Genomic DNA, 138,195 nt, shown 5'->3' with positions numbered 1-138,195 from the left:
GCACATTCTCTATACTATGCATCCAGGTGTTTTAAGTAGTTTTCCATACAAAGTGCAAACTTCCATCTCAACAGTTAACACCTACTGCAAATTTGGTACATGAAAAATTATCTTCCAGAAAAATGGAAAGCAGCTGTGTACCACACGATGAATGAAAGACAAACACGGCTAAAAATACATTTTTTTTTTATTTGCAATATTACAAACCATCACTAGTCTTTACATTGGGGAAAATATAAAAATAAAGCCACCTTTTACAGTTATTTCACTTTAGCGATAAGTGCGTTTCAGCGTATTTTAATATTGGAGATGCCATACAGAAGCTGGCTAACAACCGGCACGCTCAATTCCCAATATATTATAATATCAGAGTAATTACAAACAATTATCAAGCTAGGTATCAGCTATTCAAACGACTACATACAAGTGCAGCCAAAAGCCCTCTTTAAATAACCCGACACTGTTACAAACTCTAGCAATACAACTGCTGGGATCGACCCAAAGCACCTAAGAAACCCTAAATAGTTTGATGATGTTGAGACAATCCGTTCACCACCGGGGACAGCAGCGTCAATCTACCACAGACGAGAACAGTTTAATGCTGCCTCGGCCATCTGCAGTGAGGCGTTTTTTTTTTTTTTTTTTTTTTTTTTTTTTCCCTGGGAAAACTGGTTCTTTTTCCCACAGATTCACAAAGCCAAAACCTGCCCTAATTTAGCTGTTGATTTTCATGATGATCTGAAATAGCCAGTAGGCATTTAAAGTAACAGCCAGCAGTGCGTGTCTGAGCCTCGGTTCAAGGCAAATTCTGTGATGGGAGCTCCTGGAGTCACCATCTCGACCAAACCCTTTCATAGCATGGCTGGCTACCTAAAGACAGAGCACGTCTTCCCACATCACCAACATACCCGTTCCTTCGCTCCTGCAACTAAGGTGGCTTGGTCTTCCCTTACCGTGAAAAGGGAAGGGAGCCAGACAGGGACAGGCTCGTGTCTCAACAGATATCCACACCACCTGCATTACAGAGCTCGACTCAGCATAGTAGTCTGCCTACAGGGATTTGAAATGCTGTTATATGGAATATATGATTATAAATAGTAATTAAAAAAAAAAAAACAACAACAAGGAAGCTAAACCCACATGGCACCCTTTCTATCCTAAGAAACAACATAATTATCTCAGAAACAGATCAAAAAAAATAAAAATTAAAAAAAAAATCAAGCATCGCAATGATCTTAGAGGATGGCTACCACAGATTTCAAAGCAGTTTATGGTTAGGCACCTTCTGTCAACAGGCCAACGAATTCAAAATCAGAGGATGCTCCGCTATGGAATTCAAGTTTCCTTCAGTTTCCCATTGCAACAAGTCCATTATGGTGTTTCTGGGACTAAGCCAAGGAGCCAGGAATACAAATGGCTTTTTTCCTTCTTAAAAGGCAATAGAAAAGCTATAAAACCAATTCAAAGGCACATTTTAATCCATTAGATATACAGAAACGACCTTGGGCAAACAAAAAAAAATAGCATATACAAGATCTAAACTGATCATTTCAAGCGGACAGAGCCTTAAATGGTACTTATCTCTTCAGGAAATAATTAAAACATTTCAGAATACAATAATCATCATTTATACCCCCCTTGACCGTGAAAATGAATGAGAAGCACATGAGAATTTTAGCGAGCAGAACTAACATTGCATAGTCTTCCGTACGGAAAGAGGAGCACTGCAGGCGGCGGGCAGCAGCAGCCGGTACTGTGACAGTCCTGCTCGCAGCACTCCCGCCGACACAGACACTGGTGCATGCTACACGAGGTGCCTTTAAGTCCATTTCACATGCACAGAAAAGATGATAGGAGTGACCCACAAAGGACAGCAAGGATGGATATTCTGATTTTTTTTTTAAATCCTATTAATGATCTCCTACTACAGTTAATCAGTAGTATATAACAGTACAAGAGAGATTTATCTGCAGGAAGTTAATGCACTCATTTTCCATTTCTGATAGGCACATTCAACTGCAAGTTCCCCTCCCACCCTCAGAAAGGGTCATTCATGCTTTACAGCTCGTATATTTGGCAGTACATGCAGTGCTGTCACTCTTCCTACAAACAAAAAAACAAGGCAAATCAGAGAGTTTACATGTAAATAGTTCTTACATTTATTCTGAAAGCACAGCCTTAGTTTTATTAAATCGACACGTAAAATCATGAAACTAAATCATTTGTCCTCTTTTTACTCAGCAACCGACAAACTATGAGATTTTTGCTTCATTTTCAGCCTCTAGGCTACTAAGAATGACCTGAATGAAAAGCATTTGATCCAATTGGATCATTTCAAGCGATGAAGAGACCATGCCCGAGTATTATCAGGAGCTTAGAACAGGTACAGGATTCCTAACTCATTTGGAAGCTGCACCACATGCAACCCTTATACTATTTTATGCACAGTATTATGGTTAGTACGTATTTTATAACCAGAAGCCAAGTATTAGTGAGAATTTTGATTCTGTAGTCTGCTAACAGCAAATATACAATATTTAAACATGAGGATTAAAATTTATAGTCACATCCACAACTAGTTATACCCATATGCGCGTATTTTCACATTCTTGAGTAACTCATCTCTTCTTTTACAGAAAAAAAAAGAACAACAAAACTCAACCAAAAGCAACAAACCTCTGCACTATCGCTTGAGGTCTCCAAGGAGTTGTAGATACAGGAAGAAAAACTTGGGAGCTAACAGCGTGTACACATACCAGCTGGTATGGCAGAACATTAATTTCTCCTATTGCCATGAACAAAAGGGAAGACCAGAAATAAGAACTTGATTCCTTTTTTCTTTCTACAAAAAGAAGGCCGACTAACCCAGAAAACTAATCTCATCTCTATTACGTACATCTTATTTCATAGGTAAATATAGTATTTATTCGTGTGCACCATCTCAAACTTATGACGAATACTCAAAAGTCACTTGGTCTTTAAAAAAATAATTTAAAAAGGCCATTCATTTGAGAAGACCTTCATGTTAAAACAGACATTTTTTCAATCATTACCTTCTCAGAATTTGTGCAATGGAAAAAAATCAACACAAATACACAAGTTTATAAAACCATTTGTAGAGCAAATTCTAGCCATTAATATAGTAATGACAAAATGCCAATAAATACCAATCAAATTAATCTCTCCTGTCTTAAATCTGTCATACTGCAACAAGGTTTAAAGAGTCAGATTTTTAAAAGAGCTCGTTTGCACTCCAGACAAGTGCAATCCCAGCCATCGTCAAATGCACCTGACTACAAGACTAAGTGCTAGTTTAAAACATGAGAGAAAACTCAACTCCAAACAAGCAACTGTATTTTGGCACTTTTCAGGCCCACAGAACTCTAAATTTGAAAAGAGAAACTGCCTTTTTATAAAAGGTCTAAAAAGATCGTTTGCACTTTTTGTAATGCACTGTTGTAGCCCATTTCATGTTACTGAAAGAGGCACAATGTTCCACTGAGTCCGTACGTGGCTTCAATCACACAGAAAAACATTACTAATTCTTTGAAGCCAACCCAAAATTAAGATTTGTGATACGTGATCAGCGGAAGCTACCATTTATGGCACTGAATGACAGTTCTTCCGGTAACACGTCCTGTTCTCACAAAATGAACAAAGTATAACCTTTCCTATAGGAAACTGAGGTGTACTGGATTCCATGCTTCCCCTGAAATTGAGTAAACTGTAAAAAAGACACTTAAGCTTAAAGCAAATGTCCAAATGAAACGGAAAGCATGTACCTTTTAAGATTCAATTAAGTCATTTGTGCAGTTTCTTCCATCTCAGCTGGCACATTAGTTTTTAAAATACATGTTTCCTTGCAATTCTCATCAACTGTATAGGAGCTGAACAGCAGAAGGGGAAAAAGGTCTAATTGAATATATCCTATAAAACTGACAGACTGGACATACAAGCGACAGAGGGTGAGAAAAGATTTGTGCTGCAGTTTGAAGACAAACCCAGTCAGTGTGAGGTACTAGAAGCACAATGGGTCAGAAAGGCTCGACTACGTCAGGAATCCAGGAAACTAAACAGTGAGATCTAGGCCTTGGTAAAAGGAGGTCAGGTTGGGCTTTCAGACAAGAATGCGATTTAATAGATGCTCACAGCGATGAAGCTTAAGGAAAGCACTAGGTGTAGTAAGATGTTTCACGGCGTGGGATTTTCAAGAATACAACATTATTTCATTTTTGATGATCCCTTCTTCGTTCTCCACACTGAGAAGTCTCTCCACACATGAAGAACACAAAGTGCTGCCCTAACACTCTTAACTCCCCCTCAGACTATCCGGGTTGCAAATTTTCCAAGCCATGGGTGGTGAAAAGCAATTACTCAAAAGCACCGCAGTGCTCAGCAGTGTGCAGGTACACAGCCTCTGCCACTCTGCTTACAGGGCCACTGCGGCCCTTGTAAAGATACCACATTGCCTACGTGGAAGACACTAAGGCTAAAACCTTGCTGGATGTCACCTGGCTTCAGGAGTCTCCCAGGTAGGACTGTGTGTACTGTACTATGAACACAAACTGCAGGAATATTTCCTCTGGTGGGCTTTATTATAAGAATCCCTTCCTTCATCTCACATACCCCAAAAATCTTTTAACAAGATCTGCTGAAATTTAAGTCAGTTCAGATGAGATGCATATAGCATGCGTACCACCCAACTTGCTCTGTATTTTCAGTATTTTGCCTGTTACAAACTATTCCTCCACTTTTTTTTGAAGAAGGTAAGATAAGAAATCACTACAAGAAGCAATGCACAGTGAGGCATTCAAATCTCCTGCCAACCCCCTATGAAAAAGCATACATTAACAACTACCCGCTTTGAAGATGAAATTTAAAATGCCCTGCGTTCCACTAAAAACAAAATACTACTATTTATGCATTTGATATTTTACAAGTCTGTAATGTAGGGATACCAATCACTGCTGCTGCAGAAGGAAAAACTGAAGTGGATCTACACATTATACATTCCAGTTGCAAAGCCAGCTATTTGCTTTTTCAAACAGTACAGGAGGACCATTTTAGGTCAATTTCATGTGCTTTTTTTTTCATTGTAATTAAGCCTGTGTTATTTTAAGGTGTTTCTGATCCAAAACACAGTGGTTGTCCAGGTCCCCTCACTACCATTGATACATCTGTAGAAACAAGGAAGCCCCTTAGCTCACCTCCAAGGCTTCCAAGCTCATTTCAACCCCTCTAGCTCTTAAAGCCTATGGAGACCTCTAGTGATGCCAAATGCTTACTTAGGCAAGAAAATAAAGCAGGTGAAGCCCACCCAAGCCAATACTACCACTGTTTTTAAGAGAAAGTGGCATGTTTTAAAGCAGATGCAAAATTACTTTCTTGGTAAGTGTACCTATGTTAAATATAAACCCAAGCACAGTTTTTCCTTCCCTAAAAATAGCACAAGCGTTAATTAGCAGCTTATTTGAATAAAAGATACAAAAACAAAGTCAAATATGTTGTTAGGCACTTTAGCTTCCCATCAGCTGCTAAGCTTACGTATAAACATTAGGCATTTGAAACAGAAAAGGCAGATAAAGCTCAAGAAACTTAAATATATGTTAGCATTGCTTTTGCTCAGTCACAGAAATTGGCAATAAAAAAAAAAAAAAAAGCAGGCTTACTCACCCTTCTTGTGAAAAGCATTTCTTATAGACCCAGAAGGCTGCCAGGAACACCAGAACTACTGTAATCACTTCAGGAAAAAAAAAAAAAAAAAAAAAAAAAAGCTTTAGAGTGACAGTCACTAACTCACAAAAAAAATACAGCCTCAAAAATTAGCACTGTCTTCACCCAGAGTCCTGTACAACTCCCTCTTCTTACAACACTTAAATTTTCATGGCTTATTTCACATGTGTTTGATGCTTTACTCAAGACTCTTCAAGGTAGATCTGCTCAAGAACAGTGATCATCAAGATGGCAAAACACCACCAGTTCAGGAACATTAAAACAGATGTCACAACAGCCTAACTCTACTTTTTAGAAATAGTTTACAAGGAATCAGTGGTAGAAAACCACATTTGTAAAAATGTGTTTGTTATCCACTTTTCTAAGCACAAGGACAGAAAGATGGAGTAAGCACTTCAGTTCACTGGCAGTTATTTATCTGTTCATGCTTTCAGTACACCCAAATGTTGAAGAGTTTATGAAAGTGACAAAGTCGTGGAACACTGCCTTTGAAATCTAATTACATATATGAAAAAACATTTTACAAAAAAAATGACTTATAATTGCTAAGTAACCTTAACTTTTTTTGAATTCTGCAACTTCAGTAGACATTTCTAAAATTTTAAACACTAAAATAATTTTAAAACAATCAAACCTTTAAAATCATTTAACATTACTCTAGTCAGAGATGAAGATGACAATATCAATTCCACAAAAAAAAATAAAATTCACATTGTGTATTGTTCAGGTTCTAAATGATACTTACCACAGATGATGGCGATAACATAGGCACCTAAAACAAAACAAATGAGTGTTATGAGGAACACAACTTGTTGAAGATGTTACACAAATGTATCTTATACAAATACTCATTAGGGTATTTCAAACAGGTCAAGCATTTTTGCCAAGACAAGCCTTGCAGCAGGTCTGTTTACATGGCAACTTCTATTTATTTTAAAATATTCCTATTCTTGAATGGACTTTTACCGAAACCTTGTTTTCTTACGTCAAAATAAAGATGGAAGTTTGCATTAAATGACTTCTCCTGAATATAAAGGTATGTTCCCAAGAAGTAAGTTTTCTGTTACATATACTTTTATCCTGTGAGAAATTCTTGCAGTTCATACTTACTTAAGTGGCAAGTTGGGACTTCAGGACTCCATTTGCCTTCTCCCATATACACAATATGATCTGCACCGTGTAACGTGTAGCCTGCGTAACATTCAATTGTAATAGCATCCCCTACAGCATACTCAGGTTTTTGTCCATAAATTACTCTGCCATGACTAATGACTGGAGAGGAATCGTGATGTACAGGCTTACCTGAAAAAAAAAAAAAAAATAAAAAAAAAATTAAGAATAGAGCTGGTACATGGAACAGATCAATGATGTTGCCAACAAAAAGCCCGTGAAGCCCCTAGAGTTGTGTAAATGTAAGAAGCTCAGTCACCCTCAAGACATTTTACATGGAAAGGCTGCCTGCTTCCTATAAGCCGTAGGTACTTTTGCTAATGGACACGTTTCAGACACATTAACAGAAATACACATCCCAACTCCATCAGGACAAGCTGCTGCATCCAAGTAAGAACCTCTCTGTTTATAGTATGAGTGATCACATGATGCAGAGTGAAATGAGCATAAAGTTTGTCATCAAGGGAAGAATCTTCAGAAAACACTCCCACTCCAGACCTTTCAAGCAGACTTTTGAATTTTGTCAATTTCTATACACAAAGCTAAGACTAAACTAGGACTCCAACCAGGCACAGAACTCTCCTCACCTGCTCAGATCACAGCCCAGGACACTCATCACCTATTAACAGAACTCAGCTGTGCCCAGCTGGGCACACTGACAGGTACCTGACTTTCAGGGGCTGCACACTGTTACGTCAGACATTTGGAACTTGTCCATCCTTGATTTTACTAATTATGAATTCTACTCACATGCACAGTTTTGTACAGAGCTCCATCTATTTTGTCCTTCACACGTTACTGTGATCTCTTCAGCACCATCAGGAAAAGCACAGTGAAGATCGCACCTTAACTGAACAGACTCTCCTTGTTTGTATTCGGATTGCAGTGGAATCACTTGTCCATGTGAGATCTTTGGGGCACCACAGCTATCTTCAGTAACTAATACAAGTATTAATTAGTAACTCATACTGAAATACACGCAGTAGCTAGCACTGAAATTTAAAAGTGTAGTGATAACACACTTTAAATGTTTTATAATTCATTAACTCACTCAGTATATATAAATTGCCATTGTATGAGAAAAATAAATTAGTATACCTGAATTGCTAAAACTTCTAGCATACCTTCACAATTTTAAATGCAATTTTTTCCTTTAGAAGACTTAATGAAACATCACTGTAGGTATTTGTTAGGGTAGTATGATCATGATATAGCAGCTGAGAAATCTGTATCTGTTGGTTAATTATTTTCCTAAGAAAGGTGCCTTGTCAGACCCATTCATTAAACAACATTCAAGCACACCTTTTGCCAAAGTGGTTCTCGTTCTTGAGAGCTCATTACTAGAGTATACGTGTAGGAAATCCTCTCACTGTACTCTGTGGCAACATTCCCCCTCTCTCTAGCACAGAGAAAGGAACAAAGTTGTAGAAAATCCCCTGCCATGTCCCATGCAAATGAGTCCTAAAAATAATTGCCTGTCAAAAATCTAACAACATACTGCATGCTATACAAGGTGCCTGGAAAGCAAGAGTTGAAGAGCTGGGTGAGAACACATTCAGACGTGATGATTCTGATTACTCTAGGATATTACAAACTCCCTCATTGTGCATAACCCTCATATTTTCCATCACGATTCAGAAACACACCTCTTCCTGTATTTCTGTATGAAATCACTTGAACAAATAGCGTGATGCTATAATGATGTGGTAGCATCACGGGTAAGTCCATGCTGCAACTTCTATAGGCAAATCTGCAATTCAACTCATTCTCACCCAAGAATTGTTAAGAACCACGTGAACACCTAAAACAGCGTCCATAGAGGAGGCTCAATGTCAACTTCCTCAGTTTATGATTTCCAACTACAGTATACTGACTTCAAATTTTAGCTAAGACTTACAGCACTCTCAACTTACAAGAAAAGTTGGATTGCTATGTCTATGTAACGACTTACTTTTTTCACAAGTCGGTTTTGGCGGATGCCAGGTGTTATCTTCTTGACAGGTAATTACATCCTGTCCGATCATGAAATAGCCTGGATCACATTCAAACCTAACTGAGTACCCATAGCTGTACAGAGGTCCAAATCCAGTTACTTTTTTTCCATTTTGAACTTTTGGGTTTTCACATTTGACCACTGAAATAGGAAAGAGGAAAGCCAGTTCTGAAACATTTGTTAACAGTATCTTTACAAGTCACAGCTAGTCCTAACCTAGCTTCCCCATTCCTGCTCTTTACACATTCTTTTATCAGATACTCAGGCTTTATGGTCTGAGTTTCTTCACTTTATCCTTGTCACTTCTACCAATTGCATACAAACTGATGGGTTTGCCCTTTTTTTAAAAAAACAAAAACATCTTAAGTTCTAAGCCAATCTGTGTCATAATCAATCAATACCCACAATGTAGTTTATCTGACCTCCATCGGAACTACATCAATTTACAGCAGAAGATAGAAGTTCCTCCTTTTCTATAAGAAAAAACATTCACCTCCTGACTCAATTCCAAAAAAGGTCAGATACTGAAGCTTTGGAGTCAGACAGGCTACAATAGAGAAATATATTTTAGAGCTAACAACCTTTACATTGTGGAGGTGGTCCACTCCAAACTCCATTTAAGTCTCCATCAAGCGTGCAGAAAATAGAAGGTGTACCAACCAGCGAGTAGGGATCTTCACCTCTCGGTGCATCATTGCACCTATAGGTTACTGTTGTTTGATAAACATACTCAGGTGCTTCGGTGTAGTACCCGTTGGCTATACTTGGTGGTGGTTCACAAGGAACTCCTAGAAATAAATCACACATTTTAGCTGACAGAATTTTGTTACCTTGATCATCTATGTTACCATTATTTCTTATACATGAAAGTGTACTGCACAGGTGCTTTAAAATAAGCTATCACCATCTGAATACAAACTTAAATGTGGTCCTAATTTACTTACGTTCACAGAAAGGAACAGCTCCATCCCAGTCAACAGCTTTATTTTTAACTACACAGGTAATTTCACTACTTCCACGTATTCTGAACCTAGACAGGTAAAAACATTTAAAAGAGGTAAAACATAAGAAACCTAATTTCTCAAGGAAGGAGCTAGAAACTTTGCTTGTGTAATTCCATAATTCTGACTATGGGGATGTGACATACCACACTTCTGTTGTAACGAAAATGGTATCTTAAAAGAGTCTATTTTGCTAACAGTCTCCACTTTGAAAGTGAGAGAGAAGCAAATGAGATGTCACTACAGGAACGGATGGAAACCTTTCCATGTACCCTCTAACACTAATACCTTCAAGTTACTAACACTAAATAAATAAATTGTAAAAGGAAAGGAAGAAAAAATCCTTGTAAGAGGTTAGCACTTTTGAGTTCATTTGCTATATGCAGACAGGTGGGTTGTTATTCAATAAAGCGCAATGAGTGGATGTTTGCTCCCTGTGCCACAGGAACATTAAAAAAGGTTGTTAGTGGTTAACACTGTAGTATTCGCTAAAAACCTTAAGCCTCGGTTGATGCAAACAGCAAGTAAAGCCAGGGAATTAAGTTTAGATGTCATTTTATTTGCCCAAGGTATAAATCTGGAGATATTTCAAGTCAGAACTGGAATGAAACCTACATAAGAAAGTTCGGTTTTGGTTCAATCCTGGTCTAAACAGGAAAAAAAAAAAAAAAGAAGAAATGAAAACTTCACCAAAACACTCACCCTGTGTGACAAGAAAAGGTAGCTTGTGAACCAAATGTAAGATCTGTCACATGAACAATACCGTTTTCCAGTTCTCCTGGATGAGTACATTTTCTCGCTGGGGAGAAAGGGGAAAAAAAAATAAGTCTACATCTTTGTAGTTATATACAACGACTAAGTCTTTGTCGTATGCTGTCCTTAAAATCACTAGTATTTTTCAAGCTTCCTTTTAAATTGTAAAAAACATTAATTCTCATTTGAAAACAACTGAAATCATCAAATCACAAAGAAGAAAAGCAAGAGTTTAAGCACATGTCACCTGTACAGAATTCCTCTGTTTGCGACCACCTTAAGTCTTCACCACACGTTCGATCTGGCGACTTCCCAGGGATTTTCATATACCCGGGGCGACACATGTATGTCACTGTGGTTCCAACGGGAAAGCTCTGCTTTGCGCTGGAACTCTCCGTCAGCTCCGCGTACTGCAGTCTTTCTGGAGGCATACACTCCTCTGCCAGAGCACAAGGGAAGAAAAAGCAACACTTAGATTTATCAACAAGGAAGGAGACAAGCTGAGGGCAGGCTAGTGTGGTAGGTTTAAGGATGCATCAAAAAATGAAAGCAACAACGTTCTTAAAAGCCAGAACTACTTATTTATTTAGATTTCAGGTTTTCAGTTCGTATTTAGAGCACATCCAATGCCCAACTCCACGCTAGCACCGGTTAATCCACCATTTGTTTGCTCGCCTTGCTCTTTAGCGTTCTGCCTAGGCAACGCGTTGCTTCCTAGCGGCTATTTTTTGTGTTTGCCTCATTCTTGCGGTTAGATACAGAAAACTTAACCCCCTGCGTGCTCACGGGGAGCACAACACCCGCGTGGCAGGCTGTGGGGAAACCGCAGGGGCGGAAAGCAGCAGGGTGGCAGCTGCCCTTCCCCTGGACAAAAGGCCGCTGCCGCAGCGCCTCGGACAAAACCCTTTGTGCTCCTTTGTACTCACCCACCGCGCTAGAAAACAGCGTTAAACAATAAAACCACCGCCCCCCCACCCCGTGAGGTAACCCCCAGCCCTGGGGCTGAGCCAGCACCCACCGGCACCAAGGGGGCCCCACGCTGCGCTTCGCAGCCAGGTCTCGCCCCCCGCCCTCCCTCCCCTCAGCTCCCCTCGCCCTGTAAGGCGACGAACGACCCCCGGGACCCCCCCGAGACCCCTCCGGCTCCCCTCAGCGCCCACCCGGCTCCCCTCAGCTCCCCCCCCCCGGTTCCCCTCAGCGCGGCCGCTCCCCCTCCATGGCGCCTCACGGAGAGGGCTGAGGGACAAAGCGCCCGTTCCTCACCCTCCGCCCGCGCCTCGCCGAGCAGCACCACGACCACCGTGACCAGCAGCAGCAGCAGCCCGAGGCCAGGCGGGCAGATCCCCGTCCCCGACCCCGTTCTCGTCCCCGTCCCCATGGCCGCAGCCCCGGCAGCGCCCGCTCCGCGCCTCTGCCTCAGGAGACGCAGCGCGGGGCTGGCGGCGCATGCGCCCTGCGCGGTCCCCGCAGCGCGGCGGGAGGGGGGCGGCCGCCATGGCGGGGCCCGGCCCGGCCCGGCCCTCCCCGGGAAGGGCGGTGCCGCTGCCCGGCCTGAGGGGGCCCCGCTTCCCCCTCAGGAAAGGCTTCAAAGCGTGCTCAGTAACAAAGTGAAAATAAACGCTTCCGTGTGCGGATTTTTTTTTTTTTTTTCCGTTAAAAATAAGCCGCGGGTGGGGCTTGTCTAAGAGAAGGGAACACTAATAAGCCGAGATCTGTTGAAATGGGGGGCGAAAGGAGGGACAAAACCTAAAGCATTTGTCTTTTGTTCACGTTTTTTTTATTAGGTTAAGCGTTTGTAGAGGAACGCCACGCGTGAGCGTTCCTGGTGTAAATTAGAGAGCAAACCATGCTGCAGGCATGGGCACGGCTACTGCTAACAAAGGAGATCTGCGGGCCAACACATCCTGACCGCATGCTGCAGGAACGCCTCTGTGGAGCCTGCTTAGCTCAGGGTTTGCGAATAGAGAAGGAAATAATCTTTGTGAGGTGCCGTGTGGGAGAGAAGTCCCTCTAATGAGCTTCTGTACTGTGCGCAGCTTGAGCTTCGTTAGGCCCTTGGGGTGGTTAATGGGAGCAGGAGCAGCGTGAGCGTTGGTTCTGCAGTAAAGTGCCGTTTTCCACACAATTTCAGTCTCGACACGAGCAGTGCTTCCGTGCAACCCGCTGCTGCTTGAGGAAGAATGTCTCCCGTGCCTTACTAGAGGCAGCACAGGTCGCCAGTCTAGGAAGAAGACAACATAATGGTGTTAAAATTAGATTTTCCCTGGCTTTATACTAATGTCTAGAGATTATGTCATCACTCAGGAAAGGAGGAGGGCATACCCTTCTGGGTAATGCTTTGTTTGAAAGAGGAAATCATCGCAAACCAGCCTTCACAAAAGGAGAAAAAAAAAAAAAAAAAGACACCTAAGTTTACAGATGCCATTTTGTAGTCAAAATGATTGCATTCGGATTGCTACTAAGAGTGAATATTAATTATTATCTGCAATAGATTCAGCATGGAAAATAGACTCACCTGTAAATAAAACTGGCATCGCAGTAAATGCAAAAACAAGCCAAAATAAATAAACAAAAAAGAAAAAAGGCCCAGTTCAGAGTCCTTTCCTTACTCTAGTGCTGTTATGGCAGTTGTTTGGAGAGCAAACTTTCCTATAATTCTTACAAAGAAAAGCAAGTTTCTGCAAGACATAAGGCATAGCTTGAAAGCCTGACCAATGAACACCATTTATTTGGATTACGGAAAGGAAATGCACACATCAAGGGCAGTGTCTAGAACATTATCTGGATTTAGTTCTCCAGATTTCAAGGGAAATATGTGAAAGTTAAGATAAGTTTTACATGGTGTTAGCAAGAATAGCATGTTTAAAGAAACAGCATGTTTAAAACACTGTCTCTTTTATATATTCGGCAAAGGAAAGCATCTTACCAGAAGTCTGAGGGAAGAGAATTTTCTACTTGAACGATTATTCTGGGACAACTTAAATTTGCAATTGTAACTGATATTTTATATAATTAATAAAAATCCATACCTGCTATGCGAGACATGAGCATTTCTTTTCAGTTATCTGGTCCAGAGCGGTTTTGTAGTTGTAGTTCTCATATGTATGATAAAAGCTACATGAAAAAGAACAGGACACAGTAAACTCAGTCAGTTTGTAAAGACCACTCAGGTTTCCCCTAAGGAAGAGTTTTGGAAGTGAAACAACCACATGATTCCAGGTTGGTGTGCATTGAACAGTTTGCAACTCTGAGCTCAAGACACAAAATTAAAAGATTCAGTCACACTCTGGCACAAATTTTAAGCATTTTTACTGCATAGGAGTCACACCTGGGCAAGAAAGATCCAGCAGACTGCCTTACCCTTGCTTCTGCTTAGAAATAATTTTCCAGATAATGCCTGCACCCAGGAGAAGCAGGACTGCTGCAGCTGCGACTCCTGAGAGGGAAGAGCACGTATTATTTTCACTGTATGTGTTAAAACATATCAGCCCAACAGACATAACAAGGCATATCTTCAAGTACATAGAGGAAAATAGTGCCCCTGAGGCTAAAGATCTGGCCACAAAAATGTTTCTGAGCTGCTTACCTAGGCCTACTGAACCAGACTTGCGAGAAGCTGAAGGGAAGAGAGAAACATAAGTCAGTAAACTATTCTAAAATAAAAATAAAAGGCAATGTTTCTCAACTGTAGCTAACCACTTCATTAATACATGTATGACTTTTGCTGCCAAGGCCTACAATACAGAATTTCTTAAAAAAAAACAAACATACATTTATATACTTTTTTCATACAGAAGGACATTTGCATTTTTAAAAGGGAGATTGACGGTAATAACAATCTTACGCAGAAAAGAGGAGTGCAGAAAGAGGGAGGAACAGAGTTTTGAAACTGCCCTGCTACAAATGGCTACTTGCTGTTTTCTATTTCCCTGGTCAAATCGGCTTTAAACAGACCTAAGAGGCCCTGGGAGCAGGTCGCACAGACAGTTAGGGTAGAAGAATGACACCATTGTTAGAAATCATCTTTTTGTTGTTAGGGGGGATCTAAAGCTCATGGAATTTCCTTCTATTCTCACCTGAAGGGTTCATGAACACACTGCAAAAAATGAATTGATCTAGACCTTGTCCAGTCTGCCTGACTAGTAGCCAAGTATTGCAAGCTTTTAAGAACAGAACAGAGGCTGCATAAATGCACTTGCATTTTTCTTTTTATTCTCTGCTTCATTTACGTATCACTTACTTAGTTTACAGGCTGGCACAGGAGGGTCCCAGCTGAAGTCCTCTTGGCACTGAATCTGACTGATGCCTTCCAACATGTAACCATCATCACATTCAAGAGTAATGTTAGTCCCAAATCGGTAAGTGTTGCCACTTGTGGCTTTCTTAACACCTTGAACTTCTGGGAATACACATCTGATCTCTGAAATTAGAAATAACAAAAAAGGGCATTAAATGAGAAGGAACAGGAAATATTATAAGTACAGTGGAGTTATTTAAGGCATTGTTCTTGAATTCTTTCTGAATAACTCCTACTCCTAAGGAAGAGCCGAGACCAGAGGGGTAACATCAACATGTAAATTTTGACCTCTGTTTTATGCCTTTCTTATTTTTACCATTCGTAAATTTTTTCACCATGCGTAATACTTACTAAGGACAATTCAAAACCATGAGAATGTCAAATGACAGGGAGAATTTTTTCCGTGAGCCTGCTTTCTCTAAATAGCTACTGACTTATTTACATAAGCATTTGGTTTGTTTCCTCCTTTTGTTACCCAAGTGCGTTTCAATTGAGTCACTGTTGTGGTGCAACTCCACTGAGGAAGTGCCCTGTGAATTTATTCCAGTGAATGCCCATTTTTCCGTGCAGGGACACCCACACTAGGAATCTTGTTACATTCATGAAATAGCTGATAGTCAAGGTCTGCCTGATGGCCGACCTTCACTGTATGCTGCACAGAAGTGCCAAGTCACAGGAACAGGGGCATGTTCCAGAAAAGGAACAGAAAGGCTCACATGTAATTTACAGGTAGTCCATCAGGGAAAATTCATCTGACATAATCGCTTCCTTCTGTTCCTTCTAGTGATAACGGGGAGTGAGAGACACAGAAAGGGAAGGGGAGGAAGGAAGTTTCTGCTTGTCAAAGAGAAAAAAGCTCTTAAAGGGGGAAAGTTAATAAATAGCTCACTCACAGCAACAAGGGCAGAGATGCAGAACATGTGAGAATTAACACTGCCTCCCAGAATTGCCCCTACTGCACTCGTATCCTTCTGGCTATTAACACAAGCTGGGTCCCATCCTACTTCTCTATAACAATATCATATTCTTCCCAGTGATACCAAAAGTGGGCAAATCGATAATTAACATCACTAGCTCTGATGTGGAAGTGGTTCCCAAGTGAAATAAGGGGGTGGAATTCGGTGTTAGCAGCTGCAGAACGTTTTACCACTTCGATTTTGGCCCATGTATCTCTGAAGATTTCATCTCCCAAAGTAAAACGTGTGTGTCAGCATGGCTACATGGCTCCTCAGCCCAGTTCTGGGGATGTCTCCCACCAGAACCTCCAAGCAGCACGAGCAGACGAAGCTCACACACACCTTCACACCGAGGGGGAGGCTGGCTCCAGGTCCCTAGTGCCGTGCAGTTGATGAAAGCGTTCCCAGCGAGCGAATAGCCGGCATTACAGCTGTAGGATACAGATGCTCCGTAGGGGAAAGTGTCGGAAATGTTGCCTTCGAGCTTCCCGTTGGTGATATTTGGAGGAAGAGGACACTTCACAGCTGGAAAGTCAGGGAGAGACAAATGATAGTGTTGAAATGAGAATCATAGTGGACTTCCAGAGAACAGCTAAGGCCCTGTACCTTTATAGCCTTGTTTGTTTCCTTTTATTTTTTTTACCTAGCCTCAGCAACTGATTTTGTAATCATATAACTCCACCAGGTTTTGGAAATGCGTGTAAACTATCTTATTCCTATCACCCATTCAGTAGTAAAGGACTCAGATTTAGTCTTTATTTAGTCTTTTTTTATATATCTTTTTTTTTTTTTTTTTTTTAATCTTTAGACCTTTCCCTAAGGCACACCAAGTGTTAAATGTCCTTTCTTCTTAGCTCTCTGCAACAAACACACACCTTGACAGACTGGAGAAGGGTGGCTCCAGGCTCCAGACTCAGTACAATGAATGGATGCCATCCCAGTGAGGGCGAAGCCGGGCTCACAGCTGTAGCTCACAGATGTTCCAGGAGCAAAAACCGCTTTTGCCAGGCCACTGTGCCACCCGTGGGGGATAGCTGGAGGCTTGGAACAGCGTTTCACTAAAGAGAGGGAAGCCCAGATTAAAACACAACTCGTACAGGCAGGAGGAGAGGCTCCAAGCACCCGTGCATGGCTGCACGCCCATCACCACACTACTGGCACCAATGCACGGAGCCAGCCCTGCCCAGCCCCGTGTGCTCACTTCACCCCGAAACATCTACAAAGTGTGGTGTCACATGAGTTTCTTCTTACGCAGGGGAACACTGCCCAGCAGCATCTTCCCTGAGGCATCAGATAGGTTTGTGTGTATAATAGGAGCTGCCCGCTTGTAAGAGCACCTTACTGCAACATCCGCACGGGTCCCTTACGTCTGGCACAGCTGGCCTGAGCTCACTTTTAAGGAGTTTGTCCTGAGAAACTGAGACACCAGCGATAAGAATGGGAAAAATTAGGATCTTCAGAGCTAAACACTAGATGCCAGGACTCCTCTCGGCCCCTAAATATCCTGCTACATGCTACGAAGAGTGGCAGGGTCAGCAAGGAGAGGCGTCTGAGCGCACGCGCTTACCTCTGCTACAGGCAGGCAGTGGAGGATCCCATGTGCCCCCGGGCTGGCACTGGGACTTGTGGAGGCCTCTGGGGACATTGACAGCATTGCACTCAATCGTGATGATGTCTCCAGGCCTGTAGAGAGACTCCAATCCGATCGCCTCTCCGTTCCCAACTCCCGGTCTCACGCAGCCAGCTGCGGACAGGGAGGGCAGAAAGAAGCCTTTAGGCTGTGAAGCTCGCGTGGGATAGGGATGGGCATTTGGCCACAGGGACCTCATTCTTTCTTTAGAATTTGCTGAATCACATCAAGTCCTTACCCAAATGTCACTACATGCTTAGCATATTTAACAAGGCGAGGAGAACCAGTGACAAGTGCACGAACACACCTTCGCAGCGAGGAAGGGGACGGCTCCAGGCTCTGTTGGGCATGCAGCGGACAGACTCGTTGCCAATAAGGACAAAACCAGGTTTGCAGCGGTAGTGCACGAGTGCTCCCACACCAAACATGTCCGAGGAAGGGCTGCTGTGCTCCCCGTTAGCAATGCCCGGAGGAGGCAGACACATCACCGCTGACAGAGGAGAGAGGAGGAAGGTGAGAAGGTGAAGTTAAACCATGAAAAAAGTGATAACGAAAGACTAAAATAGTGCAATTACTCCTCTTCCCCTCAAAAAGCAGGACGGGGGGAAGAACAGTTAGCATTTAGTAAATTTTGCCTTGCATCATAGACCTACCTGGCCTCACCGTGGTATCAGGATGATGATAGCGTTCTGCCGTTCCATCTAGATGCAGCATTAGGAGTTGAAAACACACATTTGGTTGAACACATGCAATGCACAAATGCACCTTCATTTTCTATCATCTTTCCTTTATACTTCCAGCAAAAATCACTCCTCTCTGATAGGCAATGTCCTGCCATGTAGCTACCAAGTTCCTGACTTTCAGAAAAGGAAGAATAACAACATGGATTATGGGCTGCAACAAGCAGGGGGAGCAAAGAGGAAAAAAACACAGAGCACGGCCTTCAACCTGGCACATCTCCTGTGTCAGAAGAGAGTCACAAGTGAAAGGAACAATAGCTGCTTTTTCCTTAGAGCACTCAGAGCAAACAGGAAATGTAAAAGCAAAATTGGCTTCAGCAGCAATCAGGGAGGACGCGCGATGTCAGCGGGTCAGCGTGATGCTCACCCTGCTCACAGACGGGCACGGGGGGGTGCCACCTCCTGTTGGCTGAGCACTGGGCCGTGCTGTGGCCTCGCAGGGTGAAACCTTCATGGCAGGTAAAGTTAACGGTGTCCTTGTACCTGTAGCGATGTCTAATACCAGATATCTTCCCGTTCTGGATCTGTGGGGCTGGACACACCACCTCTGAAAGAGAAATTCCTCATCTCAGAGAGGGAGCCGTGTGCAGGTGTTAGCTAATGACCACCTTATTGCATATTTAAACACAGTTTTGTGCCTACAAGCAGAATAATGCAAACACATTCAGTAAATACACTGAATGGTGCAGGAATCCATAAGCACTGTCAGGCATTCTCATGGCTCTTTTACTACACCAAGCTCCTGCTTTCCAAAGCAACTCCACCCAAAGGGAGGACCACATCCACACTGCACCGACCACCCCCTGCGAGACAGTCGTGTGGCTTGGACAGCAGTGCAGGACACAGAAGGTCCCAGTTTAGTTTTACTACTCTTCTCCTGCAAGACACGTTTCCTCCTTCTTTTATTGTGTTTGTGAAACAAAGGGGACACGTCCCTAGAGGCATCTGACAACTCTTCATTCTGCATAACTCTGCAAGATCACAAGCTAGCATCTGGAAGATTTTCAGAAGAAACCAAACAAATATGCAAGCAAAACAATCCTAGAGGAATATTACACTTAAGAAGGCTTATTCCTCAAGGCTCTATTTATGTTAAGGAAATGGCACTTTTTGATTCTAAGGACCAGATCTGGTCGTGACCCACTTACTCTGACAAATGGGAAGATCTCCGCTCCATGCAACGTCTGCTCCAAAAAGCTCACATCGCCTCAGAGACAGCCCGACCAGTCGGTGCCTGGAGTCACACAGAAGGAAACACCAGCTGGCACCGGGGCACACAGCCTGGATTTTGCACTCCCTCCGTCACGCTGCCCCCAGAGCTTCCTTCTGCAGCCTCCTGTGGTCACCGAGGTGTCCCTCTTGGTTTGGCACACTGGAATGAAGGATGCCAAGCTCCTTCTTCCTGGACCCAAGAGGAACAGCGGTGATCCCAAAGGACTCTGGATTAGTTTGTTCAGGTGCCAAACCAGGGCTCGGACCCAAGGGATTCCCAAGCCTCCTTGCACCATGTGCTTGCCTGCACCCTTGGCTCCTGCTGGGTGGCTGTCTGAGAAGACAGCCTGAAAATGAAGTCTGCAAAGCAGCGGGTTGAGCACAGACAGGGAAAAATAGGAGATGCTTCTCCCTTTCCTGAGCAGGCACCAGTGGCATAACTGGACCCAAAATGCAGATCCTGGCTTGCTGTGGAGAATGGCAGGAGCCGAGGAGTGTGCTGTGCCCCTTTGCTGTAAGTCACCCAACACCGAGCTCAGTAAATGGAGTCAGCAAAGGCAGCGCGGGACTCACCCTTCTTCACACGTGTGGTTCACAATGGACCCAAAGAGGAGATCTGTCAGAACAACAACTCTGCCATTCTTTGGTGCTTCTGGATAATGGCATTGTTTCCCTGGGAAAGAACAAGGCCAAGTTTAAACTCCTCTCTTGCGGTCTGGTAATGCACTACGAGAAAATATCTTAAGGATCTGTCCACATTCAGACACCAGTAAAGAAGGCATTCATATAAAAACCAAACCAAAACAACAGCTGCCCAAACTATGTGACTAGTGAAGCCATGTATGATTTTTTTTTTTTGTAAAGATTGCTTTTAGAGACCCAGAAATTTGTCGCAATTGCGACAGTTTTCAGAGACCACCACCAAACGGATTGAGCTATTCACTTTTGCAGAACGCCCGCGCTTCAGACCACGTGTGGTTGCTGAGGCACGTCAGAGCTGGGGGCACTGTGGGGTGCCGCGAGTATCCCGGCCGGCAGGCGTATCGCACCGTCCTCCCCACAGGAAATGCCGTCTGGTTTCTGTGCTCCTCAGTTAGCTCAGCAAAGCTGAGTCTTGGAGGTGCGCCGCAGCCACCTATGGGGGGAGAGAGCACAGGGAAAGTTGGACATGTCCTTCAGCTCCGTCAGGTTGTGTTAGAATTTGCATCGAGTATGCACAGATGAAAGTTTGCAAGCAAAACTGACAGCAGAAGGGAAGGACTAGGCGATTCAGCGTTTTGGGAGGAGTGAGGGAAAGGGTCAGTCCCACGGGCTGGTGGCAGAAGTTGCCAACCCTTACCCCAGCCCTTAGCTGCCCACCCCACGTACCTGCACACTGAGGAGGAGGCAGGCTCCAGTTTCCAGACTCGGTGCAGTAAATCGATGCCTCCCCCAGGAGGCTGAAGCCAGGGTCACAGCTGTAGTTTACGACCATCCCGGGAATGAAAACTTCCACCTCCTGGCTGTTGTGACTGCCTCCTTCAATGCTTGGAGGTGAAGGGCATTGCAGGACTGAAGAGACTGGAAAAGAGTACGAATGGGGTGATGTGAAGCAAGGATTACAGGCACGATGCCACCAAAGCGAGCAGAGCATGCAGCACGTGCTGGAAGCAAGCTTGGATGCATGGGGGCCGCTGGATTTGCAGTCCCCCGACTCTGCAGGTGGCAATTTGCTGACTCCAGGAGCAGACATGCAAGGAGCGCCTGGATTTGGAGCCTTTAAATCCCTGCCCATTTGCTCCCCCATGCCCAAGAAATGTTGCTGCAGCTGCTGCCGGGAGCCCCTCTGCACAGAGTGCTTCTTGTCGAGCCCCCGTGATGGTCTCTGCCCTCTCACTGCCCACCGCAGCTGGCAGCTCACCTTCACACCGGGGGTGCGGGGTGCTCCAGCTTGCATTGTCTGTACAGTGCAGGCTGGATTTCCCAACAAGAGAATAGCCGGGGTCACAGCTGTAATTGACGGACTTCCCAGGGCTGAACACGTCCATGGCCTTGCCGTCGTGCTGGCCATGGTCGATCACTGGTGGGGGAGGACACAGCTGCCCTGCTGGGAAAGAATTTTGATTTCTCTGTTTAGTTTCACATTTATTACTAGAGAGTAGAGTCTGTCAGTTCGATTAAGTTCTCCCCCATTCCCTTTGTATCACTGCCAGGTCCAGAGGTGAAAAAGGCACCTTGACAGCGCGGGGCAGGGGCACTCCAAGCTCCGGCAGAGGTACAGTTCAGGTGCGCCTCTCCAACCAGAACAAAGCCGGGATCACAGGTGTAGCTCACGGACATGTCGCTGCTGAAAACTGCCAGGCCTTGGCCACTGTGCCTTCCGTTGGCAATGGCTGGAGGGGGAGAGCACTGCGACTCTGTGGGAGAGGACAAAGCCGTAGATCAGTGCCGAGAAAGAGAAGGAAAAGGGAAAAATGAAAGGACTCGGTGCGGAGAAACATCAGAGCCGAGCCATCAGCCTGTGCCGGGTGTCCCTTGGCTGCCCTCATTGCCGCAGCCCATCCGGGGGGCTCAGCTCATCTGGGTGCACAGAGGAGGGGACGCTTGTCCCCTGTGAGTGCCGTCCCCGTGCCCCACACGCCCTACCTCCGCAGCGCGGCGGCGGCCCGCTCCACTCGCCGTGCTCCCCGTCCGCCGTGGTGCAGAAGATGGAGGCAGCTCCGGCCAGCGCGTGGCCCGGCTCGCACGTGTAGGTGACCACGGCCGCGTAGGGGAAGGCGTCCAGGGAGTGCCCGCTGTGTGTCCCACGGGGGATGTCCGGGGGCGGCTCGCAGACGATACCTGCGGCACGCACAAGGCGGGTGTGAGCAGGACGCACGCTGCCGGGATGGAGCGGGCGAGGGTGAACCCATCCCAGCATCACGCTGTCTGTCGTTGCCTTGGGAGATCCTTCCCAAGGAGAGCACCCGTGCGAATCTCTTTGTGCTGTGTTTGGCTCCTCACCAGCCTCTGCTCCGCTCAGTGCACTTACTCTGGCAGACGGGAACGTCTCCGGTCCAGCCCACGCGTGTCCCTGAGTCCAAAATGACGCAGTGCCGCTGGGAGGCTCCGACCAGCCGGTGCCTGGGGTTACACCAAGGTGCTGCTGTTACTACGGGACTGTCTCTGGAGGTGGCAGCTCACAGCCACCAAGCACAGCCTCATCTGCCATCGCATACTGCCACTTTATGGCTAGAAATGCCCGCTTTGATGGAGTCTGTTGTCAGCCAAAGCCTTCAAAACGAAGGTCCCTTTTCCCCTCGTGCATTCAGGTGGTTGTGCCCTCTAATTGACGCTTAAATTTATTAATAAATCCCCTTTTCCACATTTCTGCTGCCAATTGGACTAGCAGTTAGACTAGAAACAGACCATGGTGAAGACCAGAATTGCTTCAGCCCAGAACTGCTTTACAGCACCTGAAGGGCTGCGAGGTGCACCCTGGCCACGGGGACCATTTCGGGTTTTGCTCAGCACCTGCAGCGGGGGATTTGGGTTCCTCCCCAGCACCAGTGCAGGTGCCGCTGGTGCTCTGTTCTCCAGGGAACACACACTCTGCCTGCGAGCTGCAGAGAGCAGAAGCACAGCTGATTCAGCTGCAGATGGGCAGAGGACTCACCCTTTATCACACGTGTAATTCACTGTTGACCCAAAGAAGAGGTCTGTTGTAACGATAACTCTGCCGTTTTCTGGTTCTCCTGGATGACTGCACCTCCTCCCTGAACAGAACAAGATCTGGTTTTAGGCTTCTCTAACTCAGTGTAGTAGGAGAAGTGGCACAAATCCTAGGAGCCTGACCAAGTTCCTAGGGGAGGGAACTGAAAGGGAGAAACCTCCACCGAGCTACAAGGCTTCAGCTGCCACAGCACAATTTAAACAGAACAGAAGCGTCCACCCAACATACGTTTGCAAAACTTCTTGACCTCTGACCATGTCTGATTCTCAAGGCACGTAACAGCGGGGGTTATCTGCGGGTGTTTAGCGTATCCTGGCCGGCAGCTGTACTTCACTGTCGACCCAACGGGAAACTCGGTCCAGTTCTTATACTCCTTGTTTAGCTCAGCAAACAATAACAGTGGTGGTGCCCCACATCCAGCTGTCAAGAAACAAAAGGGACATGAGAGAAATCAGTGCTGGCTGTGAAATGTGGCTAAAGAGAAACAAGAGCATCGGTAGGCACTGCTGCTGTATTCATCTTGCTTGTATTCTGACATTTACCTACATTAATAACAACATGCAAGGACACATGCACCCAATTTATAAAAACCCTCAGTTTAGCCAGTTTGGTGTTTTCAAGCTCCACACATCCCCAAAATGCTGAGGGATCGTTTGTGGGCCTTGGAGCACAGGAGTCTGCTGTCTCAGATGTGAGAGCACCGAGACCATCTCCCGATGGGAACACACAGGCTCTGGCAATGCCACCAGCTTATTCCCAACGCCACCAACGCCAGCACCCGATGTGTGCCAGCAGCAAACCTAGACCCGTGGGGGTCTCTGGGTTTGCAGTCCCCCCAAAACTCTCCGTGGGGCAGCTCGCTGGCCCCAGCAGCATCCACGGTGGCCCCTCACCTGCGCAGCGTGGGTACGGGCGGCTCCAGTTCCCCGCGGCCGTGCACCAGATGGAGGAGGCCCCGAGCAGGGAGAAGCCGGGCTGGCAGCTGTAGTTCACGGCCATGCCGCTGGTGAAGTTGGCCCCGAGCTCCGCGCTGTGCGTGGCGTGGGCGATGACGGGTGGCGGCGGGCAAGGCAGCGCTGGAGGAGAAAACGGGGTTGGAGGGGTTTTGCCCAGCGGAGGAGCACGTGGAAGACAGCAAAACACCTCCACATCTGGGGCGATGTGAGCGAGGGAGAAAGCACCAGCCCTGCAGCATGGCCCCAAGGCTGCCCCTTCTGATCCCTGGGTGCCCCTCTGCCCCCCGCGGCAGTGCCCTGACCCCTCGGATGCTCACAGCTGGGGGGTGCCCAGCCCCTGGGTCCCCACGGTGCCAGGAGCAGCCGTGCCCGTGCTCACCTGGCTTGCAGCTGGGGACAGCGGGGACCCAGCGGCCGTCGGGATGGCACCTGGCCTCCTGGCTGCCCTGCATCGTGTAGCCCGGGTGGCAGCGGAAGGTGACAGTAGCCCCAGGGAGGTACTTGGCTTGCTGCCCTTCAGCCACTTCTCCATCCTGGATGCTGGGGCTCATGCAGGTGACAACTGGAAGTGGAGAGCAGCAAAGTGTGGGCTGGGGGAGCAGCTGCCAGAGCCAGGGCTTCCCCCGTTGTTTTTATGAGGTTGAAATTCAGGGAGATGCCATGCAAGGAGGAGCGCGTGGGCTCGGAGCCTTCAAATCCCTGCCTGTTTGCTCCCCGGTGAGTGCAGCCCCTGCCTGCAGCCTCTCTGCTGCCTTTTTGGGACACCCTGATGGCATTCGCAGCTCACCTTCGCAGCGGGGGTAAGGGATGCTCCAGGTTCCAGATGGCAAACAAGAAACGGTGGTTTTCCCCGTGAGGACATAGCCGGGCTCACACTCGTACTTCACCGACATCCCGGGGATGAACACTGCCACGTCCTTGCTGCTGTGCTGGCCATTTTTGATGGTTGGAGGGGAAGGACACTGCAGCACTACAATAAGGGGAAAAAAAATCATCAAACCTAGTGAAAAGCAGGTTCCACAGCCACCCCCTGTGTGATAAGACAGCATCTTAACTTGTTTCCCATTACCTTTTCCCGAGTAGCTAGGGATGTCAGTGCTGGAATGTGTTTCAGCCCACACCTATCTTCCTGCATTCATTTTTTTTTTTTTTCTAGCTTATTGACATGAAGAGTGGCCATTTCTCATATTTAGGCATTTGCAGCAGTTACATGGCACTAACATTTGGCACTAGCAGCTGGCTCTGGCCCTCCCATGGTTGTGAACAAGCTGATGCAGCAGCCTGGCTCTCCCTTTCTGGATTCGTTTAAGGAGGCAAAAGCCCTACCTAACGACGATCTGCATGGGATTATGAAGGTGGGAGGATGGATATTTGCATGCATTTCCTTTCCAGTCCTGGAGAGGGGCTTTTAGGATCCCTTTACCTCCAATGTGAGGCGGTTGCACCCTGCCAGGGTGGCTTCAGAAGAAATCCCCCCCACCCTGCTTACACTTACTCTTTTCACAGGTGGGGACAGGCGGGTGCCACATGCCCCCAAACTGGCACTGAGACTCCTGAGAGCCCTTCAGGGCATAACCAAAATCGCATTTGAAGACAGCGATGGCCTCAAGCTTGTACATGGCCTCCAGCCCAGTTGTTCTCCCGTGCTCAATTTCTGGTCTTTTGCAGCCGATTGCTGGAAGACAGGAGCACAATGTGCTGTTTGGGACATGAAACCCACCCGGGGCAGTACCTGCTGCCAAACCTTGGCATCACTGGGCATGCCAAAATTATTGATTCTTATTCTTGCATGAAAAAAAAAGCCAGAAACATCATCATCCAGCTGTGCTGGTGGGTCTCTCCTTACTGGCGGGGGGGAGAAAGGGAAATCTGGGAGGCACGTGGAGCTTGTTCTGCCTGCGTGACTTTCACTGGGGATTTGGTCTGCAGTGACTGAACCAAGGCAAGAAGGGAGTGAGGACCCAGGGAAAGGCAGCCGACACAACCCAAACCCAAACCCAAACCCAACCCCACCTTCACAGCGTGGCACGGGCCGGCTCCAGGTTCCCTCAGCGGTGCAGTTGAGGGCTGCATTCTCGACGAGGGAGTATCCGTCCTTGCATCTGTACTGAACCACCGAGCCTGCCGGGAAGGTGTCCGAGGGCTGGCCGCTGTGCTGCCCGTTGGCGATGCCTGGAGGGTGAGGACACCTCACCTCTGCGGAGGGGAGAGAGGTGAGAAATAAGGAAACCAGAACAAGCCAACCTTCAGAAACCAAAGGAGGGAGACGACAGACTCCTGTTGGCCCCGTTAATAAATCCCTGCCATGTCAGCTCCCTTCCTATCTCCACTCCCCGTGCTCCCCGTCCGCCGTGGTGCAGAAGATGGAGGCGGCTCCGGCCAGCGCGTGGCCCAGCTCACACGATAAAGTGACCCGAATTGGCCTGAGACATAAGGTCCTCCGGGAAAGGAACCTGTGCCCTCCTGTGAGTCACTTCCTCGCTGCCCACGGCTGGAGGTGGTGGGACTGATCTTACCTCCCTTTCCATAAGCACTGCTGACACATGCAGACAGAGCCTGACCACACGTTCCTACATGTGACCAGTGAGAAACGCAGGCTACAGGAACCGGGAGTTTAAAATATCAACATTTTTTCCAGGTTGGGCCAAGATAAAAGACCTTTGGAAACATTTTCAATAAATATCCAAAACACAAAGAAAAGAAAAATGAAATATTTTGCAATAAAATCTTTGCCTGGAATGATTTCACCCCATTCTGTTGCCAGCACTGGGGCAAGCCGCCCCCCAGGACCTTCTCTGGTGGCCTACTTACGCTGGCAGACGGGAGCAGCTCCACTCCAGGAGACACGGGTGCCAGAGATCTCACACGTCCTCTGAGAATGCCCCAACAGCTTGTACCTGCGGTCACACAGAAATATTATTTATTTATAGGAAGAACCCTCAGATTCCTTTACAGCCCTTGTAAGTGGCAGCCAAGACATCTGACTTTGGAACCAGTTTCCTTCACGTAAAGCCATTTTGCCACTTAAAACCTGCTTTCCTCTTGCTTGGCCAGTCGCAAGGCTCACCCTTTTTCACATGTGTAATTCACTTTGGACCCAAGGAAGAGGTTGGTCAGGACAACGGCTCTGCCATTCTCCGGATCCTCAGGGTTCTCACACTGCATCCCTGGAAGGGAACACCACCACCCTCAGAGCTCTGCTGCTCACCGGCGTGGTGCGCACAAATCCCCCGGGGATGCTCACACAGACAGCAGGCTGCCCCAAACAACGAAACCCATAAAGCCAGAGGGCTTCACACCCAAGAAGGGTGAATTTCCAGCCAAGCCTGGCACTGCAGGACGCACTTTTACAGAACTCCAGAGCCGCAGACCAGGTCTGGTTCTCGAGGCACACGACGGTCGCCGACATCCCCGGGTGCGCGCTGTAGCCGGGCCGGCACACGTACTCCACCGCCCTGCCCACGGGGAAGATGCTCTGGTTCCTGAACGCCTCCTTCAGCTCGGCAAACACCAGGCTGGGGGGAGCACTGCAGCCAGCTGGGGGAGACACAAAACAGCCCCTTGGTTAAGGACATCAGGGGGAAAAGCGGGGCTGGGGGTGCGGGGTTGGGCTGGCACGCAGGGCGCTGCCCGGACACTTGCCCCGCTCGCAGGATGGCACGGGCGGCTCCCAGGTGCTGTTCAGCTGGCACTGCACCACGCTGTGCCCGCGCATGGTGTAGCCTGGCTCACACTCGAAGGTGACGGTGTCCTTGTACGTGTAGGTGACGCTGGGAGCTGACACTACTCGCCCATTCCGGATCTGCGGGACGGGACATCTCGCCTCTGGGAAGGAAGCGCAGGGCCTCAGAACAGCTCTGCAGCTGTGAGCCGCTTCCAGCTGTGATCACTTTTAAGACTCTAGCCTGAAGATAACTTTCCTATAGACACTGTATTGCCCACCCTACAAGAGCTGTGGGGGAGATCCACCTGGACGGGGAGGCTGGAGATGCCCAGAGCAGCAGCTCCTGCCCCAGCAGGCACCCAGGCACAAGCACAGTCATCCTGAGGTCCCCTCATCATCCCAAAAACGAGGCAGCGGGGCCAGGGGCTCACACCCGAGCTCTCCCAGCCGCCCACCCACCCTTACCTCCGCACAGTGGGGGGGGCCCGCTCCACTCCCCGTTCATCCCGTCCCTGGTGGTGCAGAAGATGGAAGCCTCTCCCCGCAGCGGGTAGCCGGGCTCGCAGCTGTAGGTGACCGACGTGCCGTAGTGGAATTCGTCCAGCAGCCGCCCCGTGTGCTTCCCGTGGGGAATGTTGGGCGGGGGCGCGCAGGGGATACCTGCAGCGGTGCAGAACGAGCCTGCTGAACGCAACTGCAGCACCGAGGTACCCGAAGGCCCTCAGTCTGTGGGGCACAAACTCTTGTCCTGCTGATGGAGTAACCACAATGATGTGGCCTCCCCAGCAAGACCTTGTAGGCAGCCAGATCCCATGTCCCTGAGTATTTCTGTGACAGAAAGCACACCAGTCGGACAAGCCTCTCTTTAGAGGAAGCATCTACATGCTTTGTGCTTTCTACCATTTAAGAAATAAAAAGAGAAAATTTCTTTTGTATCACCCACGTAAAATGCTGTTTTTTCAGCTGCACACAATGCAAAGGCTCGTGCAGGCAGTGATTTGCGTGTCACCTGTTAGGTTAATGTGCACCAGGAGAGTCTGTAAAATGCTTTAAAATGAAGGTGCCTGTAAATGTTTCCTTTCTGTCCTCAGGAAACAGTCACCAACCTCTACGTAACCAGCAGAGACACGTTAAGCTCTAATTGCTGAGGTGTGCCACGGCAGCGCTGGGCACAAACGAGCTGTCTGTGCATGCAGGGAAAGGGAGAGCCCGAGGGGTGTTGGGATCCCATTTCTGGCTGATCCGCAGCCCTCTGCGTCTCCTTACAGCAGTGACTTGGTCTCTTTGTGTCTAACGTTAATCCCCCTGAGCTGAACATAATATTTTCCTTTCCTCTTACATCAGGGTTGTGTTGTTAGTCAGAGCCAGGGCACACAAACACTACTGAGAAAGCACCGGCTGAGACCTTGCTTTCTGTAATCCATTAAGCTCTGAGGTCTTGTACCTTTTCCCAGAATATTTTCTTATGACATCAAAACCTCCTGATATTTCACATGCCCTCAGCGCAGAGAAATTCCCCGTTAAAACTTTGGTTGGGAAGATTTGGCAGCCTGTGCTGGGAACTATTCACCAGAGCCACGTGAAGCCCCCGGGGCTGTAAGCTACTTACGCTGGCAGGTGGGGATCTCGCCGGACCACGCGACACGTCCACCAGAGATCTCACAGCGCCTGCTGGACTGTCCGATTAACCTGTGCCTGGGGTTAGGAGGAGTTCACATTAATCCCGAGTCGCCTCGGTTTGAGCTGTTACCTCCTCCTCACCAGCAGACAGCGCAGGCAGCCCTGCTGGCCGCAGAGCCCTGACCCTCTGGGAGAAGTTTTCCCCCAGCTCAGCACCCGGTACCAATTCCCCAGCATAAATGTGTACACAGAAGGAAGGGAACACCCCGCGTGCTCCAAGAGGTACAGAACCACGCGATGGCTTCTGCACAGAACCCACGTTTTGGGAATGAATGACCAGGAGGGGAAAAGGGAGCCTTACCTCGTGCATCTTTCCGTGGCTTTTTAAGGAGCAGCAGAACCAGGACCTAGCACCACTTACCCCTCTTCACAGCTGTAGACCACGGTTGACCCAAAGAAGAGATCTGCCAGGAAGGTGATCCTGCCGTTCTCGGGTTCCCCGGGGTGGTTGCACTGCTTCCCTGAGGGAGACAGAAACTCGCTGTAGGATCTGTCTGCAGCACGGCCCGGCAGATACAGCTACAACCCCAGCAATCTGCCCACGTCTCCAATTAGCCCCAAAACGGGTTTTGAACAGCATAAAGGTACATGGCTTTACTAGTCACATATTGTTGGAACACCAGGATAACGGTAAGGTTTGTGCAGCACGGACAGAACCTAGCACCTAATCCTCCTCGAACAACGGACACCAAATCAAGGAGCTATTCACTTTTACAGAACTCTAGTGCTTCTGACCACACTCCGCTCTCAAGGCATGTAATAGTAGGTGACAGTCCTGGGTGTTTAGCAAATCCAGGCCGACAAGTGTATTTCACAGTCTTCCCAACAGAAAAATCAATCTCATTCCTATGCTCCTCCTTTAGCTCAGCAAAGGGCAACCTTGTAGGAGCACCACAACCACCTATTGGGAAAGAAAAGAGATACGAGAGTCAAACAGGGCCGGCGTGCCAGGTGCAAGCACACAAACAACACTGTTGTGAAGAAAGAGGTTTGGTTTGCCTTGAAAAATTGTTTATTTTGATTAACGCAGCCATTATTAAACAAAGACAACATATTTCCCCAAAGGATTCCAGAGGATCAGGTTCCTGTTCCCAAAACAACCTTAAATCTCCTACTCTCTTACAGGATTTAGGCACCTTTTGGAGGGGGGTTAAGGGATATGAAGGAGCAGCAAGCCCCTGGTGGCCCCGTCAGCGTTTACCTGAACGCTCGGGTCTGATGGGCAGCATCTGGTGATGGAGCAGGTCGCAGAGGGGTGCGGGAGGCTCCCAGCTGCCGTCCTCCTGGCAGAGGATTGTGGCTGTACCTTGCAGGCTGTAACCGTCCTGGCACTGAATCGTCACCGTCTGCCCAGGGCCGTAGATGAGCCCTTCACCATTGACTACCCGGCCATTCAGCACATCCGGCTTGATGCAGATTGTTGCTGGAAAGGGAGATGCGCAGAAATGATGTGCAAAAGGAGTAAAAACAAGGAAAAAAAAACAAAAAAAAACAGACAGCTAATATTGCAACAGCAAAATCTACGTGAAATCTATATAAACTTCCCCATCCCCACCTTCACGACAGGAGGGCTTGATGTTAATTTCTACCATGTGACATTTTACATGGGATTATTTTTCTTTCAGGATTTGGTGACGAGGTGACCACACGGACGCACCTTCACAGCGTGGCATGGGCTGGCTCCAGTTCCCCGAGGCTTTGCAGACCACCTGAGCATTTCCGACGAGGTAGTAGCCGGGATCACAGCTGTACATCACAGACATCCCCGTGGTAAAAAAGGTTTTGCCGTGCCCGTCGTGTTGTCCGTTGCTGATCTTCGGGGGCATGGGGCACGGTCGGACTGCAAGAGGGAAACAGCAAGTCCAGGTGAGCAGGAGAGCAGTGCACAGGGCAACGAGTGGCTGCAGGGCAAGGGGATGGGTGAAAACCCCTGTGGGACCATCTCAGCACCCCTGCCCGCACTCACCTCTCTCACAGGCCAGCACTGGTGGGTCCCAGGTGCCTCCTGGCTGGCACTGAGCCCGCTGGGGGCCCTCTGTGGCATGGCCAGCATCGCAGTCGAAGCGCAGGATCTCCCCAGCTTCGTAGGTGCTCTCATGCCCGTGCACCCTCCCGTTCCGCACCTCGGGTCTCTCGCAGCCGATTGCTGCAGGAACATGGACGTGGCCTTTACACATCAGTGCCTGGACCACATCCTGCACACTCAGCCCCCTTCCTTCCCTTCCCAGCAGTGCCATGAGCCCTGCAGTGCCATGGGGATGCCCCAACCCACCTTGGCAGCGTGGCAGGGGCCGGCTCCACAGCCCGGCCTCCGAGCAGTTGATGGAGATGTTCCCGACCAGCGCGAAGCCGTCCTTGCAGCCGTAGTACACGGTCGTGCCCTGGGGAAACCTGTCCATGGACTGGCCACTGTGCAGCCCGTTGGCGATATTCGGTGGCCGGGGACACGTCACCTCTGCAGGGGGGTCAGAAGGGCTCATGAGGGGTCTGGAGGAGGTGATGCTGGGGAGCTGGCACAACTGAAACCAGCACAACACCCAACGTGGGGAAGGTGGAGGTGGGGGGCAGAGGGCTGGTACCCCAGGTACTGCCCATCTCTCTTTCCTGGCAGCCCGCTGTGGCTGCTCTGCCTTTCCTCTGGCTTTTCTGGCCAAAATGGGTGCTGACTGATTCAAGGAAACCCATCCAGCCTCGCCTGAGGCTGTGCAGGAGCTGCTGCCCTGCAGCCCCTCTGTGTGCATTGCACGCTGACCATGGGCCAGCTGTGGGCATTGCGCCCGGCTGTGGGCTTCATAAATACCCAGCTCCGGGTTCATGGTTATAAGATCGCTCTTTGCACGTTATAAAACTGTATATATACATAATCAGGGGAGAGCTTAGTCCCTTACTGAAGGTCTCAGGGCAATGGGCAGGGCCTGCCCCATGCCAGTACCACACAAGGACACCGCGCACGGACGAACCTTCGCAGCGCGGGCTGGGCTGGCTCCAGTTCCCCGAGGCTTTGCAGAATACGTGCGAGACGTCCTCAGTGAGGTAGTAGCCGGGATCGCAGCTGTAGGTCACGAACATCCCCATGGTAAATTCTGCTTTGCCGTGCCCGTCGTGATCTCCATTGCTGATTTTTGGAGGCGTGGGGCATGGTTGGACTGCAAGGGGGCAACAGCAAGTCCAGGTTAGCGGGAGAGCAGTGCACAAGGGAATGAGTGGCTGCAGGGCAAGGGGATGGGTGAAAGCCCCCGTGGGACCATCTCAGCACCCCTGCCCACACTCACCTCTCTCGCAGGCCAGCACTGGTGGGTCCCAAGTGCCCCCCGGCTGGCACCGAGCCTCCTGAGCACCATCTGTGGCATGGCCAGCATCGCAGTCGAAGCGCAGGATCTCCCCAGCTTCGTAGGTGCTCGGGTGCTTGCGCACCCTCCCGTTCCGCACCTCGGGTCTCTCACAGCCAATTGCTGCAGGAACATGGATGTGGCCTTTATACATCAGTGCCTGGACCACATCCTGCACACTCAGCCCCCTTCCTTCCCTTCCTAGCAGTGCCGTGAGCCCTGCAGTGCCGTGGGGATGCCCTAACCCACCTTTGCAGCGTGGCAGGGGCCGGCTCCACAGCCCGGCCTCCGAGCAGTTGATGGAGATGTTCCCGACCAATGTGAAGCCGTCCTTGCAGCCGTAGTACACGATGGCTCCCTGAGTAAATCTGTCCATGGACTGGCCGCTGTGCAGCCCGTTGGCGATGTTCGGCGGCTGAGGACACGTCACCTCTGCAGGGAGGAGAAATTACCCCATAAATCCACTGCTCCCCGTTCTGCACACTAGGACAGCTGCCCAGGGTAACGTCCTGAATCCTGCTCAGTCTCTGCTCTGTTTGCTGGGCCAAAGTATGAGTTGACCAAAATTAGAGCAGCGCCAAGATTACAATCACATTGTGGCCAGAGGGAATTACTAACAATAGGGACACCCCTGAAAGGGGAACTCGTGTGCACACCACAGATTTGGTAGAAGACGAACGTGAACACGGAAGCAGCAGAAGAGTGGGAAGCTGTGATTGCTTCCCGTTCCAGGAGGAAGAAGGAAACATCCCCGATGTGACTGTGAGCAGAAGCAGGGAAATCCCCCGGGGAGGCTGCTGGTGCCATTCCCCACGGCTCGTTGGCGTGCCTGGGGGTTACAGTCACTGGCCACAGAGCATCGCAGCCCCATCCTCAGCTTCTTCCCATCCCCCTGCGAGCCCAGGGCAGGCTGCAGCAGCCTCATTTCCCACCCTAGATCCCCCTGAGCTGCTTCTCTCTCTCTGGAAGCACCTTGCTTTGGGAAAGGCAGCAAGGACAGATGCCTCCTGACTCCCACGGCCGCCCCACTCACACACCCGCAGGGACACTTGCCCTTTTTGCACTCTGGCACAGGTGGGCTCCATCTGGAGTCAGCTTGGCAGATGCTGGTGGGTGAGCCCTGCAAGGTGTAGCCTGGGTTGCAGATGAAGCTCACGCTGGCCCCAGCCCTGTAGACGTAGCGAGCAGCAGACTTGCTCTTCCCATTCTGGATGTATGGGGGCGGGCATCGGATAACTGGAAAAAGGAGACAGGGAGCAGGGTGTTCAGACAAGGAGCACGGCGTTCAGCTGCAGCCCTTCAGCCTTTCCTCCCTGCAACGGGTGCAGCGTCGCTGCTCTCCACGCAGCTTCTTGAACCAAAACAGCAGGGGAGCCGCCTGGATCATGGAGCAAATATTTGCACTAGATAGGGGCACGTGGAAAGAAGGTGAAATGCCTCTCACTGGTAATTCCCCCTGGATCGCCGAGCAGAGGACCACAGCCCCTTGCCCCATCTGCTCCCCTGCACCCCACGCACTGCCAGGTGTTAACTTAGCAATAAGTTCCCTTTTTTCCTTAAATCCTTTGCAGTTGCTGATGCTCGGCTCCAAGCCTGGCACTGAGCCACCTTGGCCAGCAAAGACGGGCAGGGTTCAGCCTTTGCTATCTGAGGATGCCCGAGAATAACAAACACGATCAAGGGCATCAGCAGAAACCCCCACACAGCACCAAAGCCCTTCCCAGGCCTTGTCGGGGCAGCCAGGTCACAACATCTACACTTACAAGACGGGAAGGGGCAAACAAAGCCCCACTGCAGAGATGGAGCCGAGTTTCTGTGGGTTTTGGCTGTGCTGTCCCCGCTGAGGGGACGTGGGGCTGCCTGCCAGGCTGCGCACACCCCATGGGCACCCAGCACACCGAGCGGCTCAGCCTGTGTTTGCCATTGCACTCCTCGCCTGCCCCATCCCAAGTCATTCCTATTTGACGTGGCAAGTTTCAACTTGACAAACCCCAAACACGAGCTATTATTACAACAGGCTCCTCGCCCAATTTCCATAAGACAGTCATAGCCTGCTTTACCATGGCACTTCAAACACACAGATCAAGCCCCTTGTTCAAAGAAGCTGGGCGGGTTGTCGAGGACTTCCCACAGCCTCTGGCAGCCCCATCACCCCCATCTCCCCCCTCTCCTTTTTCCCATGCCGCTGAAGGGCACAGGGCAGCCTTGATGCTGCCCCACAGAACATCCAGGACACGCGAGGAGGCAGAGGAGGGTGGCAGGAGGAAGGGCACAGAGGCACAACCCCGTGAGTCTGCCTTACCTTGAGCCCCAGCCGTGGCAGCCAGGAGCAGAGCGGAGCTGCCCAGGAGGCGGAGGGCGAAGGCGAGCACCATGCTCCGGTCCCGACTGCAGCTCCTGGGGGCCCACGGGCTGATATGGGCACCCCAGTTCCCCCAGGCCTGCGGAAGGAGCCGCAGCTGCGGGGCTTCCCGGGGCCATGGGACAGGAACCCGTGGGCTCCCCGCACAGCACGGGCACAGGCACCAGCCCCAGGGTGGTGCAGGTCCCCACGCGCTTCTGCTGCTGCTATTTTCGCTCCCACCTCCTCCTCCTCCCCCATGCAGGGGAGGGTGGCCCCCTGGGACCCACTGCAGTGCCCAGGGCAGCTGTGACAGAGCACCCAGGGGAGCCATGAGCTGGATGAGGCCCTTGCAGAGCATCCTTGGTTATGGGAAGTGGCCTTGGCTCTTCCCCAAACCCCCAGCAGCCCTTCCTAGGAACCAGCTGAGCCCTCACATACGGGAAGGGAAGGGCAGAGGGGGCATTTCCCCCTCCTCCCACACATGGGACCAGGGCCAGCATAGCTGAAGATGCTCTCCGAGCCTAGAAGAGGCAGCAAGATGTACACTGCTCAAGTCTTTCTTATCCTTTTTATTGACAGAGACCTTCCACAACATGCAATTTTGACACATAAATACTGGGTATGCATTAGATTCTTTACATTGAAATCATAAAGTTAAATTATACACAACTTAATTCTATTCACATATAAACACAGCACACAAGTGCTCTTCAACCGTAAAATTTGGTGACCCCATCTGTAAGCTATATGACAGCATTTACTGTTCCTTCCATCGGGCTGAAGGTAGGTCACTTCAAGCTGATCCTTAAAATCAGAAGCTAAACCATTTGCACGACCCATTCTGGACTAGGAAGTAGAAACAATTGTGCTGAGATTAAAATAAAACCAAACACATGACTAAGGTACTAGGCTTTCAATTTGTTTTGATCACCTGGGCAATTCATGTGGCTTACAGTACTGTTTCTCATATATATATACACACCTGTATAGTGAAATAGATATTCACACATATGTTTCACATATGTATATATATGTAAAATGCATGAATATGAATGAAAACACAATCTGCAACTGCTTATTTTGTAAGATATACTTCCAAAAATTGGATTCTGCTGTGCCACAGTGACAGCTGAGCAGGATGATGCTCTTCTGGTAAGGGGAACTTTTCTATTTGAGGCTAACACGCTGATGGAAATTGTTCTTTGTGTTTTTCCCTCTAATTAGATGCATGTTCCTGTTAGTAGAAAAGCACATGTAAAAATGCAGAAACAAAAAAGCATGTACTAGACATTTTGAACATTTTGAAGGCTTCCCTTTCCCACCTGCTCATGGTGTAAAGCTCACAGACTGGTCATTTAACCCTCTGCATCAGAGCCCTCAACCTTAAGCCTGTATCCTCAGTTTATACAACGGGTGAGGTTCCACCACCAGTGCTGTCCTTGTGGCACTGCCAAAGCCAACAGCAGGGGTCACAGCACGCCCAGCTGCAGCACACTGCCTCATTCAGCTGCAACCTCATCAGTCCTCCTCAGCACAGGGACCAGGCGGGACAGGTTCGACAGGATGACAGAAAAGCACACAAAATATGCACCGTTTGTTCCCCACGGATGAGTAAATTAAGGCTTTGGCTTGGTGTGCATCTGTGCCAACTTTCAGGTGCAGCAGCTGCTCCGCGCACCAGCCCCGCTGCCAGCAGAGCAAGAAGCCCTAACCTGCTTTTCCTCCCTCACCATCGCAGCAGCCCCAGGGCCTCCTATTCGGGCAGCACTCGAGCAGAAAGTGAAAAGGTTCACACCCAGCAACTTTCTGACGTTCGGTGGCATCTGCAGGGACAGCTGCAAGTTCCGCATTTGGCCCCGAGGCCACCTGCCCTGCTGAGCACCCACCCTGCTGCGGTTCCTCGCGGGGCTTTCAGGCACCCGACTGCTTCACCACTTCCACAGCAGCACCGGGTCACTGCACCGACAGGAAGGGTATTTCTGCAAGGCACTCTGAGAAAAACCTTGATGTGTCACAGAGATAGTTTTTGAAACTGCCGTGGCACTAACTTTAGTGCATACAGGAAGAGTCAGAAGAGTTGTTCTTTGTAAGAAGCCTTTCACAGTTTTATTCTCTCTGGTAAAATTGCCCATCTGTGAGGCTGGCTGTTTGCACAGTGGTTCAGACTTGCCTTGAAGTAAATGCTACAACATGTGCTTCTATACGAATGTTTTCAGTGCTTTCAGTACTGACAGGGAGCACCTGTCTTACACAACCTATACATATCAAATCTAATTTCTTCAAGCACACACTCACACAAAGACACACACACCTTTTCCCATCAGCTCACTTACGACACCCAAAAACCCTGATCAGAGCCAGGCACAACGTTACCTCAGCGGGGCAGTGGCAGAACACACAGAGGTACCCAAAGTGCCCAATTTCCTTGAGTCCAGAGCAGCACAGCACACAAGTTTTTGGCACTATTGCAACTTCACGTGGGGATAACTGCACTCGGTTTCCGAGCCACAGACCTGGCAGGGTGGCAGCCAGCTGCCAGCACAACGCACGGCTCTGGCAGACAGAAGCGTGAGCAGTCCAGAGCAGTGAGAGGGAGCATTTGGGGGTAAAGTTCATCTTTTTTTCCATTGAAGATTCGTTGATTACTATTGTGAGGCCAGTTTCAGCAGAGGGCAATGCAGAGCACGGGGATCAGTGCGATCACGTCCCACCATGTGTAGGAGTTCAGAGCTCCCCGAGGAGCTGATTCGGGCATTCCCGCTGCGGCTGCACCCTGAGCTAGAAGCTCATAACCAGCAACGCCAGGAGGAGGGGCAGGATACCTGCAGGAGACACAACAGACTTCAGTCTGTGCTCCAAACACATTCACTTGCCCTTTCCCTCCCCAGCCACAGGCAGAGCACCTTTACCTTCCTCCCCTCTTTTTCACATAATCTTAGATCAACAAAAATATAAACATGACAGACTGTAGTGAAAGGCTCTTAATCCTTTTTCAGGTTTAAGCAGAATAATTAAGAGACAGTAATGTAAAGATGGGCAAGAAAGGGGGGCACAGAGATCCAGGGTACATGTTACCTACCAACAATGATGGTGGTCGCTCCATCTGGAAAGGAAGCAAGCCAAAATGTGAACCTGAATGTCCAGGCAGCACAGTTCAGACTATACAACAATGAGCATCTCAAATGAAAGCCAGTGCACACATGAGACAATTCAAACACATAGAAGATCCCTGCATAGCCCTACACCATGGATGTATCCCTGAAAATACATCTGGGTTTAAACAGAGGAGCAGTTGCAGCAGCCTGTAAGCCCAACCCACAACCCAACCATACACTGCTGGCGTGAAATTTTAACAGAAGCTGTACCAGGCAACATAAAAAGATTATGGCACACAAGAGCAGCCCACGCCCACCACCAGAGCAGATCAGGAGTTGTCTGAATGGCTTTGTGCAGAGCTTTTCCTCTTACCTTTACAGGTTGGGGGAGACACATTCCAATGAACTCCATTTCCTGATGCCACACATTGGGCAGAAGATGACCCCTGTAATTTATACCTAAAGAAAGAGAGGAACTTGAGTGCTTTCGCAAAAACACCCCAGAAAGGGTTCTCCCCACTCCTCCCGGCCATCGCACGGATACAAGTTGTTAACCAGAAGCTGCCACTGCCATGAAATGGGGTCTGAACACACCAAAGGCTGCTTTGATAAGGGCACGTAGGTGGCACAAGGCCAAACTGAAGAGGTTGCTGCATTACCAGTCAGCGTGCGTTGCCATGTGCTCGTCTCACCACACAGCTCATACACAGCTGTACTGGGAAATCAGGGCAGGAGGATGTCTTCTGACCCCCAGCTTCGGCCCTTCTAACCAGGGATCCACTCACCCATCACGACAGGAGAACTCCACAGTTGCCCCAAACAGGAAATCTTCCGCTTTTACAAACCCGTTCTTTATCACGGGGGGAGTACATTGCTGTCCTAGAGAGAAAAAGAGGTTATTTCACCTGCTTTGACGTGCTGATGCTGTCAAACAGTAACGTCTCAGCTTGGTCTGATGTTACCAATGCCTCAGAGTTTTGCAACCCTGCCAGAACCCATCTGTGAGGAGAGAAGCCTGGGAAGGACTTGACCACCTCGCCTCTGTGGCAGCAGGAGGCTCAGCCCTGTGCTTTAGCACCACGAGTGACTTCCACAGCACGAGCCAGTGCAGACGAAGGGCACCAACCTGTGCCAGGTACAGCACGGCCTACGCCCAGCCGCACGCCTGGCTCCTGAGAGATGGGGACTGCAACGCAAGCGCCTCTCACTGGGGCATACAGCAAGCGAGAAAGGCTATGAGCAAGCAGCAGGAAGGAGTAAACCTCGTGGCACAGGCTGATCAACTCCTCTGACTGTCCTCAAAACGAGTTTGATTACAAAGTATGAGGAAAAGCTGATCCACCAGAAGAGTCGATTCCAGCTGCCTCGCTGGGAACAGCCGCCTGACCTGTGGGGGCCTGGAGGCAGAGCGCAGCTGTTCAGTTTGTTCAGAAAACAAAGCACTCAGCCCATGTACGTAATAAACGCACTTTGAGGCATGCAGAGCCTGTTCTCAGTTCCTCAGAGTAGACCAAAATGCTAGATTTGCACACATACACTTCAAACAAGTTCAGCAAGAAAACTCTAGGTGTGTTTGGTTCATATCCAGCTTTGGGTTTGCAAACTTCAGAGCAAAGAACATTTTGAGCACACCAAGATCACTTGTACAGTCAGCCCAGCCAGGAGAGGAACAGAGATACGCACGTGTACATGACTTGGAGCTTACAGACCAACTGGTATTCTCCAGACAAGTGACTTTCAAAGACGTTCCATCTCCTGTAGCATACCCCGGGTTACATCTGTACTCCAATGTGGTTCCAGCAGGAGAGCTGCTACTCACAGTCCCCACTAACTCAGCAAAAGGGATGCTGGGAGGACGACCACAGTAGCCTAACAATGGGAGACAAAAGCAAAGTCAGCTACAGAAGAGTGCCCAGAGGCCCAGCAGTAACGCTAGCCAACTGCGCTTTGGAGCACACACTGTCTTCACCTGTTTGAGTTGTGGTGCCTGGGATACAGCTTCCATTCTACCCACTTATATACCACAGTTCGCTCCAGACTCCACGGTACTTATCTCTTACTGTACAGTGAATAGAGGACCTTCCAGCCAGCATGAAACCATGATTGCATTTATAAACTACAATAGTTTATAAACTCCCTGGGCAAACTCCCCCTTTGTGCCATTGTGCCTCCCATTGGCAACTGCAGGTGGCTCTCCACAGAGAACAGTCAGCTGTCCTGCAGCTGGAACATCAACAAGAGTGTCTCAGTACTTCTGCTAACAGAAAATTTACACAAGGTACATGGGGAGGAGGAGCTCTAGCCAACCAACACACATCTAGAAGCAACTTCGAGCTTTCTCACTTGGTACTGGGCCTCAGCTACTGCTGGTAGCCCAGGTCCAGGCACATCACCCCATGAACTAAGCTACTGAAGTGCCTAATCAGGCTAGAAGCAGCGTTTCCACCATCTCCAGCTTCCCATAACACTATGCACTTTAGCATTACACCAAATTAAGTAGGCAAAGCTCTAATGTTCAATCATTTGGTAACTACAGAGAATGAAAGTTTTACTCCACTTACAGATCACATCAACATTTTTCCCATAATTTCATAGATTTTCTGCTCTTCCCTTGCACCCACAACTTTGTCAGCATAGTTTCTGAACTGGATGAGAATATTGCACCTCAGGCCTCACAGCAAGAGTTAGCAATGAAGTCCTGAATTTTACGGTCACTTGAGTTATGGCACACAAGAGCAGCCCACGCCCACCACCAGAGCAGATCAGGAGTTGTCTGAATGGCTTTGTGCAGAGCTTTTCCTCTTACCTTTACAGGTTGGGGGAGACACATTCCAATGAACTCCATTTCCTGATGCCACACATTGGGCAGAAGATGACCCCTGTAATTTATACCTAAAGAAAGAGAGGAACTTGAGTGCTTTCGCAAAAACACCCCAGAAAGGGTTCTCCCCACTCCTCCCGGCCATCGCACGGATACAAGTTGTTAACCAGAAGCTGCCACTGCCATGAAATGGGGTCTGGACGCACCAAAGGCTGCTTTGATAAGGACACGTAGGTGGCACAAGGCCGAACTGAAGAGGTTGCTGCATTACCAGTCAGTGTGTGTTGCCATGTGTTCATCTCACCACACAGCTCATACACAGCTGTACTGGGAAATCAGGGCAGGAGGATGTCTTCTGACCCCCAGCTTCGGCCCTTCTAACCAGGGATCCACTCACCCATCACGACATGAGAACTCCACAGTTGCCCCAAACAGGAAATCTTCCGCTTTTACAAACCCGTTCTTTATCACGGGGGGAGTACATTGCTGTCCTAGAGAGAAAAAGAGGTTATTTCACCTGCTTTGACGTGCTGATGCTGTCAAACAGTAACGTCTCAGCTTGGTCTGACATTACCAATGCCTCAGAGTTTTGCAACCCTGCCAGAACCCATCTGTGAGGAGAGAAGCCTGGGAAGGACTTGACCACCTCGCCTCTGTGGCAGCAGGAGGCTCAGCCCTGTGCTTTAGCACCATGAGTGACTTCAACATCACGAGCCAGTGCAGACAAAGGGCACCAACCTGTGCCAGGTACAGCACGGCCTACGCCCAGCCGCACGCCTGGCTCCTGAGAGATGGGGACTGCAACGCAAGCGCCTCTCGCTGGGGCATACAGCAAGCGAGAAAGGCTATGAGCAAGCAGCAGGAAGGAGTAAACCTCTTGGCACAGGCTGATCAACTCCTCTGACTGTCCTCAAAACGAGTTTGATTACAAAGTATGAGGAAAAGCTGATCCACCAGAAGAGTTGATTCCAGCTGCCTCGCTGGGAACAGCCGCCTGACCTGTGGGGGCCTGAAGGCACAGCGCAGCTGTTCAGTAAACAAAGCACTCAGCCCATGTATGTAATAAACGCACTTTGAGGCATGCAGAGCCTGTTCTCAGTTCCTCAGAGTAGACCAAAATGCTAGATTTGCACACATACACTTCAAACGAGTTCAGCAAGAAAACTCTAGGTGTGTTTGGTTCATATCCAGCTTTGGGTTTGCAAACTTCAGAGCAAAGAACATTTTGAGCACACCAAGATCACTTGTACAGTCAGCCCAGCCAGGAGAGGAACAGAGATACGCACGTGTACATGACTTGGAGCTTACAGACCAACTGGTATTCTCCAGACAAGTGATTTCCAAAGACGTTCCATCTCCTGTAGCATACCCCGGGTTACATCTGTACTCCAATGTGGTTCCAGCAGGAGAGCTGCTACTCACAGTCCCCACTAACTCAGCAAAAGGGATGCTGGGAGGACGACCACAGTAGCCTAACAATGGGAGACAAAAGCAAAGTCAGCTACAGAAGAGTGCCCAGAGGCCCAGCAGTAACGCTAGCCAACTGCGCTTTGGAGCACACACTGTCTTCACCTGTTTGAGTTGTGGTGCCTGGGATACAGCTTCCATTCTACCCACTTATATACCACAGTTCGCTCCAGACTCCACGGTACTTATCTCTTACTGTACAGTGAATAGAGGACCTTCCAGCCAGCATGAAACCATGATTGCATTTATAAACTACAATAGTTTATAAACTCCCTGGGCAAACTCCCCCTTTGTGCCATTGTGCCTCCCATTGGCAACTGCAGGTGGCTCTCCACAGAGAACAGTCAGCTGTCCTGCAGCTGGAACATCAACAAGAGTGTCTCAGTACTTCTGCTAACAGAAAATTTACACAAGGTACATGGGGAGGAGGAGCTCTAGCCAACCAACACACATCTAGAAGCAACTTCGAGCTTTCTCACTTGGTACTGGGCCTCAGCTACTGCTGGTAGCCCAGGTCCAGGCACATCACCCCATGAACTAAGCTACTGAAGTGCCTAATCAGGCTAGAAGCAGCGTTTCCACCATCTCCAGCTTCCCATAACACTATGCACTTTAGCATTACACCAAATTAAGTAGGCAAAGCTCTAATGTTCAATCATTTGGTAACTACAGAGAATGAAAGTTTTACTCCACTTACAGATCACATCAACATTTTTCCCATAATTTCATAGATTTTCTGCTCTTCCCTTGCACCCACAACTTTGTCAGCATAGTTTCTGAACTGGATGAGAATATTGCACCTCAGGCCTCACAGCAAGAGTTAGCAATGAAGTCCTGAATTTTACGGTCACTTGAGTTATGGCACACAAGAGCAGCCCACGCCCACCACCAGAGCAGATCAGGAGTTGTCTGAATGGCTTTGTGCAGAGCTTTTCCTCTTACCTTTACAGGTTGGGGGAGACACATTCCAATGAACTCCATTTCCTGATGCCACACATTGGGCAGAAGATGACCCCTGTAATTTATACCTAAAGAAAGAGAGGAACTTGAGTGCTTTCGCAAAAACACCCCAGAAAGGGTTCTCCCCACTCCTCCCGGCCATCGCACGGATACAAGTTGTTAACCAGAAGCTGCCACTGCCATGAAATGGGGTCTGGACGCACCAAAGGCTGCTTTGATAAGGACACGTAGGTGGCACAAGGCCGAACTGAAGAGGTTGCTGCATTACCAGTCAGTGTGTGTTGCCATTTGTTCATCTCACCACACAGCTCATACACAGCTGTACTGGGAAATCAGGGCAGGAGGATGTCTTCTGACCCCCAGCTTCGGCCCTTCTAACCAGGGATCCACTCACCCATCACGACATGAGAACTCCACAGTTGCCCCAAACAGGAAATCTTCCGCTTTTACAAACCCGTTCTTTATCACGGGGGGAGTACATTGCTGTCCTAGAGAGAAAAAGAGGTTATTTCACCTGCTTTGACGTGCTGATGCTGTCAAACAGTAACGTCTCAGCTTGGTCTGACATTACCAATGCCTCAGAGTTTTGCAACCCTGCCAGAACCCATCTGTGAGGAGAGAAGCCTGGGAAGGACTTGACCACCTCACCTCTGTGGCAGCAGGAGGCTCAGACCTGTGCTTTAGCACCATGAGTGACTTCAACATCACGAGCCAGTGCAGACAAAGGGCACCAACCTGTGCCAGGTACAGCACGGCCTACGCCCAGCCGCACGCCTGGCTCCTGAGGGACGGGGACTGCAACGCAAGCGCCTCTCACTGGGGCATACAGCAAGCGAGAAAGGCTATGAGCAAGCAGCAGGAAGGAGTAAACCTCGTGGCACAGGCTGATCAATTCCTCTGACTGTCCTCAAAACGAGTTTGATTACAAAGTATGAGGAAAAGCTGATCCACCAGAAGAGTCGATTCCAGCTGCCTCGCTGGGAACAGCCGCCTGACCTGTGGGGGCCTGGAGGCAGAGCGCAGCTGTTCAGTTTGTTCAGAAAACAAAGCACTCAGCCCATGTACGTAATAAACATACTTTGAGGCATGCAGAGCCTGTTCTCAGTTCCTCAGAGTAGACCAAAATGCTAGATTTGCACACATACACTTCAAACGAGTTCAGCAAGAAAACTCTAGGTGTGTCTGCAAACCCAGAGCTGGATATGAACCAAACTTCAGAGCAAAGAACATTTTGAGCACACCAAGATCACTTGTACAGTCAGCCCAGCCAGGAGAGGAACAGAGATACGCACGTGTACATGACTTGGAGCTTACAGACCAACTGGTATTCTCCAGACAAGTGATTTCCAAAGACGTTCCATCTCCTGTAGCATACCCCGGGTTACATCTGTACTCCAATGTGGTTCCAGCAGGAGAGCTGCTACTCACAGTCCCCACTAACTCAGCAAAAGGGATGCTGGGAGGACGACCACAGTAGCCTAACAATGGGAGACAAAAGCAAAGTCAGCTACAGAAGAGTGCCCAGAGGCCCAGCAGTAACGCTAGCCAACTGCGCTTTGGAGCACACACTGTCTTCACCTGTTTGAGTTGTGGTGCCTGGGATACAGCTTCCATTCAAACCTCTTATATATCAGTTTGCTTAGCCAGAGATAAGGTGAAGATGCGACAGCATCTATGCCTCTCTGACGCTACTTCCGTGGCCACCCACCCAACTTGCAGCATCAGCCACAGCTGAGCTCAGAAACCAAACATCCCCACCAGGAAGCAAGCCCATCAAGCACAGAAGGCAGCTTCATCTCTCTTTTCAATACACTTCTGGATCATTTGTAGTTCACAAATGCATCATTCACTGCAATTGCTTCAAAAATCTAAGTTTGTACTCACGTTTTTCACACTTGGGCAGAGGTGGATTCCAGTTACCGTCTGCATCACATTTAGCTGTATGAGAACCATTCATAAAATAACCAGGAAGACATTCAAAGGCCACTGTATCTCCATACGTGTATTGTTCAACAAAACCAGTTAACTTCTTCCCATTTTCCACTACTGGATTTTCACATCTCACCACTAGAAGTGAAGGCAAATCAGTAAGAATACTTGTTATAAGAAAAAAAGAAAAAAAAAGAAGCCCTACAGTGTCTACAGAAGTTTCTCGTGTAATGCCTCTGGTAACAACTGCCACCCTTCTGCTTTACAAGAGGCAGGTCCCCTGCATGCCACAGGTACTCTGTGAGCAGAGACACCATTAAAAACTGCGCACAGAGCTTCATTTGCAGAAAGCCCTGGGCACAGGCGGAGAGAGGACTGCTTCTCAAGGACTTCTGAGAGTCCCAAACAAATGATTTATGTTCATTTACACTTTGTGGAAGACCAAAAGGAAAATAAGTCTGGTTACTGCTGCCAGGAAAAATGCAGACACAGCCTCTTGGCCCTTTCACACAAGCTGTAGTTTCCCACTTTATCTTTTTAGCCTTATCTGGTGGAATGAGGCAGTGTTGCTTATTCTCGTTCAATCTAGGTTATTAGAGTGGCTTTCTATGTGCTGAAGAATCCATTAAACCAAGCCCTGCTTCTGACTGTGACTTCAGAACCACTGCATTAAGTCTGGGAATCATTTTATACTCAAATCAACCTTCTCATACTTGGCAGCTTACCAGAAATAATTCACATGGGAGAGGAGTAAGAAACAAAGTGAAAAGAGTAAGGAGAGAAAGAAAACATCTACCTTTGCATTCAGGGGCTGGACCACTCCATATTCCATTGGACTCAGCATCCGCCGTACAGTAAATCGTGGAGCTTCCAATGAGAGAAAAGCCTTTATCACAGGTGTAAGTTACAGCTAAGCCGAAGACGTACTCTGTTTGTGTACTGCTGAACTGCCCATTTGCAATTACAGGAGGTGGTTCACAGGGAATAACTGCATGGGAAAGCAATAGCAAAACATACAAGAACATTTCCATCATATGTGGAACTGACATCTATCTATTAAACAGGAAAAAAAAAAAAAACTACTAAGAAAAGCCAAAGAATGGGTAAGTGGCCCTAAATCAATCGTCTTAACCTATAGTATTGAATGCTAATGCCCCTTCAGACTCTCAGCTTTTTTTTAATGGGTATTAAAACGGCAGAGCAGCAGCTATTGTCCAAGAGGAGACATTAAAGACAAGTCCTTCTGGAAGCACCACACATTGTCTTGCTAAGTAGCCTGGCAACTTCACCAACTGGTGATACCAGTCCCTGCTTTTGCTGGGAGGAGGCCAGAATACTTCTGACAGACACAAACCACCCAAGCTATCCGCAGCTGACGGCCAGTTGCCTACTGGGTAGGAACAATGCCCAAATGAAGAAAACTCTTGAAATTCATCTTCCCCTCTGAAAACACGTATTTTGGATGTTGTCACATCGAAAGCCATCCCCTACTGATCAAAAGCTGTGCTTGCAGTTCGGCAGTGCCCAGCTGATCAGAAGTGCAACACAAGCAATGTGGGGCCCACACCAGCCTGGCCAAAAGCCAGGAAAAACAGTCCCAGAAGCTGCTCGCCCTGCAGATCTGACTCACGAGCTTCTGCCAACATCCACAGATCCTCCTTAGTATTTAATTTTTATTCCCACTTTCGCTGTGAGCTCTTGTCTGGGGGAGAGGTAAGGGATAATGTCTCTAGAGACTGATGTAATTTGCATCAGGTGCCAGGAAGACAGAACCCACCTGCTGCTCCCAGGACTATGAGGGATATGCAGTAACTTCAAGAAAGATGGACACAGAACATTTAAGATGTACTTACTCTCACAGAATGGAATATTATCCCAAGTAACGTCATTGTTATTAAGTACACATTGTGCAGATGGCTTCCCAACTAATCGGTACCTAAGAAAAGAGAAGATTGAATCTCTTAAAAACTGAAAAAAAATGAAATCCAGGAAACAGTTTCTTGTAGCATTCTCTGGAGGTGAAACCTAGGGGAAAAAGAGCCATCCATCCTGTGAAATACAGCTTTCTCAGTACCTAAAGAAATGCATTATTTGATGCAGTTTATGGAGACTTTATACTTGTAGCAGGTGGGTACAAGCTCGCAGGAGCATCCTCATCCTGAGGCTGCGCAGCAGACCCGAACAGGGCAGGGTGTCACTGGCATACCCAGGCTGCTTAGACCCAGGCCACTAGACCTATATATATTTTTTTAAACCTTTTTTTTTTTTTTTTTTTTTTAATTCTCCCTCCCCCCCCCTTCTCCTGCACAACAGCAAAAACACCCCTGCAGGGCACCCACTGGGCCTCAGATAGAAAGTGCACCAAGTATTAACCAATGTACAGGAAACACCTGAAACATTGATAATTACTAACAAGGAGGAACAGGGAATGAACAAATTCCTTTTCAAAGCAAAGTTGCAAGCAGCTTGCAAAGAACATGATCTCACACCCAGAAAATAACCTGTTCTGATAATAAGAACAGGAGGGAGCCCGATCCCCAGGGCTGCCTGCTCTCAACACCTCCCACCTGGCCAGCGCTTGCCAAGGAAATGGCCCCCAGGCATTAAAAGAGTCCCCAGGGTCTCCCAGCCTCAGCTCCCTTGACTCACCAGCAGCCCACGCAAACTCTTACCCGAAGTTACAGGTGAAATTTATCGTCGCCCCAAACCGCAGGTCCGTTGAGTAGTGAAATTTGCCATTTTCTATCTCTGGTTCACGGCACAACTTTCCTGGGGGGGGGGGGGGGGGGCAAGCACTCAGCATTAGCTGTATTTTATTGCATTATAACGAAACACAGGTGACAGTGCTGCTCGGAACCGTCACGGACAAGGTAACCCTTTCACTAGCACCTGCGCTTCCTTGAGAGCAAGTAGCAGCACTTTCAGAAAAGACACAAATTACCCATTAACTTCGGAGGAACTAATGGTTAAACAGCTCAGGACAAATGAAAGAACTCTTAACGAGGCAGGAAACCAATACAGACACGAGGCTTTGGGGAGAAAAACAACAGAAAGGAGAAGGGGCGGGGAGCACGAGCGTGTTAGCCCTGTGACAAGGGATGAGTGATCCCGCTGCCCCCTCTGTACCTTGGTTTTGTGGAAACCTGCCTCAGCAGACGTGCTGTATGACCAGGTGGCAAAGCAATTAAGTGGGACAGAGATCATTTCCAAGAGATTATAGTGCCTCAGCTCAAAGGGCAACCTCACGCAGACACCCTGGGAAGATGCTTGCTGTCAGCACCCCCAAACAGAGCACCCCAGGCAGCACCCCCAAACCCACACTGAGCCCCGAGCGGCGCCTGGGGTCCGCACCCCCTCACCATGACCCCCTTATAGCCCACAGCAGCCGGCCGGGGGGGGCACTCACCGATGCAGAAGTCGGGGTCCCATGTCCAGGTGGAGTTGGGGAGGCAGGTGACCAGGAAGGACTTGTCACTGACCCCCACGTAGCCGGGGCGGCACCTGTAGGGCACCTGGGACCCGACGGGGTACGACGCGTTGGGGGGGCTGCGGGGCTCGGCGAAGGAGAACCTCGGCACATCCTGGCAGTCACCTGGGGAGGGACAGGGAGATAGCGGGGGGCAAACCGAGGAGAGCCCTCACCTGCAGCCCCCCACCTCCAGCCCCAGCCCCCCGGCAACCCCAGCCCCGCTCACCCCAGGCTCCGGGCAGCGCCAGCAGCACGGCGCAGAGCCACAGCAGCCCCATGCCGGTGCCGGTGCCCGTTCCCATCCCGGTGCCCGTTCCCCTGCTGGTGCTGGTGCTGGTGCCGGTGCCCGTGCCGATCCCGGTGCCGTCGGAGCGATGCGCAACGCACCCCGCCGGCACGGCCCTTTCCGGGGTGGGCGGACACCGGGCCGGCCTCAGGGGAATTTTCCGGCTTCGTAGGAAAATCAAGGGCTCGGCTGAGCCCAGCCCCGTCACCTGGGAAGCCTCTCGCCCTCCTTCCGTGGATGAACAAGAAGGGGGCGTGCGGGGCCGGCTGCGGGAGCCCCCGCCCCGCGCCCGCCTCCCCCGAGCGGCTCCGCCCGGCCCGGGGGCGCCTCCCGCGGTACCCCCGGTAAATGTGTCCCCGCGTCAATGGGAAAGCAAAACAAGTGCATGAAGGCACTGGGCACGGCCTCCCTTCCCGCACAGCCTCCTCCCCGCCTCCCTCCTCCCTGCCTCCCCGACGCAGTTCCTTGGAAGCGCCGCGCCCCTGCCCCGGGCACAGCCCGGACATCGCCTCCGCAATCACCCCCCTCAATCACCCCGCAATCCATCGCCCCAGCCCAGCCCCGGGCAGATAAGGAAATCGCAGCGCCATTTGCAGCGCCCTGCGAGAAGGTTTGAGCAGGAACAACGACCGAGGAAGCATCCCAGCACGCCAGTCTCGCTTATCCCGTGAGCCTTTTATTTACAAAACGGTTTTGCTATAAATACTGTCGTTGTCAAAGTCTTGTCTGCATGCTAGGAAATGAACCTTAGCAAAAAAATTAGCAAAACAAAATAAAAAAATAAAAAAATTAAAAAAGTGGTTTAAAAAAATACAAGTGGGTCTTCGGAGGATGTGCAAACAGGGCCTTTTCTATAGAATCATTTTCCTAGTGGAAAGAAACGTTTATTGAATGTTAAAAGCCTCACTTTAAGAACTGCAAAAATGTTTTCGGTACTAAAAAAAAAATATAAGAAACATGTAGGCACTAAAGTGACAGGGAGCTGAATTCGAAGTAGATTTGCTTCTCCTGGTGCTTCACAAAGAAATTCTTGATTATGAAGTAAGAAACTTGATTTCGTATTGCCTTACTGCACTCAAAACTTCATCACTGACGGTGTCAGGAGCTAGCAGTAGCTGTCCCTTCTCACGGACCAGTTTTACGCTCCTGGCAGGATGGTCCCTGTTCTTCATCTCCTGCATTTGTAGGATTTGGCTTATATGTCCTGAAGACATGGAAAAGAAAGGAGAAAATCTATGGAATAAGCAACAATTTAACATCACGGAAAGACAGTACTAAGCCACACAAATACGTACCAAAGGTTATTACCATCACTCAGAGCTTAAAAGGAAACACCCAGTTAAGAAAAAGATGACGATGGCTGAGGAATGCTGAGCAGCAGCTCGGCTCACTTACCCTTTTTGCTTTATACCACACTTCTTGATGGTCCAGATTACAATTACAACAATTCCTTGGGAAGCAAGCAAACAAACAGGGAAAAACAAAAATGAACAGCATATTTGGTTGGCAGTGTAAGTGAAATACAGCAGTTTGGTAAGAGACTGACAGCAAAATTCACTGCTCTGTGGCAGCCTGTCCCCACCTAGAGGCTCCTTCTCAGCCAGAACAATGCAAAATCCCTCATGTAGCTCTGAAAAATGAGCCCAGAAACCACCAAGTGTAGCGCCATGTTGACCTTTCTCTAAAGCATGATCCTCATGTGTTTGGTACTTTTATAGACAGCCTGCTGTTTATTTTGTATTTTAGACACTCCGTTTTTAGTACTCAATCTCTTTTGCAGCACGGATGTTCCAAGTTTCATTAATCTCTTATATTTCAAAGTCTGCCAAAGCCTTTTAAACCAATGTCATCAATTAAGGAGTGCCAGGATGTACAATTTTTGGTTGGCTTCTTACATCGGCCTCTTTGGCTTTCATTTCATCCACAATTAACATAATGTTTTCTACCAAAACAAAGACAATTCATCCATAATGCTTGTGGTGCTGCTGCATTATCCAGCAGCAGAGAAACCCAGGAATCCTGTCCGGAGACACTCAGCACAAGGAGCTGTAAAATGAAGAGGCCAACAACACCGCCTCCAGATGTTTAGCAGTAAATAACAGCTTTGCATTAGGGAAGTATATTTTCAATTGTAAACAACTCACCAATGACGCAAGGGATGATGATAAGTGCTAGAGAAGAAAATAATGAAACTGGTATTAAAAAAAAATGAAACCCATGATGCTGATAAACAAAGAGGAAAACTCCTTAATCTATGCTTGCACAATGGTGTTATTCAAATCCAGATAACCATAGCACTGCTGAGAAGCAATCTAAAGCAATCATCGTCGATTAGTAAACATGTTGTGATGCTCTTCTTGAGCCCCTCACCCCACCTTTCCCCACTGCCAGAGCTGAGGTCCGTTGCTCCAAGCTGTTCCCCCCCCAGCAACGTCCAAACATAGGCAAGGTAACGCCAGCAGATTCTGCTGAGATGCTTGGATGCACAGAGGGAGATTCAAGCACCAAAAACCCTGCCCTGTATCAGGTCAGCTGGGGAGCACAGAGGAAAGGAGATCATGCCAGCGAGCTAACCTGTAAAAACCCCTCAGAAACTGGAAGATGGGCCCACCAAAAGGGTTGAGAAAGACACAATGAAAGCAGAAAACCAACAGTGCGTGGAGTCAGGGCTGCCCAACATGGGTGTAATTCTAGCAACTACAGGGGTTGCAATGCAGGAAGCCTTTCCTGAGCCCTTACGTAGGATGTAGCGATACTCTGATGTCTTCTCTTCCAACGGTTTGGGTGCATCTGTCACTGCTGTAGCGCCAACGGTAGAGGTCGAAGGTAAAGGAGAAACACCTAAAAGAGGGGGAGTGAGAGAGCGGTCGTGGGGTCTAGCTGCCCAGCACGGTAAAACCACCACACAGTCACAATTGTATTTTACGTAATATTCCATTTATACAAAACATATGTAAGACTGCAGCGAGCATCCTCCAGCAGCGCTCAGCCCTGCACTCGGGAAGTGCCCTGCAGGAGGCACCACCAATGCTGCTAGGTACGCCCTATGTTTTTACTCCTGGTGTCTACTTTTCACCTGACTTAATTCGCTACAACCAACACAGAGTTCAGTGGTTTTTAATAGGCCTTTTCGGTGTTTCCAGTCAAGCCCTGGATAAGCTCACTTACCCTGGATACGGTGACAAGTTGGAAGCGGAGTCCAGGCAACTCTATTGTCGTGTATGTAACACCGGATGGAGGGTGGCCCTGGCGTTAGCTCGTACCTAAGATGCAAAAGGCACATCCCCAGCTCAGTCTGCTGTCACCAGCCAAGAACTTGTCACCCCAGAGGGGTGCCACGGACTCGACAGGCAGAGCCCCATGTCCCGTGCCGCACGCTGGGGTGTGGGCCAGCCAGCACAGCAGCCTGCTTCCACTCACCCATCGTCACAAATAACATCTGCCTTTGAGCCAAACAGGTAATCTGTTGTAACAAGTGTACCATGCTCTGGAATTTTTGGAGGACCACAAGTTTCCCCTAAAAAAGAAGACTGTCCTTAGGATGCTGCAAGGGCAGGAAAGCAAACAAGCCAACCACTGACATGCTTTTCACAACAGTGCAGCAATGTCAAACTGGGCATCTGATGATAAACATCATTTAAAAAAAGCCATTCTAGAGTATAAATCTGAGGTGGAACTCCAAACGCAGAGCTAAGGGTGTACAATGCTGGAGAAAAAGCAGCTGATGCAGGGACACTCACTTTCACATAACTCGGGAACCTCTGACCACGTTAAATTTTCAAGACAAGTGCTGGTAGGAAGCTCGTCAGTGCTGTTCTTGTAGCCTGGGTTACAAACGTAGCTCACCGTGACACCAACAGCATAAAAATTCTTGGTTTCATCTTCCGCTGATACTTTTGCGAAACTCACACGAGGTGGGCTTAAACAGCTGCCTAGTGATCACAAGGACAATTGAAATGGACAGTTCCAAAGCAAAAATGACAGTATGCTGCACTCAGATACGTATAACCATAAATACAAGTCGTAATAAGCAAGCCTCCTTCACAATACTAATATTACAAATATTTTTAATAAGATGATTGATCATTTCTATAGCTGTAATAGAAAAGATTTCTAATGGTAAACGTTGCCCTCCTAGAACTGCGCCCGAGGTGAGCGCTGTCAGCCTGGCCACTTCCACAGCCCAGGGAAGTCAGGAAGAAGGGACAGGGAAAGGTTCTGACAAACAACTTGCTCACGCCTCACCCCTGATGAGGAAACCCCCTGAACAGCAATTGCTAAAGCAGCAAATGCTTTCGCAAGCAGCCCGCATCTCCGAGCAACTTCAGAGAAAGTGCACTACTCACGATCACAAAACTCCGGGGGGACGGACCAGACGGCGTTCTCCAGGCACTGTATTGTGTCAGACTTCAAGGGGACCTTAGCAAAGCCTAGAACGCATCGGTATGTTATTTTGGTTCCGATGGGGAAGCTTTGCTGATCTTTGGAGTCCTCTGGAGGCTCTGCCCCGGGTACCTGGGGCAGCGGCCCGCAGTCCCCTGCAACAAAACGAAGGGATTCAGGAGGGTCCTGCTGCCTTCGGGAGCAGCCTGGCAGGGCACAGGGCAGAGGCAAACGCGACGGACAGACAAACAGCCACAGGCACAGACACACAGACGGGTACAGGCACAGGGACACGGACAGACACACAGACACGGGTACAGACACACAGATATGGGTACAGACACACAGACTCCCCCGGCGTACCCCCCCGCCCTCCCGCGTCTTCCCCAAGCCGGAGCTCACCGCGGGCCGCAGGCACCAGCGGCACCAGCACCACCAGTACCACCAGTACACCCAGCACCACCAGCAGCCAGCGGCACCGCCCGGAGCCCATCGCTGCCGAGGGGCGCCCGGCTCCGGCCCCTCCCGGCCCCGGGATGCTGCCGGGGGCTCCTCGCCTCCGCCGGGGGGGGGCCGGGACCGCCCCGGGGCGGGCAGCGCTCGCCCACGGCCACGCGTGGGCAGGCGGGGGGGGTGGGTTGGGGGACACGCCCGAGTGCGGTTTGCTGGCCGGGAAGCCAAAAATGGGTTTTACTCCCCCCTCCCTGAGGCTTCCTCGGCACCAGGAGCCCCCGCCTCGGCCCCTGGGCACCTTCCAGTAAGGGCACACCTCTTCCCGCAGCTATCGCCTCCCCAGCGGGGACAAAAAATAACACACACACACAAAAACAAACAACAACAACCAAACAACAAACAAACAAACAAAACCAAAGCAAACAAAACAAAAGAAAAAGAAAAAGAAAAAGAAAAAGAAAAAGAAAAAGAAAAAGAAAAAGAAAAAAGAAAAAAACAACCAAAAGTGCAGCCTGCAGGCTTTGTTGGCTGGGAGCCTGCAGCGTGCCCCGCAGCCGGGAGGGACAGGGCAGGATCTGATGTCCCCACCCTCAGCGGGTGCCCCCAGCCCTCACCAACAGCCCCCAGCCCCAGGCTGCTGCCGGGAGCACGGAGCAGTGTGGTGGTGGCACCTGCCCCTGCCAGCATCCCCACACCCCCATCAGAAGGGCACCCGCCTGTCCCTGGGGACAGACCCAGGAGAGGGGCCTTTCCTCCAGCCCGAGGGGTGCAGGGGGGACCAGAGGGCTGTAAATCTGGAAGTCACTAATTGGGCCAACTTCAATTAATGCCTATGCAAAAAACTCAACGCAGTGGGGATGCCAGAGTTCCCACCGTAACTCTCCAGCTGAACACAATCCCTTCACGTGAGGCACTGCCAGGGATGGGAGCTGTTTGCCCTGGCTCGGTGTGGGGGTGTGAAAGTGGAGCTGCTTTGGGATTCCTGCCCAGGCCCTGCCCGCAGGGCTCGGAGGAAAAGTGGATGGCAATGTGCACGGAGTCTGTGCTGCCTGTCCCCAGCTGCTGGCAGCAGTGCCAGCGAGGGGCCGGTGTCAGCCAGCCCAGGGCAGGGCAGCCAGCACCTTCCTGCCTCCCGCTGCCCCTCTCATCTTTGTAGCAGTGGTGTTTCCACTGAGCATCTCGGTTATCTTCCATTATCTTTTCTTTCTTTTTCACTTTATTACTCTTATCAATGCAATTTAAGCTCCATCAAAGGCATTCCGCGACGAGGCCAAGAGGTGTTTTCTTAAGCAAGGAGCCAAGCAGCCGGATGGCAGGTGGCTTTGCAGTACGTGCTGGTGAGTGTTGACGCTACACGGAGATGACTTGGCCACTGGTCGCCTGCGGTGTGAATGGGAACGGTGGGTGTAGAAGGTAAAAGGGTGTTGCCAACAGGAAAAAAATGCTTTCAGTGCTGGGAATTCTCTCCTAACAGATTACAGCCGTGACCTCAGTGCAAGATAAAGTGTTAAGAAGTATTTGGCAAGGAGTTGCTATCTCAGACAGACTCCCTGGGGAGCAGCCTGGCTCACGTACCCATCAGAAGCACAAACCACTGCAGTTTTAACTCAGAAAAATGCCCCTTGCTCACACAGCTCAGATCAACCCCTTGAACCGGCTGTGTTCCTACCTGAGGCTGTGCCCGCATCCAGCAGAAGCAGGAGGAGCCTGTCCCTGCTGAGACCAGGCTCACACCACCCCTGTCCCTCTGCAGCTCTGCCTCGTGCAGCCGCAGCACCCGGCCGAGCATCGGGATGTCCCAGGCAGGAGCTGCCCCAGGTGCCCACACAGATGGCAGCTGAGCCCTGCGATAGCAGAACGGCCTCTGCTCAGCTGCAGCCAGCTCGCTTTATCTCGCTCTGACATCCCCTCCCCGTAGGACAGAAATCGGGCCAAGCAGATGGCAAGGCCAAAGTGAAAGCACGCAGTGGTGAGCGCGGCTGCTGCCGTGCCATGCTCCAATGCTGCCAGAGGCTGAAGCACGACCAGGCTCTGGCTGGAACCAGACAGAAAAAGCATGCGTGGGACTGCAAGCACCTCTCCTGGCCTCCCACATCAGCATCCCCTCTGCCCCCACTCCTCCAGGGCCAGGGCAGCCAGGCTCCTTGCCACGGCTCCCCCAGGGCCCTGCAGGGCTCAGGTCTGGGGCTGGCAGGTGGGGTTCAGACAGGTTCACATCCCTCCAGACTGCTCCCCTTTCTTTTTCAGACCACCTGCTGGAAGTGCTCATATTCCCAAGTGCTACTGCACGGAGTGTTTTTCTTTCTTTCTTTCTTAAACTAAACTTGCATAAGAGGTCATTTAGAAAATAAATATGGAAGAGTGCTAATAAGGAACCGATTTCACAGCAGACCTGAATAAAGTCACATTGTTGATACCCCTAAAAGCCAACACCTTCCTAAACAGAGCATAGGATGAAGAAAAGGAGCAGGAGGCAGTTGAATTCACAGGCGATCCTTTGGAAACTATTGCCGTTTATTATTAAATGTAAATAAAGGCCCAGGAAGCCACCTAAATATAAGGCAATTAATGTTCTGTATAGACAGACCTAAGATAATAGTCAACTAGCAACATAAAACGGACGATTCTGGTGTCTCTGTTGCAGTATGACAACACTTGAGAGCACATTTAACAGCCGTATGCGTCCCTGTACAGCCAACCTGCTGAGCCTGCAGCAGGGCTGAGCTGCAGACCCTTTGTGGCTGTTGCCTTACATGCAGTCCCAAGAGAAATACCAGCAGCAAAGAACCAATATTTATGTTTGAGACAAAAAGGCTTTTGCTAAAGACAGTGCTAACAGTACTGAAGATCTAAAGATCGACGTTCAGTTTAATGTGTCAAGATTTCCTAACAGAAATGAGCACACAGCTTTGCAGGACAAGGAGGTCAGGATTTCAGTTTCGGCAGAACCCTGCTGACAGCTAGCAGGGGCGTATCTGCAGCTGAACCACTGCTACAGCCACAAAATCCTGGGAGTTAAGGCAGCAGCTCAGCCCAGCAGAGATGTTTGGGTCTCCTTTACAACCTAACTGGGTGTTTCTGTGTTTATGGTGATTGCTCTGGCAGCAGGGCTGTGCTGCAAGTGAGAAAGGAAATATGCGGTTGTGGAAACTCCTACTGTAACCGATTGTGACACTGCGGAACCGTGAGCAAAATTCTGCAGAAAGGTTGAAGGGGGTTGGAAAATGACACAGCCTCACCCTGAGCCTGAGCAAAGGCTGGTCAGATCAGGATCTAGGGACTCCTAACTGGATTCGTGATATTAGAAGGAAACTAGCGAAAGAGAAAAACTCAGATGGGAAAAGCAGCTATGGGAATTGACCAACTCTTGTACAAGCAATTTTCATGGAGTTTCTTGGAATGTTAAAACGTATCACAATTTAGAAAAACACATTTTGTACGCGTACCTAAGACATGTCTGAAATAGCTTATTCTTTGTTTTAAACCAAAGTGAAAGAGTCCTAATGAGTACAACCACTGCAGCAGGCACTCTGAGAACACGGTGATGGATTTGCGTGGCTTGCACTTAGCAGGGTTATTTTCTTTCAAAACGAAAACAATATATTTAGACAGTGGCATCCCATTGAACTGCCTGTGGTTTATGTCTGCAGTGAGGCATCAGGAAGAGCAGCATGAGAAAGTTGTCTGTGCAACCATGCAAACAAGGTGCAAACGCCTGCTGGCAGGGGATTTCTGCCTTGGGTGTCCCTTTGTCACCGTGTCACCGGAGGAGAGAAGCCACATCCCACAAAGTGCTCCAAAGCTGCAGGAAAATCTTTCTGTGTTCTTGCCATCGTGCTTCCCATGGGCCATGTGCGCAGCCTGAGGGAAGGAAACGCTCACATGAAGGCTGGCCTGGCCGGAGGTGCAAGGAGAGTTGAGCTTTAAGCTTTCTGCCCGGTGCCTCTTGCCCAGAACATTAAAGAACACCGAAGCCACCTTTAGAAAAGCCAAAGCAATCCCCTCCCTTGAACATCAGAGGCTGTTCGCAGGCTTTGTGCCACTTTCCCTGTCTCACCACTTGCTCCTGCCTGCTGGCCCCGACAGGCTGACTGCAGAGGGCTCCTGTTTTGGGGCAGGAGGGCCGAGCTCCTGAAGCACAAAGCAAAGCAGCGTTTCCCACATTGCAGCCAGGTTTAGAGCGTGTGTCAAGCTGCTGCTTTTACACAATCTCCTGGAGAAGTGCCAAGAGTGACAAAACAGTAGAAAAAAGGAAAACCAACAGGAAGAGGTTTTTAGATCTCTCTTCCCTCTGAAGGCATATGATAGAACAACGTAGACATTTTTAGGAAATAAACAGGACAAAGCTTGCCCCTTTCCTTCCTTGTTGCATTATTTAGGAGGCTTTCAGCCTTTTTTTTTTGTTACAGGGCCCCAGTGCCCCCAAACTTCCTCTCTGTTAAGGGCTCCAGAGCCCTTCTTTGGAGCTCTGTCCATGCACTGTCCACTACATGTCCACTACAGTTTTGTTCCTGGACATGAATCCGCGAGTACCCAGCCATGCAGCCCAGTTCCCCATGTTAGCCCAATAGGTCAGCTCCCTGTTTAGCAGTCTAGGCAAATACACCGAGGTTTTGGTCAAAGCTAGCCACCAGCCTGGCGATGCTAACAGGATGGAGCAGCACTGCATGGAAAAACAAACAAACAAACAAACCACCTTTGGGAAATGACACAGCAAGGGGCAGATCCCTCCTGGCCATGCTGTGCCGGCACAGGGGAAATTTCCACACCCAGGCTTCACCAACCACCTCGCCATGTTCCTGTAGCAGCCCCAGCGTGTGTGGGGCCATGCACAAAATCCCCGCAATGGGGACAGATTTTCCTTTTTTTTGACCCCAGGGACACAGCTCCAGGACGGCCCAAGTTCACACCCAACAAAGGCTTCTCATCGCACCGCTGGCTGTGCAGGAAGCCCTCCTGTATGGCTGCGTCATTCCCAATTCTGTGCTCACGGCTCCCACCCTGGCACTGCTTCCAACACAGCTGACACTCACCCTTTTTACAGGTAAACTCCTTTGCAACGAATGGGAAATCTGTGGTAGCAGCACTTCTGCCACGTCCGGGTTCTCCTGGCTGCCCACGACCGTGCTGGCGTGGAACAAGGTAAGCGTTAGCTGGCTGCTAACGGGGACAGAAAACCCAGCACTCCTCAGGCTACACCATATAGCACGGCTGGTTTTCAATACGACAAAAAAACGGGTCAAGCAAAATCTCCAAATCTCTAACAGCAGGGCAAGGAAACGGCTGACGCGTGAGAATACATCGCAAACAAAACAAAGCTTCTTTAAGAGAAGGTCAGTGCAGTCAGACCTGAACTTTGAACCTGGTGCCCAACCAGTAAAAATACAAATTACCCCAAGAAAACTTAGAGAAGATGCCAAGAAGACAAATAAAACACTCACTTCCACAAAGTGCTGCAACTTTAGACCACTTTATGCTTTCAAAGCAGCCAGCTTGGGGGAGAATGCCAGAGATCCCCATGTACTTTGGAGGACACAGTGGTCCTCGGCTGGTTCCAGGAGAGTAGTAGCTTTGGGTTTTGTAAAAAGGCACAACAAATCTGAATGCTGAGGTAGCACAGCTCCCTACCACGGAAGAGAAACATGGGAAAGAGTGAAAGCTCCAGATATGGGATTGAAAATAAACTCTGAGCCCTATGAATGAGCTCCCCCGAACTCCTGACGAGTCTCAGGAGACGTGCTGGACTCACCTCGTGGCCAGGAGAAGGAAGCAGAATGGGAGAAGGAGTTGCTGCTTTGGAGTGACTCCTTATAAAGGCTGATTTTCATTTCCTTTGTGAAAACCTTTTTATCTGTTTGGATGCCATTTCCCTGGAAATCTGAAAAGAATGAAGATCACAGCATGAAACTCCTTGAATGGCTTTTTCATAGAAATGTCATAAAGGGGCAAGTTAAGTCTGGAAATGTGGGGCTTAATTCAACGCAGAGTCATCTCAACTCACTTTGGGGCGGAGTGCTCTTTTCCACTTCTTTTGCTCCAAGTTTGACAAATGTGCTTTTCTCTGTAGTAAAAAGAATAAGTATTGGTAAAAGCTCTCCATTCCAGGCTGTCCACTCCCTACTCACTTAGCAGCACTGCATTTTTTCTTTTTCAAGTTGCAATATGACTCCCACTTGACACATTTTACACTAAGCAATCAGGGTATGTTTAACTGGTGTATACTAAATACTGAACTCATATTACAAGTCCTAAACTCCAGGGAAAGTCACCTTTACATTTAGGCGCTGCTCCACTCCAGACCCCATTTGTTTTGTCTGTACTTGTACAGTGGATGCTCGCTTTTCCGATGAGTTGGAAGCCAGAGTCACAGCCGTAAGTCACTGTTGAGTTGTAAGCAAATTTTTCTACACCTTCACCATCGTGCTTCCCGTTGCTAATTGGAGGAGGCGAAGAGCAGGTAATTACTGCATGAAAGAAGGTCGACATGAGTGTTGCTAAAAGCAATGGAAATGCAAAGCGTTTCTTAAGAGTTCACCTAAGATTTTTGGAGAAAATAAACCTTTTGGATGAGTGAAGATGGGTCACTAGCACTACCTTCTGTTCTGATCATCTCTTTTGTTTCTGAAGTGTTTCTCCTGCCAGTTCCTTCTTCCTCTCTCTTCCCGTGTCACAGAAATAAACAGGCAGCTTGTCATGGGCTAGAGCCCTAGAAATCTCATCCTATCACCCTCACTGCTAATCGTAGCTCATGAGAAAATATTTTGATTTTGTGGAAACAAAACTGCTGAAATGCAGTGTCAGCAGCAAAATGGATATTTCTCAGCTGCAGTGTGGGTGACAGATCTGCCACATAATACAAAGACAAACACCCGTGAAGGCAGGCTTGTACTAGAATCAGTCTTACATTCACAGGTTGGAAGTTTACTCCACTCAACGTCATCTCCTTTCAGCCAACATTGGATGAAATTCCTCCCATTTAGTTTGTACCTGAGTGAAAACACAAGAGGGAAACGTGTGTAACTACCCAGAAACTGAGAGCATTTCCCCCTCAGTGCCAGTGTGACCAGGAGCAGAAAAAAGGCAGCTTTAAAGCAAGCAGACGTGCAAATACGAGCTGGGTAACAGCAGAGCTCCTTCACCTTGCTCTCTGCTAGGATCCTCGCTAATCTGCTTGTAGGTGACTCAATGCAGAGCGCTCCTCCCAGTGCAAAGAAAGGAGAAACCATGGCCAGCGTCCCGAGGTGAGCACAGGGAAGGTTGGGCAGGGCTGTGGGCAGGCGTGGATCCCCACTCAGATGCACTGGGCTGGGATTTGTTAGACCAGGGAAGCCTGAAGCCTGCTCAGCCCCTGCCTGCTCATGGCAGAGCTGTTGCTGAGGGTAGCTGGATCTGCTGAAATCCTTGCCACTGGCAGTGCCACCTCCTCATCTGCACATTGCTTTGGGGTTATAAGGCTGTAGCTGTTTTGCTAGAGTGTTGCCAGAAAAGCAGAACCTGCTCAGATCATCTCTGCAAATATTCAAACGCATCCTCTGCGCACAGCAGGGACAGGTGGGGAGCAACATGAACCCACAGTTCACTACAGCGGCTTCTGGATTTGCTTGCTGGAAGGTGAGACATCTTTTCCTGACAGCACTGACACCTTCCCAGATCTCTGAATTTTCAGAATGCAAGGGTGCAATTCATCATTTGGATACAAGTGGTGACATCTGATAGTGCTTCAAGGAATAACACTATCCCTCCACCCTGATGGGTATTTCCAAAGATGAACAGAAGGGTGGAACGTGCTGTCATTTCTCCGAAGTCCACTCTAAGGGAGTATTTGGAGAAAAATCTCTACTGTAATTGAAACAGCTGCACAGAGGGATGGAACAAGCCAGACGGTGACAGCAAGCTCTTGCTAGGGAGGAAAGCCCTAGCTTTTCCAGCCCTAGCTGAGTACTAGTCAAGGGTTTGGGAGCTTAATTTTGCAAGTCTGCAAACAGTGCGTGTGTGCCCTGATTGGGAGCAGGCAGAAAGCATGACTCAGAGCACTGACTAATGGAAACTGTGCTTCACTGCAGTGTTCTAGCTGAAAATCCAATAAGTTTTAAAATTCATACATAACCCCTTCTTGTTCAATATATCATGAATATGTTAAGTTGAAGTATTTCATGTAGCCTGCTTTGAAATCTGTAGGTACAAACTGATGCCACAAGTAGTCCTGTTGGGACAGACAGCCTGGGGCAGTTGAATTTCCCCTGGATGACACCTGAAGGAAAAGGCTGCCATAAACTCAGCTCCCCACCCCTGTGCTCTCATTCCTTCCCAGCACAAAGCTCGAACTGAAGGGAAAAGCACTCAGCTCTCTGCTTGGAGCAGCGCTGCACCAGGGTTAGATTGCGAAAGGGCACCCAGCAGGTTCATTGCCCGAGCCCTGAGCATGTTACAAGATGTTACACATCTGATGTGTAAGAGCAGAGCCTGCAACCCAGCATCAGCACCCCGGGACTCACCCTTCATCGCAGACCACACTCGCTCTGGCACCGAACAGAAAGTCCGTCAGGGCGAGGGTCCTGCCCCTGGGCAGTGCCGGTGGCTGCCCACAGGACTTCCCTGCAGGGGAGCAAGGCCAAAGTGAGCGGCCACGGCTGCTGCCATGACGAGGAATGCTAACGGGGATAGACTGAGAAGGTTGCACCCGGAGGGAGCCGAGCTGTGCAGCCCCAGAAGGGCTCCACGCTCACAGCCGACACCTGTAAACACTTCCCTGGACGGCAGAAAGGAATATTTGCAGGGAGATTTCCATCTCGATGCTTTGGTAGCAAGTGAAAAGTGTGTTGCTGCCACATTGTCTGTCTTAATGCGATACAGATTTCATGGGGAAATATGCTTTGTCTACATTCTGAGGTTCAAGGCTAGAAATACTCCCTGCAAACCGATGTTTGTCCTGTGCATGGGCTGTGTCCAGATGTGAACGTTATGTGAAAATGGAAACATATCTTTTCATGCCAACAGAAAATAAATAACACTCTTGATACTCTCACTGCAAAGTCTTAAAATCATAGAATCACAGACTCAGTAAGGTTGGAAAAGCCCTCCAAGATCACCTGGTCCAGCCACCCCCTACCACCGATGTCACTGCTAAACCACGTCCCTAAGCACCACGTCCAACCTTTCCCAAACACCCCCAGGGTGCTACAGATGAATGTCTAGGAATATCCACCTGCTTTTAGGTTAAGCACGTGGCTGTTGGGGTTTATTGCAGCACACAGGCAAGGAGCAGGTGCCTGGCTGCAGGCTCCAGCCCTGGGGGCTGCTCACCGACAGGCAGGGGCGGAGGTACTCACTGCGGCACAACTCAGCAACCTCCGACCACATCAGGTTTTCAAGACAAGTGCTGGTGGGAGAGCTTTCCGAGATGTTCTCGTAGCCGGGGTGGCAGACGTAGCTCACAGTGGACCCAATGGGAAAGAAATTTATCCTCTCGTCCACCTCGGACAGGGCAGCAAAGTGTAACCTTGTCGGGGTAGAGCAGCTCACTGGCAATCAAGGAGAGCAGGTCTGAGAGAGATGGCCAGCAAGGGGGCGTGAAAAACAGAGCTTGTAATTGCAGAAATGCTCCTGCTACGGCGCTTTTGGAGAGCTCTGCGTGTTCATCGCAGATTGCCTCTTCTCTCTTACCAGCTGCAACCCCGCTTAATGCATCCTTAGCAAAGTGCAGCTCAGGATGCTCACACTGCACAGGCAGAGCCGTCAGCAGGTCAGAAGCCGTGTGCTGCAGCCCCCCGTGAAGCCAGCCCCTGCCAGCCCAGGCTCAGCACAAACAGCGGCCCCAGGGGCTGCGGCCCCCCTTACCCCATCACCAGCAGGCACAGACCCCGCACCCATCAGCAGCAGCTAACAGAGGCGGCTTTGCACCTAAGGGTGCCATTGCAGAGCAGCTGCACGAAAGCTTTAATTAAGCAAAAGAAAGCTGAAGCTGCTTCAAAGGAAGGGGTATTTACGGCCACAGGGCTCGGGCAGCTGGGACCAGCGGGACCCGGGCAGGCACTGCACCATGTCCGCCCGCCCGGGGATTTTGATGGCGCCTTCGAGGCACGTGTAGGTGACCCTGGATCCAACTGGGAAGCTGCTGGGCTGCTCGGCCACAGACGGCTTGGAGTGGGTCATATGGGGTGGGGGCCCACAGTCACCTGTGCAGGAGAAAAACCTCTTTGGGTGAGGATCCCATTCCCCATTCCCCAGCCCCAGCGAGCATCCCAGGAGGGCAGCTCTGGATTTCCCTCTGAGCAGAGGCACCGTGCTGGGCTGCATCCCTGGGAGCATCACGGTTTGAGGGTGGTGCCATCGCCCTCCCCAGCCCCCAAACAGTGAGGGGGGAGCCGGGCAGGTCTCAGTGCTCCCCACAGTGCATCCTATGTGCCTGTACTCACCGTGAGCTGCAGGTGTGCCCAGGAGCCCCAGCAAGGCCAGGAGCAGCGTGGGGCAGCCGGATCCCTGCCGCATGGTGGGAGCCCAGCAGCTCGAGGTGCTCGGGTGCTTCCCCTGCCCTGGTTCTCCAGGCTTCATCGCAGCGATTCCTGCGCTGCTCCACCAAGCACTATTGGCTCCCAGCAGCTCAGAAAAAAAAGCTGGGAGGAGATGCAACAGCAGCCAAGCCTGTGGAGCAGTGGAAACGTGTCCAGAACACACAGGGAGCTCAACCCTCCCACAGGGATGAGGGGTGCAGCCAGGGGTGGCAAACAGCAGTCACCCGGGGGGCCCAGGCAAAGCCTCCAGGTCCTCCTGCCCCACACAGGGGCTGGGGGGGGGGGGTAATTCAGCCCTTTTCTTTGTCCCAAGACTTGCATTAAGCCCTGACTAGCATGGATATACCAAAACCAAACACTACCAGGACAGAAAAGCCCTCCATGCCTGCTGTAACTAAGGCAGAAAAATGCCTGCTTAGTCATTTGCTGGCAGGTAACACAGCACAGCTCCTCCATGTCGGCGAACTGCAAAATAAAAGTGTTACCTTTTTTTCCTGTTATCTTATTATCTGATATTTTTTCCTAGCTGCCTGAGTCAGGCGCTGTGCAATTAGGACGGGCTGTGAGCGGATACATCTGTGCACTGACTAACGCTCCGAAACATCCCCTGACGTCTGTTAGGAGCACTCCGGCACGTTGCTAGAAACTCCCAGCTCCCTCCTGCTGACGCGTTTCGAGCACCGCCCGTGGCGATGCTCTACCTTTGTTTGGCAGAGCGTGGGAGGAGCAGGGTGCAGCACCAGGGCACAGCATGGCTTTCCGGCTGACACCGGGCTCTGCCCCCCGTTATCGTGTCCCCTCGCCCCACCTCGGTGAAGCACAGGATGTATGATCGAGGCACCCTTCTGTGCATGCTGTGGGAGATGCCATCTCCTCCCAGGGCATTGCGCATTGGGCTCTAGTAACCTTGAAAGCTGGTAACTCCTAAAAGCATGCGACTCACCAGGACGTACCGCTGCAAATCTCTTGGGCAGGAGCTGAGCACTTCCCAGCTCCCGCTGAGCCCTGCTGCCTGCCCCGTGCCCTCCCCAGACACCAAGGCTCGGCTCTCAGCCAGCAGGACTGCTTGGCCACAGCAAAACCCTGCCGGCCCTATGGCCGCTGTGAGGGATTACAAAACGCACCCACTTACATCTCCATTTTTATCGTACACCTGAACAGAAAGCCTGATTCCTTCACCACGCGGGCACAGCGAGAGGATGATCGTTTATTGAATAAGAAAAATCATTGCTGTCTGATTCGTTCCACTTAAACTTACAACATCTATTCTTAGCATTTGCTTGCAAACACAGGGATGTGGAAGATGACACCAACCCAGCTATCTGTCAAGAGCAGCACCTGCCAGAACCTGTTGCCTCTTTTAAATCCCAGGGATAAGCAAATAGGCTTTGCAAGCCTCCTCTAACACACTTAAATATAACTGCCCTTAGCTAGATGAATACATGTAGAAGCCGTGACCTGGGTCACCAGGAAATGACGCAGTTAAATATTCACTCCCGGGCTATTTCTGGGCAGGTGAGGTGTGCTAACGCCGGGCAGTGGGCAGGGGCTGCTGGGCAGCAGCTTGCTGCAGAGCCGCCTCCAGGGGCCGGCAGCTTGGCTCTGCCAGGAATTTGCTTCCCTGGGCTCCGGTTCCACTGCCCTTGGCCTAGCACGGTTTATTCCGTGACTCAAGGAAGGTCAACATAACACCTTATTACACTTGCTAAAATGAAAAGTGAAAATGGTTTGTTATAGAGCAAATCAAGCCTGTGGATTTAAGGAACAGAGCAAAACCCTCCCTAAGCTCTAGCACCTAGCATGACAAAAGCAACCTCCCAAACACTATTTATTATTTCTCTGGTTCTGTGCATACAAGCATGAACTATGGAGTCACTAAGAGTCTTCTTATAGATGCTCTGACTGCGTGAACTGTGTCCAAAGGAAAGGTGATTCATTACAGTGTGTGTTACAGGATGATCTTATTTGAGAGCCCGAGTTCGACCTTTAGTTTTTGAATCTCCAGGAATAGTTTTTGTACTTCCAGCAGAGTTCTCACTTCCTCCATAGGCACACCGCACTCAAAGGCCGCTTTAATATGCCCAGCCTCTTCACAAATATCAGCCTCTCCTTGCTTCTTCTGTAAAAAAGTGGAACAAAAAGCAGAGACAGGCATGTATGATTGCACGGTGGTGGACGGAGAGCCAAACACTGCAGCTCTGAGGCCGCCTGTCTGCCCAATTTGCCTTGCATTGCCCTAATGCAGCCTGCATCCCACATCACGGCAATAAAGCCAAAGCCTTTAAGAGGTTCAGACCATAATTTTTTTATATCAGGAATCAGGCAGCACTCACCCAGAAACTCAGACCATGCCACTTACACACTTGGGCAGCGGTGTCCAGTTGCCATCAGCCAGGCACGTGGCTGTCCCGGTGTCTCCGAAAGCAGCAGGTCCTCCATCAGAGAAGTGGTACCCATGGAGGCACTCGAAAGTAACAGTCATGTTTGCTGGGTACCACGTTTTACTGTCACGGGCGTTTTTCAGCCTTCCATTGACAACTTGCGGTTCTGGACACTGAACTGAAAGTAAAGCACACAGCAGAGGGCAGCACAGCCAGGGGATCATCGTTATGTTGGTGGAAAAAAATATGAAATTAGTGAAGAATGAATCAGTGCAGGTGAACTTAAGTCTACGGAGTCACAAAACCAAACATTAAGGCAAAGTTACACCCCCAGGGTGTGCAGGAGGGGTTGACGAAGCCGTGCTGCACCCCGATGCCAAACCCACCTGGGACGCAGGAGGGCAGCGGCGGCTGCCAGGTGCTGTCGGCCGCACACCAGGTCTCAGCTTCGCCAAGCAGCACGAAGCCTTTATCACAGGAGAAGCGCACGGACACCCCGTAGGGGAACGTGTGTCTCGGCGGAGCCATCCTTCCGTGCTCGACATCAGGCCTGGGGCAGCGAACCACTGCGGGCAGAGCGCGCACGGCTGCGTCAGGCCGGGTGCCGCCCTGCCCCGGGACACAAAGCGGGGCTCGCCCTGAGCGCTTTGGGGCACCCAACACGGGAGATGCAGTGTCTCCTTTCTCCACACCAGCCCCGAGGTGCCAAGCTCACACCACAGCCTGCAGGGGAAGCAGGAGGAGCTGGCAGCCCTGCTCCAGGTCCCTCTGTGCACCCAGGTCCCGGCGTGACCCCATGGGGAAGCGACTCACCCCTGCACTCCGGGGCAGGGCCGCTCCACACCAGGTTCTCCCCGTCGGTGGAGGTGCAGTAGATGGACTCGTCCCCGATGAGGGACAGACCCGCGGCACAGCTGTACTTCACTTCGTAGCCGTAGGGGAAGAGGTCTGATCTTGAGGCCGTGTGCTGCCCGCTGGTGATTTGAGGAGGGGGGTCACAGACTGCAAGAGGGAGGAGAAAAGAAAAGTTAAGCTGTTTTTCAGCCCGTCACCAGGTGGAGAAGTGCTGGCAGTACCAGGAGGAGCCAGGTCTCTGTATTATGCTTGGCCAGGCTCTGCTCAAAGTCTCCCAGCTCCTCGCCAGGTTCAACCCCAGCTCTGCCGGTGCTCTCACATGGAGCAGCCACACACACTCACCCACCAACCCCACACCACAGCGTGGGTCTCCATCCCCTCCACTCCCTCGTGATAAAAGAGCCTGCTCATAAACTGGGTCAGGGATTTTCCAGCATTATAAACCCCTGAACAGTCCTCTAAGAAAGTGGCTGCAGGCTCGTTACACAGCACCTTGATTAGAAAGCAAATACATTAAAACCATTTAATGCTGTGACTTGGACCCCTTCTAACACAGCCTTCTCCGATCAGAGATTTCAGATTTATATCATTTTTCTAACTGCTCTTCCCCAGGCTATGGAGATGCAGTTCCCAGCTCCACCCCAAGCAGACACCGCCCGGACTCACCCTTATCGCAGAACGGAATGGGGGGGCTCCACGTCCCGTCAGACCCACACTGAGCCCTCCGGCTGCCCCACAGCACGTAGCCAGGGTCGCACTGAAACGCTGCCTGGCGCCCGAAGGTATACTTGGCGTCCTTCACGTTGATCTCCTGCCCGTGGCTGATGGTGGGGTTCGGACACTGCACCACTGAGGAACACCGGCATCAGAAAGGTTCCAGGGATGGGGTCACACAGTGCTTACAGGACATATCCACACCAGGGTGTTCCCCATGGGGGTGGCTCGTTAACCCAGGGACCCTGCCAGATGTCCCCAGCTAGCCCTGGCGTGCTCAGGGACTGCAGTTACGGGATAACAGCCATTTCTCTTGGAAGGCAGAGCTGTATGAACCCCGCAATTAGCTAGAGATGGCACTGACGGAACGACGTTACTGTCATTGTTTGAAAGACTAAATGATTAGAATGAGATTCAGATATTTCTTTTCATCCATGCCACCCATTGAACGGCAAAATTATTATCACTGAGAGCCAAAACACTGCTATATAGCGCTGTGCCTTGTGGCACTGCACTGCTGGTGGATGTTTAGAAAATGATGGTATTCCCCATCATTAAATAGCTGCTTTGCTGGTGAGGCAAAGAAAACGGGGCACTTACTCTGGCAAAGCGTTGGGATTGAGGACCAGGTGAAATTTTTGAGACAAGTAATTGTCGGAGATACTTCAGGGATCATAGTGTACCCGTTTCTGCAGAAGTAGGTGACGGTCGAACCGACCAGGAACTCGCGCTGAGGGCTTCGGTCGGCGTAGCTGAGGGCAGGAGGCGAAGGGCAGCGACCTGGTGCCGGGGCAGGGAGGACGCTCAGAGCCACCGGGGCTCCCCGGGACCCACCGGGGATAGGGCTGAGCCCTGCCTCTGGCAGGACCCATCCCACCCCAACACACTTTTAGCAAAATAAGCTCACAAAATGACACATAGGAGATGAATTAGGGAGAAGAGGAACCTGTACGTACCTGGGACACAGGCGGGCACCCTTGGCTGCCACCTGCCGCTGGACAGGCACCGCACGGTGCCGGTGCCCGCGGGGACGTAGCCAGCATCGCACTCGACCATGGCCGCGCTGCCCGAGGTGAAGTTCTGCACGGGTCTCAGCCGTCCGTGTGCGATAAGTGGGACCTGACACTGCAGCTCTGCAGAGCAGAGGACAGACAAGGACTTTGTGGGGGTGTTTTTACTGATCGCAGCTGCGGTGACCTGCGGTCACTGCACTCCCACCTGGTAAACTGATCAGGGTAACAACTGCAGCAATCGAGGCAGAGAGATTAAGGGTTAACGAGCATGCCTGAGAAGCTGTCATCACCAGGACTGCAGAGGTGTAGCCCTTCCATCGCTCACAGACAACTGATCTCTATTTCTGCCTGTTCCTAACACCACTTGCTCCGGCAGCTTGGGGTATGACCACACTGCATGCCCTGGGTGGGCGACCCCGCTGTGCTGGAGCCCTGCCTCCAGCTTTAAGGTAAATGAGAGGCTCACAAACAACACTTAACCTCCAGCCCATGTGTCCATCACTGGTGCCCAAACAAAAACCTTCTTTGGCTACTGTACCTGCCATGAGAAACATCCTGGGGCTGGTTACAAACTGTAATAGCAGGGGAAAATTAAAGGTGGATAAACCTGGGGTTCCTTATGCACCAGCATACCTGCCCTCGATACCCTACCCAGCCTTGCACTCAGTGGAAAGTCCCCATACCTGCTTGTTTCTTCCCCAGATCTCAGCTTAGGTATCTGCACCCCAGTGGTAAGGTTTGGCTGGGGCAGGGGGCGTCTGAGAATCACCACGAGTTAAAGAAAACAGGAGCAAAGCAGCGCTCAGCTGGGGGCAGCAGCTGCACAAGGCAGAGGAGGCAGTGGGGAGCACTTGGCACAGCAGAGCAGTTTCCTATAAAGCCTGTTTTCAAAGCAAATGTCAACTTCCAGGCAGAAACTGCGAGTTATTCCTCTTCTGAGGGTCATTAGCGAGCAAACCTCCACTTCTCACGCCTGCAGCCAGCCTGTGGGATGCACGACAACAAGGGGCCAGCTGCCTTCAGGATGTCTGCAGGCTACCTCCGTGCTTACGCATCAGCCTCGCTCCTGACACTGCTCAAACTGCAAACTACGACCCTTGTAATTAAATGATACAGACTATTACTTCTTTTTGAGTCTCCCCAACTTACCTTCATCTTGAGCCTCAGAACATCAGGACATCCTCTGACCCTGGCAACAACTTCTCGGCTACCACACAGATAAGTGAGCCCCAGGCTGATAAGCCCTGAGCTTCAGCCTGTGAAAAGCTCAGCAGACAAAGGACCTGGCCCTGGGCTACCCCGGAGACAAGCTTATAGCCCCTGAGCTGCCTTACTTTGCAAGGGTGCGGGCTGGGGGGAGCCAGACTACAGGAAAGCATTTGGGAATTTTGGGTGGCTCTTTGCGAGCATCCAGAGGCGCATCTGAGCAGGAGAAATGCGCAGTTAGCAGGAGCACTGGGCTCAGGGCAGCTTTGCCAGAACATCAGAAAGAAATCAGCAGCGCCTCCAGCCAGAGGCAGGTCTCCCGCTGAACTTTCCCAGCCTGATGATTCCCCATTTGACTGAAAAGCAAAGCTGAGCCATGGAAGCGTTGGAATTGGGCAGGGGAGCGACACTCACCGAGACTCCCAGCGGGCTGCAGCACGAGCACTGCCACTGCCAGCAGTGGCCCCATCAAGCCGCGAAGCACCCGCATGGTGCAGGAGCTGCTGGGCGAGCACCGACTGTGCCGGGGAAGGCGAGGAGCCCTGGGGAAGGGGAAGCAGCTGTAGGAAGTCGGGGCCAGGCCAGGCAGCCACGCCAACAGCACAGTGGTGCTTCTGTCCTGCTCGGGGTGAGGGCTGCCCACCCTTCATCCTCCAGCGAGGCTGTAGTAAGGGAAGGAACGCTGCTCTGCCTTCTTCCGCGGTGGGGACAATGGGGAATAAAGCTAATTTGTGGCTAGAGCTGCTCTGCACCGTGCTGGCCTCGTTTCTGGAGCAGGAGTTGCTGATGGGCACACAGGGAAGAGCTGTGTGTTCCCTTTGCCTTTTCACCTGGACCCAGGAGGGGCAGTGGGACAGGCAGCAGATGGCCTCGCACACCCTGTTCCAGGCAGCCCTGTTCTTGGGAAAGAGCAGAACTGTGTCTGAGCAAGCAGAGAGTACGGAACGTGCCCTTGCTTTAGTGCAGAGAGGACAGAGTTATTGAAAACAAGACGCAGTTGTCATCAGAACTGCAGCTTTATTTTAATCTGGCAGAGAAGGAATACTGCTCCGATCACAAGATCCATGTCAGTGGAGCACTTCCCCTTTGCTGGACAGTGCAGAAATTAAACTGTAAAGAAAGAAGCGGCTGAAATTATTTCCAACAACTGCTCTTGGTGCAAGGGGGGACACACAAAGAAGCAGCAAGTGGCACTTCTGCTCCATCAGAACTGTCCTGCTTGGGCTTCTTGTTTTGCTAGAAAACAGGCTATGAAGATTTCCTCATTGTACCAGTTCTGAAGGCTGTAGATAACTGGGCAGTTAAACACTTGTTCACAGCAATGCACATAATGTATGTGAACAGAGGCTAACAAACATACCTAAAAGTAAAGCTTTAAAGTGTATGAAGTGATGTACAAACCTAACCCAGTGAGCTGTAGCAGAACAAGCCAAAAGACTTTCTGACTCCTTTTCTGGAAAAAAAATAAAATCTATTCCTTCACCAACTTTTTTTTTTTTTTTTTTTTCTGGCTACTTAAGTATTAGGGTGAATTACAAGGTCATACAAAATCCTCAGTCATCACGTTATTCGTCACGCAAAGGAGGAGGTTCTCATGAAATCAAGCAGCTGTAGTAGTCAGCTGCTGCTTCTGCTTCCCAGCTCCTTCTCCAGCTTCTGGATCTCCAGGTACAGCTTCTGCACCTCCAGCAAAGTTTTCAGTTCATTCAGAGGAACGCCGCACAGGAAAGTTTCTTTGATTTGCAGAATCTTCTGGCACGTGAGAAGCGTTTTCTTTAAAAGAACCAAGACAGAGGGCGTGAGGCTACACGGCAGGGACCTACGCAGGACGCATCCCCCTCCTAATGCAGCCCCGCCACCGTGCCAGCCCTATGGTAACGAGGCACATTAATGAAGTCAGACCGGTGCTGTTCCAGGCTACGAATGGGGCAAAATGCAAAGCCTGGGCAGAAAGTGGTACTCACACACTTGGGTGGTGGTATCCACGTGCCATCAGCTGAGCAGGTGCTTGGAAAATTTTTTGGAGGATACCTATCACTCCCGCAGGGGCTGTACAGGATGTCATTCACCTTGTACGTTTGCTTATAGGAGGGCAAATTCATATGCCATTCAGTCTGTGGCACGGAACATTGAACTGGAAGGAAAACAGGTGGCAAAAATGATGTAACAGGAGGAGAAAACGCCCTGCCAGCTCCAGGGTGGTGGATGCGTGGTGCCGGACCCACCTGCAACACAGGAGGGCAGTGGCGGCTGCCAGGTGCTGTCGGCTGTACACTGGGTCTCAGCTTCGCCGTGCAGCACGAAGCCTTCATCACAGGAGAAGCGCACGGACACCCCGTAGGGGAACGTGTGTCTCAGTGGAGCCATCCTTCCGTGCTTGACATCAGGCCTGGGGCAGCGAACCACTGCGGGCAGAGCGCGCACGGCTGCGTCAGGCCGGGTGCCGCCCTGCCCCGGGACACAAAGCGGGGCTCGCCCTGAGCGCTTTGGGGCACCCAACACGGGAGATGCAGTGTCTCCTTTCTCCACACCAGCCCCGAGGTGCCGAGCTCACGCCACAGCCTGCAGGGGAAGCAGGAGGAGCTGGCAGCCCTGCTCCAGGTCCCTCTGTGCACCCAGGTCCCGGCGTGACCCCATGGGGAAGCGACTCACCCCTGCACTCCGGGGCAGGGCCGCTCCACACCAGGTTCTCCCCGTCGGTGGAGGTGCAGTAGATGGACTTGTCCCCGACGAGAGACAGACCCGCGGCACAGCTGTACGTCACCTCCGATCCGTAGGGGAAGGCCCCTGATCTTGAGCCCATGTAGTGCCCGCTGGTGATTTGTGGAGGGGGGTCACAGCCTATGAAACAATGGGAATTGATACAAAATAAACAAAACTTAAAAAAAAATGTGTGATTGTCGCATTCAGGTGAGAACCAAATCAGAAATCAGTGCAGGGGTCAACTTCATGCTTGTAAGAACAAAAACACATGTGGGGTCACTGCCCAGCTTCTTGCTGGGTCAGGCCCCAGCGCAGCCCCTTCCACCACCCACGATTTCTCCTTGGCGATGCTGCTGCTGTGCTTGTACCTTTGTCACAAAACGGCACCGAGGGAGTCCAGTTCTGGTCAGCCGTGCACTCGATCTGCTCGTCGCCTCTGAGGACGTAGCCTTCATCACACGCCATCCTCACGCGGGTCCCGACGCTGTAGTCGTTTTTGCTCTTATAAACCTCTCGCCCATGGTCAGTAACGGGCTGTGGGCAATGAGGTTCTAGAAACAGAAGAAAATAAAGGATTTCATATATTTTCAGAAAGAACTCTAGCGAAGAAGCTTTCTATGGAAAAGACAGCTATCAGCATCTAAGGCTTGTAGATTTCTGCACACATTTTTCCAGTGCTGGTAGCAGACAGGGACACCGTACAGAGTGACCCAAATCTTTGCAGAAGGCAGAAATCAGCAGTCAGCCAGCCAACACGCCCCACCAGCGCTGCCTACCTGAGGTGCACTCTGTTACTGCCGGATCCCACGTGCCTTTGTTTGTGCACTGAAGCACAACGTTGCTGCCATAATTCTGGATAGCATAGCCTTCGTTACACCTGATATTGACGGTGTCTCCATACATGTATTTGACGGGTTTATACCACACATTTACATGCCTTGCGTTCGCGACTACTGGATCCGGGCAACTAATTTCTGAGAAATGCTGAATATTAGCAAGAGAGAAATCATAGCAAAGGCTCTGTAAGACAAACAAATGTCCATTTTCTGACACTCCTAGAGGAAGTTTTATTTTCTGGGCATACACAACAAGTCATCACATCGTCCCACAACAGCTGAGGGGCAAGGCAGGCCCATCAGGAGCTCTCCTGGACACACATTCCTCCTCCTCCTCTCCTGGGGGCCCTGGCAGCTGCTGGTGGGGCAGCACCAAGCCAGCCCATGCCTTAGACGTGGTGGTAAATGAAGCAGGTTGCAGACTATTTATTTGGGGACAGCTTTGCCCAACCACTTGGGAAATGAAGCTGAAGGGACGTGTACTCACTGTTGCAAGAAGAGGGAGCCTCACTCCAGGTCAGGTCTGGCAGGCACTTAATGTGCCGCGTGTTTTCTCCGGGGCTGAACTCGTAGCCCGTCTCACACTCGTAGGTAACCACAGTATCAGCAGGGAACAAATTGCCCGCGAGTCTCGCTTTAACAGCCCTAAACACGTCAGGAGGGTCATCGCAGCTGCCTAGGAGTGAAATCAGCCATTTGAGGACATTGCCAGCGATAAACCAGTGAGGCCCGTAACAGCATGCAGAAAAGAGAATTTGGGGAAAAACAGGGGCTCACGTTGTTCTTTCTGAGATCCACTTAAGGCAATTGCCTGAGTTCAGTGATGCTGGAGAGTGAATGCAGCAGAAATAAATGAAAATGTACAAATAGTTTCAGACCATGCAGTAATTTACACTACTATGTTATAATGAGGTGAGATTTCTAACGAAGTTTATACTGTGTGAGGCTCTGCCCTCACCTGCCAATGACCTTTAAAAATATTAAATATAGAAAGGTCAGCTTAGTCACTTTGAATTCTACTGAGAAATGTTCAGCAGCTTGAGCGGGACAAGACTTCAGCTTTTATGGCCCGAAGTTGTAAATTCCTACACCTACATTCCTATATCCCATTCCTGTATCATCTCCAGCATGCTGCCAGGAAAGAGGAAATCAAAACCCACCGTGGCACAACAGATTTGCTAAGGAATAAAATAAAAAATAAAGTAAAGTGAAGGGAATTAAAGTGAAGTGAAGTAAAATAAAACATGAATACAATAAAACAATAAAACTATGAAAAATGAAGTCCTGCCAGCTGACGCTTGGAGGCTCTGCTGTCAGCCCTGCACACTGCTGTGCGGGTCGGGCACTCACTGCGCTGGCAGAGTGGCAGCGGCGGCTCCCAGCTCCCGGCCTCGCTGCAGGTGGAGGTGTCGCTGCCCAGCAGGGTGTAGCGGAACTCGCAGTCGAACATGACGGTGTCACGGTACGTGTACTCGGCCCTGTACCCGCTCAGCAGCTTCCCGTTCTCGATCCGGGGGTGCTCGCAGCCCACCACTGCAGAGAAACGCCAGCGCTCAGCCCGCGGGCAGCCACGCTTACAGGGGAGGTTATTAAAAGCATTTCTCGTAGCACACATTCGTGGAAGGGGCTGAAAATGGACAGGACAAGGTAGCAGGCTGACATGATATTTTTGAACTCTTAATTCTATATTACAGCATTTTATATTTATTTATTTATTTTTTCCACACATCTATTAAGGCAAAGCACAAGAGCAAAGGAAAGGCAGCAGGCACCACAGCAGATTTCTGAATTCTTTGCTGACACCCTGTTTCTTCCCAAAGCTCAGAAAAAACCCAGAATCACAGAATTGTAGGGGTTGGAAAGGACCTCAAGAGATCATCGGGTCCAGCCCCAAAGTCCCCAGCCCCAGCTGGTGCTGCTGCGGTGCCTGGGCACTTTGCTGCTTACCTTTGCACTCCGGGGCTGGCTTGTTCCAGACGCCGTTCATGTTATCCACAGTCGTGCAGAAAATCGAGGGATCCCCCACCATCGAGAAGGCTCTCTCCCCCCTGCGAGCAGAGTTGCACTGGTAGGTGACGGAGGATCCGTAGCTGAAGACGGCAACATCGCCTCCGTTGTGCTCTCCATTCTCTATTTTTGGAGGGGGTGAACATGGGATTGCTAAAAAAAAAAAAAAAAAAAAGGTGAAAGACTCCTTTTAATCAAAGGTCTGGTAAAAGAGAAGTTGAAATACAATGAGTGAGGGGTCAGAAATTCAAGGCAGGTCCCCTACGTGCCAGGCCCTACTCAGCAGAGCTCTGCCTCGCAACTGGGTGGCTTTGGGGTAATCCCTCTTACACGCAGCTGCCTTGCTTCGACTTTTTCACAGGGTGACACAGGAATAAAAACACCAAGAAAAAATGTTTTTCCAGGCTTCACCAGGCCATGAATTACAAAAGTCCTCCGTGGGGTAAAGTGACTGCTTCTCCTTGCATCCCCATTACCATCCAAAGAGCAGCTCAGCTGGGGGACTCGACTTACGCTCACAGAAGGGAACGTCTCCATCCCATGTAACTTGCCCATTTTTAAGCACGCAATGAAGTTGGGAATTTCCGATCAGTCTGTACCTGTGTGAAATAGAGGGGAGGGAATTTCTTGTCAAGCTCAGTGATGATTTTTTTGATTTTACCTAAAACATCAACTGCTGGCTTACCCCATGTCGCAGCTGTAGTTGGCTATTGAGCCAAAGGTGAACTGCTCCATTTCCACAAGTCTGCCGTTGGCCAGGTCTCCGGGGTAGCTGCATGGCTTGGCTGAGGGACAACAGGACCGGGGTGAGGGCTTTGGCTCCTGAAGGAGCAGGAAAATCCAGCAGGAGAGCAGAAGACCCCTCCAATATTTAACAAGGGGATGGACGACCCTCATGCCCTAAATCCTACCCTGTATCACGACCTGCAGTCAGCCTCTGCAGCCTAAGGGAGGTTGCAGGACCTCTGCCAAGCATTTCTTTACAGCTAAAGGGTTCTCTTATGGACAGTTTAAAAAACCTGTTTTGAACTAAGAGTTACTAAGTGCCTGAGCAGAAGAACCTGCCTTTGAATATAGTCAGAGTCAGTGGTCAAAGGCAGCAGATCTCAGCTCTTGCCACCGTTGCTGGTGCTCAGCAGAGCACTGCCGGTGCTGTGCCACCCTCGCTCAGCTCCTGCCACCCCACACAGCCCCTGGGATGCTGACAGCACCTGCACAGAATCAAAATCAACTGAAAATGTACTCACGTGAACAGAAGTCGGTCGGTCCTCTCCACCTACCATCCTCTCCACAAACAAGGCTGGCCCGGAGCTTACTTTTCGTGTAACCTGGTCGGCAGGTGTATTCCACCCTGTCCGAGTAGGAAAATTTGGTGATGTGCTGGTAGCTCTCCTTCAGTTCTGCGGATGGGATACGTGGCGGCGCACTGCAGGAACCTGCCAGCAGAAATACCCTCAGAAAGATGTGGGGGAAAAAATGGGAGTTCGGGTCCGCCTTGCTCTGAAGGTCCAGGCGAGGAGGCTTTGGTGGCCTTAACACCCCTTAAAGCTAGAGGCAAAGAGGAGGAAGGGAGTCTGTGACTCAGGACAGCCACAAGAGAAAGGGAAGGAGCATCACCCCAGGTGTTCTTTGCTCCTCACACTTCATCCAGCAGTTTGAAAGGCTGGTGCCAAAGTCCAGACTCACTGCTCCCTATCTCCAAACCAGTGCCCCTTTTTAAGCTAGAGTAACCTGACAGCCATTCTGCACAGGAAAGGAAAAAAGGCCGAGAAGGATGGATTCTGACCAAATCCCCGAAATGCAAAACAACGAGGAAATGAGGAGCATCAACGGTCTGTGAACCTTGGGAAACAATTTCCCTTTGAGGGAGCTCAGTTTATCTGATGGGCTCTCTCCCCTCTTACATTCACTTACCCTGCACGGCCACAACGAGGGCAGCAGCGAGGAGCAGCCTGAGGACAGCGGCACGGCCCCTCGGCCTCCCTGCCCCTGGAGCTGGCATCATCCTCATCCCAGCCTGCAGACGTTACCACATTATTTTTCTAGGCCAACCACCTGTGAAAAATAGCAGGGGGGGGAACGAAGTTCTGTCTCCATGCAGTGCTCATAGGGCAGGAGGGAACGAGGAGCTGCAGATGCCCCAGCAGGGGACAAGAAGCTTGGCAACAGCCCCTCACTGGCCCATGACCAAGAGGCAGCACGGGAACAGGGAAACCAATTGTGGATGCTAAGCATCCCGTAGGCTTTCCTCCGCTAGTCCTTCACTCACATTGTGTGAGAAGCTTTTAATTAAAATTTTTAAAAGATAGGGAAAAAAAAAAAAAAAAGAAAAAAAAAAAGAGCTCCACTTTGATTGTAACAAATACTTCATAGCTTGTTGGGTTTACTTAAGAACACTAAAACCAGTAAGAAGTTCTTCCCAGCCAAACAGCTAAATTAATACCTGCAGGGTCGTTTGAATTCATTTATCCTTCCAGAAAAATTACCTTGAAACTTAACTTAAGGACAAAACATTTTGCTTTAGCAATAAATCTCCGGGAAGCAAATCCACAGGTAGGAGAAATCCTCCTGTTGTAGTTAATACAATCTCCTAGTAACAAATTACATGCAGAGAAAGGAAAAAATATCTAAGCAGAAAGCTACAAGTATATGCACAAAAGGGTTGCGCAGATTGTCACATTTTACCAGTTGAAGTAAGGCTCCGAAGCATGCAAGTCATTCAGGAGACTGCTTTTCGGAACAGACTTTAAGTGCAATTTGACTAACCTGGCTGTGCTGGAGATCAGGCAGAACCCTCTCTAACTTTCTCTAATCTCTAACTACCCAGCATCATCCTTTATGAACCTAAATCTTCCCAGCACTGTGCAGTGAGTTCCTGCCTTCCTTCTGCAAACGAGGCAGTCTTTCTTGATGCTTTCTACATTGCACAGGCTTTGACCAAAGGTGACCCTTACAACCAATTAGTAACTAAAAGAAAGGAAAGCACCTCTTTCTAATCAGCTTGCACCCCTATTTTTTCCACCCCTTCGCCCTAAACCTGACACTTCTGGCTTTCCCTCCGTCCTTACCACAGCTTTTGGCTGAATTCCTTCATCCTTGTGCCCGCTGGAGCTGCAGCAAAACTCCAACACAGCTCTGAGAGCAACAGCACCCGAAGCTGGGTGGCTCAACTCATCTTACCTGGGGGTCCGTCAGTGGGGGGGCCGACCAGCCTGGGCTCCTTGGAGGCAGAGGAGCGAGTTCCTCACCGCTGCCCCTGACACCGGGCAGTGCCGAGCCGCGGGAGGTGTCGCGCTACGCCTACACGCGCAGAGACGGCCGCACGCAGCCGGGGCCGAGCTCTGCAGACACCGGGCTTGTGCCAGCTCGCCTATAAATTATTAACTCTTCCAAGCACGAAGGAAGTCGTTTGTTCAGCCTACGAAACGAAAGGCACTGTAGGCAGCTGAATGCAGCCCACTCGGATGGTGAAATCGTTTGCTTTCTGCGCCCAGCTGCCAGCGCTGCGCTGAAATGATCTGGAGGTGAAGGCACCCAGAGCCTGGCACCGCTCCACGGCCTCCTCGAGAGGCTCACCCCAGCTCCACCACAGCTCGTGCCTCCTGACCCAAAAGCCTCACGGCCAGCCTCAGAATTCAGGTTTCCTCAACCCACTCTCATCCCACTGAAGTCGCAGTGGCCAAAGAGCCAGCGCCAGGCTCAGCAGCGCTCGGGGCCCCAGGGAGTGCCCAGGTCAGCGATGGGAAGCAGCTGAGCCCCGCTGCCAGCCCGTTTTCCAGTAACAGTCCTGGCAGAGGCCACAACCATTTGCTCCTTTTGCACTTTGGCTGCACAGTTTCGTTTAGGATTGCATTGCCACCACGAACTCCACAGTGGCCATTACCCTGCATTGCGTTTCTTGCACTTAGCTGTTTGTTCTGTCAGATCTGGGCTTTTTTTTTCCCCCCGAAAATTTACTGCATCCCCACTTTCAGTGCTATACACGTATGTTACCCTCCTGACTTTCTCCTGAGCCCAGGCCATAACACAAAGCAGATTTGACTCTAAAACCCACCCAAACGCTGCCATCCCATGCACCACAAGCTGAGGCTTGCTCACGATGCGTACCCTGAGCACGCAGTGACTTCCACTAACCATTTACAAGAACCCAGTTAATCTCAAACCCAAACACTGGCTTGCCTGATTTATTTCTCCTGGACGGCTCAGAACAAGCCCACCCGTGCATGCTGAAAGCTCAGCGGCTCCGTGCCCGTCACCTCCCCGGGGGCTCTCAGCCACCGTGAGCACCAGGCAGGACGCAGCAGCACCCGAGGCACCCCCTGCTCCGAGGCACAGTCAGGGTAAGCAGGATAAAAGGTTTTTTTCCTTGACCACATCCATGACACACCACCTTGCTGCTGCTGCTCTTCAGGCTTTGGCTAAAATTAAAGGTGGAGGGACTGGATGGCTGGACAGGCTGGCTTCCAGCTGCAGAGGCTGGAAACCAGAGATTCATAACACCAGTTAACTTTCTGATGGAAGACGGATGTGTTTTACGGAATTAAAAAAAAGGAAAAATATGTTCTTACCGTAACAGCTCCATAAGAAACCTGAAAATGTGAATTTCAATTGATCCAACAGAAAATAAATAAAATAAAAATAATTAAAAAAAAAAAAAAAAACACTTTAAATTGGTTATTTAGTAAAGTGGCCTGGCAGCAGCAGCAGTTCCAGGGTAGAGCATCCACTGCCCCCAGCCCACCTCTCCTGCTCCCAAGGGCTGGGGGCACCTTGCTCCCTACGCAGCCTCTTCCTTCAAATGCTTCCCACAGAATTCCTGAACTCGGTGCTATCTCCCCAAAACCATCACACCACAGGTAGTTACAGCAAATATTAGTGGAACACAAGAGGAAGCAGTTTGCTTTTTAATCTCTTTATTGTAAATAAACACTCATGGGATATTTCTGCATAAACGCAAAGAATACACAACGCACAGCACAGGTTTGCATACACTGCTTTTTTTTCCTAAAAAGCTTAAAAAAAATAATCATTAGAAAGCAGTAATGTAGCAAAATGGCAAGGAAACATGGAACATCCACCTCGCCATGCACGCCACGCAGAGATGCAGCTTGCGAGCGGCGCTCAGCGATGCAGCAGCAGCGAGGCGCAGCGCTGCCAGCACCCCGAGACCAGCACGGGGCAGGGCCCCAGCCCAGCTGGCAGCAGAAATTGAACAGATTTTGCACGGGTGATGACATTTTTCTCAAAACCAGGACGTAACGCTGCTGTGACAGCAAGTGCCCAGAGCGCAGGGACGGCATTCACTGAGGCAGTGCTCACTGCCACCTCTGACACTGACCAGGGATGAAAAAAGACAGGGAAATACAGAAAAATCACAGAATCACAGATCTAGTCTTGGTGCAACGCTCATGAAGCAGACAAGTCCACTTCCACACACCTACACTCAGCCCTTCGGGAGCTACTGGAGTGCTTTGAACAGGGCTTGGATCTGCTCAGCCAAACACAACAGCTCTGCTATGACCAACAGCACAAGCCCCTGCTAATCTTAAATTCATGTAAATTGTGCAATCTTTGTGTATTCTGGGGTATTTGCGTGAATAGTGCCAAGGAAATCAGGTGGTTTCAAGGAAATACCTGGCACCCACCCGGCCGTTTGGGCATGGGGAGAGGCATGCGCTTGCTGGCATCACCCGTACGTGGTCTCCACAAAATTTTCCAATGCCTTGCTTTACAGACACACATATTTACACCTTTTACAAGTGAAAAAGCAGGAGGAGAAGCTATAATTAGGCTTTAAAGCACTGAGGCTCGCATCCTGACTCCTGCGGGTGGGTCTGGGAGGCTCCATCCTGATTTTTAGCAGTGATTTAAAAGTTGTGACTGCCAATGTATTAGCAGCTACATTCGTGAGTTCTGGCAGGTAAAGAGAGACATCTGTCTCGGTACACTCATTAGCCACTCACTGATACAAACAGAATTAACTCCTTATCACCGTGTGTTATGACAGCGTGTTGTGCGTAACGTCTCACAGTGTTTCCACGGGCTCCTCCCGTGCAGCAGGTTTGCAGGGGCAGGCAGCCCATCCCGGCACCACTTTGTGCGTTTATTACTGCAGAAAGGGACAGAAAGCATCAGCGAGCACTGCTATGCTATGCAGGCTATAAACCTCTTCCTTCATTTTTTTTTCTCCCCCTTTCCGTCCTTCCCTTTTTTTCTGGTGTATTTCTAAGCACCGTAACCGTGGCCCTCTCTGTCTCAGCTTTAGAGAATTAAAGCTCAGGGAATGTTTAAAATAACTGGCTCTGAGCTCTCCAAATCCCCAGGTAAACCTCAGGCTTCGGGCTGCTGAGCTCTATGGCAGCAAGGGCAGAGAAAGCCTGCATTTCTGGGGCTCAGGTGGGGTGTGCCTGGCATTTATTTACGCCTTTACAATAAGCGGCCTGGATCCCAAAGGTTGCTCAGACAGATCCTGGAGTTACTGGAAGCAGCAGGTCCGTAACAGCCTCCTGCTTGCACCTAAACACTCATTTCTTCACCTAACCTCGGGACTGCAAGCCTGACAGTTCTGTCTTTGTTATAAAAGACAGCAGGAGTCAGAGAGCAGCAGGAGTGAGACAAATGGAGTTTGGCAAACACCAGCCAAGGCTCGTGGGACAAAACTGAACATCTGGGGGGTCGCGTGCCCCCCAGCTCAGCAGGGTGCTCCAGCAACTGGCAGCCAGCGCCGCAGGAGTTGCACCATGTCCTAGGTACTAAAAGAGCTTCAACCCTCTGAAAGGCAGCGTTAACCAGCAGTAACTTTCACAGCTTAATCGTGTGCAAGTTTAGAAATGTGCAGCGGGCCTAAAGCTTGGTACAAGAGACAACAAATAAAAAACCACGTGCTGCTTACAACCCTGCACGCATGGCCTCCTCCTCACCTCACCCACAGCCTCTGAAAACAGTAACTTGAGAAATAGGAAATGTTCTGCAGAATTAATCTTACTCAACCTTGGTCTACAAAGCAAGCCCCGTGGATGCACTGCTCGTGTGCGAGCACGCAGGGACAAACATCCGAGCTTATTTTGAGAGGTTTTGGCTAAGGTAAAAGAAACGAGACATTAAATGTGGAATGCAGGAGCAAGATAGTGCAGGGCAGAGAGAGGATTTTCTGTTGCAAGAGAGAAAAGCATCCACAGAGCCCAGCAGAAAGCAGGACAGGGCGAGGCTTGCAGCAGGGGCAGCAGCACTGGCAGCTCGGCAGTTTGCAGAGGGCAGCGGGCACTTCTGTCCCCCCATAGGGGGCTTCTCCTGGGATCAGCCGACCCCATGCACACCTTCTGCATTGCCACGTGCAAAAAAAAACCAAAATGTTCCCAAACCAAAGGAAGAGGCTCAGGTCTGGGGATTCAAATCAGCAGCCACAAAAGCAAAGTTAAAAGGGATTAGGCGTGCTGAGAACATCTTCCAATAAAAGCTACTTCAGCAAGTACAGAAATGTCCAGAAAACAGCTTTGTCCTCGCACACGCTGCAGATACTCACGGCATCCGACGGGAGGAGAGGTGCAGGGGATGACCCCGACCCCCGCGGGGCCGAGCAGCACGCACCTCTCCCAGCAGGCTCGGGGATGCGCTCGCTCCCGCGCACACATGCACATTAAAAGAGGTTTAAAAATCTTCGTGATAAAATCTCCCCAGTGTCACTGGTAGACGTTTCAGCATTTGGAAGGACAGGACACAGAGGCTGCGAAGCACACGAGCGAGGACACCGCTGGCCGGAGCGCCCAGGGCTCACTGTGCTCCCCGCGGTGCCGCCGGCTCCAGGCTCCCCGTGCTCCTCCTGGCTGCCTTCGAGGTGAAGCCACTGGCCTCTACATGGCTAAATCAGCCATCCTCTGTGAATAAGAGAGAAGTGGTAAGGGTTATCACACGGCTAAAGAGCCCAGGATGGACACAGGCACTGTGCAGCAGTCTGACAGCACCACACAGCCCTGCTACCTGGTAGATCTACCCGAGGCAATAACGAAGCCACTTGGTACTGGAGGTTACTTGGTTTTATTCACCTTCCCCACAGGAAATTACACTTCCAGGACAGATGTAGGAAACATTACAGTAATAACTTTGCATATTAGCCACGATAAATACTTCTAGTTCTGATAAAATGCCTTCCACTGCCTCCCTGAGGGTCGGAGAGAAGACGAGAGCACACTCGTGTCAGTACAAGTGAGGTGGATATGTACAAACGCACAAGCACGTAGATTAAAACCTGGCAGCCAGGATGGCCTAAAGCAGCTGCTGCTCACTCCATGGCTTGGAGCAAAGCAAATGATCTCAAGGGAGCTGAGCCCCAACGCTCAGTGACTGCTCTGCTCGGCTGCAGCGTTTTTGGAGGCTGCAATGGATGTGCCAGCCAGGACGGGCAGTTTGTCTTGTAACCCAACCAGCGCTGTTTTGCAATAAGGAAACAGCAGAGCTGTCACGCTGACAATTAACAATAAGCATCAGCAGTTCGATCCAGCATTCAGGAAACTCAGACCCCACATTCTTTCCATTTGCAATTGGAAAAAAATAAATAAAAATCTGAACAGCTTTCCTGACAGCAACACCCAAAACCATCCTCAGATAGAGTTAATTCACAAGAACTGCTCACATGCTGTTTTCTCAAGCAAAACACCAAGATAAAGACGGAATTTGTACAGGAATCAAGGAAGTTGGACCAAGCTCCCTTCCAAGGAATCTTTTTTTTCTTCTTTTTAACAAAGGGAAAACAAACACTTGAAGCACAGAGTTAGAAAAGTAAATTTTCAAAGCTGGCATATACATTCATTTTCTAAACACAACTCCTTTTGGTTCAGAGTATAAAGGCAAAGCTGAGCGGGTCAGTAAGACTCGCCTTTTGGCCTGTAGGCATTTTTCTCTTATTCGATTCTAAATTAATGCTACTCAGCATAGGAACAATCTGATGACTTATCAGATTTATTGCCAGCTCCCCCCACTCAGGTTCTTCCTGCTTTTCCCCCAGTCTTCACCATTAACTCTGAAGCCCGTGGAGACAGGCAGGGTCAGGAGGAAGGTCCCAGAGCTCACATCATGACCCGCTGGGCAATTCCAGGGAAAGCCCCAGCACCGTGCGAGGCGCTACCCCAACACCCGAGCTGACGTTTTGTGCGCTTCTGCAGCTTTGGCAGGACAGTCCTGCTGCTTCATCATAAAGACAGCTCCTCTGCAGCATGATTAAGGATGTCATAAAGCCAGGGAACAGGAAAGATACATTTAAGATCAATCGTCAGATCAAAATTGGCCCTTTTTATCCCAAGAAATGCATACAGTTACTGGCTGTGCAGAAAGGCCGGGGGGTATCATTGAAGAACAGTTGGAAGAGCTTCACTTTGAGGATAAAGTGCAAAATCTGACTTTTGGCAAAACCAAAATCTGTTCATCCAAATCTCCAATTACATTCCAGCAGGAGTACTGAGACGTGGAGGAACACCACCAGGGCAGAAACCTTTCCCCCTCCGTTTCAGCAGAAGCCGTGCCTGGGTTCCCCCAGCCTCCAGGCAAAACCCAGGCACAATCTCCCAGCCGAACCTTAATCTTCTTTTCTTGATTCACCAGGAAACGGGACTGGCTACCACTTTACTTTCTTTACACTAAACTCAGGTCTTCTCTGAATTTGAAGGCAACGCACCAGCGGCCAAGAGGATTTGCCGGCAGCCCCAGAGCAGCAACACCCAACACCCGCCTTTGTGGCAGCACGGGTGCAAAGCCCAAAACCTCCCAGGGCCACAATGTTTCCAAGGACAAGTAAAAGCAGGCTGGAGCTTGGGGGGCATCCTGAGCACACGGGGAGCAGCGTGGCACTGTGCAGGGAAGCCAGGCACGGCGCCTGCCCAGAGCCATCCCACGGGGAAACAGCACGCTGTACAGTCAGGTCCACAGAAATAAACGGCGACAAACTTCTACAAGACAGAAACATCAACGCTGCACGTCCTGCATGGGGAGAAGCATCTGCTAAGCCCAGAGAGGGGTCGTGTCGAGGGAAGGCCTCGAGGCCAGCGGGCGCGCAGCGGGGCACGGGCACCCCTGGCAGCAACAAGGTCTCCTCCGCCCGCCTCACTCGGAGGCCGAGAGCGAGCCCGGGGTCTCCTGGGTGATGCTGGCTGCTGGCTCCCTGGAGAGGGGTGACAGACAAGAGAACATCCTCCCGTTGTGGTGGGAGAGAAGCCAGCCCTGCCCTGCTCACCCCAAAGGTGCCCCCGCGGGGCTGTGACAGCGAGGAGGCGGTGGCGATGCCACCGGCACAGCAAGGCTCGTTCACGAAGCTGCTTTCCAAGCGTGCTCCCCACGGCACAAACCAGAGCCCCCTTGCCATGCAGCTCGCTTTGAGACGCAGGCATGCAGCACAGATGCCTCCTGCGAGGCCCCGTTACGGCAGCACCCCAAGGCTGACAGCGGGGATGGGACACAGACAGGACTTGGGGTGCTCAGGGCAAATTCCAGCATCCTGCTCTGGGGCCATGCACGTGCACCAGTGGGAGCCCTGCAGAGCAGTGGTTCCTCCTCCATGAGGGATTTTTACACAGCCAGACCTCCTGCCCCGAGCAGGCACCTTTCCCCAAAGCTCTTTCCATGCACCTCGAGTCCAGAGGCCTACCCGCTAACCACAACACGCAAGCTGCTGTCAGCGGTACTCACAGGCAACCATTTCCCACTGGAGGCTGCAAAGGAAAAAGAAACAGCACAGGAGAGCTTGTAGTGCATTTTTGAGATGGTTTGGGAGCCATAGGAACAGCACCGAAGCCGGTGAGGAATGAAGTGAAGCAACCCGAGGGGCTCAGGGCAGGGAAGGCGCCGCGGCCTGGTGGGACAGCTGCTGCCACAAGCCATGCACGCCGCCTGCTGCGGCACCAGCTGCCTCCATTCAGGTGAGAGGCTCAGAACAGCACTCCCCATCCCCACCCACACCGACTCCAGAAGGCTTTGAAACGTTTTTTGTGTTTTGTTTTTTTTTTCCTCAACGCTGTGCTACGATTGCAAGACTGCCAAGAGCGGACAGCCAGAGCAGGGACAGCTGCAGGGACCTCCAAGGAACCTGGCCCTTTTCCCTCTGACCGCTTACTCTACTAATAGGAAGAACAAGAAGCAGGGATGGCTGAATAGCTTGGAAAACATCGAGCTGAAAAGTATCCAAGATAAGAATTGTTCTCCGTTATCTTAAAAATTAAATAAACCCCCTTACAAAAGAGCCACCCCAGGCTGTCCTGCTGCAAGGAGCTGCACCGAGGGGAACCCAGCCAGGAGCCCCGTGCATCCTCTGCCTCATGTGAGGGGAGGCAGCGTGCAGCCTGTTCTGCCTCCCAGGCACACAAAGACTCCTAACTGAGCAAAGAGAGACAACTTTTAATGAGCAAAGAAGCAAACAGGGCTTCACACACAATCCCAATGAGGTCTTACGTGCTGGGCCCAGGAGCTGGACTCAATGATCCTCATGGCTCCCTTCCAGCTCAGGGTATTCTATGACTCCATCGTTCTTTCAAGCCAAAAGAAATGCCAGCTGCCAAAAACCAAGCAGCCCCCAAACACCAGAAGCCCAAACATTGCTTAACCACCTACTGATGGGATCTGTAGGAAAATGTGCTCCATCACTATGAACACAAAGCCTTCCCAACCTGCAGTGCTACAGCTAGAGCAACACTCGGCTGTCACTGTTAAACCCTACCAAACCTGAACAGAGAACTCTTCATCTGTAACTCTTCCCAGACAAGTTCTTGCTGGAAAGCAAGATGCTACCCAGAACCAACCACCTTACAAAAACCCTGTGGTGCTGACAGGAACTCGCCTGCATGGAGCCTGATTTTGTAACCCTCTGACACCACAATTCTAGTTTCGTGGGGTGATTTATTATCATTATTATTTTAAACAGGGCACCTAATCCAGCATGATTTTTGAGGGGAATCAGTGGCAGCATCCCAGACCCCAGCAGGGGATTCCAACCAGGGCCAGCGCCACGGCGGGGTGACAGCGGTGGCACTGGGGGTGGCCGGGGAGGGGTAGCAGAGGCAAGGTACCACCTGGACAGAGGCTGGCAGCCGTGGCCGACCAGATCCACCTCGAGCTTCCAAGAAGGGGAAGGGCCCCAGCGGGTCGGGGGGCTTGCTCCCAACGCTGTGATGCCGCGGGCGCTGCTCTGTGTCCGCGCTGGCCCGCGGGGTGAGGCTGCTCCTTCTCATCCTCGCCGGGCTTTGGCTGGCGGGGAGGTTGTTCTGAGCAGAGACAGAGGATGTTGCGAGGCATGGAAAAGTGGAAGCAGAGTTTACAACCACGTCACGCACCTGCAGGCACCTGAGAGCCTCCAGCCACTGCCACGAGCAGACGGTGGCCAAACAGCGCCGGGCACGCGGTAGGAAACGACCTCTTTGTCGGCTGGTCAAGCCCAAAGTCTGCTAGCAGTCTGCTTTTTCAGCAGTTTTACTTCTCTCTGGGATTCTTTATTTTTTGCTTACTTATTTTTACCATCAACTTCAGTTAAAAAAATCAAGTAGAAAACTTCCCTTATTTGTACTTCTGGCCTCGAAGCAGCTGCGCTCCCAAGTAAGCACAAACCACCAGGAACAGCCTGCGGCTCCTCAGAGCAAGCATCAATGACTGCAACGCAGGAATCACACAGAAGTAGCTAAGCAATAAATGCCTGACGAGGCACCACCAGAATGGAACCACAAAAATCTCACTGAACATCCTCATTTTGCATTTGGCATCTTAGCTCTGCAAGCCCTCCAACTAGAGACGCATTTTCCAGGTTTTCCACCTATTGTTTAGGATTCCTTCAGCATACAGGAGCTCCTGACTCTGCCCTTTTTATGCCAGGACACAAAAATAACTGTATTTGAGGCAATTGGCAAACAACTTTTCACCTTTAGAGATCTTTATAAAACCTCCTACAACAAGAGGCAGCAAAAAGCCTAAATGCACCAAAAGAAAGCAAAACACGATCAATTAAATCAGATCTACTCATAGCAGTGAGCTGGTTTGTGGTGTTTAACTGGGGAGCCCAACTGTAAGCAATTCTTAAATTTCATTCCCTGACACCTGTGCGTGCTCCGAGCTCAGTCCCTCTGCAAAACAAAACCATGCCTGCAAAAGCGAGCACCGAAAACAGCAGCAACTCCACAGATTTGGCACATATCTGGGGGCTCTGCTGAGCCAGGCAGATGGCTGAACAGTTGCCCGAGTCACTGCAAAGGCAGGGCTTCCTCAACAAAACCAGCTACTGACTGGGCTGGAAGCACTGCACGTTCCCGCTGCTGCTGCAAGAAGATCCACAGAGCATGGGAGGCAGCACGGACCTCAGCTCCTGCTCCCTACGCTTTGGACACGCGTACAAGTTTAGCAGCAGCACAGCTGTAACCTGCACGGGAACCCTGTACAATGCAGTGAGAGCTGCAGAGACGAGGCAAAGAAAGATCCCCACATCCCTCAGCAAACCACAAACATCACAAACCAAGGGATGAATCCTGTGCTTCCCACCAGCATGCACAGCAGCAACCCTGTCCTGGAGGCTGCCAACCCCACCAAAAGCCACCCCAAGGCACCAGCCCAGCCTCAGCGCCCAGCCTGACGCCGCCTGTGACTCTCTGAAGGAGACAAAGCTGACGAAGACAGCAAGAGGAATTCATTTTAAATACTCTGACATGTCTTTTGCGAATTACCACAATCAACACAAACAGACGTCAACAAACGCTTCATTAAAAACCGAGAACAAGACCTGGAAACTAAAAAGTACATCCTGACCACACTGACTTCAGCTTCTCTGTTCTGCTCCCTAGCACAATTCTTACAAATATCTCCCTCTTGTTTGGGAAGCACGTGCGATTCTACCAACCATTAGTCCTACTTCTGGGGGCTATTTCTGAAGAAAGTCTTTCTGGTCACTGAGAGCAGCCAGCCTCTTCTAGCAGGTATTTAAGAACCTTAAGAGTTTAAGAAGTTATTGTCTCACTTTATTCAGAGAAGGAAAGTGTTTGGTGACTGCCTGAACCAAAAGCCAAAATTCTGCACCAGGACTTACTGAGTTCAGAGAAGGTTTGTCGCGGTGGGTGTTCACTGCTTCCACGTTCAGGTTAATTGTCTCCACTTTACAACCTTTGCCAAAAAGACAGAGAAGTTTACATAAGGAACTGTAATTTATTTTGTACTCTATTTTTTAAAACGTATTAAAAAGAGCATGTCAAATGAGCAGAAGTAAGCTTGTTACTTGTTTAAAAGAAACAAAACAAAACACCAGCCAAAAACTCGTAAGCATTTCATTCCAAATTAACTGAGAATTTACACTTAAATCACTCTCTGGCTTTGACCTTCACTGTAAAAGCATAGTGACACCTTGCAGGCAGCCACATGTCAAGTGAACTCCAGGCTTATCCAGCAAAGCTGCTGTTAACTCACTGCACCCAGAGACAAATCCCAGCGTGAGGGACAAACAGGCCTCTGCATCGACAAATAAAGCCCAGAGACAGTTGTAATTCATTTAAGAGAGAAGCTGTGGGAGACCACTTGTGTCCCCACATGGATAAACAAAACCCCCAAACCATCCACCCCCCTTCCCTTGGCCCCCCCAAACCTCCCACTCTTCAGTGCCTTTTTGTGTTCAGAACATCACCAGAAGCACTGAGAGCCTGTCCTGCTGAGCGTGCATACAGACAGCGCCATCAGGTTCATATAAACCAGGGAAAAATAATAATAAAAAATAAATAAAACCGAAGGAAAAAAAGAAAAAAAGTATCAGGAGGCACGTACCATATGCAACCGGGGTGAGCTTGAGGATGGTGTGCAGGGGGCATCGCAGGTAGGGCAGCTCATCTGTGAGAGAGGCAGGCGTCAGCCGCGCACCTTATCCCCTTTTCTTTCCAGTAACAACTATTTCAGCGCAGCCACCCGGCCGCCGAGCAGTGGACACTGCCATCCAGAGGAGCCTGCCCCAACAGCAGCGCAGAGAAATGCCTCGGCAGAGCACAGCTCTGGCCTGCATCACGGAGCGGGGGCACGCACCCTCCATTCCCCCAGCCAGCAGCAGCCTTGAGCAATGCCTCGATTTCTTAGGGGCTGGGGTTTCGGCTGCCTGATCGTTTTCTTGCTTTGAATAATGTTAAAGAGTACTTTTTTCCCCCCACTATTTATATCTCCAAGCCAATCGGTACGTTCCACCGTTAGCAAAGCAAGGATGAGCAGTGCTGAGAGTTTTGCACTGAATTTTACAGGTTCACTGAGTTTTAACAGAACACCTCGTCTCCGGCACACCATGCGCTGGATCAGCACCACTCAGAGGTGCAGGACCAGAGGCAAGCCCTCACAGACTACTGATGTACCAGAAAACTGTGTCCTTATATGAAAAATTAATCCCATTGAGATTTTGGGAAGGCTACTGGTTGAAAAAGCTGCAGAACCAAGGGGTGAGCAGAAAAGCAGGCATCAAAAGGACAGCTTTCTGCCGCTGCACCCATCGCAACCAGAGGTTCCTGCGAAGCCCTGCTGCAATGCAACAGTTAAAGCATTTCACAAGTGTTTTTATTTCCTTTTTAAGCAACTCCTCTGCTGTAAAAATCAAAACAGCAATTACAAGCCACCCTCCCAAAAACTCTGAGAAGGAAGCAGAAATAGAAGCCAGCCCCTAACAGCACGCGCTTATTTTTGTACCTGCGCTCTTGTCAAGAAAATAAGCCAAGAGGCACCTCATAACTGCCTGGTGGCAGATAACGAGGACGTTGCCTTGACGTTCCAGCTCCATAATTACCGGCTCCAGGCGCTGAACCAAGTCCTGGTAGGACTGAAAAAACAAAACAGGAGTTTTGCAAGGGGTTTTATAAACAGACGCTGAAAGCAGAAGTAGCAATTAGCACGGCTTCGCATTTAGGAAAATATCAGTTAAAACAAACTGCAGAAGTGATCCAGTAAATACAGGGAGGAAAAAAAAGGAAACAGCATGAGGTGAAATGGATGTCAGCAACCCTCAGGTTACTGGGAGATTCAGATTACCGGTAACTCCATTAAAATAAAATAGAAAAAAAAAGTAAATGATACATTTAACGAAGGTTGTGAACTAAAACCGAGCACCGAGGGACTCGAGCGGCCCCAGTAGTACAGCATCATCAGCACAGCGCTGTAACACACCAAAATACCTCTCCTCTACAAGAGATCTGGGGATCCGTGGTTTCAATTCCTAACACAAACAGTGGGGACAGAAAGCTGAAACTAAGCAAAGCCCTTCACACATCAGGTATCTGTTGGGCACACACTGTAGCTCATTGTTTTTCCTAAGTGTTTTCACCTCTCCTCCAGGATAGCGATAAAGGTATTTTTCTTGATCCCTCAAGGCAAACTCGTCGGGATACTTGGCTTCAATTTCTGCGTAGGTCATTTCTTCACACACCCCCTGGAGGAAGCAGAACTTGTTACAACACAGCTTGTTTCAACAGAAGTACAGAAAAACAAAGCATGCAAACATGCACAAATAGCATGGGACCGGTATCAGAAATCCTGTTTTGGGATGAGAATTTCAGAATCAACACCATGTTTGTGCATCACGGGTCCACGGTGGCTTAGAAATGACAAACCACATACACCTGATGTACTTGCAGTATTGGCAAACATTGAAATCTCCAAACTCTGCTGAGTCCCAGAGCTGAGCAAGGCACTTTCTGTCCCCCTGACCCCAGCACGAGGTGCAGAAAGAAGCAAGCAGCCCGAGAGCACAGCACCAGCAAATTCAGGGAGCTGGAAACACCAAAGAAATCACCCAGCACAACTGGTAGATGTGCTGTAAATTATTACCACTCGTTTCCTCATTTTTAATTTGAGATAACATACTGATATTTCAGGGCCGTGGGCTTTGTTTTTATTGCAAATTGTTTGCAAAGGATGAAAATGAGCATTTATTTCCACAGCAACAATCTTGCAATTTCTTTTGCCTGAAAGAACTGGAGTGGGAGTGTTAACCTTTGTCCACCCAGGACAGCTTTACAGCCAGGGCCACAGAGGCGTGGGATGTTTGGTGCTGTTCTGTTTCTCAACACCAGCTGCTCTGCAGCGAGGTCTAACGCTTCCAGACATTTTCAGCCCTGCACCAGTGATCCTGAGCCTCCCAATAATGGCTTGAGTACGTTATACAGAGCTGTAGCTGTATAATAGTGCATAAACCCACTCTGTGGGTTTGTTTTTAACATCACTTTCCATCTGGGAAAGCTGAAGGCTGCTGGCAGCGTTGAGCTCCCCCCGTGCCCTCACTCACGGCATCGATCTCGTTGAGGATCTTCCACTGCTCGTACGTCACCCCCAGCGACTCGGCCGTCTGGATCGTCCTCTTCAGCTGGCTCGTCCAAACCTTCAGGTCGACGATTTCTTGCTCCTCGATGAATTTCTTCAGAGCCTGGGCAAACTGGAAAAGGCCAGGGGAGGTTAGCAGAGCGCAGGAAGCATCGTTTTGGGGCCCGCCGACCCCTCCGCTGCCGCGACAAGATCCAGCGCCGCGGGGCCGTACCTGCGCAGAGCCAGGTGCCAGCCTCGGACCGTGCTCGCACGACACTTTAAACAAACAGCAATCCGGCTGGTGCCAAAAAACGTACCTGCTTCCCTCGTGGTGACAGACCAGAATCCCCACCAATCTTGCCAACAAGATTATATTCACTCTCACCGTGTCGGCAAAGGTAGATGGTACGCGGCTGGACATGAATGTTCATTAGGTAATAGACGATTTTACTCTGGATGTAATCCTGGACTCTGTTTACTAGGAACCGCTGTCCCACATTGATCACTTTAATGAAGGAAAGATCTCTGGAGTCAACATAAAATAAGAACACCCACACGACTGGTTTTAAAAATGACACACGTGCATCTGCGGGTGTAATCTAGCTATCTACCCTGTGTTAAAGGCATCAGCGCTACCGCTGGGCTGCCTCAGCAGGCAGGAGACACACTGAGCTGCCGTGCTAAACAAGGAGCAGCGCTTTCAAATCATCCCTCGGGGCCCGAGGATATCACCTTCACGCGAGCAACCTCGCTTTGGGAGAGCAGAGGCTTCAGCACAAGCACTGCAGCACCTCGAGCCGGAGGACAAAAGCGACAAAGCAAAGCAGCTCACGCCTTCGTGCACCGGAGCGCGAGGACAAAACGCAGCCCGGGGCCTTGCTCCTTACTTGTCATACTCGTCGGGATCCAGGGGCTGGTAGGTGACCTTGTAGCACTCGATCCTCTTCAGGAAATCATCCATCACGTTCTCCCTGTTTCTCTCCGGGTAGTCGGGGCTGGAAACTTTCACCTCCTGGCCAACAGACAGTGCCACTCCGTGAAAAGTCAAGCAAACTCGACACGGAGCAAAAGCGCTGCTGAATAACGTTATTCTTCTCTTCTGAAACAAGTAAACATTGTCTCAGGCCGCCCTGTGGAAAAACCTGCTCCTGGCAAGGCAACAAAAGGCGATTCTGGAGGCACGCTGCAGCGCCTGGCCCCGGTACAAACACAGCTGGCTCGCCATCCACCCGGCCCCCCGAGCCGCTCGCTGCCTGCCCTCCCCTGACAATACAGCCACGCTCAAGGTCAAACATTTCTCAGCTCCCTTGGATTTCCGGGCTAAAAAACTGCACCTTTAGTTTCCGCCAGCCCACAAACCTTAACTGCTCATTTGCGAGGTGGGAGGCAGGAACCCAGACCGCCAGCGTTTTTAGGCACCAGCCCTCCCCGCGCTTCCCACGGGCTGCAGTGGCGAGGTGACAACCGCAGGGCTTTGGCCTGTGGCTGCCCTCCAAGGGAGGCACCGGCTGCCCAGCCCCGAGCAGAGGCGGAGGGGATGTTCGCAAGCTGCCAGCCCGAGCGGGACACAGAGCTCCCTGGTGCTGGGCACACCCCTCATGCCCACAGCCTGCCGGCGTTCCCGTAAGGCACCGGTGACCTTGCACCGATCTCCTGCGGGCACAGGGAGCAGGGCTGGGAAGAGCCACACGCACCAGGATGTTGGCAGCGATCACCTCCGGGTCGTCACAGACGGACTCCACGAAGAACACCTGCGAGGGAGGCGATGAGATGTGGCTCCGAGAACCCGGAGCTCTGTCCCGAACCGGGATCGCCCGAGGGAGCGGGAGCGGCTCCGCTACAGCGGTTCCAGTTACCTTGAACGCGTTTTCTTTAGCAAAATTTAAGATCAGGTCCCGTCTTTCTCGAGTTGTGTTGGTCGCATCAAACACCTGGGGAAAATAAATGGCAATGAGCAAGTTTATCTACGGCTTTGAAACCAGCCCCAAACGAGCCGGGATTACAGGCGGGTTCCCAAATGCCCTGGGCAGCTCCGAACAGCACAGACATAACCCCCCCAGGAGCGTTTAGCTGAGAAGAGCCTTACAGCGATCTGCCCGCACTCCTCCAGGAGGTAAGCCTTCACATCTTGCAGAGCCACCAAGGCACAGCGCCTGCAGGAGAGAAACACGTGCTGCCGCAGCAGATGTACAGCACTCAGATTTCGGCTCCTCTGAATCACCGCTCTGGCACCGATACGGGGAGAGATCCAAACACCTCTCTCCCTGCGTGGGGCTCGCAGCCCTGCTGCCTCCTGAGTCCCTGGGGCTCTGCAGAGCTGAATCCTGTTTAAATCCCCGTCCTCCTATGCCCACATCCCTGCTCTAGGAACGCTCCCGTCGCTCCCTCTGCCAGCTGAGGCTCCCCGCAGCGCCCAAGCCGTGGCTGCCCTCACGAGGCCAGCTCCCACCAGAGACCCTGAGGGCACAAATCTACACCTGGTGAGACCACAGGGGAGTTGTACCCAGAATTTCATGCACCTCTGGGCACCCAGAGCATTACATTTCACGCACCTCTGGGTGCCCAGAGCCTCACTTTTCATGCACCTCTGGGTGTTCAGACCCCGTTCTTCGCATCTGCCTATTTTTCCTGAAGTCGGTGACAAAATTTCCCCAAGGAGGCCCTTCGGCAGGAGCCCTGCACGGGCTGCACTGCCTCCTGGCACAATTTCGTGGGCACTAACCGCTCCTTCGTGCACGCACACGGGCTGCCGACACCTGATAATAACCAGACCTGCGCAGCGCCCCGACTTACTTGCGGATCTCCATGGCCTCCTTGTTATCGTGCCTGAAGAAGTCATAGGACTTGTAGGACTTCACCGCTTCCCGGCGGTACACCCCTAAATTAAACACTTCACACACACACACAGGGCACACCGGTGAGGGCGGCAGCGCTCGGCCACCAGCCCCCGGCCCCCCCCCCCCGGCCCCCCGAGCCCCTGACCTCGCGTGGGCACCCCGATCCAGTTGAGGTAGCGCGTCAGCTTCTTGGAGACGTAGGTCTTGCCGCGGGCGGGCAGCCCGATCATCACGATGAGGGTGGGCGAGTTGGTCATGTAGGACGCCCAGGCTGCGGGGACGGCAGGGGGGCAGCGCATCAGCGGGGGGCTCAGGGCACCGACAGACAGATGGACGGATGGATGGATGGACGGACGGATGGACGGACCCTTGCAGGACACCCAGCGGCCGTGCCCCCGCTGCTAACGCCGCCGCCGGCAGCCCAGGAGGCGATGAGCGGGGCTGCACCTGCCCGCGGCACCGAGGGGACCCCGGCACCGGGGGGCTGCAGCCGGCAGTGGGGGGCTGCAGCCAGGGACACGCGGCGGAGGGAAAGGGCTTTTTTCCCTTTTCCTTTTTTCCCCCGTTTCCCCTTTTTTTTCCCCTTCTCTTCCCTTTTTTTTTCCCCTTTTATCCTCTTTTTTTTCTTTTTTCCCCCCTTTTTCTCCCCTTTTTCTTTTTTTCTTTTTTGCATTTTTCTCCGTTTCCCCCCCATTTCCCCCTTTTTTTTTTTAATTTTTTTCCCCTATTTTTTATTTTTTCCCCTTTTTCCATTTTTTTTCCCTCTCCCTTTTTTTCCCTTTTCCCCTCTTTTTCCCCTTCCCCCCCCACGTCCCCCCGCACTCACAGCACTGTTTCTCCCCGCCGCGCAGGGCCCCGCTGCTGCCCCGCACGGTGCCGCCCGCCCGCGCCGCCGCCATGGCCCCTCCGCGCGCCGCATGCAAATGAGATGCAAATGGCCCGCGAAACGCGCGCCGCCGAGCGGGCGGCGCGAAGGCGCCCCGCGTGACGTCACAAAGGGGGGCGTGCCCGCCGCGCGGACCAAACCGAGGCTCGGCCGCCGCGCGCGCGCCCTCTTCCCCCCCCTCCCCGCCGGCCCCGCGATGGCGGCGCCCTGATTGGCCGCAGCCCCGCGCGGGGCCGGGTGCCGGCGTCGCCCCGCGGCCAATGACGGGGCGCGGAGGGAGATCTCGCGAGAGAGGGCGGGGGGAACCGGCCGGAAGCGGAAGCGGCGGCCAGTCGGGGCGGCGGAGGCGGTGGCGGCGGCAGCGCGGGGCGGCCCCGCGCACGATGCTGCGGCTGCGCTGCAAGGCCCGGGGCGGCAGCCAGCCGCTGCCCGGCCTCACCGCCCACTCCCGCCTCCGCGACATGCAGGCCACTCTCGCCGCCCTCACCGGCGTCCCCGCCCCGGCCCAGCGCCTCCTCCTCGGCTTCCCCCCGCGGAGCCTCGACCTCAGCGACGGCGAGCGGCGGCTGGGAGACCTCGGCATCCACTCGGGTGAGAGCGGGCGGCGGCGCCTCGGCTGCGTGGGCCTGGCCGAGCTGCTGCCAGGCCGGGCCGGGCTCTCCTCTTCCTTCGGGGCGGCTCCGCGGGGCCAGGGAAGGCGGGCGGGCTGTGGTCGAGGTGCCTTCGGAGGGGACGAGGCAAGAGAGCACTGTGACGGGCTGCTTGGGTCTCCCCCCGGTCCCTTGGGGTCCCCCCAGCAGCATCGTTAGCTCCCACCCGTGTGTCCCTCTCAACTCCCCTCTCTCCCTGACAGGGGACACTCTCATCGTCGAGGAGGATCCATCCAAGCCCGGCGCTGACCCACCTACAGTTGCGAAAAGACCCATGGCCAACTCAGTCAGGGAAGCGGTGCCGGTGCTGGCGCGGAGGGTGGTGCCGGCAGATAACTCCTGTCTGTTCACCAGCGTGTACTACGTGGTGGAGGGGGGTGTGTACGACCCCGGCTGTGCTCCAGAGATGCGCAGCCTGATAGCGCAGATAGTAGCGAGCGATCCCGAGTCTTACTGTGAGGCCGTGCTAGGGAAAACCAACAGGGAGTACTGCGACTGGATCCGGAGAGAAGAAACCTGGGGAGGAGCCATCGAAGTGTCCATTTTATCCAAGTTCTACCAGTGTGAAATCTGCGTGGTGGACACGCAGACCGTCCGAATCGACCGCTTTGGGGAGGATGCGGGTTACACCAAGCGGGTCCTGTTGATTTACGATGGGATTCACTACGATCCCCTTGAGCGTAGGATCCCCGACTCGGACGTTCCTCCCCAGACCATTTTCTCTACCACTGACGATGTTGTTCTTGCACAAGCCTTGGAGTTAGCAGATGAAGCCCGACGGAAGAGGCAGTTTACCGACGTGAACCGCTTTACACTGCGCTGCATGGTGTGCCAGAAGGGACTGACAGGACAAGTGGAAGCCAGAGAACACGCCAAGGAGACGGGACACACCAACTTCGGGGAAGTGTGACAGCTGCATGAGGATGGGTACAGCTACTACCTCACTGATCCGGAATAAAATTCTGGATTTCCAGATAAGCTGTATGTAATCATAAAATTCCGTTCACAGAGCTTGAAAAGCATTAACTTAACGATGGCCGAGGTGCACAGGTTTGCTGTGGTTAGTGACTTTGCCAGCTGGTTTGAAATAGGTATCTTCTCGCATGCTAATTTATAGTACTTTGGCAGGTGGTATACACTGGCAGCTAAAACCTGATTCCTGAAATAATCTTTCCTTTGTGTGTCTGCTCAGAGCAGACACACAAAACCAGGCTTCAACACTAACATAACAACGTAGCCTCTCAGTTACAGAATTAATCTCTCTGCATTATGTTTTCAGGGTAATTAAATTGATCTAAGGGTTTGGGAAACATCTATTGGCATTGTTTATGTCAAAAAACAGACTCTGCACATACAGGCAGACCTCACGGGGGAAACTGCTCACCTTGTGCACAGTTTTTAGCGGAAAGAACATCTCCAAAGCTGCCCTATGCTAAGGTACCATCAGAAGTAGAATGTATTGTTTGTGTGAAGTCATGGCTTTAGAGAGAGAAATGGCCTTTAAGCTTTAAGGTAGCCTTCTTAAAATTAACGAGTAGTTGGTTAAGTGTTGAATAAACTTATTAATCCTCCATAGGTAGTTTTTAGTTGCTTGAAAAATAACTATCAACCCCTTGGTGTTTACACTGCATCGGAACATAGGCATGTTTCTTGAAATTCTTGGATTCTTCTTTAGAATATCTCAACTTCTGGCAAGAGGGCAATAGAGTAGCTAGGGAAGTAACTTAATTTGCATCTGTTACATACATTCAAACAGATTTGCCTTGTGTGTAGCTGATCTCACGGCCACAGTGTTACTGAGCTGTAGCAGATTCCAAATACTGTAAATTAGCACTTTAAGGTATGGTTCTCATTCTTTCCAGGTAAGACGTTTTGCCCTTTTTACAAGGGCAGAGTGCTAATCCAGAAGGGAGGCTCAAGGTTTCTTCATCTGCATTCTGCCTTAATGCGTTTGATTTGTCACTGATGACTGTTCAGCAGCAAGACTTTAATTCTGATAATGAAGGGTGCAGTTTAATTGCCAGAACAAAACAAGCTGGGTAAACTGCCCTACTTCTCGTACTACTCAGAATCAGGGAGGTTGGAATTGGTTTAAATAAATCTTACCTCACAGAAAGGTTGTGAGGCTTAACAGTAAGTGCTTTGAGGTCTTTTAAAAGGTGCTGTAAAGGTGCATATTACTGAAAGGGATTTTCTTTTTAATGCCTGTAATACGTGCTTGTTTTTAATGAATTTTAAAGTACTCTTAGCCTTCTATTCTTTGCCACTCTGTTTTGAGTTCTCTCTCTTGCACTTCTCCAAATGGGGAGCAAAGAGGTTCGTTTTCATTTTGAGGCAGAAATAAGCCCACTTTCCTGATGGGATCAGCCTAGCTAGCTTTAAGGGCCTCTGTTGGGTAAGGCATCTAGCTAAACTCCTGGTGCAGCAAAAACTTACTTTCTGCAGGAAGCGTGTTCCACTGAAGTTCTCAGCTGAGCTTGAAATACCTTAAAATACCGAAGGGGTCTTACTGAAAATGGAACGTAATTATGTAAGTGCTTTGCTAAAGTGAATCATGAATAATTAAGGATTAATTGCCAAAAGCACTGAGGACCAAGTTTCTTTTCAATTCAGTATTAAAGTAGATATTCACAATGTTGGGAGTTCCCGACAGAAAATCACTTAGCTTCCAGTGTTAAACCCCACTTTGCTTTAGCCTATCATGAGGAAAAAAAAATAAACAACCTGTAGAAGCTGATGCTTTTATGAACCTAAAGAAATAACCTGACAGTTCAAAGGAACTTGAAGATTACACTGTGTTAAAACTACTTGAGATGCAATGCTGTCTAGGAATGAGACCAAGAGACTATCAATCCTAAATCATGTTCTCAGCTTTCACACTGAAGAGGTGAGGCGCCTTGGACAAGGAGCTGTTCCTCACCACTTGCCACCTGTAAAACGGACAGAATACCTACCTCAGAGAGGTGCACAAGGTGACTATCTTTGGGTGTCTTTGAAACAAAAGTGCTGTAGAAGTGGAAGTATTTATTGTCTGCCATGTTTGCAAATGTGTTGACGTTTGGGAGCAACATTTAGATTTTTTTAGCTTTGTATCTTGGATGGATTTCTGAAAGTGTGTAAAAACATTTTTTGGGATATTTCTCAGTTGCAGTATTTTTAAATTTAAACTTAGTTTTATTTAATCCAGCGTGTTTAGCTTTGCTTTATTGTATTTGCATAGCAAATCCACTAACAGAGTGCGAGTTCCATTTGAGGGCGATGTGTCAGTATCACTGCGTGGATGTTTTCCTTAGTTGCCTAGCCAATAAAATCTCTTTGGTTAAAAAAATACCAACTGAACTGCTGTAATTCATCTGTGTAAAAGCTGATGCTGTTACAGGCTGACACACTGTTCCGAAGAACAAGTAACAAGGGGATAGTGGTGGAGTTGGAAAACCTTGTGTAGTTCTGAACTCTCCTGAACAGAATGCAGTTAAAGGACAACTCCCCTTTTTAAAAAAAGATTGTGAAAGTTAGGGATTTTTTTTTAATATCTCTTTACCAGCATTTACCTGTCCTTAACGGTACAGTTATGGAAGTGTCACAAAAGCAGCATCCTGGTACTAATAGGATGGATTTCTGAACATCACTCATACATTGGCACTGGACAGTTATTAATTGTGCAGCAAGGTCTCAGTTACAGGTGTTTAAGAGCAGATGCCTTGTGGGGCACAGGCTCAGTCCAGAAAGCCTGCAAGACATGGCTCTGTCCTTACTGTTACCACTTATTCCCAAAAAAATTTAAAGCAAGCACTAATTTCCTTGCTGAATACTTCAGCACATAGGTCAATAATTAAATGGGCCCTGGAAACAAATTTTTACTTTGGGGGTTGGTTTGCTGAAAGCTGGGTTATTAATGCTGCTTTACTGGGCAATACAGGTGTGTTTTTTTTTTTGCCTAAATAAAGAATTTCAGTTTCCTGCTGCTAATCTGGCCCTTTCACCAGCACTAAATTCCTTCTTTAACTAAAGAGGAGCTTAACACACTCGAATCACGTGGCCTTTCACGAGCATTTTATATCGTATGAAGAGATGCACATCTCATGGTCCTAACAGCACTTTAAAAGCCTGGCCGAGCTGACACGTTTAGCAGACGTCGAGCAAGGACTTTCACTGGTGTTGGTAGCGCGTGTTCCCATTGCAGCAGCGAGCGGTGTGAGCAAATGTTCCTACAAATCTTACCGATGTAACCCAGTGGTATAACCTGCTTTGTGTCATCAGCACGGATCGTTGGGAATAACAGATTTCCTTAAACACGTACCCCGAACTGCAGAAATTGTTGATGCACCAATAAACGACTGATGCATGCGTACTTGTTTAGTGTAGTCTCTGTCTCAGTTCTTGAATTTCATTGTTTTGCCCTACTCACTCGTGTTCACCAGTGTATTTAAGGCCTTCACCCCTATATAATGCAGTCTTGGAGTAATTTACGTCTGCTTTCCCCCGTCTTGTTCCTTTTATCCTTTGACACTGAGAGGCAGTCACATCGGGAGGGACTCAGCCTCGCAGCCTGCTCAGGCCTTCTTCTCTTTCAACTTGCTCAACAACAGCATTATTTTTTACAGTAAAACACTTCCTCTGTGTACCCTGTCAGGCATCAAGAAGAACAACAACTGAAGGTTTTACATACCTCCCCAGTCATTCACGCAGTTACGTGTATAAGTCATTAAACAAGAGTTCAGGAATTTTCTCTTTGTGACATTCCCGTGCATTTCATGGAAGCGATCGCCCGAAAGGCCAGCCACAGGAGGAAGCGGGCACAGCTCTGAATTCCCCAGGCGCTGCTGCCAGCAGGTGAGTTGCTGGCTGCCTGTGCGCCTCTGCAACTTGGATTCTAGAAGCAGCTCCTTTGCCGTGCCCTTAACAAGTACCAGTCCTTTATGTTTCTTTCAGGGAAAGGGAAAAAAATGCTGCTAAAGCAAAATAGAGGAATTTGGGAATGGATTTTTGTTGTAGACTTCAAGGGATATAACAGCATAGCACCAGGGAACAGAACAGCATGGGTGCTGCCTGTTACCCCAGGGAAACACGAGGAATGCTGCACATCCTCGGAGCTGATAGCTCCTGACTGCCTCCCATATTTTTTTCTTTGAGAGCAGAAATTACACATGGTTTGTGATAGCGACCGCAATGTTTTCGTATCAACTCGACAAGCACACACAGCAGCAGAGAGAGAAATCGGATTCCTGAGTCCTGAGTGAAGTTACATAAAAAGGACGACTGGGGAGAGGGGGAAAGGGCCATCTCGTGACGTGGTACAGGAGCAGTTCCTCCATTCGCATCTCCTCGTGTGCGCTCGCAGCAGGGTTTGCTCGTGGTGTTTTTGGAAGCGTGTCCTGTGTGCCCACCCCAGTTTTCGTAGCGACCTGTTCAGGGCTATCACAGCGCAGCGATCGTGATCAGCTGTGGGGTGACAAAGCCCTCGTCAAACTGCGCTCCCAGCCCAGGAACACAGCAGGCATTGTTCTGACCGCCCGTGACCTGGGCAATGTCATTATTTGCTCTAGGATTGAGGAAGCAGGGAGCAGGGGCGAGGGCACGGGCACAAATGAAGGAAACTTCTGATTCCTTGCAGAATGTCTCTGCTGACTGCCTTTAGCGCAGAAACCCTGGTGTTGGTGGATTTTGGGGATTTCAGACCTGGGTGCAGAGCTGATGAAGGCATCTGTCTTGGCTGCGTGGCCCAGCAGCCCTCCCCCTGGCAGGGAAACTCGTTAATAAGAGGCGCACAGAGTTTTCAGCTTTGTTTTTTGAAAATTACAGCTCTGTATCCTACAAATTAAACGTCTGCCTGTGCCTTGAACGCAGCTATGCCTCCAGCCTCAGACCTGCCGTCGGGTTTTGCTCCGCTCTGGACAGGGCAGAATAAAATGACTTTAAATTTGTGGAAATCAAGGTTGCTTTTTTACTTTTCCAAGTCTGAGCACCAGAATTCTGTAATGACAGAATAGGGGAGTTCACAAAATTAGGTTGTCCAGGACCGCGGTGCCCCTGTCTATTATTTTTAATTAAAGCCTAGGGGAAGGTGCTGGGGAGCTGTGTTACACAGTAAGCCCTGGCTCCTGGTTTCTCAGGTAGAGTTAGTGCTAACCAAGCTGTGGAAACAGACCCAGACCACCTCGGCTCTCTGCCCCTCTCCTGTAAGGTGGGGATCATAAATAGGGCTCCCTGCTCGGTTCACAGCCTCACCAAGACGCAGTTACTGCTCCACACTGCTGCGTAATACGAGCTATTGGTCACCCAGGGTTTTTCATAATTAATTTATCAGCATACACAGCACTGTACGTACAGCTCGGTGTGAGGGAAGTGTTCAGCAGCCCTACACAGACAAATGGACGTGGCTGTGCTAGCAGGGATCTTATCTGCGACGCCGCACGGATGCGCTTCCTTCAGCGCCAGGACTGAATCATGCCTGCCCTGTTGTTTATGCAGAGGGTGAGGCTCCAGGGGCCTGTCAGCATGCCAAAGTCCTTCCGTAGCCCTGCCGAGAGTTTTCTTTGCATCACTTGACTACTTGCATATGCCTCATACCACGTACGTGAACTCATGCTTTATTTTGGGTAGTCACTATTTTTGTTTGTTGGAGGAAGAACACAGAGAAAGACCAGGTTCTTTCCGGGCATCCAGTTCAGAGAAGCTGAGCTTTCTCAGCAGCTCCAGGCTTCTCTGAATGGATCAGGATATTTTCCTTGATCTATATAGAGCCCACACAGCAGCTCCACATATCCTATTGCATAGGTTTAGGTCCCGGTGCTATCAGCATCATGCTCTCAGAACACACTTGCCCTGCCCTGGGGCGTTCCTTGCCCTCTGTATCTGTACATACAATACGGAAATATCTGGGTTTGATTTGCTCCCTTGTTACGAGTAGGCTCAGAACTAAACACAACTTCACAAAAACCATCAGAAACCCGACCGCGTAAACCACCACACCACCGAGCACCACACCAGCTACCACTTCCAGTGGCATTTGGACTAAGCCCGGCACCTGGCTCTATAACAACAACCGGTCAGTGCCCTGCTGCAGCTCTGGACACATCCACACACGTTCACACCTCTTAACTTTGCTGCAGGCCAGGGTGGAAGAGCAGAGCAGAGCAGAGCTGGCACAAGGCTCCCAGGAGCCCCCCATTTGCTGTGATTTGCCTTTTATCCCACCCGGCCCTTTTGTAACCAGGCACAGCTGCAGCTTGATGGGGCTGGCGGCAATCTCGGGGCTTCCTGGCTCATCGCTTTCCATCCATCCTACCGCAGCTTTAAATAACTGATGTTTCCACTTCCCTGTTCTGTGTAGCAGGGCACATGTTGCGACACGATATTTAAAAAAAATAAATCACCAAAGCATGAAAATGTGAATGAATCTGGTGGCTCTATCAGATATGGGAGTTTGCTGCAGGGATTCTGCTTGAATATTTGGTTATTTTTGGACTCTCTCTCACAACACCTTGCAAGGAAACATTTCCAGTATGAGAGCTGGGGGTGAGCCTGCAGAGGGGCTCCACATCGCTCTGCCCCTGCAACGGGGGAGCTGCAGGTCCGCAGCTGTCTGTGCAAGCTGAACATACCTGGGCTCCTCACCCCTCCTCTAACAGGCAAATACAGGGCACTGGTGAAGCTTTCCTCCCAAAATGGCTTTTTATCGTGGCAAGCAGCAGCAGGCGAATGTTGGGTTTCTGGGATAGCTTTGGTGATACGCGACTCTCCGTCGGTTTGGGCAACAAATCTGTGCTTTTGGAGCTGTGAAGGAACCCTGAGCTGAGGGACCCAAACGAGGGAAGGGAATCAACCTGCTGCGAGGGAACGCATTCGGCAGCACCCAGCGCGGGATTTAATTACCATGTGCAAAAAGCGCTTGGGTCAGGGCTGCGCGCGCGACTCCTCCAGATGTCAGCGAGCAACTATGCAGCCGAACAGGATGTCAGATTAAGGAGTCTCCGGTGAAACCCGTGCCGAGGCCGGCAGCCGGAGCCAAAAAGGGAGGGCTCTGGGTGGTGCTGAGCACCCGCAGCCGCTCGCCCGCCTCTGCCCTCCCGGGCACGGGGTGCTGGCGTGGCCGCTGCGCCCTGGCAGAGCTGCTCCCGCGGGGCTACGACGCACGCAGCCACCGCGCCCCTCCGGGGCTGAGCACGGTGCTGGGCTGGGCCGTGACCCCAAGCCGGCCCTGCTGCTCCTCCTGCTGCAGCAGCGCCCGGCAGTAAGGAGCTTGCCGTGCTGGGGATGAGTTCGGCTTGGCGTGGCTGCAGGTGAGGAGCTGGCTGCTGCCACGCGTGCCCGGCGAGCCCCGCGCAGCCTTATCTCTGCTGGGAGGGCGAGTTAATGTGTAACCCGGCCCTGTTTGGTTAGCACGGAAAAGTAAAGAGGTCCTGGGATAGGCACGGCCAGGACAAGGATTTGGGCACCGCGGAACGACAGCCATCCTGGTAAAAGAGCCCGACGATCTCTGTTCCTTCTCGCCCTCTGCTCTCTGTCCTTTTCCTGCTGAACGCGGCCGCGGTGAGGAGCTGGGCGCCTCTAACCCCGGGGGGACACGGGGGCTGCGGGAACCCTCACGGCTGCTTTGTTTTGGGAGGAGAAGGGTGGCGGAGCTGTCACACCGAGGTGGCACTGGGGAAGGGACGGGGTGGCCGCAGGAGGTGGGGGGGAGCTGGGGAGACCCAACGGCTGCTGGTGGCCGTGCTGGTAAAACTCGTACTTGGGACAGCAAAGTCAGCTCGGGGAAGTGCGACGTGCACCCGATTGATTTGGTTAAATAGGAGGAACTGGGACCTGCTGCCATTGCCTCCTCGCTCTTCTTCGTGTTTGGAGCTGGCAGGATGAGACCCTCTGCCAGCAGGTGTAAGGCACGGGATGGAGCTGCACTGCCTTGGGCAAAAAACCCACCGACGTTCCCAAACATTGCTGCAGAGCTGCGACTGAGCACTCGTAGTAACTCTGGGCTTAAAAGAAAGTGGCCTCTTCACTTAAAGCAATTAGCATTAATTGCTACCCAGCGCCTCTTTGATGTTTGAGGGCTCAGCAAGCTCTGTGGAGGACAGTTAGGGCAGCTGTTGCAAAAGCTGCCCAAACTAGCTTTTATTTCAGATAAAAAGTCGCCTCTTACAAAAACATTTTTGGTGGGGGAAGAATAAGTCACCAGAACCAGCTTTTCAGAGACCACGACTTTTAATTTAAAGGCTCGGTCATTTTCAGTTCGTGGTGGAGCTGTTGTTGTGTGAAAGGCAGGAGCCGTAAAACCCTCCTGAATCCTAAAAACAGATTTTTTCAGGGCTGGCTTCCCTTTCCCCTCTCCTGAGTCAGATGAATGTGTCAGAGCCGTAATCTGCTCGGAGAACCAGCACAGAGCAAAATGAACCTCTTGTTCCTGCGCAGATCCCGACGTGCTCTGTGCTGAACTTTGCCTCCTCCTGGTGCCCGCGCTCGGGGCTGGTTTTGCAGCCCCTGCACATGGGTGGGTTTGGGGTGGGGGCTGCCAGCCTCTGCTCCTGCAACATCCTTCGAACGAGAGGTGTTTCTTCTGACACTCCTGCTGCGGGTGTCAAGTTCAAGCAGGACTTTCGCTTCCCTGTGCCCGCTTTGCTCCCTGGGGTTTGTGCGGTGAGGAGGGAAGCAGCGAGGAGCATTGCAGCAATCCTGCGGGTCCCGAGCGAGCAGCTGAGCACCAAGAGGTTGCTGCAAGCAGATTTCTATTTCACATCACAAATGTTTGGGTTCACAGCAAAACCACGCAGCCTGCAGAAGCCTGAAAAGCCCCAGACCCACACCACGTCCCTGCTTCCTGACAGCTGAAAGCTGTGACCTTATCCAAATTCAGAGAAATGAGGGTGCTGCTGCTCCAAAACATTGCTTCCTCAAATGCGTCCTGGGCAGTAAACACTGCAGAAGTGAGGCTGAAACACTCGGCTCTTCCTGGGTGGAAGCGTTGGATCTCTCGGGGCGTGGGCGGTGAAATCTGATTTTCGCGGCATATCCCAATTACAAAGGAATTCTTTCAGGGTCCGGCTCTCTCAACAAGGAGCCAGTTCTGCTCGCTTATCGCCAGATCTAAATCCCTGATCCTGCTTCCATAAAAAAAAAAAAAAAAAAAAAAAAAAAAAAAAAAAAAAAAAGCAGCAGTGTGCTGCCGTGCGCCACGGCCAGGTTACGGCACAAAGAGCTCCTCTGTCTGCTCCCGCGTGGGACGGGGAGCGCTGGGGGGGGCGTTTGTTTGCTGCTCTCAGCAGCCTCCGCAGCCCAGAGCCCTCCTGGAGGACGGGCGGTGCGAGTGAAGAAAGCCCCTAATTGGCGGCGGTGGCGGTAAATTTTGGAAGATTACAACTTCACGGCTGTAATTATGGCTTCTGTAGGCTGCTCGGCCTTTCTCCCAGGCAGCAAAGCTCTCCTTACTGGGCGCCCTGTGAAGATAAGCGGCTGGCGTGGGACCCCCGGGGTGGCATGGCAGGGAGAAACCCCACTCAGCTCGGCACCGCCTTCAGATGGCACTGCTGGTGGGCTGCGTGTGGTATTGGCACAGCAGGGGACATCAGGGGATGCCAGCACATCGCTGCTGCCCATCGCCTGCCCAAACGCACCCAGGCACCCTCCTGAGAGCTCCGTGGCTATGGAGGGAAGCACGCAGCAGCAGGGCAGCTCCCCTCTGGGAGCAGCCTAAGGACGAGCACCTTTGCACCCTGCAGCCCCCCTGTGCTCCCTGTGGCCCCACAAGCAGCCTCACAGCCTAACACATCTCCTTCCTTCTGCTCCAGCCGGGCTATCCCAGCCTGCGCCGGCCACCACAGCAGCCCGTGACATGCCTGGGAAGGAGCTGGGGCTGGGGATGGCTGGCTGCAACTCCGACAGCTGTGACAGCATGGTCAGCACGGCCTCCAACCACTCGCAGCGGGTAAGTCACCCCATTGCACCCAGCCCAGGCACAGCTCACTCCTCTCAGCATGAAATTTGGGTCTCATTTCTACTCTCCTCAATTTCTGTTCTGCTCAAAACCTCTCCCTGCAGGTGCTGTGGCAGCGCCCAGGGAGCCCGGTGCCAAGGGCAGCACAAGGGCCCCAGGAATCCCTGCCCCAAAGTGCTCGGAGTCCTGCATGGCAGCGATGGAGCAGACCTCACTGCAGCTCGGATCCCTTGGGGAATAAAACTGAGCTGCAAGAGCTGCCGAAGGGGCAGGGGCGGGTTGTCCTGGCACTGGGCAGGAGGAGCCTGGTGGTTCCTCCATGCAGGGTTACACCAGCTGGAGAACTGGGTCAGAGCAGCTCCAGCAGGGTGACTTCACCTGGAAGAGACACCGAGACTCCTCCCCAGCTGACAGGAGATTGATTTAGGAGTTAAGGCAGGGACGAGCTGGGGTGATGGGTGTAGATGCGCAATTTTTCATTATCTGTTTCTTAAAACTTGTTTGTCTCCAAACACTGATTCCAAGATTGATGGCCTAATTACATCCTGTCTGACTTGGAGCATAATTGATATGTGCTAGTGCAGAGCTCAGTCCCGAACAGGTTTTCCATTTGATGTATGGCAAACCAGAACCAAACCCTCTAAAATTTATTAGGGATGGACAAACTGGTTGCGATATTGCATGGTAAAGGCTTTGGGTAGGTGCCTCTGCAAAACAACTCCACCTGGGACATCTTACCCCCCAAGCTTGTTGATCTGATGCACTCTCCATCCTTTCCCCCGCTCCAGCTGTTTGATGATATATCGTTGTGGTGCCTTCTGACTTGGCACTTCTACAGCGATCGTATCTCACGAGGCTTGAAGTGCAACAATAATTAAGCAGGATCTTGCTGTACGCCTTTCTAGGCTGGGGTACAAATGGGAGAACAAGAGACCACCCTCCCCAGGGAGCCTTCAGTATTTAAGATGTTTAGACAAGCTTCTAGGATTCAGCACTGCTGGTCAGTACAGACGCCAGCATCTACAGACCACCCACGGTACCAGCCCTGTCCTATTTCAAAGGAGAACAAAGAACTGGGAGGTGGAGGCCAAGTTTCCAAAATGAGAATAACCTGTCTAATGATGCTCACAGTAGGGCGATGTAAGAGTGTCCCTGCAGCACCATCCTCGTTAGAGGACATTCTCTGGTTGCCTGCAGCTGCTCAGCACCCACCTCTAAATAGTCACTGCCCAAGTCCCAGGGCCAGGACTTGTGCCCCAGGTCTCCCCTGAGCTGCTGGGGCTGTGAATAGAACTCGTGTCTCCCATCCTCACTGCCTTGTTCCTTTTCAGAGTGATAACAGCTACGACTATTTGTCTGTGGAAGAGAAGGAGTGCTTGATGTTTCTGGAAGAAACCATCGGCTCGCTGGATGCCGAAGCAGACAGCGGGGTTTCCACCGATGACACCGACTACGCGGAGCCCCCCAGGCCACGGCCCAGGAGAGACGCCGCTGCCCGGGGTGAGCTGGGGATCACGCTCCTACCTGGGGTGCACCTCCTTGGCAGGCAGGGAAGGAGCAGGGCCCCAGTTTTATTCACATAAGCAAAAGCCAGCCGGTTTCCATCACTCTGTGGGTGAGAGGAGGCTGCAGGGAGCCATAGGTAGGGCACCAGCTGCCTCCTCCCAGTTGTTGCATGCAGGAGCTGCCAGCAGCTGTCTACGAAGGCAAAGAGCACTGCATCTTCTCCTGTGCTCTGAACACGCGTGCCAAGTCAAGGCTCCTCACCGCGTGTGCTCTGTCTAACCCGAAGTATCTGACCTTTACAGCCAGAGCACGTTAGCTGGGGTCAGGGTAAACACTGGGTGCAAGTACTCCTTTGTACTGCACTGGTTTAATCGGGCATGGAGTGTTCTGTAGGCAGCAAGATATCCTGTGTCCACATGCAGAACAGTGCATGACTTTTCCCCTTTCTGCCTAGATTTGGAGAACGGGGCTCCCCCTCCCAGCGCAGGCCAGGAGCGTGCGGCTGAGCAGAGGGGTGGCGAGAGCTCCTCCGGCTCAGCTCCAGCAGCAGTTCCAAGCCCAGGCTACTACAGCCTTCCAAGGAGCATCACTGCAGCGAGTGCACAAAGAGCAAACCAGGCTCCCGATGGCAAAGCAGCTGCACGTGTCGTGGAGGACCCAGCGCCACCGGGTAAAGCTTCCCAGGAGACCGCTGAGGAGGACAGGCTTGGCCAAGGCAACCTGCGAACCCAGGCGAAACCCCTGCTTATCCCCCCTCCAGCTGCCTTCCAGGATGACGTGGTGAGCCATGAACAGCAGCCACAGAGGAGCAGCTTGGATGCAAAGTGGGAAAACACGGAGGAAAGCTGGACACGGGCTGTGCCACCCCAGCCAGCCCCAGAGCACGTGTCTGTCCCCGATCTCACGTTGCCACCACACCGGGAGATGGGGAGAGAGAGCGCAGCGCTCCCTCGGGGCCCGCAGGAGCAGCCAGCACCCCAGGAGGCCCCTCAGGACCCTGAAGCCAAGCGTGGGCCTCCAACAGCCCCCAAGCCACGCAAACTGCCACCAAACATCATCCTGAAAACCAGCAAAAACAGCCCAGTGCTGCTCGCCACAGAGCCTGGCCAGAAGGTGAAAATCCCCCCTCCGGCACCCGCCGGCTCTCAGCCCGGCTCCGCCAGCGATTCCACTGCAGAAAAGGCAAATTCAGGGCAGCTTGACCCCAAGGAGCGGGAGAAAGCCAGGCGGGAGGCGCTGGAGAAGCTGGGGCTGCCCCAGGACCGCGGCGAGCCCCGTGCCCGCCTCGGCCCTGCCCCTGCTCCCCGAGGGACAACAACGGAGAGCACGGCCCCGGGCGCACGGGCGATGCACTTCAAGTCCAACACCCTGGAGCGCTCCGGCGTGGGGCTGGGCAGCTGCATGGCCAGCGCCAAGGAGCCGGGCACCAAGAGCAGCGGCTCCCTGGGCAAGATGTCCTTCATCGAGCGCCTCGCCCCCAGCTTCCTCCGCAGCAGCCGCCCCCGGCCGGTGTCCCTCGGCGCTGGGAAGGACTTCGCGGCTCTGAAGGAGCCCCCCGAGCCGGAGAAGAGCAGCAAGCGCAAATCGCACCCGCTGCAGAGCTTCCCCCGGCCGCCCCGCTCCTGCGTCAGCGTCAAGATTTCCCCCAAGGGAGCCACCGACGAGCACCGGCGCGAGGCGCTGAGGAAGCTCGGCCTGCTGAAGGAGTAAGCGAGACCCCCGGCACGAGGGGCTCACCCCACGGGGATTTCCTTGGGGTGCGGCCATCAGAACTTGCTGCCGTGAGCCCAGCACCTCAGGAAGGGGGACATCGGGTCCTGCGGCCCCCAGGGGTGTGCTCTTGCCAAATAAAGCGGTGCAACCTGTACATAAGGTTTTGGACGTAGCAAGGAGCGAGTCATTTAAAGAAGCTGGCAGTCAGAACTTGGACGGGGTGGATTCTCCTGCAATGTCCTTAACGCCTCTGGGGTCTGTTACAGCGGGGAAACTGCAGATTTTGCTTGTTTTAACATGGGTTGCCTCTGGATAAAAGCTCTCTGGGGAGAAGTGCTGGACTCTGCTGCTCACTTTGGGATTTTATGTGGTTTTGTGTTTGTTTTTTTTTTTTTTTTTTTTTTTTGGTAAATTAATCAAAAGCCTCCAAGGCCCGAGCGCTCACCTGCCCCATGCACACCCCTCCCCAAAGCCACGACTACCACACGCAGAACTGCCAGGCTGACGGGAGCTGGAGGCACGCACCAGTGCTCCTCAGACAGTGACTGTGCTCACAGCCGGCCCTGATAACCCTGGGTACACCACTTAGCAATAAGCCACACACATCAGCGTTCATCACGAAAAGAGGGTTAGGAAGTGACAGATTGTGTTTTGGTGGCAGAACCAGAAATGCTGCCCCAAACCTGAGAGATGCAAATCAGGGAGCACCATCCACTTCCCTTCCAGCTCTCCCCGCATCCTTGAGACCCAAAATTTACGCTGTGCACCTTTTATGACAAAGGTGCTTTACTCCTGTAATAAAATTCATGTGATCGTAAAATAACCCTGTGGTACAGATTTACTCCTGTGTGGCAGTCAGAGCTCTGGTGAGCTATGAGCTTTACCCATCAATGTGCCCCCACCCCACCTGCGTCACCTCCTGGCTCTGCAGGGACGTGGCCCATGGTGGTTAACAGCAGCTTGGCTTGAAAGGGCCATTTTATTTTCTTCCCCCCCCAAAAAAAACAAGTCTTTTATGCGACCCTGGTTTTCAGAGCTGGACTTTTAGAAAGAGCCTCTGCCTAATAGAGCAAGCGCCTTTGTTCCTAGCAGGAGATTTCATTTCCAAACTAACGCAGGCTTGTTTTGGAAAGAGGGGCTGACCCGTGAAGGCAACTGCATGAAACAATTTACTGATGTTAATTAACTGCTGGCATTATTAAGATAAAGTTGTAGTCTACCGTTTTCCTAGCTGACCTTGCAGTACAATTACTTTTTAAAGACAGTGTTGTGAATACTAAACAGGCTCATACCACAGAACCCAGAGCTGGGTTTCTAATTCCTCTCTGAACAGGCATAAGCAGAGCCTTGGTTTTGCATGGGAAGGGGGAAAGCATCCCTCTGCACGAGCTGCACCATTTCTGAACCCCAAGTAACAGAGGTGTGCACGGGTGGTGGGAAGAGTACAAATTAAAAGCACTGACCCACATCAGGAATCCAAGGAATGCAAGAGAATATCTGATTAGCTGCACTTTACGAAACCAGGGAAATGCTTGTTTGTAGTTAAGCAAATAGCTTAATTAGTTTGGGGCTGGCCAGCAGTAATGCAAACCTAGAGAGGAAGCCAGGAGATGCATGGGCTAAGGTCCAACCGAAAACTCAGTGTTTTGCTCAGTAAACACCATGCTGCAGGGGCCGGGCAGGATTACAGCTCCTTGCAGTGAGAACTGAGCAGGGTGCAGGTCCCATGCACAGCACCTTGGGCACACACAGCTCACAGTAACAGGGGTCAGAGTGAAGGTGTGCTCCGTGAAAATTGGTACCCTTGGCCTTGGGAAAGGAACAAAGAGCCGGGGATGCTCTGCTTTCATGATTTCGGTGCTTGCATCCCAGCTGTCCCACCCCATCCTCCCCAGCCAGCTGCCTGCACACAGGGCTGAGGACACCCCAGCCAGAGAAAAAAGCCAGAAAGCACAACTTGGCTTGAGAAAACCCCTCCCAGATATTGCAAAAGGCTCCGCAGGCTGCAGCTGCACCCTCCCTGTAACAGCAGGATCCGTCCCCGTGTCCGCAGCAGGCCCAGCTCCGGGCAGCACCACGCACCCGGTGGCTGCTCTTGCGCAAGGAGTCACACAGCCCGCGGGGATAAACACCTTCCCTTCCCTTCTAAGGGCTGCAAACACACCTCTCCTGTCAATTGCTGTATTTTTGCTCGCAGGATTACATAGCAACGCCTGCTCTCAGCAGGGCTGGCCCAGGGTGAGCGATTACACCCAGAGGACCCAAGGCCAAGAGAAGCACTTCGCCCTGGGAAGAGGCACAGCTCTGGGAGTTCAGAGAAGGGACACCACTCATCCGTGCAGTTGCTTCAATTTATTCCTTTTTGTTTGCATTTCACACCAGCTGAGCCACGTGCACAGCTCCTGTAAGCGACCATCGCTCCTGTAACTGACCATCACCCCATGCCATCGGGGCTGAACATAGAATCTTTAAAATGAATTTTCTGCCAAGATAGCCAACCAAAACTTCTCCTCTTTCATTTAGGCCATGAAAAGGCCACTCCTTTAAAATCAGTCATTTGCACTTGAAAGTCAAGGGCCTGGGGAGAACAGCACCGGGTGGAAACCTCTCCTGCTGCACCCCGGGAGGCAGCTGCAGCCCCTGGGAGCAGGGCTGGGGGCCAGCATCAGCCACATCAGCCCCGTGCTGGCAGCCTCCCAGGTGATTTCTCCCTCCACACCAGCCAGTAAAGACCACAGGAACAGAGATCTCCTGCTCAGATGTAACCCGTAATCCATAGGCTCAAAGGGAAGCTTTACCTCTGCTCCGACCCAGCCCACGCCGCTCAGCAGCAGTCTCCAGGATGAGCTGCTCCGCAGCCAAGTGCCCACAGCATCCCCGCCATCACCTGGTGCACAAGCTGCCCAAACAGCCCCAGTTTGCAGACTGGAAGGAGCCCAAGCAGAGCACTTCATGTCTCTTTTATAGGGCACTGAGGTCAGGTGCCTGGCTGCTGCCTTCATCAAGCCCAAAGCCTTGCCCAAGCACAGCTGGTGTGAGGGGTTGTAGTGAATGCTGCTCTTTGCACATAAATGTGGTCATTTTTAACCTAAAGGTACTGACACAGTGTGCACAGAGACTCAATAACATGATAAAAAGCAGTTGGCAGAGCCATGGTGGGTGCTTGGCTTTCTCAGGGTGTCTGGGAGATGAGCAGGAGAAAAGAAAGAACAAAACCAAAATCCACATTCAACCAGACTCCAGATGAGTGCCTGGGCTCCTGTCTGAAAGCAGACTTGGTACCATTTAATTCTGGGCATAATTTTCCTGAGTTGTGTCTGGAAAGTAAAATTACAGCAGACCCTAGACAAAAAAGTAGCCATGAAGAGAGAACATAATATTAAAAATGTAACATAAAGAGTTGGCAAATGTACCCTCAATGCCTGGATTATGCAGGCTGTGTTTACACAGTGCAACAATCTCAGTAAGGATCCAAAGAAAACACTCGGCTTTGCATTTTGCATAGACTATTTATCCACTTTTTAACTATCAGTCCCGCACTGGCTCAGACGTGTCATTTCCATGTCTATGTGAGTCTGTCGAGACCTGCTAGCCCAATTAAAGCGTTCTTGCACACATCTTTCATTACAAAGATCACTTTCAGGAGAAGTGGTTTGTTAAATTCTGGTGGTATCAGGAAGCTGCCTTGTCCCTGCTCTGGTCAGGATGTGACAGTTCAGCCCCAGTGAGCCCCTGCATCTCCCTTGGCAGGACGGTGTGGGTGAACACGCTGCTGCGAGATTTCAGCTCTTTGTTTTCAAATGCCCTTTAGCTTTGAAGTTCAGTAAGAGACAGAACGGGTCGTTATTGTTCCTGACACAGGGGTTTGTGCACAGCGATAACGTATCCGACTTGTTTCAACAGCGCTGCCCTAGCTCCAATTTAATCATTAACTCCCATGGACGCTGCAGAACAAGCAGGAGGTGCTGGGATTTACTGGTAACAGCTCTGAGTGCAGGCAGGCTGTGCGGAGATGCTGCCAGAAGCCTCCAACGCTGCTGGTTGGGAGAACACACACCGGGTCCCAGCACGATGCCCATCCATGTGGCACGGGGCCGCTGCTCAGGGGGAAGAGATTTGCTCGCCATCGCATGCTCATTACAGGAAGGAAGAGAAATTTCCTTCACAGGCGTAGCTCAGAAGAGCAAATTCTGAAAGTCAGTTCTTGTTTAGCAATAGGAGAAGCTGCAAGGCCATGAAGCAGCCACCATCGGCAGTCCCTGCCTCTTGCTGTGGTCACTGTCACCCTGCCATGGCGTGCTCCTCGCTTCGGGAGTGATGCTCTGAAAATGTCCCTCGCTGCTCCAGAGCTGCTGAATCTGTTTGTTTTTCTATCTGAAGGAGGTGGAGAGCCCAGCTGTCCAAAAGCTGGGGTCAGCTCGGGACACCCGGGACCTTGTGCAGAGAGCAAGGTGAGCACTCCCGCCCCGGGTGAGCGAGGAAGCAGCTCGGTGCTAGTGCTGCTTGTTAGCACCCCTTCACAGCATCTCTGTCACCGCCAATCTGCCTCCACCCAGAATATCTCGCCACCTCACTGCTCTTCAGAGTGACTCAGGACGTGTTACCCGGCCCGACCGGCTCCTCTCGGGAGAGCTCGTCCGACAGCAGCCACTGCCTTTGATCTCACCAGGAGCTCACCCCGCTGAGCTCCTTCCCAACGCAGCCGTGGCTGCTCCAGCAGCTCCTGCAGCTGAGGTGGGGACAGCTCCCACTACTGGGGCAAACCAGCCCCTATCCACAGGGCTGGGATTCTGCTGCGACTTTGCATATCATAAGTCCTTCTCCTTATCCCCCAGAGGTTGCTCTTTTCTCCCAGTTCCCCAGCGATTCTGCTCATTTCCATCCGCACGCAGGCTGCAGCACTCCCTGCAGGACATAGCAGCCCCAAGCTACATTCATTACCTTCCGTAAGGAGCCCATGGGATGCCAGGAACTGGCGACTCACCTGGTGGCAGCAGGTTTTGTCACCCATGGATCTCACCGCGCCCCTGCAGCAGGCTGGCAGCACACAACACCCCAGCACAGACACCCCATGACAGCGACTGCTCCTGGTGCTGAACACCCTCAGGCTGAACAAGGCAGGGAGCAAAGGGAAAAGCCTTAACCCCTCCCGCCCGGCCACACTTTGCTCACACACCTCCCTCCCTTCTCTGTACTAAGGTACAGAAGTGCCCCTTTCTGGACTCGGGGAAATGCAGAAGCGGAGCCGGGTCCCACCCACGTACCCAGAGAGGTCAAGAATTTGCATCCAAATAAAAAAATAATAATACAAAAAATAACTCTCTAGAAGACCTGTTTTCCAAAAAAATGACTCTCTAGAAGAGGTATTTTGCCAGCTGTGGCCTGGAAACTGGGGGTCTCCCTTTTGATGTTACCAGAAGTACCATGGGGCAGAGCAGCTTCCTACCCATGCGCTCGGGTCCGGAGGGAGCAGCTCCCGGCACCAATCCTGCGGGCTGGGAGCCCCGACAGCAGCCCCTTAGCCCGGGTTTAAGGGCAGGTGGCAGCGCCGGGACTTTTCTTTGCTCCCGGCATCGTTCCCCGCGGTGCCAGCAAGGTGTCGCCAGGGCGCAGCGGCGACAGCTCCGCGGAGCGACGCGCGGTGGCACTGCGCGCCCGCGGGGAGCGCCGCCCGCCCGGGCACGGCCGGGGACAGCCGGGCAGGGCCGGGGGCAGCCGGTACCCATGCGCTCCCCGCATCTGAGCTGTGCTGCGAAGGCGTTTTCAGCCCAGGAGCCCGGAGGCGGCCGCGGCTTTTGCTGCCGGCAGCGCAAAGCGGGCGCTCCCCCGACCCCCTGCCAGCCCGAGGAAGAAGCTGGGCAGGGGCGACCCTTCCCTACTGTGCCCCCTCCGAGCTGCACCGAGAGCCGGGGTCTGGCCCCACAGAGGGGACTTGGCCTTTCCCAGCACTACGGGCAGACGAATATTTAGGGGAAGGTAACAAAAGCCGAACATGGAGCAGTTAACCCAGCGCCACAGTTAAAATGAATTATTAACAGGTGTGGAAGTAGGCTTCGTCTTGATGGGGGCAATAAAACAATTGTGAGAGCAACCTTTGAGCATGCTAAGTGCTTCCCGAACTGGGGACACAAATCTGCACCCAGGCCCCTTGGACCTCCTGAGCCCAGGTCTCTGCACCGAGGCTGCAGCTCCTGCAGTGCCTTGGGTCCCGGGGGACACTGGTGCTGTGCAGGGCTCATCAGCTGAGGCAGGCACAATCTCACCCAAACTGTCAGCCAGGTGAGGACAACTGGGGTGATCAGGCTGTTGGAGACCCTCTCAGCCTTGGATGTGGTTTCCCCAAAGGGCAAGGAGAAGCAGCTCAGCTCCCATCCTCAGCTCACCCTTGCAAATCCCACTGTGCCCCACAGAGGTGGCATCAGCTCTGCTTCTCCCTCAGCCCTTGGACAGAGACCTGCGGAGGGGTCCCTGGGTGCCGAGGGAAGGAGCTGCACCACAACCCTCCAGCTGCCCCTTCAGCATGGCAGGGGCTCCCCAGAGAGGGCAGCTTGTTGTGGGCTGAACATTTCAGCCACATCTGCTGCATGGATAAATAACACTCAACAGTCCTAGGCGTTTCTTATCAGTTTTATGCATCGCATTTTATTGCTAGTACAAGGGCAATCCGCTTGCTTTGCTAACAATGCGGTAAATAAAAACATCCTTAGAGAGACCAATATCATTGCGGTAAAATCAATATTGTGAGCTGGTTATTGCACAGGTTTGGAACAAAACAACAAAATTTACTGCAATATAAGTAATCATATCATGATAAAGAAAGCAAAACTACTTGATAGAGATATGCCTTCAGCCAGGGAGATTCCAAAGTGCTTCAAACATTGACTCACACAAAACATGATCGCAGCCTTCAAAGCATGCCTGTGTACAAGGAGTGCAGGAGTCGGACCTCTGAACCCTGGCAGCGCTGCACCGGGGCAGACAAAAGCCTTCCAGTAAGTGGTTTCTATCAGCCCCGCTGTGAACGCTCTGAACCACATGCTATTTCTCACACTGCGATATCTTGCAGCCCCTGCAGATATGCAGAGAGGCAGGACCAGCCCAGGGTGTTCTCAGAACTGACACAGCGAGACTTTTTCAACCAACCTTTTTTATTTGAAAGAAAAACAGAGCAAAGTCCCCCCAATAACACAACCATTACCATGCACACCTAGCTTTGAAGTACCGAGCACCACATCCAAGCTTCAGCCAATTAGGATGACTTGGTCAGTGTGGAAGAGGAATTGCATGTGTGCAGGAACGAGCAGCCCTTAGCCACATCTCCAGCCCCTGCAAGGCAAGGAGCATTGCCATGTGAACCAAGACTTCGGGCTTTGGTTGCACGTCGACAAAGTTCTGGGCTTAGCAAGGAATGACTGTGCATTTCTTGAGGCCCTGCAACCCCCTGACTGCCCGACTTTAAATATGCAATGGTTGAGGCATAGCAAAATGAGAGAGCAGTTAATGACTACAAAATGGCAAGTTACTGAGCGTAAAGATATTCCTGAGTCTGTGCCTTACTGACACGCTGCTTTGATTTCTCAATGTTGATCTACTTCACTGATTGGCAATTTGGTTCAGTCGGGCTATGTGGCAATGCTCTGATACAATTTTCTTCAATTAACATGATTGTAACTGAAGCTGCCTACCTGGGAATCACAGCAGAAAGACGGCAGTGTTTAGCACTGGAGAGCTGGGCTGGTTTGTGCTTTTGGGTACCAGGGCCCTGAGCTTCCCAGAGCCAGCTTCTGGCCGCTTCAAGAGCTCCCAGGGTGACTTCTTCAGGCTATTTGAGTGAAGTGAGGGCATGGGGTGAACCTGTGGGATGGAGCCCTGCAAGCAGAGATTAGCAGTGCATGGAAAACAAAACAAACAAACCCCACAACCCCTTAAGAAAGAGTCTGAACATTCATTTTATACAATTGTGAAGGCTGAATAGAGTTTTTCTGGTTATTAAGGTGATGTCCTTGTGGAAGAGGCATCTGAGTATGCTCTGCAGTGCAAAGGAATTACTAGAGGGAAAAAAAAAAAAAAAAAAAAAGAAGAACAGACCAAAAAACAATCAAACATGTTAGTTAGGCAGGACTTTTATCAATAGGACATCACTTGCTACGTTCTTCCTACTTGGATAATTTTATAACAAACATCGGGGCACAAAACAGCTTTTAATCCTGTATTCGTACAGAGCATAGCACCAGAGGACAGGCATGAGCTGATTACTGCAGTCAGGTTCATTCAAACTGCAGAAGTTTGAGGTAACATACACAAAGTTTGTTCTTTATGTTAAGTTCTGCCTGGGAGCAGTTCCCAGCAATCACGTTTCACTGCTAGTGATTAGAAGCAGTCATTTGGTGTTAAATCTTTGCAAGTTTTCTGTAAAACAGGGGAACTCCTCTCAAACTTCGCAATTTCTGCTCCTGACCTCTTCATTATTTTTCTTCCATGATGTTACCCACATCACTTGGTGGCTAAAAATGAACATTTTTCAGGTTCCACGTTCAGTACATTGGTGGCACTTCTACCATTGTCTAAGTATTTTGGCCATCTCCAATTTGCTCGGCAAGGCATGCCTGGATTTTAAAAAGGGAATACACTCACTTTTTTCTTAACTCTGGACATCAGTATATTTTAAAAAATAGTTTAACATCAAGAACGGAGCAAAGACCATCTGAGCTGCAAGATACTTCATTAGACTAAATCCAAACCGGAGTGCAGTGCAGGAGAAAACTTCCAGCAGCAGAAGCATCTTAGCCTCAGGTGGGTGATCCTCAATTTGTTCTTAATTTACTATTTACTATTACTATAATGCTATCAGGCAGCATTTTTATGTGCCACTTTGATGGATTTCCCTTACAATGTGCATCAGATCTGATATTTAAGGTGATTATTTCTATAGCAGTAAGTGTAGCGTAAATCATTTATGCTGAAATATATATTTTTTAAGCTGGTGTAACCAATTTTTGTAAGTTATAAATTATATTGTTTTTTTTTTTTGTTTTGTTTTGTTTGTTGTTGTTGTTGTTGTTGTGTTTTTTTTTTGTTTTTTTTTTTTTACAAAGAACACACAAAAAAATGAGGTAGATGAGGCAAATTCTTCTGCAAACCTACACAGAGAGACCCTTTGTCCAGTTAGTGCATAACAGCAGCTAGCTTACTTCAGATGGTAGCAGGGTAGTGGCTTAATCAGATAGGTGAAGAAAACTGTGCATATAAACATTTTCACACAACAGAATTGAAGTCAGGAAAAAAAATCTGTGCTTCTCAGTAAGGCCTGCTCTTCCAGGATTTATAACTCTGTCTCTCTTTTCACTTTCTGCTCTGTTACTGGGGTGAGAAATGCCTATTTTGCTGGTTAAAAACAAAACACCCCCTCACCTAAATCCTGAAATTATAAGAATTTAAAATTTAGCTGACAGCTCTGTGTCATCGATAGGAAACCAAGTCCACTCTCCCACATCAGTACTCCCCCTATTGAGGATTTTTCACAACAGACCTCACAGAGAGCACAAAAAAAGCAGCCCAGTAACCCAACAGTGCTGCAAGCACAGACAGGCAGGTGAGAAAGACCTCACTGAAGGTGCTTTATTTTAGCTTCCATCTAATCCATAAGTCATTTGCAACGTGGGCTAGCTGCCTGCACACCAGCCAGCTATCTCCTACCTGCAGCTCCCTGCCAGGGGATGCTGTAAATAACCCCCAAAGCACACATTTCATGCTGAGGGCTGAATGAGCGGGGCTGGCACTCAGCTGAAGTTACTCAAGATAATTGGACCAGCTTTTCTCCTGGAAAAAGTGAAATCTCCTTGTTAGCAGCTTGAAAGCCCTTCATGGTGGTCCTGGAGGGCACAGCTCAGGCTCTTCGCTAACACCCTGCCTGTTGCTGCAGGGTGGGAAATGGAGGAGTGAATGAGTGGGGTTGTGAATTAATTGTCCCTGATCTTTAGAGATTGCAGCTGGGTGATTGTGCAAGTGTGGCACCCACCTCTGAGCGAGGCAAGGAGCTCTGTGGGCTTGCAGACACTTCACATCTCAGTTGTTCGTGGCCTGATGCCAGAGGGAATTTAGCACGTTCACGCCAGCACAGAATTCATCTGCTTAGGAAAACAAGGCTTGTGTGGATGCTAACCTGAACGCCAGGATCACAGCAGCTGGGCCAGCTAAATGATGGAATTTCGGCCTCTAGTTGGCAAAACCAGCACCTTCTTCATTAATTTTGGGGTGCTAGGACTTCTCTTCATGTCCCCAGCCCCAAAACAAGGAAAAGAGCAAGGTGCTGGCTCAGCTGTAGTGGTTTATAGTGGAGAAGCTGCCCCACCACAGCGCTTCTGCCTGTGTTGAAAGGGGAAGAGCCCGTTTCTGCTGCCCTGACCCACGCTTCCTACCAGCAGCGCGAGAGCTGAGGCCAAGAGCTGGGTGGGAGCCAGGTTTGCAAGCCCAGAGCCCACGGCTGGGGGGGGTCGCAGCTCCAGGAGAGATGCACATCACCCCCAAAGCCAGGCGTAGAGAGAGCATGAGAGCTGCATGTCCCCTTGTGCCCTGCAGATCAAGGTGGGCAGCAGCTGAAGCGTGGCCCCCGCGGGCACCCAGCCCCAGACACCGCCACCAGCGCTGGCAGCCAGGGCTCAGCTCTGCACCGTGACGGGGAATGAGGCCCACGGTGGCTTTGTGCTTCTGACATTTCCTTGTTCGTATCTCCAAAACGCTTTGAAGTGATCTCAATGTGTTAACAAGCACGAAATAAATCACCTGGTTTGTACCTACCAAGGTTTTAACCATGGTGGGGGTTATGCAAATCTTAAACAAAGAATTTTAGTAGGGAGTCTTTGGGATAAAGCTGCAGTAATTAGAAGTCAATTTTTAACCCAGACAAGGAAGTAATTCCCTTCCTAATCACAGACACTCAAACACCATTTCTATTCAGATCTGAAAGCAGATAGCAGCAATCTGCCCAAAGATTTTCTGCAGGAAGTTGCAGGGAAGAAAAATAAAAAGGGAGGAAAGATGATTGCAATTCGGTGGGAGGTGTTTAAGGAGTGCTGTTGGCATTCCCAAGAGCTGCAGCACGTTTGTTGCACTGGAAGAAAAACAAAATAAATAATAAAATAAAATAAAATAAAATAAAATAAAATAAAATAAAATAAAATAAAATAGCATGATGCCTGTAGGTCTGGCTGCAGGAGGCTGGGTGTAGGCCCTGGTGAGGTGTTGTGGCTCCTGGTGCTGCTTTGGCAAATGCCACCATGGACCTCAAACCCCTCTGTGTGTGCCCACCCTCAGCCAGTGCTCACACGCCTGCGGTGCCAGGTCTGCAGAGTGGTCCCTGAGCACTGGCTGCCCTTGAGTGTTCATTACCAGCAATGTCTGAAACCATTCTGCCCAAACAACAGGGGATTAGTGCAGGATGGCTACGAGCACTTGTTTTCTTTTTAAAATTCTCTTATCTTGCACTGCGCCATGTCCCGGGGTGGGAGCTGTGAGGGACGTGGGTGGTCTGCGTCAAGGGGGTGCCAGAGACAACCTTGGCAGATCACTGCCACAATCTCTCTTCTGTTTGGTAACAGAGACATCAGCAAAATCCAGCGTCCAAAGTGAGATTTGGAAGTTTGCTGAGCAAACATTTGAGGAAGGTGGACATGGAGGTTCTCCTTCTCTTTGTAGCTTTGTTGCAAGGTGAGTCGCCAAGAAACCCTCCAGCCACCTACCATGAGAACAGACAAATCTGGAGGTGCATGGGACAGGGGCACAGCTCCTGTTAAATCCCTGCTAGCAGCAGCCAACCCCGGCTGCAGAATGGGGCCGGGTCAAACCCTGCTGGCACGGGCTCGGCCCCGGGCAGGACCCCACTGCTCCACACTTCGTGCGGCCGCCTGCGCAACGCCGCTGCAGGGGGAAGAAAGCTGCCAGAGCGGGCAGTCTGCAAACACCAAAGGTCAGCGCTGGCTGTTTGCTGTTGATTGCTGCCCCTGACACTTCACTCCGGGCAGGAGGGTCAGGGCTGGTGGGAGCTCTGCCCTCGGAGGAGCTGGACACCCTGCTCCGGAGGGTTTCCCCACCTGCACAGTTCGTAATGGGGCAGTCAAGGAAAGTAAAATATCGCGTCCAAAATGAGCATTGGCCTTTCGGAGCCAGGTATCACACCAGTGCTGCTCAGAGCCCCCCACTGACACGAAGGCATAGGGCTGATTTTGCCAGGGGAGAACCTGCCTGTCTCTAACAAACTTCTGTTTCCTTCTTTCCCCACAAAGAGCCGGTCTCGAGTACCTTGTTTGGGCCCCGGTTTCTGACAGGCACAGTTGGCGGGTCGGTCACCCACCAGTGCTTCTACTCAATCACATCCAGCAACAAGCACGACAGAAAATACTGGTGTAAAAAAGCAAGCAATGGAGTTTGCTACACCATCGTTTCCACAACCGGCTACGTCTCCAAAGGCCACATGGGCCGGGTGTCCCTCGAGGACATCCCCCAGAACGGCACCTTCATGGTGACGATGACGGAGCTGAAGAGCAGCGACACGGGGACCTACCGCTGCGGCATCGGCAGCACCAACAGGGACCTCTACGTCAGCCTGAACCTGACGGTTTCAGAAGGTATGGCAGCTGGAACAGGGATAAAGGGTGACCCAGTCCAAGTTTGGTACCCAGTTTTTCTGCCCTTTGCTATTAAGCACTCGGGATTAAACCCCCAGGTGTGACCGTGAGCAGCTGCTGACCCACACAAAGGGGACCACCACACCTGGCTGTGTGTGACAGCACCCACCCGCTCTCTCCCCACAGACCTGGGTGCTCCAAGGCTGGCCGAGCTGCTCCACGGGGAGCTCCGTGGCTCCGTCACCGTCTCCTGTCCTCCTGGGGATACCCGCAATGGCACGAAGAGGTTCTGGTGCAAAGTGGGGAGCACCAGCTGCACTCTCATCGCCGACACCCATGGCTATGTGGCGAAGAGCTACGAAGGACGAATCTTTATCACCCCTCAGGACAGCTCTGGAGCATTCAAAGTGCTGATAAATGATTTAAGAAAGAAAGATACGGGGCTGTACAGGTGTGGGACGGGCAGGCTGGGTGGCCAGGACAGCCTGCAGGACGTGGCTCTGCAGGTGACCACAGGTAGGATAGGGCAATGATTCCCTGGGGGCTCCTCATGGCCTCTGAGCAGGGCACAAAATGCTAATTAATCCACATTAATGCTGATGGCTTATCCCAACCTGCAGCCTCCTCCCGGCCCAGGAGCCCGAAGTTCCTGAGCGGCACGGTGGGAGGCTCGCTGTCAGTGAGGTGCCACCACGACCCCCAGGGCAGCTACGAGACGAAGTACCTGTGCAGGTGGAAGGCGGCCAGCTGCTCCCTGCTGGTGGACCTGGACGGCTTCGTGCACGAGTCCTACGAAGGGCGCATACGGATCGCCAGCAGCGACCAGGAGAAGGGGACGTACACCGTGGTGATGGGCCCCCTGAGAGAGGACGACGCGGGGTGGTACTGGTGTGGGGCCAGAAGCGAGCACATGGAGCACACGTCTGCTGTGAAGCTGCTCATCCAGAAGGGTAGGCCACGGGGCAGCTAGGAACACAATAATCCCTTTGGGTTTTTTTAATCATTCTTCCCCCTACTCCTTCACGGGCACAAAAGTAGGTTTTGCTTTGCTCTGTGCATAAATGTCACAGCGCCATGAGAAAATTCTGCTCTACATTTTGCCTTACGAGCAGGTATTGGCAAGTAACCGAGAGGATAGCAAAGTTTGTAAAGGTGGGGCTGCAAGCTGAGCTTTCAGCAGGAACTTGGTTTGTTTGAATTATATTATTGATTATTTATGAAGCAAAACCCAGCATATGACAACCTGAGCACAGCGTGTGCACCATGGAGACAAATGCTTTGCGCTGCAGACAAGCTGAGCGTTACCTTACAGCTTTAGAGACTGCAGCACATAAATACATAGATCCATGTCACTGCTCAGCTGTCAAAGACAGAAGTAGTGGGGTTGAAGAAAGAATTTTTGCCAAGTATTAATGTTTTTTTGTTAGTACTCCCAAATTGCTTTCCATAATATAAATGCTAGAGTTTGGTCATATCATGCTGCATACCTTTTCCATCAACTGCAAGGTGAAATGCACAAACTTTTGGTAAATCTAGAATGTTCTCTGCAAAAAGATGGGTATTCAAGCCTGAAAATCATTTTCTTTGCAGGAACCTGCACTTCACAAAACCCAGAAACATACACTCTTGTGAACCCCATTTTGCCATCCAGCCTGGCAGCCTACAGCACGCCAACACAGAGGAGCACTGTGGGCACCGCGTACACTGCAGGCACCATGTACACTGCAGGCACCGCGTACACTGCAGGCACCGCGTACACTGCAGGCACCATGTACACTGCAGGCACCACGTACACTGCAGGCACCGCGTACACTGCAGGCACCGCGTACACTGCAGGCACCGCATACACTGCAGGCACCAAGTACACTGCAGGCACCGCATACACTGCAGGCACCAAGTACACTGCAGGCACCGCATACACTGCAGGCACCGCGGGCACCACGGGCACCCAGCTGCCCACTGCCCCCCCTGGCACTTCGGTGACCTCCCGCAGCAGCATCTATCACAAGAGGTAAGCTCACGGCCACTTTTCTCTGGGACACAAATTTGGTGGTTTGCACCCGTCTGCCCAATTCCCCTGGCCTCTACTTAGGTTGTGCAGAGGTTGCAAATTATAAACTCTGATAGAAAATAGGTGTAATTAGAAAAGCAGATGGCAAGCTTATCTCATGTCCATCTGTGGAGAGGATCTTTGAACTGGTCTTGAAATCTTCTGGTGCTGGTCAGTCCTGTAGATCAGCTGCCAGAGTCAACAGATGTGCTCCTGTCTGTTTTCCTTTGGTTAGTGTGGAGACAGGACATTAGGAAACATTAGGCTTAAGCAATAACGCTGGCAAATCAGTAGCTGATACATACTTCATGGCGCACCTCATCCCAGTCATCATGGGCAGCCAGTAACCAGTGCAGTGTTTGGGTGCTCTGCATTGCAAAAGGACCTATCTTTGGATAAGATTAATCGAAAAGCTGTGAGCTATTTTGGCCAGTTATTATTCCATGGGACTTCTCTAAAAACGCCATGCCGCTCACCCCAGAGCCAGTTTGCCCCTGGTGATTTTAACTCTGGGTTTCCTGTTAGCCAGTACGGCTGCGAGCAGCCCTTAGACCCTTCACCCCGGCTATGGCCACCATCCAGTACTAGGTAAAGTGATTTGCATAGCTGGCAGAGATGTATCAGATATTGCAGTATCAGTCATAACTGAAGAAATACCACAGTCCACAAATCCAGCTCAATGTCCCGAGCAGCCCCTCTGCACGCTTGCGTCTGCCCCCCCAGCATGAAAAGCGCTGTCTCTACAACCCTGTTGTCCCCATCCACTGCCTCCCCCAGCCACATTTAGCTACCATCCAGCCAGCAGGAGCATGCTACCTACCTACCTTAAGTCACGCTCTTGTATAAAGGGTCGGATTTTGCACCGTTCCTGGCAAAGCTCTATCCGCATGTTGAGCTCTGATAGCGTTTATGGCATTTTCACAAGGAGATGGCACGTAGACACCCTGCAACAGCATGACAGCCTACAAGAACTTGCAAAGAAAGAGTCTGAACCTTGCTTGGGAGTTTGTATGATGAAAAAAGCACATTTTCCTCTTGGAGGGGATAATTCATCAGGCAGCATAAGCCCCACATGGCTGAGCAGAGGTAGCTGTAGAAATTACTTCCTCATAAGCCAAGCTCCAGATCAAACAATTTCATTTCTGCTTGATTTTGTTGGCTGTTCTCCTTTGATTCAGTCTGTTTATAACTCTTTTGTGCTCTTTGGTGTAAAATCTACAGCCTCCATTCAACCACCCGGTCTTTAACGCGAAATCCAATTTAATTCCGACGGTTCATCTTTCCAGCTCATCGGGTGAATCACACCTGCTCCCAGTTGTGCTGTCGGCTCTGCTTTTGCTGATTTTCATCACTATCGCTATTCTCGTCCTTGCCAAAATAAAGCTTCAAAAGGAGACTGGTAAGTCGGCCAGGCACCACCTTTTGGGTTGCAGCTGATCCTTTTGCAAGGGCTTGGCTCTTGCCAGAGTGTGACTCACTGACGATTTCTGCCTCGAGAGACACGCATCCATTTTGCTGGCGGTGTGACCGAGGTGGGTTTTAATATGCTTAAATGAAAAGCAAAGGAAGGAAACAGAATTTGTGGAGATCTACCAAAAGCATGGCTGTTTTTTGTGCATCGGACAAACAGTTTTACAGCTCCAAGAGTGCTCGGAAATCCTGAGCATAAAGGGCAGGGACCTGTGCTGTGCGAGCAGCTGTGAGCCGGGCAGCTCCACAGGGCCGAATCCAGCCCACTCAGTGCACAGCTGAAAAAGACATACCAAAAACTCTTTGTTAAAAACTGTCAAAAAAAACCATGCGTATACATTATTCTACAACATGCTGTGTCTCTGGTTAGAACTTTAGGGCCAAAAACCTTCAATGGGAACAATGGTGAATAAAAATACAATTATTTACAAGAACGAAACCGGGAAACAATGAGACTAATCCAATGTCTGTTACAACATGCTCATAAATTTAAATAGGCTTTAGAGGAGCTTTTGCCTTCCATTGCAAGCATATTTTTTTTTGTTAAGGACAAGAAAGAAGCACCCTGGGACATGCAGAAGCTGTGCTGGTTCAGGCTGGTCTAAACCCCGCGAAAGAGAAAATGGAGGAAACCGGGAGCCCAACCGAAGCGAACGGATGCAAGACAGACTCGAGCAAATGTCGGTGGGTGTTTTCTGAAACTGGTGCTGCAAATGTTGGCTCCCTTGGTAGAAGAGAGTAAAACCATATTTTAGGCAGAGTATCTGCCACTGAACGTGTAAAATGTCTCCACGGGATAGACGTTGGGTTTGCAGTCCAGGAATTGCAACCCTGCAATCCAGGATAGATGATTGGATGTGGAACTGTTGTCCTTATTCCTTACCAACAGACATTGAGCCATAGATTTCAAAATAATTTGATTTAATCCTTTATGAGCTTTATAAATTTATTATAGCATTGATGATAACTTATTGCCTACACATAGTAAGCACGTTATCACTCTTCCTGCTTGCTTGTTCCAACAAAATCTGATTACTTGGAACCTCTTGCAGTATTACACAGAAGCAATTCTTGTTCATTATGTTGCAATCGTATTCTTTTTTTTTTTTTTTGCCTTACATCTGCAGGATAATCTATGCTATCCTTGGAAGGTTCAGGAGGACCAGCTTATGCGTAAGTGTCTGTCTTCTGGCAAAATATGAAAGCAGTGGGGCTGTCATGGAGCTAATCTTCAGCAAGAATCTCTTACAGAAAACACCTGGGAAGATAATTTAAAATATCCACAATTCGTAGAAACTCGTATCAGTGAAATGCATTCTCCTCCATTAAAAAAAAATAATCAGTTGGTGTAATAGTAGTTCAAAAACTTTGGCTTAACTGCCCTCTTAAATGGAGTATGAGGGTGGATTCCAGAAGTCCCCTCCCACCCCGTGCTTTTTTTTTAAAAAAAAAAAAAAATAGTTTGTGTTCTCAGGACTTCCTGAAATATCAGACCCATTTAAAATACCTGGTTAGGCATAAAAACAAACACCATTAAAAATATTGCAGAGGCAATACCAGGGTAACAGCTTTTCTTCTGTTTTTACAGGGATCCTGTGAGGAAAAAAACACTTTTCAGCACAATTGATCAAGACTTGAGGAAAATAAGGCAGATCCCCCTGCTGTCAATCCGCTCCATACATAAGACCAGAGCTTCTTTATCAAAAGCTGAGGCATCGCGATAAACCCCAAAGCACACAGCACCATATTTTCCTTGCTCCCCATTCAGAAGCTGAGTATCCCGTGCAGCAGGTCCAAATCTGAATCACTGCAGGCTGCCCAAATGTCACTTGTTTGTGGTTTGTAGAGAATTAAACAAGGCATCTAACCAAGCTACTCCTGTGTGCAGCCCTTAATGCCTCTTGTAGCAGCTGAGCTTCCTGGTGGGAAGGAAGCTCAGACCAAACCTGTAGCTTTGGTTTGCATGCTCAGGTTACATCCCATGCTGTAAACTACGCTTTGGCTCCTCCAAAAAAGCAAGGTAGGGGTTGTTTGTTTTCTGGAGATGCCAAAGTGCTGTGGAACCTGTGACTTGGCAGAAGGACATTTCCTTGTCTGTTAAAGCAAGTAAATATATTTGCGTAATTCCATCTTGTTTGGAGACAATGGATCAGTTTTACCAGAAACTTCAAGGGCGAAGACAGTGGCTTGCTTAAAGAAACTGTTAATCCCCACCTGGGACTACCTCTTCTTGCCCGAGATTCACAAGTGGCTGCAGGTCCCCATGGGCTGGTTTCTGCCATGGCTTCTTCCTCTGCCCACGGCCACGCCGCCTTCCTCGGTGCTTCTGCACATCTCGGAGCAAACTGCAGGGCCAGAGCAGCCGGGTGGGGAACTCCCTGGCATCCAAAAGGGAAAGGCGCCCGCAGGAATGGGAGCTGTAGGAAAGGCAAACACACCTGTGTTTATCATGGCCAGTTGCAACTCCATGCCCAGGAACTCAAGCCAGCCATGCCAGCCGCGGCCAGAGGAGCAGTGGTGGGATGGACACGGCTTGCAAAGGGACGGGTGTTATTCCTGCCGGGGAGAGTGACCACGGCTGGACCCGATCCCAGACCCCACAGAGCACCCCGTGTGGGTTCGGGCACGGCCGCGCTCACCACGGCAGCTCCTGCCCTGCCGCAACGGCTGAGCTTTCCTGCGGAGGAGCTCGGCACCCTCGGCGAGAGGAAAGGTGCTTCCAGATGGCTGTAGGGTCTGACAAGCTGTAAGATGTCCCAGCCCCAGGTCAGGATCCCACCTGCTCTCAGCTAGGGCAGGATTGCCCAGAGGTGCCATCCTGCTTGAACTCCTCAGCTTTCCCTATGCGTAGAGGAGAAAAGCTTCATGTGACCCCCCCAAGTTAAATGAAATGGTTGCTTTTGAATCATTAGTACAAGGATTAGTACAGGATAGCAAAGCAACAAAGCTGAAGATGGCAGCAGAGCACCTGCATATTTTTCATTTTGAAGAATTTGCTGTGTTCTCTTTTTGCACAGACGAAGCCAGCCTTGGCCCACCTGGGCTCCTGCTCTGCCCATGGGGCGGTGGGGAGGCAGAGGGGCTGGGGGCAGAGCTGCCCTCCCAGCGAGGCCAACCTGCTCTGCCAGGAGATACAACGAGCCTGGGCCTGCTTAGGACACTGCTTTCCAAAAACAAAATGGAAAACCAGTGAAAAAAAATGGTTTTTCACAGGTTTTCCCTACAAAACTATTGCTCTGCAGGCAGGGCAGCCACAAGCTGCCTTGCGGGTACCCACTGCCGGCACAGCAGCAGCCTACCCATGTTCCTGACCCCAAACCTGGCTGCGTTGGGCAAACATCCTGCCCGAAGGCAGTGGAAGTGCCAGGGCAGCGCCCACGGCCGAGGCCAGAGCCCACTCTCGGTTGCACAACGGGAGGGTGTAATCAGGAGGCAAACAGCGACGTGTGCCCGCTGCCCTGCCAAGTGTCAGCAGTGCCGGGACGGGCATTGGCTGTCCCCGCTCCCACGTGGCGCCCCGTGCACCTGCGAGGCTCTCGGATGCTATTCCTTTAAGGCACAACAGGTGGGAATGCATGGCTGGAGGTACGAGGAGTATTTAAAACAGGCTGGCACTGCCCGAGATCAGTGTCCAGCCGCAGCGGGGAGGCAGGACAGACAGACAGCCACACGCAGCCAGGAGGTCCCGGGGTCAGCTGCCACGGTACCGGCAAAGCCAGCCTGAAGGAGAAAGCAAGAAGTGCAAAACAGTCTGCAGGAGTAACCTGAAGTGTGAGTAATGCTTCTTCATTTTCCTCCTAAAGCATGAAATCTTTTGCACTGTAAGATGTAGAAGAAGCGGAGCACAAAGCATGGGGCAGTTCAGGTCCCTTCCCCTCACATGTGCGCAGGGAACTCACTTTGAAGCAGCAGTGAATGGACGTGAAGCTCTTGCTGGTGAGGAGAAAGAGTTTTATTTTAGAAGACAGTCAGAGAAATAGGATCAAGCTTGTAATTTTTACCTTTTCTTCTTTGCCTTAGACTTTTAATCTTCCCTTTCTGGCTATAAGGTAATTATCATTACAATATTTGCATTATGTTTTAACATAGAAAATGACAAATATTAGTAAATACAACTGCAATAATCTGAACTGCTGCAACTCAGTCTGTGGTCATTATGGCTTTTTGTATCACAGCACTGAGATGGTCATAAGGATACGGATTTGGAAATTTAGGAAGGGAATTGGTAGGGCTAACTCCTGAAAGAGCTCTGAAAAGCTACCAAACGTGTACAGTTAAAAGGCAGATAAATAGATACCACAGCATAAGGGCATGGGGTGGACACAGAGCCCTAAAACAGGAGAGACAAAGCTGACAGACTCCTTTGCCTTGTACCACAGCAACGGGGTGGGTTTCTGCAGGCCCAAATTCTTACTCTGGAAGGGAACTTTCCTGAAGGACCTGATTTATTTTGTCTGAAGTACAGTGAAAAAATACCTCCTAACTGCAATTGTGCTGCTGCTAAGGACGGGTGCTCTGATGCTTTCCATCCACCCAAACTTCTACAGCACACTCCGTAGCAGTACAGTAATTGCCTTTGGGTTAGCACAAATTCCAGGAATATTAATAGTTTTACGCTACAATAACAGTTTAATAGTGCCAAAGTTGGTTTCACTTTCCAGCTCAAGAAACAAACAGTAAGAAACGAGTGAACCATGAGAATCCTATCTGAAGAGCAACAGATCAGTAGATGGTGCATCTAACAGCTTACGGGAACTTAAAATTAGGTCATCAGGACAACCTCAGTGGAAATTTCAGTCATTAATAAGGATTATCTGGCCAGTCTTTTCCATTTGTTTTCCAGAATATAGTGCTCGCTTAGCACAGCATTTAGCTGGAACAAACACAGACTCTTAACTAGGAAGGTTACAGCACTGCAGAAATTCCTAAAGACGGTTGATTTCATTGTAAGTCCTGATAACTTTTGATCAGATCTGCCTAGCTATCTCTGCTCAGCCTATCATAAAATCAGCACATCCTGTTTACTCTTTCCATGTTGCAAAGCAGGAATCAGTTTGGAACCAGAAATTTTCTGCGTGTGTTTAGGTCAGCCTGATCTTTTATCTTCAGGAGCTCACTGCTCGCTCACCTCCACAGAGCACAATGAGCGTGTGCTATCCAAGTGGACGGCTGGCTTTTCCCCTCCCACTCCAGCAAATAACTCTGGCAATACGGCCGCCAGTGCAGCAGTTTAGGAGGATGTGGAGAGCCCCGGCAGGACGGCTGCTGCTGTGTCCTGCTGCCAGGCACCTCCACGAATCGCCCCAGCACCCCTGTCCCTCCTCACTGCCCGGTCCTGGTGCTGCTGCTCAGCGCCACGTACGTCTGCAACAGTTTGCATCCGTGTAGCTTGCTCGTGGTGTTAGTGGGTCCGTCTTTAAAAGGATTTGAGGTGCAAAAATGCACATTGCTCCATTCTGTCCACTGTTTCCTAAATGCAGGAATACCAGCAGACTTTCCGCAAAGCAGAAGGTTCCTGCAGTGAAATCAGAAGTGTGGCAGCGAACTCTTCGTGTTTCATTGGTCCCATGGCACATCCTTGACACTGGTCATTGTTAAGAGCAGTAGTTAATGGCTAATAGATTGGCCTGTTGATCCCTGGCAAGCTGCACTGTGAGAGCGCCAGTTTCTCAAAGCTCAACCCAGCAGCTGAGACAGCAGAATTTGGGAACTGATCTGATTTATTTTTTTTACCCAGTCAGAGCAGCTGCTTGCTTGCGTTTGCATAACTCGGTTCAGGTCCCAATCTCCTCTGCACCATTATACATCTGAAGACATTCCTCCTGAGCGCTCAGAGTTGCAAAAGCACCGTGGAAACCCAGGGAAGGTCTTGTAATATTTAGAAGAGTTAACATGGTTTGAGAGCCCCTGCTCCCCCAGCATTTTATGCCAGGAACCTGAAAGCATCATTTCAGAATTCAGGCCTGCCATACAGCTGGAGAGGAAGGTGACGGTCCCAACCCTGACAGCCCCTGCAATGCTTTCGGCACGGGGGATCCAGGGAAGTGCCCACACGCGGTAGACCAAGAAGCCAAGCCCAGGGATGCCTCATGCCATAACTACTCCAGACCTATGTCCCAACACCCTGCAGCAAAGCAAAAAAAGTCCATTAGGTTGTAAAGGACCTTGCAATTGTCCCATTTGCACTTTTTTTCGCACCAAACCCACTTTGCAGCACATCCAGATCTAATTTCGTGCTAACCAGCAAAGCCTGACTGGCACCTTCAGTGCAGCATGTGCATGCACCGAGCTCTCACGCACTGAGGTGGTAGGGAAAAACCAACAAAATCCAAATTATGGAAGCAGGTCATAATGAGTAGTCAGTCACCTGTTGTTGTGGCATAGGTATATTTAGGTTTCGAGTGCTTGCATGCTTTAGATTTCTCTTACACTCGCATGCCTCTGCAGTTGGCCTCTGTGGGGTTCTGAGCAGCTGCTCGAGCTCGTGGTCATGTACACGGCCACTCCATGAGCATGTAAGGGGGCAACTAGGGGAGATTTTAACTCCATTTACCTGATAACGGCTGTATCTTCTGCTTTAAAGCATATTACAACTAAATATCTTGATTGGTTAGAATTAATTTTGTTAATAATTAGCCTGTCCTGTTCTCGGTTTGTCCAACATAAATCTTTGCAACCCCTGTTGCATTACACACAAACAGCAGCACACTGGAGCCAGCCCTGCCTGGCAAAGTGTCTCGGGACAGTCCCATTGCCCTGATCCTGGGGACTTTGGAGTCCTGAAGACAGAATCCTGCCTGCTGAGTTCAGTTTTTGTGCTGTAAAACTTAAATACATTGCTTTGGGACAGGGAAGAGGAGGAAGCCAGAAGTTCTGATGATGCAAAATGAGCCAAATCCACTTCAGAAAAAAACAAGATTTGAGTTATCTAATAAGACAGAGGGAGAAATGAGTACAGCCCCAGCGCACAGCTGGTACTATTCCAAAGACGGTCACCATTGCAACAGAGCTAGGGGTTTGTGCCGGGGGGGGGCAGCCTTCTGACCACAGCAGGGACGTCTGAGCACCGGGCACACGCACACTCAGGCAGCCAAAAGCTTTCCCCTTGGCTGTTTCTCTGCTCACCCCGTGCTGCAAAGGGTGTGGAAAAGAAGTAGGATGCTTCATCATTCCCAGCACCCCCACCCCCCATCCCAAAGAAAAAGCCCTTCTCCTGCATCAACAAAAGCAGCAGGGATATTATCCCCCGTGCAGGGGGATAAGTGGCTTCTGCTGGAAGATGCTGGGAGCACTGCACGAGCCCCACGCTTCATGCCAGACCTCAGACCTCCCCCCAAGGACTCAAGGGCCCTCCCAGGACCAGTCACAGCATCACTGCCTGGGGTGAATTTCTGCATTTTCCTTGAAGGAGCTGTTGCTGCCAGACACATACAGATAATCTGGGGGCTGTATCTGGAGCCCAGACTGAAGCCTTGCCTCCACTGCTGGCTCCAGGAAGCATTTCACCAATATATAACAAAGCAGCACTACTTTCCCCCTCTCTCCCCTCTGGAAAAGCGAGGACAGAGCTGTGAGGGGCTGCAGCCAAGTGGCAGGAGCAGCACAGGGCTCTGCTCATCCAAGCCTCTCCCAGCACTGCCCCAGCTCAGGGCTTCAGCCAGCACCATCCCGGGCACTGCAGAGCCTCCGACCCCACATCCATGCCATAAACTTGCTTCCCAGATACTCTGCAGGCAGCACACACTCTGCTTCAAGCCTCCTGACTCTCTCACAGCCCCCTGCAGCCATTTGCTGTCCCATCTCCTCTCTAACACCCCCCACCACCAGCAGCACTAACGCAGGTCCCTTGCACAGCCACTTACTTGCACGCCCTTTCACACCAGCTCAGCAGCCTTTCCCTTATCTGGGCTCTGAGGTTTAAGTCTCACGCTCTGACTGCAGACAGCCGAGGCAGCAGCAAAAGCTCTCTGAAAGCAAGGAGGAGCAGGAGCTGTTTTAGCAGCAGGCTGGAAGGAATTCTGCCCCAGCATCTGCGGCGAGGCCGGGCAGCGTCACTCGGCGTGCAGGGCAGGGGGTTTCCACTCGCCCCGCTCAGTGGGTTTTTGTGCAAGTGCCCAGCAGATCTTTTTGCGTAAGAGGCGGCTGTGCCTGCTGGGACTTGCTGCCTCTATTCAGCGAGCGGGGAGGGCGTTGGTGCCAGACAGCAGGACCAGGGGCAGTCGGAGCCACACGTTGCTGGTGGCAGCACGCACGAGCTGTCACTCTTGCATAGGCACAAATTGGAGAAAGATGCCCAAATCCTGTCCTGCTCGCACACACGCAGACCTCACTGCCACCACTCTTGCACACGTCTTTCTGTGTTCTTTCACACTGCTCGATCTTCATTTCCAAGGGAGGTCTCTGTAATCCTTTCCTGCCTGGCAAGATGCTGAAGTCAGTAATCCTGACACAGCCGGTTGCTTTGGGAAGGAGTCAGAGCAACCGATCACACAAATTTTACCAAGAAGGGGAAAACCTGGACTGGGACCTGTCCTTGCCCCTTGCCACCACGGCTGGCAGTGCCCGGCGGGGGCGGGAGGGCAAAGTGGGCCCTTGCTGTGCCGCGCTGTTTGCCTTTGGCACAGCATGCTTTGTTTGCCTTGCTGGCTACCTCTGGGATATGTATGAAAAAGCATTTTTCATGCTCAGTGAGTAAATTATTAACCATAGACAAGTGGACACTGAGCAATTAGAAATCACAATACAAGGAAGAAAGAACAACAGAACACCTTTCATCTTAACACGGAAGCAAAGGCATTTTTCTTCTGCTGGGAATTACCCCTCATAAAATAAAACCTGTCACCTGATGCCCTGAAATCAAATTCCTGTGAACATTCATAAAGACTTTCCTTGGCATCTGTCATCTCTAGAGCTTGGAATAATAAACAGGTAGATCAACACTTGTGCTCAGAAATGCATCCTCTCACCACAGCACCACACAGTGTCCTGCAGCACGCTTGGTTCGGGCCAGGGAAAACCACTTAGGGAATTAAAAGCCTTGGCTTTCCCTGGGCCATCAGTCAGAACAAAACATGGAAAGATCAGAAATATTCATCCTGCTGGCTAGGGACACATTTCAAGAAACAGGCAGCTTGGCTTGGCATTCCCACCAGCCATCACTTTGGCTGGGATTTAGTTTTGGTGCAGTAGTTTTGGTCAGATGTTCTGGTCTGATTCTCTAGGGGGTTTAAATCTCTGCACTCTAACTTTATCAGCAGCCAAGGAAAGAAAAACCCAGTGTTTCCATGTTCTTGAAGAAAACAGGGAAGCAATGGTATGAAATTAAATACTGGCTTCGGACACGAACTCTGCTCTACAAAAGCAGGTTTTCTCAAGGAGTGGTTTTGGCACCCAGGCTCAGAAGGGAACAAGCCTTCCTTTCACGGCACAAACAACAAACTATTTCAAGTGGCATTATCCTGGCAAGGCAGCGAGCAGCCTAGCTCCGAGCTACCACCTGAACTCCCGGCCTGCTTGGGCTCAGCAGCTTTTGGGCCATCTTTGGACTTCAGCCTTGTGATGGGCTGTTCTGATTCACAAACCAGATGTCACCTCCGACTTGGAATCAGGTCTCTTCTGGTTTGGCCAAAAGAGTTTCTTGTGCTGCTCATATCCCCACTGTCCCCAGGGCATCCTGCTCCAATGGCTACATCACTGACTTGCAAACCCAACATTAACTGGCTTTGTGGTAAAGGCAGGTCCCTTCGTTTTACATGGCTGAGGATTGCTGCCTTGGTTTCAGACCCCCAGGCAGTCGCAGTGCCATGCAGCAACACGGGCAAGCACAGACATCAGCTCCCCGTTGCACATTAAATGGTTTGACTAAAGTAATTAAATGTGGTGTTTTTCCCTAGCTCTAATAGCCACAGCTCTTACCCTCCAGGCGTATGGATTATTAGGCGACTCGATCAGTTAATCCCTTTACAAGTGTGACTATTCGCCAACTTCTGTGCCTTTTCCAGGGAATGTAAGCAAAATGACT

At 50.7% G+C, this 138,195-nt stretch overlaps 11 protein-coding genes and 1 long non-coding RNA gene across 16 annotated transcripts in view; 3 read left to right on the top strand and 9 right to left on the bottom strand.

Annotated features, from left to right (window-relative positions):
- LOC311219034 (membrane cofactor protein-like) overlaps positions 1–12,091 on the bottom strand; it is a 29,125-nt gene extending 17,034 nt beyond the window's left edge. For 3 of the 5 annotated variants that reach the window (XR_014619141.1, XR_014619142.1, XR_014619143.1), the window contains exons 1-10: positions 11,914–12,091; positions 10,898–11,089; positions 10,600–10,696; positions 9,841–9,926; positions 9,478–9,684; positions 8,855–9,037; positions 7,654–7,842; positions 6,844–7,035; positions 6,479–6,505; positions 5,674–5,740 (exon numbers count right to left, since the gene is read on the bottom strand). Coding sequence is in view for 2 of the 5 variants with exons in the window: in XM_084301991.1 (XP_084158117.1) it covers positions 3,797–3,887; positions 5,674–5,740; positions 6,479–6,505; positions 6,844–7,035; positions 7,654–7,842; positions 8,855–9,037; positions 9,478–9,684; positions 9,841–9,926; positions 10,600–10,696; positions 10,898–11,089; positions 11,914–12,028 (1,446 nt within the window). In the remaining 3 variants the exon portion in view is untranslated. Of the gene's footprint in view, positions 1–167; positions 2,104–3,782; positions 3,888–5,673; positions 5,741–6,478; positions 6,506–6,843; positions 7,036–7,653; positions 7,843–8,854; positions 9,038–9,477; positions 9,685–9,840; positions 9,927–10,599; positions 10,697–10,897; positions 11,090–11,913 lie in introns of those variants that run through there. The other 2 variants (XM_084301991.1, XM_084301992.1) reach the window with 2 other exon arrangements.
- A 1,591-nt stretch (positions 12,092–13,682) lies between these two features.
- On the bottom strand, positions 13,683–35,180 carry CR1 (complement C3b/C4b receptor 1 (Knops blood group); the record flags this gene model as incomplete). The annotated part of the gene is made up of 39 exons (XM_084301929.1): positions 13,683–13,764; positions 14,011–14,086; positions 14,237–14,266; positions 14,891–15,070; positions 16,246–16,428; positions 16,779–16,961; positions 17,471–17,647; positions 17,841–18,023; positions 18,641–18,820; positions 19,422–19,507; positions 20,059–20,158; positions 20,429–20,620; positions 20,854–21,036; positions 21,386–21,568; positions 22,111–22,305; positions 22,496–22,587; positions 23,120–23,219; positions 23,405–23,596; positions 24,070–24,252; positions 24,512–24,694; positions 24,920–25,102; positions 26,146–26,328; positions 26,944–27,029; positions 27,200–27,299; positions 27,478–27,669; positions 27,775–27,957; positions 28,262–28,456; positions 29,406–29,491; positions 29,838–29,937; positions 30,186–30,377; positions 30,678–30,899; positions 31,134–31,316; positions 31,443–31,622; positions 31,749–31,931; positions 32,437–32,622; positions 32,749–32,928; positions 33,055–33,237; positions 33,859–34,041; positions 35,108–35,180. The coding sequence occupies 39 exons, from the start codon at positions 35,178–35,180 to the stop codon at positions 13,683–13,685; spliced, it is 6,036 nt and encodes a 2,011-aa protein (XP_084158055.1).
- Positions 35,181–35,730: 550 nt separating this feature from the next.
- Positions 35,731–49,504, bottom strand: LOC311219103 (complement receptor type 1-like). Its single transcript, XM_084302099.1, has 17 exons — positions 49,117–49,504; positions 48,828–49,013; positions 48,094–48,190; positions 47,275–47,357; positions 46,218–46,409; positions 45,377–45,559; positions 44,785–44,970; positions 43,887–43,980; positions 43,475–43,560; positions 42,352–42,537; positions 41,463–41,556; positions 41,051–41,136; positions 39,928–40,113; positions 39,030–39,123; positions 38,618–38,703; positions 38,229–38,252; positions 35,731–37,971 (listed from the first exon to the last, which is right to left on the bottom strand). The coding sequence occupies exons 1-17, from the start codon at positions 49,190–49,192 to the stop codon at positions 37,928–37,930; spliced, it is 1,983 nt and encodes a 660-aa protein (XP_084158225.1). The 5' UTR covers positions 49,193–49,504; the 3' UTR covers positions 35,731–37,927.
- Positions 49,505–49,832: 328 nt separating this feature from the next.
- On the bottom strand, positions 49,833–54,122 carry LOC311219091 (complement decay-accelerating factor-like). Its single transcript, XM_084302085.1, has 9 exons — positions 53,962–54,122; positions 53,523–53,714; positions 52,917–53,108; positions 52,597–52,693; positions 52,345–52,439; positions 51,916–52,017; positions 51,321–51,347; positions 50,572–50,626; positions 49,833–50,380 (listed from the first exon to the last, which is right to left on the bottom strand). Exons 1-9 carry the CDS (start codon positions 54,050–54,052, stop codon positions 50,302–50,304), a joined length of 930 nt encoding a protein of 309 aa, XP_084158211.1. The 5' UTR covers positions 54,053–54,122; the 3' UTR covers positions 49,833–50,301.
- Positions 54,123–59,050: 4,928 nt separating this feature from the next.
- Positions 59,051–64,563, bottom strand: LOC311218983 (complement decay-accelerating factor-like; the record flags this gene model as incomplete). The annotated part of the gene is made up of 10 exons (XM_084301928.1): positions 59,051–59,139; positions 59,454–59,636; positions 59,762–59,890; positions 60,014–60,073; positions 60,282–60,476; positions 60,917–60,999; positions 62,508–62,607; positions 63,342–63,533; positions 63,999–64,187; positions 64,428–64,563. The coding sequence occupies 10 exons, from the start codon at positions 64,561–64,563 to the stop codon at positions 59,051–59,053; spliced, it is 1,356 nt and encodes a 451-aa protein (XP_084158054.1).
- A 1,908-nt stretch (positions 64,564–66,471) lies between these two features.
- On the bottom strand, positions 66,472–71,182 carry LOC311218982 (membrane cofactor protein-like; the record flags this gene model as incomplete). Its single annotated transcript, XM_084301927.1, has 9 exons — positions 66,472–66,642; positions 66,883–67,082; positions 67,291–67,470; positions 67,718–67,906; positions 68,426–68,608; positions 69,074–69,253; positions 69,430–69,606; positions 69,692–69,715; positions 71,107–71,182. 9 exons carry the CDS (start codon positions 71,180–71,182, stop codon positions 66,472–66,474), a joined length of 1,380 nt encoding a protein of 459 aa, XP_084158053.1.
- A 1,127-nt stretch (positions 71,183–72,309) lies between these two features.
- LOC311218981 (complement component receptor 1-like protein) lies at positions 72,310–78,249 on the bottom strand (the record flags this gene model as incomplete). The annotated part of the gene is made up of 13 exons (XM_084301926.1): positions 72,310–72,465; positions 72,657–72,826; positions 72,918–73,097; positions 73,345–73,533; positions 73,764–73,946; positions 74,172–74,369; positions 74,719–74,907; positions 75,582–75,764; positions 76,179–76,391; positions 76,752–76,837; positions 76,924–77,023; positions 77,555–77,674; positions 78,153–78,249. 13 exons carry the CDS (start codon positions 78,247–78,249, stop codon positions 72,310–72,312), a joined length of 2,064 nt encoding a protein of 687 aa, XP_084158052.1.
- A 4,910-nt stretch (positions 78,250–83,159) lies between these two features.
- PFKFB2 (6-phosphofructo-2-kinase/fructose-2,6-biphosphatase 2) lies at positions 83,160–97,299 on the bottom strand. Its single transcript, XM_084301700.1, has 14 exons — positions 97,176–97,299; positions 96,495–96,620; positions 96,306–96,402; positions 95,599–95,665; positions 95,369–95,443; positions 95,207–95,263; positions 94,400–94,524; positions 93,830–94,037; positions 93,496–93,642; positions 92,536–92,640; positions 91,905–92,034; positions 91,008–91,070; positions 90,283–90,356; positions 83,160–84,112 (listed from the first exon to the last, which is right to left on the bottom strand). Exons 1-14 carry the CDS (start codon positions 97,246–97,248, stop codon positions 84,089–84,091), a joined length of 1,371 nt encoding a protein of 456 aa, XP_084157826.1. The 5' UTR covers positions 97,249–97,299; the 3' UTR covers positions 83,160–84,088.
- Positions 86,142–88,420, bottom strand: LOC311218828. The gene is made up of 3 exons (XR_014619130.1): positions 88,289–88,420; positions 86,913–86,935; positions 86,142–86,388 (listed from the first exon to the last, which is right to left on the bottom strand). It is a non-coding gene; the product is annotated as an uncharacterized lncRNA (long non-coding RNA).
- A 282-nt stretch (positions 97,300–97,581) lies between the features above and the next one.
- Positions 97,582–102,126, top strand: YOD1 (YOD1 deubiquitinase). Its single transcript, XM_084301824.1, has 2 exons — positions 97,582–97,826; positions 98,089–102,126. The coding sequence occupies exons 1-2, from the start codon at positions 97,619–97,621 to the stop codon at positions 98,793–98,795; spliced, it is 915 nt and encodes a 304-aa protein (XP_084157950.1). The 5' UTR covers positions 97,582–97,618; the 3' UTR covers positions 98,796–102,126.
- Positions 102,127–106,303: 4,177 nt separating this feature from the next.
- On the top strand, positions 106,304–112,484 carry LOC311218842 (specifically androgen-regulated gene protein). Its single transcript, XM_084301716.1, has 4 exons — positions 106,304–106,344; positions 108,667–108,803; positions 110,144–110,312; positions 110,773–112,484. Exons 2-4 carry the CDS (start codon positions 108,711–108,713, stop codon positions 112,026–112,028), a joined length of 1,518 nt encoding a protein of 505 aa, XP_084157842.1. The 5' UTR covers positions 106,304–106,344; positions 108,667–108,710; the 3' UTR covers positions 112,029–112,484.
- A 25,705-nt stretch (positions 112,485–138,189) lies between these two features.
- The window catches only part of PIGR (polymeric immunoglobulin receptor), a gene marked incomplete at both ends in the record, with an annotated part of 6,256 nt that continues 6,250 nt past the window's right edge, over positions 138,190–138,195 (top strand). The window contains one exon of the mRNA XM_084301810.1: positions 138,190–138,195. This exon is cut by the window's right edge and continues 80 nt beyond it. Coding sequence (XP_084157936.1) covers positions 138,190–138,195 — 6 coding nt within the window.

This window comes from Netta rufina (genome assembly GCF_964035555.1).
Source record: "Netta rufina genome assembly, chromosome: 26".
NCBI classification, from domain to species: domain Eukaryota; kingdom Metazoa; phylum Chordata; class Aves; order Anseriformes; family Anatidae; genus Netta; species Netta rufina.
Note: the sequence above shows the minus strand (reverse complement) of the source record. Positions and strands in the feature narration are given on the sequence as shown.

Bases quoted from the DNA above. Each gene is read 5' to 3' on its own strand.
- LOC311219103 (XM_084302099.1), bottom strand. From the start codon at position 49,192: ATGGGAACGGGCACCGGCACCGGCATGGGGCTGCTGTGGCTCTGCGCC. The intron at 41,557-42,351 runs GTGCGTATCTCT...TTTTCTCTCTAG, and splicing joins AAGCTCCAAGTCATGTACAC to GACAGCAATGTACTCCCCCC. The intron at 41,137-41,462 runs GTGAGTGGATCC...CTCTTTCTTTAG, and splicing joins GAGTTCTCATGTCGTGATGG to GTATAAATTACAGGGGTCAT.
- LOC311219091 (XM_084302085.1), bottom strand. From the start codon at position 54,052: ATGGGCTCCGGGCGGTGCCGCTGGCTGCTGGTGGTGCTGGGTGTACTG. The intron at 53,715-53,961 runs GTGAGCTCCGGC...GTTTTGTTGCAG, and splicing joins GCTGGTGCCTGCGGCCCGCG to GGGACTGCGGGCCGCTGCCC. The intron at 52,018-52,344 runs GTAAGTGAGCTT...CCCCTCTTTTAG, and splicing joins AACTTGTCACCGTATCCAGG to GTGTTTCTCCTTTACCTTCG.
- PFKFB2 (XM_084301700.1), bottom strand. From the start codon at position 97,248: ATGGCGGCGGCGCGGGCGGGCGGCACCGTGCGGGGCAGCAGCGGGGCC. The intron at 92,035-92,535 runs GTGAAAACACTT...TTGTTTTTTCAG, and splicing joins ATCGCTATCCTGGAGGAGAG to TCCTACCAGGACTTGGTTCA. The intron at 90,357-91,007 runs GTACGTGCCTCC...TTTTTGGCAAAG, and splicing joins GCTCACCCCGGTTGCATATG to GTTGTAAAGTGGAGACAATT.
- YOD1 (XM_084301824.1), top strand. From the start codon at position 97,619: ATGCTGCGGCTGCGCTGCAAGGCCCGGGGCGGCAGCCAGCCGCTGCCC. The intron at 97,827-98,088 runs GTGAGAGCGGGC...TCTCCCTGACAG, and splicing joins AGACCTCGGCATCCACTCGG to GGGACACTCTCATCGTCGAG.
- LOC311218842 (XM_084301716.1), top strand. From the start codon at position 108,711: ATGCCTGGGAAGGAGCTGGGGCTGGGGATGGCTGGCTGCAACTCCGAC. The intron at 108,804-110,143 runs GTAAGTCACCCC...GTTCCTTTTCAG, and splicing joins CCTCCAACCACTCGCAGCGG to AGTGATAACAGCTACGACTA. The intron at 110,313-110,772 runs GTGAGCTGGGGA...CTTTCTGCCTAG, and splicing joins GAGAGACGCCGCTGCCCGGG to ATTTGGAGAACGGGGCTCCC.